Source organism: Aegilops tauschii, chromosome 1 (assembly GCF_002575655.3).
Source record: "Aegilops tauschii subsp. strangulata cultivar AL8/78 chromosome 1, Aet v6.0, whole genome shotgun sequence".
NCBI classification, from domain to species: domain Eukaryota; kingdom Viridiplantae; phylum Streptophyta; class Magnoliopsida; order Poales; family Poaceae; genus Aegilops; species Aegilops tauschii.
The window spans coordinates 201,947,761-202,091,939 of NC_053035.3; positions in this window are offsets into that span (position 1 = coordinate 201,947,761).

Sequence of the window (144,179 nt, forward strand, 5' to 3'; positions counted from 1 at the left end):
CTTGTCCCTCTTGGGGTGCCCTGCCCCTCCTTACATAAGTTGAAGGGGTGGCTTACATGTAGAGTCCTTGTAGGATTAGGACTAGTCTCTTTTCTTATTTACAAGTGGAATCCTAGTCCAGATCTTGCTTCCCTTGTAAGGGAAATATTCCTTTTGCCTTTCCTCTCAAGCTGACCCACCGGATACTATACCTTGAGTCAGTCTTCTCACGAGCCGCCTTCTAGGCCTTCGGCCTTGTCATTCGCCTGACCCGCCTACTGGGTCACCACTGAGTCGCCAAGCTCGGCCGGGTCACCAGTGAGTCGCCAAGTTCGGTCGGGTCACCAGTGAGTCGCCAAGTCTCGGCCGGGTCATACTTTAGGCCGGGTTATACCGTGGGGTATATCCCCGACAGTTGGCGACTAGCGCGTGACCAAAATTGTTTTGCTCCAAAGGCCCAAGTGTTCCAAATTTGCAACACTTAGTGTTGTTTGTGGGAGGTGTTATAAATTTGGAGTGAAATATTATACATATCAGGCATCTATTGGAGCACCGTTTTTGCCCCTTGATGATGTAAAAAGCAGTTAGGCCCTATTAGATGGCACCTATTGAAGATGCTCTTAGGTAGAATGGAATGGTTCTATTTATATGTTAGGTTGAAGAGATGAAATGGTGAGATTACCTTTCACACATAGATTTCTACATCTTTAACACACATTAAGGTAGTAGAATATGTTGCCATACAGAATAGAAAGAAATCATCTTTCACGGACGGAATCAAAATCAGACAATTTTTCACTAGTCAGTTGTGCTTGCACGGGGCTTGACTCAACTAGTAGCCACTAATTGTCGCCGCCAAAGTAGCCGCTCGTCTGCTGGAGTAGTTGATACATCCATTTTGCATCATGTTTTCATGTTGATATTTATTGCATTATGGATTTTATTTCACTTTATGATACAATTCTTATGTCTTTTCTCTCTTATTTTACAAGGTTTACATGAAGAGGGGGAATGCCGGCAGCTGGAATTCTGGACCAGAAAGGAGCACATCCGAGATACCTATTATTCACAACTCCAAATGTCCTGAAACTTTACGGAGAATTGTTGTGGAATATATAAAAAATATCGGGTGAAGAAACAACAAAAGGGAACCCATCAGGTGGCCACAAGTCCGGGGGGCGCACCCTACCCCCCAGGGCGCGCCCCCTGAGCTTGTGGGCCCCTGGCCAGCCCCCGGTGTCCATCTTATGCTATATGAAAGGTTTTGACCTAGAAAAAATCATAAGGAAGGTTTCGGGACGAAGCGCCGCCGTCTCGAGGCGGAATCTGGGCAGAAGCAATCTAAGGCTCCGGCGGAGCTATTCTTCCAGGGAAACTTCCCTCCGGGAGGGGGAAATCCAAGCCATCGTCATCACCAACGATCCTCTCATCAAGGGAGGGTTAATCTTCATCAACATCTTCACCATCACCATCTCCTTTGAAACCCTAGTTCACCTCTTGTATTCAATCTTTGCCTTAGAACCTCAGATTGGTACCTGTGGGTTGCTAGTAGTGTTGATTACTCTTCGTAGTTGATGCTAGTTGGTTTATTTGGTGGAAGATCATATGTTCAGATCCTTACGACTACATGACACTTCACATGATTTGGGCCTAGGGGAAGGCATTTGGGAAGTAGCAAGTAGATGATGGGATGCTAGAGTTACATAAGCTTAAACCCTAGTTTATGTGTTGCTTCGTAAGGGGCAGATTTGGATCCACATGTTTCATGCTATGGTTAGATTTATCTTAATTCTTCTTTCGTAGTTGCGGATGCTTGCGAGATGGGTTAATCATAAGTGGGAGGATTGTCCAAGTAAGGACATCACCCAAGCAACGGTCCACCCACATAACAAATTATCAAAGTAAGGAACGCGAATCATATGAGCATGATGAAAACTAACTTGACGACAATTCCCATGTGTCCTCGGGAGCGCTTTACTTTATATAAGAGTTCGTCCAGGCTTATCCTTTGCTACAAAAGGATTGAGCCACCTTGCTGCACCTTTGCTACACTTGTTACTTGTTACCCGTTACGAATTATCTTACTACCAAATTATCTGTTATCGATACTTTCAGTGCCTGTAGAAAATACCTTGCTGAAAACCACTTGTCATTTCCTTCCGCTCCTTGTTGGGTTCGACACTCTTACTTATCCAAAGGACTACGATTGATCCCCTATATTTGTGGGTCATCAAGACTCTTTTCCGGCGTTGTTGCCGGGGATTGAAGCACCTTTGGCGAGTGGAATTTGGTAAGGAAAAATCTATATTACATGCTGAAATTTATTGTCACTTGTCACTATGGACAATAATCCTTTGAGGGGCTTGTTCGGAGTATCTTCACCTCACCCGGAAGAACAAAGAGTTGCTCCTCAACCTACTGAAAATATTTATTATGAAATTCCTTCGGGTATGATAGAGAAACTGCTAGCTAATCCTTATGCAGGAGATGGAACACTACATCCTGATATGCATCTAATCTATGTGGATCAAGTTTGTGGATTATTTGAGCTTGCAGGTTTACCCGTAGATGAAGTCAAGAAGAAGGTCATCCCTTTATCTTTGAAGGTAAAGGCATTGACATGGTATAGGCTATGTGATGATATTGGGTCTTGGAATTACAACCGATTGAAATTGAAATTTCATCAGAAGTTTTATCCTATGGATCTAGTTCATCGTGATCGGAATTATATATATAATTTTTGGCCTTGTGAAGGAGAAAGTATCGCTCAAGCTTGGGGGAGGCTTAATTCAATGTTATATTCATGCCCCAATCATGAGCTCTCAAGAGAAATTATTATTCAGAAATTTTATGCTCGGCTTTCTCGTAATGATCAATCCATGCTCGATACTTCCTGCACTGGTTCTTTTATAAAGAATAATATTGAATTCAAATGGGATCTCTTGGAAAGAATTAAACGCAACTTTGAAGATTGAGTACTCGATGAAGGTAAGGAGTCAGGTATAAAGCTCGAATTTGATTGCGTTAAAACTTTTATGGATACCGATGCTTTTCAGAACTTTAGCACTAAATATGGACTTGACTCTGAGATAGTAGCTTCTTTCTGTGAATCATTTGCTACTCATGTTGATCTTCCTAAGGAGAAGTGGTTTAAATATCATCCTTCCATTGAAGTAAAAATAGTAGAACCCATTGAAGCTAGAGAAGAAACCACTACTTATAATGTTGATCTAGTTATTCCTGCTGCTTACATTGAGAAACCACCTTTTCCTGTTAGGATAAAAGAACATGCTAAAGCTTCAGCTGTGGTTCGCAAGAGTTATACAAGAACACCTACACCCTATGAACAAATTAAAGTTGAACCTAGCATTTCTATGGTTAAAGATCTCTTGGCTGATAATATTGATGTGCATGTTATTTATTTCTGTGATGAAGCCATTAGAATTGCTAAACCCGATGAAAAAGATAAACATAGACTTGTTGTTGGCTGATAACCCACAAGTAAAGGGGATCGCAATAGTTTTACACGGTAGAGTATTCAACCCAAATTTATAGATTCAACACAAGGGGAGTGATGCGGCTTGAACTACATTGGTATTTCCCCAAAGAGGAAGGGATGATGCATCACAACAACGGTAGGTATTTCCCTTAGTGATGAGACCAAGGTTATCAAACCAGTAGGAGAACCACGCAACACTACATGAACAGCACCTGCACACAAATAACAAATACTCACAACCCGACGTATTAAAGGGGTTGTCAATCCCTCCCCGGCAACGGCGCCAGAAATTCCTTTTAATGCGGCTTGAACTACGTCGGTATTTCCGCAAAGAGGAAGGGATGATGCATCACAACAACGGTAGGTATTTCCCTCAGTGATGAGACCATGGTTATCGAACCAGTAGGAGAACCACGCAACACTATGTGAACAACACCTGCACACAAATAACAAATACTCGCAACCCGACATATTAAAGGGGTTGTCAATCCCTTTCGGGCAACGACGCCAGAAATTGGCAAGTAGACGGGAGAAAGTTGTAATAGATTGAATAAATAGATCGCGAATAAAATAAAGTGTAGCAAAGTATTTTTGTATTTTTGGATTAATAGATCTTAAAATAAAAGCAAATAAAAATAGATCGCAAAGGCAAATATAATAAAGAAGAGACCTGGGGGCCGTAGATTTAACTAGTGGCTTCTCTCGAGAAAAATAGCAAATGGTGGGTAAACGAATTACTGTTGGGCAATTGATAGAACTTCAAATAATCATGACAATATCCAGGCAATGATCATTATATAGGCATCACTTCCAAGATTAGTAGACCGACTCCTGCCTGCATCTACTACTATTACTCCACACATCGACCGCTATCCAACATGCATCTAGTGTATTAAGTTCATGGAAAAATGGAGTAATGCAATAAGAACGACGACATGATGTAGACAAGATCTATTTATGTAGAAATAGACCCCATCTTGTTATCCTTAATAGCAATGATACATACGTGTCATTTCCCCTTCTGTCACTGGGATCAAGCACCGTAATATTGAACCCATCACAAAGCACCTCTTCCCATTGCAAGATAAATAGATCAAGTTGGCCAAACAAGACCCAAATATCGGAGAAGGAATACGAGGCTATAAGCAATCATGCATATAAGAGATCAAAGAAGACTCAAATAACTTTCATGGATAAAAACATAGATCTAATCATAAACTCAAAGCTCATCGGATCCCAACAAACACACCGCAAAAAGAGTTACATCAAATAGATCTCCAAGAGACCATTGTATTGAGAATCACAAGAGAGAGAGAGAGAGAGAGAGAGAGAGAGAGGAAGCCATCTAGCTACAAATTACGAACCCGTAGGTCTACAATGAACTACTCACGCATCATCGGAGAGGCACCAATGGGCATGATGAACCCCTCCGTGATGGTGTCTAGATTGGATCTGGTGTTTCTGGAACTTGCGACGGCTGGAATTAATTTTCGTCGAATCCCCTAGGGTTTCTGGAATATTGGGGTATTTATAGAGCAAAGAGGCGGTGCGGGAGGCTATCGAGGTGGGCACAACCCACCAGGGCGCGCCTGGGCCTCTAGGCGCGCCCTGGTGTCTTGTGCTCACCTCGGGCTCCCTCTTCGGTACTTCTTTGGCCCACTAGATGTCTTCTGGTCCAAAAAAATCCGCAAAAAGTTTTGCTGCGTTTGGACTTCGTTCGGTATTGATTTCCTGCGATGTAAAAAACATGCAGAAAACAACAACTGGCACTGGGCACTATGTCAATAGGTTAGTACCAAAAAATGATATAAAATGATTATAAAATGATTGTAAAACATCCAAGAATGATAATATAACAGCATGGAACAATCAAAAATTATAGATACGTTGGAGACGTATCAGCATCACCAAGCTTAAATCCTGCTCGTCCTCGAGTAGGTAAATGATAAAAACAGAATTTTTGATGTGGAATGCTGCCTAACATGTTCATCACATAATCTTTTCTTTGTAGCATGGACATTTGGACTATTATTTGGTTCAAAGCAATAGTCTAGTTTTGACATGAGGACTTTAATACTCAAGCATATCAACAAGCAACCATGTCTTTCAAAATATCAACACTAAAGCAAGTTATCCCTAGCCCATTGTGCTCAATCATTGATCCATTCATGAAACACACTCGCATATTAGCTACACCCACTGCTCAAGTACGATCATAGTGCCCCTTAGTTGGTGCTTTATAAGAGAAGATAGAGACTCAAGTAAAAATAAAAATTGCATAAAGTAAAAGAAAGGCCCTTCGCAGAGGGAAGTAGGGATTTGTAGAGGTGCCAGAGCTCAAAGCGAAAAAGATAGATAAAAACATTTTGGGAGGCATGCTTTTCCTATCAACGAAAATGACCGAGTAGTTCCCAATACTTTCCATGCTAGATATATCATAGGCGGTTCCCAAACAGAAAATAAAGTTTATTCCTTTTTCCACCATACTTTCACTTTCCATGGCTATCCGTATCCACGGGTGCCTTCCATACCAACACTTTCCAAGGAATTTATTATTCGACAACATAAAGTAAATTCATTTTTCATTTCGGGACTGGGCATCCCTAATACCTTTGCCATACTCTCATGCAATGACAAGTGAATAAACACTCATCGTGAGAATAACACATCTAGCATGGAAATATATTAGCCACCCCCTACCGTTTCATGAGCGGTACGAGCACACAAAAGAGAAGTTTATTTTGAAAAATTAGAGATGGCACATGCAAATTTTCTTAGAACGACACGGAAATACTGCATGTAGGTAGGTATAGTGGACTCATATGGCAAAACTGGTTTAAAGGATTTTGGATGCACAAGTAGTGATCATACTTAGTGCAAATGAAGGCTAGCAAAAGATTGAGAAGCGACCAACCAAGAAACAGAAAGTCTCATAAGCGAGCACTGAACATAATTAACACTGAATAATGCACCACAAGTAGGATGTAATTTCATTGCATAACTATTGACTTTCGTACTCGCATAGGGAATCACAAACCTTAACACCAATATTCTTACTAAAGCACAATTACTCATCAACATGACTCACATATCACATCATCATATCTCAAAACTATTACAAAGAATCAACTTTATTTTGTCCAATGATCTTCATGAAAGTTTTTATTATATCCTCCTTGGATATCTATCACTTTGGAACTAGTTTCATATGTTGCCTTTTTAATAAGCTCAAACAAATATAAGTGAAGATCATGATCATAATATTTCTTTCTCTCAAATAAATCTAAGTGAAGCAAGAGAGAATTTCTTAAAAAATTTACTAACTCCCAAATATATCTAAGTGAAGCATGAGAGCATTTCTTCAAAAATAACAAAGCACACCATGCTCAAAAAGATATAAGTGAAGCACTAGAGCAATTCCATAGCTCATAAAGATTTAAGTGAAGCATACAGAGCAATTCTAACAAGTCATAGCATAATTTTGGCTCTCTCAAATAGGTGTGTCCAGCAAGGATTCAAGACTTAAAATAAAAAGCAAAACAAGCAAAGACTCATATCATACAAGACGCTCCAAGCAAAACTCATAATATGTGACGAATAAAAATATAGCTCCGAGTAAAATACCGATGGTCGTTAGAAAAAAGAGGGGATGCCACTCGGGCATCCCCAAACTTAGTTGCTTGCTTCTCTTTGGATAATAGCTTGAGATGCCATGGGCATCACCAAGCTTAGGCTCTTCTTACTCCTTATTCCTTCATCCATCGTAATATCACCCAAAACTTGAAAACTTCAATCACAGAAAACTCAACAAAACCTTCATGAGATCCGTTAGTATAAGAAGGCAAATCACTACTATAAGTACTGTTGCAAACCCATTCATATTTTATTTTTGCATTATATATACTGTATTCCAACTTTTCTATGGCAAAAGCTGTTCAAAGAAAACCACAGAATCATCAAAACAAGCACACAACGCAAAGAAAACAGAATCTGTCAAAAATAGAACAATCTGTAGCAATCAGGAAACTTCGAATACTTATGTAACTCCAAAAATTCTGAAAAACTATGACAACGTGTGCAATTTGTATATCAATCTTGTGTGAAAAATTCAGAGCAAAAGCACGTTTCTGTGATTTACTAAAATTATCTTTCTGAGCGCAAAAGTTTCTATTTTTCAACAAGATCAAATCAACTATCACCCAACATGATCCCAAAGGCTTTGCTTGGCACAAACACTAATTTAAACCACTAAAACACTTCTAACCAGAGGCATAATTGGGTATTTTATTAAAAACATCAAGAAAAGCAAAAAGCAAAAAGATACAAGTTGGGTTGCCTCCCAACAAGCACTATCATTTTACACCCCTAGCTAGGCATAAAGCAAAGATCTAAGTATTGTCATCTTTATTTCTAGATCCATAAGATGCCCTCATGATTGATTCATATGGTGGCCTAATTCTTGTTCTAGGGAAGTGTTCCATACCCTGCCTTAGTGTAAATTGAAAATTAATATTGCCTTCTTTCATATCAATCGCGGCACCAATAGTACGTAAAAACGGTTTACCAAGAATAATTGGACAAGACGGATTTCAATCAATATCAAGAAAAATAAAATCTATGGGCACATAGTTCCTATTTGCAAGAATGAGAACAACCACTACTGTAGGATGCTGCTAACGTGACACTACGATCAGAGACCCTTCGATGAAACTGTGTGCGATGCAATAATCGCAAACGATGGTGTAAAAAACCCATCAAAAAAGGTGCAAAACGTTTGCGATGGAGGATGCATCAAACACGGTTCAGATTTTAGTTGCGTGTGCCATGCAGGGCATACGGTTCAGTTCAATTAACTATTTGCGATGAGGAGGAACAAAAGAAACGGGCAGCCAGATGAAGGTGTGTGCGATATACAACATACGGTTCACTCGGATGAACTGTTTGTGATTAGGCAACACAAAAGAAACGGTCAGCTAGATCAAGGTGTGTGCGATATATGGCAAGCGGTTCACTCGGATGAACTATTTGTGTAGAGACAAGAGAACATAAACGGTTCAATATAACAAGATGTGTGTGATACGCGGCAAACATGTCTATAATCAGAAATGTATGCGAAGACCGATAATAACAAAGACGGTTGCTGCTAATAAGACGTGTGTGTTGTGCGATGGGATTGCATACAGAACAACAACATACACACACACACACACACTCTTATAAGGACATGGTTGCATAACCAAATTAAACATCCACTTACATAGGTGGCTACTACAACCATGGCATTTGCACACACCAAAGTAAACTATTACATGCATAATTACATAGGTGGCTACTACACGCATGACATTTTCACACACCAATAAAGTAAACTATATATTACATGCATGATTAACTAGCATAAACGATCATCTGATCATCATCTACTTCTTGTGACGCTTGCTCTGCTTATGGCTCGATCCGGGCTCGTCGATTTGGGTAACGAGGCACTTCCTCATGTCAACGATCCGCCTGTGCATCTCGTAGAATGGTACACGCTCTTGGCCGCGAACCTGAGGTGAGGTTCATCCAGTTGCCGCATCCAGGCCCTGTGCTAGGATACGGGACTTGTTCTCTGGGCATCCTGCTTCATCTTTTCGTAGTAGGGGTCGATGATGGCCGAGGCGAGTTCGACCAGGGAATCCTTCTTCGTGCTGCCCCAGACCCTGTAGTGGTCATGGATTTCGACAAGGTTCTTGCAGGCCAAGCCCGTAACACTGAGCACTTTTACATCGTCGGTGGTTTCCACCATGGCGAACTTGTAGTCGGTGCTATTGACAAACCTGTTGAAACGTTCGCAAGGCTCTGTGGCCATGTAGTAGTGGTAGATGAGGACATGATGGCGCACGCACAACTTGGCGACGGCAACCTTCTAATCTATGCCGGGATGACCGGTGGTGTACTGGAGGTCGATGCCGACCACCTTGTACTTGTCTCGAGCAAGCAACTGCTCAACGTTGTTGATGTAGTCGTCCACCACGACCGGGTCGATGGTTTACACCACCAAGAGATCCGTCTCCCTCGCGTGGGTCTCCACCCTATGCTCACCGAACTCCATTGGAGCGCCGCTAGACACCCCCTCTCTATGTGTCGTCGTGGGTGTGCTTGTTGTGTTGTGGGGCGCGATCGGAAGGTTGAAGAGACTAAGGTTATAATGGTCGTGGGAATTAAAGGGGAAGCCGGACGGCCAGGAATATCGGCAGGCCCTGATGGCAGTTCTAATTTGCAGCGCGTAACTCCATCATGCCGCACGTAACTACATTGCGCGGCAGCGCGCGCGGTGCAACCGCATGCATATGGGGCCCCCGACGTGATTGTGTGCACGCCCAACCGCTGGCAGAGCGCGCGCGGGGGGACGCGAGCAGAGCGCTCCGCGGTTGCCTCAACGTCGAGCAACCATATATATATATGCATATAGCAGTTAAACACGCAAGGAAAAGCTGTCCACAAGCCCAGCACGCCGATGGATGCGAGCAGAGCGCGCCGCGGCGCTTAACGGCGAGCACAACGCGCTGCGGCGCCTAACGGCGAGCAGAGCTTGCCGAGGGACGCGAGCAGAGGCCGACACAGTGATACGTGGCAAATAAGACGAATTGTGCGAGCGATGTCGGAGACATCAAGCACGAATTAGATTAGAGTTGTGTGTGCGATACGTGACATACAGTTGATCCATCCGAGCTGTTTGTGATGGAATAAGACGTGTGTGTTACGGGCAAACGCTTGCTGGTATATAACCTCAAATTTAACCAAAAAAGTGTTAATGCATGTTACAAAAATTGTATAGCTGGAAACTACGTTCAAATACGAATCCAACGATATAATCTTTGGCGACATGCATTCGTATTTTATTAGTTAAATCCTACTTATAAACCAGGACGGGTGTATAGTACGTAATTAAATCGCAAACATTTTTTTGTATTAACCGTATGTGTACGTGTCCTTTCGTCCTCCTCTCGCACGTCTTGTCACCCCTCTGCCGCAGACGGCTTACAGCGCAAGCTTGCGCAGCGCGCGGGGGCGTTCTTTTGGCCAAACGGTGGCTCGAAGTGGCGCCAATGAATCGTCGGTGAGCCCGTTCCCGCGCAACCTCGCAGGTTCCCGCGCAAGCTTCCCGCCCGACTTGGTGAAATCCCCCAAAATCCCAATGCTTACCAGCCTGCTATATAAACCCTCACGGCCGGCGAGTCCTGCGTCGCATTTTCCCCTCCCTCCCTGTAGCTTATCTCATCTGCTTCTCCCACAGTCGCCAATGGCACCAGTTCGTCGTCGTCGCTCAGCCACTCCGCCGTCATCAGAGGACAACTCCAGCTGGGAGGCTACACCGCGGCGGCGGCTCAGTCCCCGGCGTAGTGTAGTGTGCGTGGCGTCCCTGTTGGGTGTGCGCAAAACACCCACCACACACTCCGCCGCCGCTGCCCGTAAGCAGCTGTTGCCGGCCGCCGTTGCCGCCACACCACCGTTGAAAGCCAGGGCCATCGCCCGCTCCGCCACCGTGGCCCGTAGGCGGGAGGTGGCCGTCGTGGCCGCCACCCCACTGTCGGCCATCACCCACTTCGCCACCACGGCCCGAAGGCGGGAGGTGGCCGTCGTGGCCGCCACCCCACTGCCGGCCATCACCCGCTCCGCCACCGCGCCCGAAGGTGGGAGATGGCCATCGTGGCCGCCAGCCCACCGTCGACCACCGGGATCATCACCCGCTCCGCCACCGCCGCCCGAAGAAGGGAGGCAGAGGTGGAGGCCTGCACGTGCGTCAGCGACCTTGTGCGCTACATCGAGTTCGTGCAGGAGGAGGAGGAGCACCTCGTCGAGCATGCAAAGAGCCTTACCGCAACTATGGCTGCAGCACATGCCGACGCAGAGGCGAGGAATCAGGAGATCTACGAGCAGTCCGGCCGCTTCGAGAGGGATCGTCTGGAGCGGCAGTGGGCGTTCGAGTTGGCGAGCATCGCTGAACATGCAGCAGCGGCAGGCACCGTATTGCATTTGTCCAGCTCGTCGGTGGGCTCCTCCTCCTCCTCTTCCTCTTACTGAGCGCGCTCGGCAAAGGAGAGGCTGCTGGAAGTAGCACAAAGCCCCTCCGTAGTAGTAGTATTTAGGGGCTATTTTGTTCAGTTCATCTGACTATAGATGTGTGGTGGAACTGTACAATGTACTTAAAATTAGCTAGTATATATAGTTGAACTAGCTATTTCAGTACGTGGTTGGCAACAATTGGGCAAAAGTTTGGTCAGTTCAACTGTCGAGTTTAACTGTTTGTATAAATTAAGAACGATTGCTTAATCTATGCTTAATTACTGAATTTTAGTTGCAAAAATTAGATAGTGCTAGTCATTTTTAGCTGCATATTTTGACAAATCACAGTGTTACAAGGATTGACAAATGGCAATGTTACTAGGTCAACAAATGTGAATCTTTCCAGTTTGACAAATGGCAAGATACCCAATATGACAGATGCAAATCTTACCAAATTGTTTGTACGTGGTTGCACACGGGTCATCCAAAACAACCGTTGCATTGAAGGGATGCACAAATCCTGCGCTGCGAATTTTCCCTCGACTTAAGGGGGAAGACCATAGCTCTCACTTTGCATACGAGTGTTCTATTAAAACGTTTGCGATCAAGAGCCGCAGAAATCTTGCTCGACACATTTTCTCTTGGCTTCCTGGGGAAGCTGTCGGTTTGCATACGGGTGTTCTAACTAAAAGGTTTGCGATCAAGAGCTGCACAAATCCTGCTAGGCACATTTTCCCTTGGCTTCCTAGGGAGGTTGTCGGTTTTATATATGGGTGTTCTAACTAAAACGTTTGCGATGAGTGTTTTATATTTAAAAACCGTATTAAACTGCGGCTTGGGCGCCATTAATGGAGAGGATGCGAGCAAGGCGGGCGGACATGGAAGTCAAAGGGCTCGCTTTCCGCTGAGCCTGCGCGGCGTACAATTCGCACACTTCCCGGTGAGCCTCCGCATTGGAGTACAGCTCGCACGCCTCCCGTTTAGTCAAGCATTCAAGCACCTGTCCGCACGGCACCTCCTAGCCATTAAAAGAGTGAGGCGTGGCGTCACGTGAATGGTTAACAGAACACACACAATTTATATGCACTGGAGCATGTGCATGTAGTTCAAATTTGAATTATGCACATAAAATGCCTAGAAAACCAAGTTAATGTATAAAAATGTCCAAATGAACCCCGAGAATTTCCAAAATTAAACACAACACTCTTGTTGTTCTATGTTGACACAAGAATTTTTTTGAAAACAATAAGAGGCAACGGATATCGTTTCGTCCCCAAAGGTGGCACGTTCCCTACCGAAACCATCACGCTTGTTGTGAGAAGCCCTGGTTTGTGAGAAGCTTATACCCAAACCTGCCCCAAATGGGACAAAAATTTTACCACGGCATGTTGATGCCGCTCCATGATAGCATGTCAAGTTTCATGAATTTCACAGGAGTTTTGGATTTACTAGAATTTAAAAACCAAGTATCTCAATGTTTGCGGCCGAATGACGGTGGCAGGGTGTTTGAAATTCATTCCCATTTCTTGCATGGGACCTAAGCATGCAACTAAGGACACAGATTTGATTTTTCAACCAGTTTATATGCACTGGAGCATGTGCATGTAGTTCAAATTTGAATTATGCACCTGAAATGCCTACAAAACCAAGTTAATGTATAAAAATGTCCAAACGAATCCCGAAAAATTCCAAAATTAAACACAACACTCCTGTTGTTCTATGTTGACACTAGAAAATTTTTGAAAGCAATAAGAGGCAACGAATATCGTTTCGTCCCCAAAGGTGGCACGTTCCCTGCCGAAACCATCATGCTTGTTGTGAGAAGCTCTGGTTTGTGAGACGCTTATACCCAAACCTGCCCCAAATGGGACAAAAAATTTACCACGGCATGTTGATGCCGCTCCATGATAGCATGCCAAGTTTGATGAATTTCAGACGAGTTTTGGATTTACTAGAATTTAAAAACCAAGTATTTCAATGTTTGCGGCCGAGTGACGGTGGTAGGGTGTTTGAAATTCATTTCCATTTCTTGCATGAGACCTAAGCATGCAACCAAGGACACATATTTGATTTTTTCAACCAGTTTATATGCACTGGAGCATGTGCATGTAGTTCAAATTTGAATTATGCACCTGAAATGCCTACAAAACCAAGTCAATGTATAAAAATGTCCAAACGAACCCCAAAAAATTCAAAAATTAAACACAACACTCATGTTGTTCTATGTTGACACTAGAAATTTTTTGAATGCAATCAGAGGCAATGAATATCATTTCGTCCCCAAAGGTGGCACGTTCCCTACCGAAACCATCACGCTTGTTGTGAGAAGCTCTGGTTTGTGAGACGCTTATACCCAAACCTGCCCCAAATGGGACAAAAAATTTACCACGGCATGTTGATGCCGCTCCATGATAGCATGCCAAGTTTCATGAATTTTAGACGAGTTTTGGATTTACTAGAATTTAAAAACCAAGTATCTCAATGTTTGCGGCCGAGTGACGGTGGCAGGGTGTTTGAAATTCATTCATATTTCTTGCATGGGACCTAAGCATGCACCGAAGGACACAGATTTGATTTTTCAACCAATTTATATGCACTAGTGTAGCGACCCGACCCGAATGGATCGCAGTCTCTGTGCTTAAGTGTCATCCCTGGATCGGTATGCTGACACACACAGTACTCGAGGATTTATAACAGAGGTAAATCACATGTGTAGAGTAACGAAAATACTATTACCTCAATCCATATAGCGGAAGTAACAACAAGGTTGTGGAGTCCCAACAACACCAACGACAAAGTTGAGTGTAGACATCGTAACCCTAATGTATCACTTACTCGTCGTAGAATCCCGCAACATGAGACGTTGCAGCCATGTAGGTCAGTACATTGAATGTACTGGCAAATTCACACCATAGAGCAATGATGAATAATGGCTATCACTACATGCATATTTGGCTGGTGGAGGCTCTAAGTTTAATTTTTCATAAAGCCAATTTTTCCCTACAACAAAGGAATATATTTTATTTAACTACAAAGTTTGTTGAAATTATTGAGAAGGTAACCCCAACTCAATCCCAAAATAATAATTATAACCCAACAAAATTAATTAAGTAAAATGATGAGATCAAATTAATAATTCAAGTACCAGATACTCAAGATGTCCATAACCGGGGACACGGCTAATCATGATTAGTTTGTACACTCTACAGAGGTTTGCGCACTTTTCCCCACAAGACTCGATCTCCTCCGTTGAATTTCTCGCACTAGATGATGTTTGAGAAACGGATGATCGAGACACAGTCTTTCAGAAGAGGTCCCCTTAACCGATAGTTGGGCCTGTACACCTACAATCCCCTACATCTGCTAGCCCATCATGGAAAGGATTCCCACAACTTACTCAACTATGCCAGAGCCCATAATTGCTTGTGGCTGCACACGGAAGTTTCCAGCATGAATAATCTTATGATCCCCTTGAGCCTGGGTGGCAAACCATAGGATGATCACACGGGTTCCTCGGGATCTCCTAGGACAACACTGGATTCCCCAGGTGCCCACAACCAATCCACCCAGATGTGTATTAAAGTAGCCACCTTAAGTTAAACCCTTAAATAATAATACTCTCGCAACTTTCATGAATCTCACATACCAATCCACGTCTACGAGCATAGCAAGGCGGTATGAGCATAACGTATATACCCGGGGTTTGATGTAAGACAATAGGTTCCTACCTCATCAAGTACTTCCCAATACCCACATGTTGTCAAAATCCTAACCATGCAGTGTTTGAGGATTGAAACTAATGCATAAAAACTGGGTAATAAAGGGATATGATCAAAGTGTGAACTTGCCTTGTACTGTTGATGAAGATTCGTCGCACTCGTAATTCGGGTAGTTCTACTCGTAACACTCTGATCAATCTATCGTAAGCAAGCAGTTACATACATAAGCACTCATGCAAAAGAATCAAAGAAAAGATCTCGGAAAACTTCGAAAACAAGCAATTAACTCTTGCAACAGAAAACAATTTCTAACAGTACCAAAAATGGGTGGATTTGGTCTTATCAAAAAGTTTAGGTCAAGAGCTTCAATTATCAAAAAGAATCAATTAAATCGGAGTTATAATACAAAAGAAATTCAAATTCAAATCTGTTTGGAATCAAATTTTAAATTTTCAAAAACATGTTCAAGTTGATTATCTGGATAGAGGGGATCATAACGAAGAAGTGGGCGTTGGTTTCGTTGGATTTGGATAAACGAGCAAAAAGTTACGAAGGTTTAAAGATTAGGGACTAATGTGAAAGAAAACTTATCACGGATAGGTCCTTGGCCGAAAATAAACAGAAAAAGGAATATCTAACAAACGAACGTTAGTTAACAGAGACTAACGAACGAAAACGTTCACTAACAGATCTAAACGAACAAATGTTCTCTATTTAAACTAACCTAAAGAAATAAACCGGTTAAAAAATAAAAACCTAAAACGAAAACCGGGTCGGGTTCGGTTTATGCCGGTTCGGCGGTTAGCGCGGATCGGCGGATCGACCGGCGGCGGCGACGGTTGGCGGCGGCAGCGGCGAGGCGGGGTGGTGCAGCGGGGCTACGGCGACGCAGCGCGGCGACTGCGGCGACGGCGAGATGCGAAGTGTGGCGGCGGCGACGACGCGGTGCGAGGAGGAGAGAGAGGGGTCGGGGCCGGCCTTATAAAGGGGCCAGGGGCGGCGGCTTCCTTGGGGAAAGGGGCGGCCGGCGGCGTGGCGCGCTCGGACTCCGGCGAGTCCGGGTCGCGCACGGGAGGAGGAAGGCGGCGCGACGACTTGGGCCTGGGCTGGCTCGGCTAGGCCGGCCCAGTTCGGGAGAAGAAGTTTAAAAAAAATGCAGACAGACAAAAGAATAAAACATAAAGAAATAAAAATATAATATAGGCATATTATATATCAAAATTTTCAGGAAAAGATTTTCTACAACATGAACATTTTTATGGCGTCAAATAAAATCCGCGAAAATTTAAATAAAGCAAACAGTGCTACTGGTTCATTTAAAAACCAAATAAAATATTTTAAAATACCAAAATAATTTCAAATTTATTTCTCTCCATTTTTCTACTGTAGGGAATCATTTTACCCTATTTTTCATATATTTTATTTTTGGAGAAAAATAATTTGAATAAAAACCAAATAACTCCAAATTAAAAATAATTTCAAAGGGACTTTAAATTTGATTCTTTTAAACTCCCAACTCATATTTCATATGCTTTGAAGAAGTCAATTTATCTTCTCTCATGAAAATCATTGAGTTGCATAAAGGTTCCGAATTTGAAATATTTCCAAATGAAATTCAAATATTTTTTTCAAAAACCCTTTTCATTTTAAATGGAAGAAGTCATGTCATCTTCTCTCTAGGGTTTTGTGTTTGAAAAAAAATTGAATTCATGGGGATCATAAAAGAAAGGTGAAAGTTTGGGAAAGTCCTTTTATTCCCTCTCATTTAACTTTCAAAAAGTTTCAAATTTCACTCAATTTCACACAAGCATCCACACCACAATCAAACAATCAATCAAACTATTTATTTAATATAACATTCTAAAATTTAGAATTTTGGGATGTTACAAACCTACCACCCTTAAAATGAATCTCGCCCTCGAGATTCGGAGAGGCTAGCAAGAAATAGGTTAGGTTTGGTATGGGGTGCTACCACCCTTAGAAGTACGGTTACAGTTCCATCAAAACTCATGTACTCCATCCTTGTTCTTGACAGTGTCGGTCTTCTCAGATCCTCGGGTAAATTCCTTCTCTGGGCTCTTCCGGTAGTGGCATAACTTTCCTCGATTCCTTTGTCCTTTCATCTTGGTAGGGTACCTCTGTGACTGGGCCCTCTTAGCTGATGGGTGTGGCGCCAGTACTAAACAACTATCGATATCTCATGGTGGTCATCAAACAATTTGACTGGGTCCCTACAGAAAACGGGTCTGGGTTGAACCTCACCGTATATCCTACCATTGGCAACAACTGCCTTGTACAAGGGGGAAAATTGTCATACCATTCTAAGGTTCAAACAAGGTTGTCATCGTCGTCGCTCTACTATGGGCAAGTCACTCAGATTTACCATCCCATACAACAGAGGCAAATAATAAGAGTAAGTAGGTACGGTGATCAATCCATCCCGCACCCAAATCATTACCTTGTATATGGTTTAGCGAATCTCGCATTCTAACACTCGGTCATCCTCACAAGCATTGCAGAATTTCTCTTGTCGATGAACTAAGTTCGGATAAATCCATGGATTCTGCAAGCCAAACAAACATCTATCGTTCCTTCACAACTCAGGTTTTGCGTAAACTCCTATGAGATTATCTGTCGATAAAGTCGCAACTTCTTCCAGGGTTTTTTCCCTTCAGCAAGAGTGTGCTTGCTTCTTGGCAGGTCCTGGAGCCTGTGAGTTATGGCCCATCTCATCACTTGTAAACCTTGAACTCATCATCGGGGCAACTGATCATTATTCCAACATCCAGCTTCCTAGCATTCTTAATTCCATCCAATGGTATTGTCTCCCCTCCTTCTATTTGTACCAAACTAAGACACGATTGCTTAGACTCATCATGGAGTTACAATTGCTCCATATTACCAACATTATACCTCCTTTATATCCAATAGTAATTCATCTCTTCATATTCTTGGGGTATCCCACATATCGAGACAAAACTCATACTTATTTTGTCCGAAGTCCACTCCGTGGAATATCATTATCTTTCCAGGGTTCAAGTGTCCTCACAAGGTACTACCACCCTTGAAATGCACAAATTCTTCTATAGACCATATTTCTCATATCCTCGAAAATGGTCAAAATCTTTCTCCATAGAGTAACAACTCATAAAATCCAAATCAGTACCAATGATGCTAACTTTATTGATTCTCAAATTTATTACAATCTCCTGCATTTCCATTACATACCTCAACTCAACACCTCAATATAAAAGAATTGTTCCCACTACTACTACTACTACTACATTTTTTTCGTTGCAACTCAACTACTTAGCACAAGCCTCCTTCTCATTGGGACAATCTCTGGCAAAGTGCCCTGCTTCATTACAGCGGAGACATATTACTTCTGACAAGTCTCAAGGTTTCCTTGTGATTACAAAGTCTCCTTTGGTCCTCGGCTTCCTTTTTGGGCAACCGCTGAAGTAGTGCCCTGACTCCTTGCACCTGAAACAGGTGATATGTCTCAGGTCCTTCCTGGAATCCAATCTATTTCGCTTCCTGGACTTTTCCGTGCCAATCAGGGCTTCTATTTCCTATGGGTCATACTCTACTTCCTCTGTTGGGAATTCTACTAGATCCTCCTTCGGACAATTCTGGGAGATGTGTCCTTCTTCTCCACATGAATAGCAAGACTTGGTGCAGGGTTTAATTAGGCCTCCTTCGGGTGTGTCCTCCACCTCTTCCTTCATCACAGGTTCTTCTAAAATTTCCATGAGGGCTCCTTTCATTGCTTCTTTCTTCTGCTGGATGGTTCTTTGTACCATGGGGTAAATGTGACACTAAGCAGGGTAGTGGGTAGTCCCTTCACACAAGAAACAAGTAATCTGCCTAGTTGTGCACTCATCAGCTGGGTGAATTTCTTCACAATGAGGGCATTCATCCCTGTGTTCTTTATGGTTGTGTCCTATTTCTCCACAAAGCTTGCATGCACAAGGTTTCTTCATATTATTTCCATAAGGCTTCAATTTCGGGGACACAAGCCAAGACTTTAGCAGTGTCAACTTAAATTCTTCCCAAGTGGTTACTCCTTGCCATCCATTGATGGTTTGGTACATCCTCCACCAAGTAGCAGCACCTCTTTCCAAGCACTGAAGAGCATGCTGGGGCATATCCTTTCTGGCTATAGTGTTATTCTTCATGTGATCTTCCATGTTCTGAATCCATCGGTCCGTCTCCAATGGAGTCATCGGTCCAGAATATATGAGGTCATCTCCATTCATCCTCTATTGGTTCCAAGGGTTTTGGGTTGAGATAAGAGAGATAGGGAGGGATACACACAATACAAACAATTGTTTTGAAGAGACATATTTTATTTGTGGCTGTCGAAAAAACATCAAACAAATGACAGCTCACAATCGTCGCATCTAACATAGGCATATAACAGGGGTTTGGTCTTCTGAAGGTCAATAAATCTTCAAAGTCGCCAAACTCTTCAAGTCTTGCTCATGTCTCCGATGGCTTCTTCCGATCGTGCTTGTCCTTCTCAAGTTCTTTTGCCAAATCATCTCTGTTGATGCGAAGTCTCTCGTGACGTCCTTTAATATTTCTAGAGTTGCGTTCCACACTTCTGGGTTTCAACATCCTTGGCATGAACCTTGGTCCTACTGTCCTTTAGTTCCTGACGAATCTCCGGTATCTCGAGGTGTTGCTCCTCCAGCTTGGCTACTATCAGCTTCTGGGTCCTGAGTTCTTCACAAACTGCTTCCTTACATACGGCTTCCTAAAGGTCCACCCTAAACTTCTTGGTGTAATACTCCAAATCCTGGTGATACACCAGCTAAGGTTAAAACTTCGTTTTTTTGCTGATAGGTGCTCCATTAGCCTTCTACCATCCAATCCTTCCGAAGAAAAGCACACTTAACTTAGCCCGGTGACAATAGCATAAGCGAATGATAACATCATGGATAGCCGTGTTTCTGCCATTGTCATTGCCATGAGCTATCATTCCATAGTTGATATCTCCTGCCTTAGGGTTTTCTTGAAAAAACTATGAGTTTTTACACTCCATGTTCCGGTCTTTCTCCGACACACCTTGATCTCGGGTATTGACGGCTTCAATAGTCTGACAAATTCCATAAGGGTAGCCTTCCTAGGTCATACAAACAAAGAAATTCTTCAGAGCCTTCAAATTCTCCTAGTCTTCGGAGTCTTCACCCGTTGTAGTTTCCATTATTATAATGCATGGTAAAATCCTCTTCATTCTGAAGTGGTGTAGTTGTCTGATATCTTGTACTTCTTGGAGTGGCCTCATCAGTCGAATCTTCGTGTGGTCAAAAGGGTAAAGGGCATAGTCTAACTATTTGAGATGAGAGGAAAATACTTGGTAAAGCTTTAGAAAAGATGAGAGTTAAGGGATCTCTTTTTGAAAAGATAAGGTTTTAGAGAAATCATTTCCTATGGGCTTGCTAGTTTCTAGGGGTCACGTCCTACAGTCAACATGTGCTCTGATACCATCTTGTAGCGACCCGGCCCGAATGGATCGAAGTCTCTGTGCTTAAGTGTCATCCCTGGATCGGTATGCTGACACACACAATACTCGAGGATTTATAACAGAGGTAAACCACATGTATAGAGTAACGTAAATACTATTACCTCAATCCATATAGCACAAGTAGCAACAAGGTTGTGGAGTCCCAACAGCACCAACGGCAAAGTTGAGTGTAGACATCGTAACCCTAACGTATCACTTACTCGTCGTAAGAATCCTGCAACATAAGACATTGCAGCCATGTAGGTCAGTACATTGAATGTACTGGCAAATTCACACCATAGAGCAATGATGAATAATGGCTATCACTACATGCATATTTGGCTGGTGGAGGCTCTAAGTTTAATTTTGCATAAAGCCAAGTTTTCCCTACAACAAAGGAATATGATTTATTTAACTAGAAAGTTTGTTGAAATTATTGAGAAGGTAACCCCAACTCAATCCCAAAATAATAATTATAACCCAACAAAATTAATTAAGTAAAATGATGAGATCAAATTAATAATTCAAGTACCAGATACTCAAGATGTCCATAACCGGGGACACGGCTAATCATGATTAGTTTGTACACTCTACAGAGGTTTGCGCACTTTTCCCCACAAGACTCGATCTCTTCCGTTGAATTCCTCGCACTACATGATGTTTGAGAAACGGATGATCGAGACACAGTCTTTCAGAAGAGGTCCCCTTAACCGAGAGTTGGGCCGGTACACCTACAATCCCCTACATCTGCTAGCCCATCATGGAAAGGATTCCCACAACTTACTCAACTATGCCAGAGCCCATAATGGCTTGTGGCTGCACATGGAAGTTTCCAGCATGAATAATCTTATGATCCCTTTGAGCCTGGGTGGCAAACCATAGGATGATCACACGAGTTCCCCGGGATCTCCTAGGACAACACTGGATTCCCCAGGTGCCCACAACCAATCCACCCAGATGTGTATTAAAGTAGCCACCTTAAGTTAAACCCTTAAATAATAATACTCTCGCAACTTTCATGAATGTCACATACCAATCCACGTCTACGAGCATAGCAAAGCAGTATGAGCATAACGTATATTCCCGGGGTTTGATGTAAGACAATAGGTTCCTACCTCATCAACTACTTCCCAATACCCAGATGTTGTCAAAATCCTAACCATGCAGTGTTTGAGGATTGAAACTAATTCATAAAAACTGGGTAATAAAGGGATATGATCAAAGTGTGAACTTGCCTTGTACTGTTGATGAAGATTCATCGCACTCATAATTCGGGTAGTTCTACTCGTCACACTCCGATCAATCTATCGTAAGCAAGCAATTACATACATAAGCACTCATGCAAAAGAATCGAAGAAAAGATCTCGGAAAACTTCGAAAACAAGCAATTAACTCTTGCAACAGAAAACAATTTCTAACAGTACCAAAATTGGGTGGATTTGGTCTTATCAGAAAGTTTAGGTCAAGAGCTTCAATTAGCAAAGAGAATCAATTAAATCGGAGTTATAAAACTTAAGTTATGCACAAAAGAAATTCAAATTCAAATCTGTTTGAAATCAAATTTTAAATTTTAAAAAACATGTTCAAGTTGATTATCTGGATAGAGGGGATCATAATGAAGCAGTGAGCGTTAGTTTCGTTGGATTTGGATAAACGAGCAAAAAGTTATGAAGGTTTAAAGATCAGGGACTAATGTGAATGAAAACTTATCGCAGATAGGTCCCTGGCCGAAAATAAACAGAAAAAGAAAAATTTAACGAACGAACGTTTGCTAACAGAGACTAACGAACGAAAACGTTCACTAACAGATCTAAACGAACAAACGCTCTCTATTTAAACTGACCTAAAGAAATAAACCAGTTAAAAAATAAAACCCTAAAACGAAAACCGGGTTGGGTTCGGTATATACCGGTTCGGCGGTCGGCGCGGATCTGCCGGCGGCGGCGGCAGCGGCGAGGCGGGGTGGTGCGGCGGGGCTATGACGGCACGGCGCGGCGGCGGCGAGATGCGAAGTGCGGCGGCGGCGCGAGTGCGGGGGCGGCGACGACGCGATGCGAGGAGGAGAGAGAGGGGTCGGGGCCGGCCTTATAGAGGGGCCAGGGGCGGCGGTTTCCTTGGGGAAAGGGGCGGCCAGCGGCATGGCGCGCTCGGACTCCGGCGAGTCCGGGTCGCGCACGGGAGGAGGAAGGCGGCGCGACGACTTGGGCCTGGGCCAGCTCGGCTGGGCCGGCCCAGTTCGGGAGAAGAAGTTAAAAAAAAATGAAGACAGACAAAAGAATAAAACAGAAAGAAATAGAATTATAATATAAGCATATTATATATCAAAATTTTCAGAAAAAGATTTTCTACAACATGAACATTTTATGGCGTCAAATAAAATCCACGAAAATTTAAATAAAGCAAACAGTGCTACTGTTTCATTTAAAAACCAAATAAAATATTTTAAATACCAAAATGATTTCAAATTTATTTCTCTCCATTTTTCTACTGTAGGGAATCATTTTACCCTATTTTCCATATATTTTATTTTTGGAGAAAAATAATTTGAATAAAAACCAAAAAACTCCAAATTGAAAATAATTCCAAAGGGACTTTAAATTTGATTCTTTTAAACTCCCAACTCGTATTTCATATGCTTTGAAGAAGTCATTTTATCTTCTCTCGTGAAAATCATTGAGTTGCATAAAATTTCTGAATTTGGAATATTTCCAAATGAAATTCAAATAATTTTTTCAAAAACCCTTTTCATTTTAAATGGAAGAAGTCATGTCATCTTCTCTCTAGGGTTTTGTATTTGAAAAGAATTTGAATTCATGGGGATCATAAAAGAAAGGTGAAAGTTTGGGAAAGTCCTTTTATTCCCTCTCATTTAACTTTCAAAAAGTTTCAAATTTCACTCAATTTCACACAAGCATCCACACCACAATCAAACAATCAATCAAACTATTTATTTAATATAACATTCCAAAATTTAGAATTTTGGGATGTTACAATTGGAGCATGCATGTGCATGTAGTTCAAATTTGAATTATGCACACAAAATGCCTATAAAACCCTGTTAATGTATAAAAATGTCCAAACAAACCCCGAAAAATTCCAAAATTAAACACAACACCCCTGTTGTTCTATGTTGACACTAGAATTTTTTTGGAAGAAGTAAGAGGCAACGAATATCGTTTCGTCCCCAAAGGTGGCACGTTGCCTACCGAAACCATCACGCTTGTTGTGAGAAGCTCTGGTTTGGGAGAAGCTTATACCCAAACCTGCCCCAAATGGGACAAAATTTTTACCACGACATGTTGATGCCGCTCCATGATAGCATGCCAAGTTTCATGAATTTCAGACGAATTTTGGATTTACTAGAATTTAAAAACCATATCTCAATGTTTGCGGCCGAGTGACAGTGGCAGGGTGTTTGACATTCATTCCCATTTCTTGCATGGGACCTAAGCATGCAACCAAGGACACAAATTTGACTTTTCAACCCGTTTATATGCACTGGAGCATGTGCATGTCGTTCAAATCTGAATTATGCACCTGAAATGCCTACAAAACCAAGTTAATGTATAAAAACATCCAAACGAACCCTGGATAATTCCAATTTTTTTGACGACACACCTATAGTTGCATGTTCATTGCAAATAAAAGTTCTAGCAATTCAAACACCATCCTTTGTAGCTGTGACCCCATTATGTAATTCAAATCAAGACGAAAAATCAAGTAGATCGCACACAGTTTATTATCACCAACCGTGTGAGTTGCAGCACAAAATATCTTGGAGCACCGTCGGGGTGTCAAGCACACTAGCCCGCTCCTCAAATATCATTTCACTATTCAATAGTCACTGGTGAAAGATGGGGAAGTGGACCCGCGTCGTGAGGGAAACTTCGGCGGCCCACTACGGCGAGAGCGCGGCCGCAGCCGCCAGGTGCGAGCTAACAAGCTTCGTGAGGGCGACCGCAATCTGCGTCCGGGCGGCCAAGGCAGTCCAAACGGCCGCTGTTGCTTCTCAGGCGGCGGCAGCAACATCTGCCTCAGGGATAGCAACTGGCGAGAGCGGCACATCAGCTGTCCGTTCCGTAGCGGCGGCCTTAGCCCTGATGGAGGCCGCCCACGACCATGTCGAGGCCGTCCACGCCCAGCTCATGGCGATCACCGCACAAATCGAATGACGCTTCTCCGACAACGGTCGGCAACCCACGGCCGAAGAGTTGGCAATCACCGAGAGAGTTCGTGCCGCCGTTGTTCCTGCACGGCTTACCTTGCCATGACGGAGCCGCCAAAGCCCAGATCGCGGCCGCCCACGCCCAGCTCGTGGTGGCCTATTCCAAAGATATGTCAGACATGGATGGCGAGATGCTTGCCAAGTATGGTGCAATTGATGCCATGGAGCCCCTTCCCCAGGAGAACGTCGGGCGCGAGCTGGACATGGAGGCGGCGACGGAGATCAACGAGCACCAGCCGTAGTAGTACTCTTTGTTTTGTTTAATTAAGAGTGCCGGTCTTTAATATGTTAGAGTAATGTTTAGGTCAGCTAGCTCTGTTTAATTGCTGAACTTGCTCGATTAAGAAGTGTGGGTGTGCTATAGTCTTCTTTGTGTACCGAAATTATGCACAGACGTGGATGACCACTGTAACCAAGGAAATTCAAGCCAAAATTTTTTACGTTCAAACTCATCACACATGGGTTAAGCTATCTGAATCGTTTGTGATGTTGACATATCGTACACAGTTCTAAATAAGGGACCGTGTCTGATGACACTTTGCGCGCTGGTTTTTTCGCTGAAGCGATTCCAAAATTTCGACTTATGCGGAAGTATCTACCTCCCCGCCGCCTCCCCCTTACCAAAAGCCACATTTCCCCTGTTTCCGCCTTCCTTTCCAAGATGAAACCTTCACTCCTTGCTTGCAGCGCTGCCTCCTCGCCGGCGACCCTCCTTCAGGCTGCTCTGCCTCGTCTATCCAGGCGGGTAATCCACACCTGACCCCCATCCTCCTCCTCCTTCCACATCCCACATGCCCCGACCGCCGGTGCGAGCGCAACACCTTCCACCAAAATCACCGACCCCTCCACCAAATAGGCGCCGCCCTAAGCCATGGTGCACGCAGTATAGCCAGGATCTCAAGGAGCATTTGGCAGCGGAGAAGCAAATCGCGGCTGCACGCGCGGATGAGGTCGAGATGGCTACCATTCGTGCCGACCACCAGATCTTGGAGGAGCACCTTGCCATTTGCTAGCTACGTCGGTTAAGCATGCTCGGTTTACCCGTTGCGTGTGCTGCTCCTGCCTTTCCTTCACAAATTCTAGTGAATTGTGCTATATAATTTTACCATGCAATCTATTGCTCTAGTGTATATGTTCTATATGTCGTGCAGTGTGGTGCTCACTTATTAACTGTTTTGTTATTTAGTTGTCGTCTTCAGTTAACTGTTTGGTTCAATTCTGCAAATGTGATGTTCAATTCTTCAGGCTGCAATTTTGTATTGTCTTTCATGTGAAAAATAAATCGAATTTATCTTTACAAAATACATGAGAAACGAATACAATTGCTATATTTCCAAGTTGTCAAGCATGCTTGGTTTCGTTGTACATTGTGCAATGTGGTGCTCAGTTAACGTTTGGTTCATTTGTGTTGTGGTGTTTAGTTAACTGTTTGGTTCAATTCTGCAATGCGATGTTCAATAGTTGTGGGTGCATTCTGTTATTGTATACCATGTGAGGAATAAATTGAATTTTGCTGTAGTAAATACATGAGAAACAAATACAATTGCTATATTTCCAAGTTGTTAAGCATGCTTGGTTTGGTTAACTGTAAGATCTTCTATTAGGATTATGTTATATTGTGCAATGTGGTGCTCAGTTAATGTTTGGTTCATGTGTTGTGGTGTTTAGTTAACTGCTTGGTTCAATTCTACAATGCGATGTCCAATTGTCGTGGGTAGAATTTTGTATTGTTGTGCATGTGAGGAATAAATTGAATTTGGCCGCACTTAATACATGAGAAACATATACAAGTGCTATATTTCCTAGTTCTTAATCATGCTTGGTTTGGATAAATGGGTTTTCCATGTGGCTTGAATTAATCTGATGAATCTGCAATGTGCTTATTTTTCATCAACATATTTTACTGATAGCATGCGAACCCTTACTTAACCTGATGACTAACTACCTTATATGTGTTGCAGGGAAACAATGGGAAGCACTGAGGTTTACAATCGAGGTTAGCACGTGCACGGTCCGTTGTCTAATAGCACATTATTGTGCAATTGCAGGAACCATTCTAATATTTATGTTTTTAACAATTCGGTCTTGCACATGTAGGTCCTGCTGCCAGAGGTTTTGACCCACCGTTTGACCCTTTTTGCATATGGGGAAATGAGTTGTCCATGAATATCAGTCAAGTCAAGAAACTCAGAAAGATTGTTAGGATAAAGAAATTAGCGACAAAAAACAACAAGATCTTTGTCTGGACAATGAAGAAGACATCAGTTCACTATAGGATGGTACAAACTATTATACCTTGCCTTTTTTATTCCTTTGCCCCATTTCCAATATAGAGACGATATTTATGCACATCCTTGTTTTCAGGCCTTTCCAAAGTAGTTCACTAATGATTACCTCTCAAACCACCTGTATGGTCAGGAGGCGAGGAAGGTATTCATACAACACCCACGATTCAATATTGAAGTGTTCCTGAAGAGGATGAAGGATGGACGGTCAATCATCCACATGCACTGGCGTAAACTTACAAAGACCTTCAACATCAATGAAGGCTCAATATTCGCCTTCTGCTTCAGCAGTTTTCCAGATGAGATACATCTGTCTATGTACCGTCTGTGATGCTAATTTCAAAAGGTTGTAGATGTTGCATGTGAAACTTGGTGCTGGTGTAGTTGTGTAATGGGGTAGCTGAGTGCTGAAGCTATATGATGTTGTACTCTGATGTATTTCAATTATGAAAATGAAATATATTGTGTGCTTAATATGAAATGTCAATTAGATTAATAAATGGATTATTAATAATCAGATAATTAGCCTGCTAATTGGGGTTTTCTATTGCAAACGGTTATTGAGAAAACACCGTGTGTGATGCATTCATTAACGCACACAGTTTCTAGGAATAAACCGTGTTAGATTAATGAACAATCACACATGACATCCTTTCGAAAACTGTTTGCGTTTGGCCACCTGGCGTAAACGCTTACCACATAAAAACTGTGTGTGATGGACAACCTTTGCCACACAGTTTCTTCTACGCACCGTGTGTGGTGCATTCAATAACGCAAACGATAAAATTGTTAATACCGTTTGCAATGGCAACGCTATCACAAACTATTTAACGGGGAAAATTGTGTGTGATTTACCTGTGAACGGAAACGTTTTCCTTGGAGCGACTGTGTGGGATGTACATACAAACGGAAACGTTTAGCGGGGACTGACTGTGTGGGATGTACTTGCGACCGGAAACAATTTCGCCTGTATAATTGTATTTTTTTAGGTCTACTATATGTATTTCCGTATTTGAGCGCTCGCCGGTCGCACACGACCTCATTTTGTCGAGCGTGTGTGCCAGGAGGGCATATCCCCCATGGTTTCTGGGTCGTGTGGGAAGGACGACCCTATCGCCGTCACTCACTAGGCGACGGTTCCAAATGCCGTCGCAGAAAGGGGTTAAAAACCGTTTGTATAGCACCTCGCTGTACCAGTGAACATTAATTCTTCCCATAGGCTTTTTAATAGTAGATCCGCCAAGTGCAAATTCAAAGAACATTCTTCAATATCGGTAAGACCAAGCACATCACATAAAGATTTCGGAATTGTAGAAATAATAGCACCCAAGTCGCATAAAGCAAAACACTCATAGTTTTTAATCTTGACTTTGATAGTAGGTTCCCACTCATCATGTAATTTTCTAGGAACTGAAACTTCTAATTCCAACTTTTCTTCCAAAGCTTTCATCATAGCATCAACAATATGTTTAATAAAAGCTTTATTTTGTTCATAAGCATGGGGTGAATTTATCATGGATTGCAACAAAGAAATACACTCAATCAAAGAACAACTGTCATAATTAAAGTCTTTGTAATCCAAAAGAGTGGGCACATCACTAGTTAAAGTCTTGACCTCTTCAAACCCACTTTTATCAATTTTCTCAACAAGATTTTCACCCTCCGAATTATCGAGACGCCTTCTAGCTAAAGTTGACTCTTCTTCAGTCCCTTTTTCATCTTAATTTTACTAAACAAAGAAGCAATAGGAGAAACACCAATCATTTTAAGATCTTCATCACTTTTATGAAAACAATCACTAGAAAACACTTTTTCTAAAAATTCTCTTCTAGCTCTAAGCATAGCGGTTCTTTTCTTACTTTCATCCATAGAAACATAAAGAGCTTTAATTGATTCCTCAACCTTAGGCACAAAAATTTTCATCTTGAGATTTTCTACATCATGAGAAATTCTATCAATACTTCTAGATAAATCATTAATCTTATTCATCTTTTCTTCTATTGTAGCATTGAAAACTTTTTGAGTACTGATAAATTCTGTAATATTATTCTCAAGATCAGAGGTGTTCCTATTATTATTATTATAAGAAGGATTACCATAGGAATTACCATAATTATTAGAGGAATTACTAGGAAAAGGCCTAGGATTAAAATTACCTCTATAAGCATTGTTATTGAAATTGTTTCGTGAAATAAAATTCACATCTATGGCATCACTATTTTGCTCAATCAAAGTAGACAAAGGCACATCATTAAAATCAATAGGAGCATTTTTATTAGCTATCAATTTCATAAGAGCATCAACCTTTTGACTCAAAGAAGAAATTTCTTCAACCGAATTAACTTTTTTAATAGTAGCAGCTCTTTCGGTATGCCATTGAGAATAATTTGCCATAATATTATCAAGAAATTTGGTGGGTTCACCCAAAGTAATTTCCATAAAAGTACCACCCGCGGTGGAATATAAGAGATTACGAGAAACAAAATTCAACCCTGCATAAATTTTTTGTATGATCATCCAAAGATTTAACCCATGAGTTGGGCAATTCCTTAGCATCAATTTCATCCTTTCCTAAGATTGTGCAACATGCTCATGTTCAAGTTGCTTGAAATTCATGATCTGGGTTCTAAGGGAAATAATTTTTGAGGCCGGAAAATATTTAGTAATAAAAGCATCATTGCACTTTCCCAAGAATTGATACTATTGCGAGGCAAAGAAGAAAACCAAATTTTTGTACGATCTCGCAAAGAAAACGGAATTTCAACTTCACAACATCATTGTCCACATCTTTTTTCTTTTGCATATCGCATAACTCCATGAATGTGTTAAGATGGGACGCGGCATCCTCATTAGGAGTGCCGGAAAATTGATCTTTCATAACAAGATTCAGCAAAGCGATATTAGTATCACAAGACTCCGCACTAGTGGCGAGAGGAGCAATCGGAGTGCTAATAAAATCATTGTTGTTGGTATTGAAGAAATCACACAACTTGGTGTTCTCTTGAGTCATTGTGACTATGCAACAAGATTGATCTCAAAAATCGATCTGATGAGAAAACGACGAACAAAAAAGAGGGCGAATAAAATGGTAAATTTTTGTGAAGTGGGGGAGAGGAAAACGAGAGACAAATGGCAAATAATGTAAATTGCAAGGAGATGAGATTTGTGATTAGGATCCTCGTAGATGTTGATGATGTCTCCCCAGCAACGGCGCCAGAAATTCCTTGTGATGCGGCATGAAGTACGTCGGTATTTCCCCAAACAGGAAGGGATGATGCAGCACAACAACGGTAGGTATTTCCCTCAGTGATGAGACCAAGGTTATCGAACCAGTAGGAGAACCACGCAACACTACGTGAACAACACCTGCACACAAATAACAAATACTCGCAACCCGACGTATTAACGGGGATTTCAATCCTTCCCCGGCAACGGCGCTAGAAATTTCTTTTGATGAGGCTTGAACTACGTCGGTATTTCCCCAAAGAGGAAGGGATGATGTAGCACATCAACGGTAGGTATTTCCCTCAGTGATGAGACCAAGGTTATCGAACCAGTAGGAGAACCACGCAACACTACGTGAACAACACCCGCACACAAATAATAAATACTTGCAACCCAACGTATTAAAGGGGTTGTCAATCCCTTTCGGCAACGTCGCCAGAAATTGGCAAGTAGGCGGGAGAAAGTTGTAATAGATTGAATAATTTGGATTAATAGATCTAAAAATAAAAGCAAATAAAAGTAGATCGCAAAGGCAAATATAATAAAGAAAAGACCCGGGGCCCGTAGATTTCACTAGTGGCTTCTCTCGAGAAAAATAGCAAACGGTGGGTAGACGAGCTACTATTGGGAAATTGATAGAACTTCAAATAATCATGACGATATCCAAGCAATGATCATTATATAGGCATCACGTCCAAGATTAGTAGACCGACTCCTGCCTGCATCTACTACTATTACTCCACACATCGACCGCTATCCAGCATGCATCTAGTGTATTAAGTTCATGGAAAAATGGAGTAATGCAATAAGAACGATGACATGATGTAGACAAGATCTATTTATGTAAAAATAGACCCAATCTTGTTATTCTTAATAGCAACAATACATACGTGTCGTTTCCCCTTCTGTCACTGGGATCAAGCACCGTAAGATCGAACCCATCACAAAGTACCTCTTCCCATTGCAAGATAAATAGATCAAGTTGGCCAAACAAAACCCAAATATCGGAGAAGAAATACGAGGCTATAAGCAATCATGCATATAAGAGATCAAAGAAGACTCAAATAACTTTCATGGATAAAAACATAGATCTGATCATAAACTAAAAGTTCATCGAATCCCAACAAACACACCGCAAAAAGAGTTACATCAAATAGATCTCCAAGAGACCATTGTATTGAGAATCAAAAGAGAGAGATGAAGCCATCTAGCTACTAACTACGGACTCGTAGGTCTACAATGAACTACTCACGCATCAGAGAGGCACCAATGGGCATGATGAACCCCTCCGTGATGGTGTTTAGATTGGATCTGGTGTTTCTGGAACTTGCGGCGGCTGGAATTGATTTTCGTTGACTCCCCTAGGGTTTCTGAAATATTGGGGTATTTACAGAGCAAAGAGGCGGTGTGGGAGGCCACCGAGGTGGGCACAACCCACCAGGGCGCGCCTGGGCCTACAGGCGCGCCCTGGTGTCTTGTGCTCACCTCGGGCTCCCTCTTCGGTACTTCTTTGGCCCACTAGATGTCTTCTGGTCCAAAAAAATCCACAAAAAGTTTCACTGCGTTTGGACTCCGTTTGGTATTGATTTCCTGCGATGTAAAAAACATGCAGAAAACAACAACTGGCACTGGGCACTATGTCAATAGGTTAGTACCAAAAAATGATGTAAAATTATTATAAAACGATTGTAAAACATCCAAGAATGATAATATAAAAGCATGGAACAATAAAAAATTATAGATAAGTTGGAGACGTATCAGGGAGCGAAAGAATATTTGTAAGTATTAGCAGTTGAGTTGTCAATTCAACCAAACCTGGAGATTAAATATCTGTGGCAATATGATCAATAGCACAATAATATGATATAGCAAACAGTGATAGCATGATTTTGTAGCAAGTGTAACAGTAGCAACAATAGTAGTAACTTAGCAATAACAACATGTGGAAAAGTCGTAGGCATTGGATCGGTGATTTTGTTGGATGATATTCATCATTTAACAGTCATAACCTAGGGCGATACAAAACTAGCTCCAGTTCATAAATATAATGTAGGCATGTATTCCGTAAATAGTCATACATGCTTATGGAAAGAACTTGCATGGCATCTTTTTTCCTACCCTCCCGCGGCAGCGGGGTCTGTCGGTGTCAAAACCGGCCGATCTCGGGTAGGGGGTCCCGAACAGTGCGTCTGAGGATCGAAGGTAACAGGAGACAAAGGGGACACGATGTTTACCCAGGTTCGGGCCCTCTTAATGGAGGTAAAACCCTACTTCCTGCTTGATTGACTTTGACGAGTATAGGGGTTACAAGAGTTGATCTACCCCGAGATTGTAATGGCTAAACCCTAGATGTCTAGCCTATGTGAATTTTGATGGCCTCTACGGACTAACCCCTCCGGTTTATATAGACACGGAAGGGCCTAGGGTTGTACAGAGTCGGTTTACACAGGAAGGAAACTATGCATCCAGACTCAATCGCGCCATCCACGCAAAGGTGAGTCCCATCCAGACACGGGAAAAGGTCTTCTACCTTGTATCTTCACGGCCAATCAGTCCGGCCCATGTTGCATAGCCCGGATACCTGAGGACCCCTTAATCCAGGACTCCCTCAGTAGCCCCTGAACTTGCCTTCAATGACGATGTAGTATCCGGCTTATGTCTTCGGCTTTGCAAGGCGGGTTCTTCATTTATACTTCGGATTGACGACAGTCTGGCTCTGACCTCGATGTGCTGCCTTTATGATTCTTTTCTGTGGTCGCCTCGATTTCCGTGCGCCGAATGAATACGAACGGTTCGTGATCTTTTGCAAATAAGCCCCTCACCACGCTCGGACGACATATATATAAGGAGACTTAGATCCCCAAATGGCATCTACATCGCGCAATGGAAAAACCGTCAAGATTAGCTACGAACAAGGCCTTCCAACATGGCCAGTGCTCCAGGCTCCTCTTCGTGCCCCCATGGACCTCGAGAGGGTGATTGGCAGAGTTCTTTAGTGCCTCATCTTCAGCTGAGTCGACTCCAGACGCAGGGCTATCTTCCCCTCACGGATCTAGTCTCCATTAGAGCGGGATTGGCCTCAATCGGTGACGATGTGATGGCTGAGAATTTCCCCAACCCCAACAAGGAGGAGAGGGTGTGCTTCGTCCCATTCTTATTGCGGGCCTAGGATTTCCAATCCATCCCTTCCTCAGGGGCTTACTGGAATTTTACGGCATCCAACTGCACAACCTTACCCCAGGTTCGATTCTACACATCTTAGGTTTCGTTGCCCTCCGCGAACCGTTCTTAGGCATTGAGGCCCATTTTGAACTATGGAGGAAATTCTTTTGATTCGTCCCCCGCCATTGAGGAGGCTCCATATTTGAAGTGGACGGCGCCAAAGTGTCGGTGGGAAACGACACCTATGGGATCACAAGAATCCCTACTACGGTTGCCGGGGCGCAGGGTTGTGAGAAGAGCAGGATAAACAGTCAGCACAAGGATCGTTTACCCAGGTTCGGGCCGCGAGGATGCGTAATACCCTAGTCCAGCTTTGGTGGCTGTATTTCAGAGAGTTCTTGAGCTCTTGAACTAGCTGCGGTGGCTGCATGGTTCAAAAGAGCCGAATCCCCCTCCAGTATGCCATGGGCCTCCTTTTATAGTCGAAAGGGGCTGCCACAGTGGCACACAGGAGGTGGAAAGGCCTATAGTGCTATGAGCTTATCGCTCGTATTACAGGACAGGATGCATTTAATGCATCGCTTAGGTGTCCCCTTGCTTTATCGCGGACGGGAACGAGGCGCATCCCGTCCGTCGCCGCTCCTCCTTGCTTCGACACGCGCCCTAGCCAGCGATGCATGCGGCGCAATGTAGGCAGGCAGGCAACTGGTCGGGCTGGCAGCTGCATGCGAACGGCGGTGGAGACTTGGCTGGTGCGGACCTGGCAATGGCCCTGCTGGCGTCCTTGGCAAGGGCCTTACCGGGGGACCCGGCAAGGGTCTTGCCGCGGCGCGCAGTTGTCCCCGGCAAGGGTCTTGCCGGGGGTCTTGTGGTTTTCCTCGGCAAGGATCTTGCCGAGGGCCGTCGTCTTCCAATAGAGTGTTCCTTGTCTTCACAAAGATCTGCATGCCACCATGGAGGTGCCTCCTGAGCCCTGGCCCAACGTGGTTGATGGTGTTGGAGACCGTGGGCTCAAGGGTGGTGCGCTCCGCTGGTGTTGGACGAGCCGCCCCGGCAAGGGCCTTGCTGGGGCCGTGAAGGCTGCCCCGGCAACGGTCTTGCTGGGGGAACCTGCTTCGTCTCTCTGCTCTTTGTGGTCTTGGCCTTGGCGTTGCTCTGGCTGTCTTGGGCTTTGGTTTCACCTCGGTTAACCTCCCCTGCCTTGCCAAGTGCGGCTGTGGCGCATGGCTCCGACTGCCCGTGCACAAGTAAAGGGGTCAAAAGGAGAGCCCCTACTTTTGTACACCGACAGGAGCCCCCGGGCCTGGGCCACACATAAGCGCGACACGTTGTTGGGCCAGGCCCAAAACGGTGCGCGGGCAGGCGGGACGGTTTTTACCGTGGTAAAACTTTTTTCCCACGACCCGCGCGTGACGTGGAGGGTCGTGCGTGACGTGGGGGTCATGCGCGGGGCAGTTCCCGCACGCATGCGTCACATCGCAGTAAATGGGCAGCGCGACCCGCACCTTCCCCATAAAAAGGGATAACCGTGGGCGCACTGTTCCTTTACCCTCCGCGCAATCCCAATCTCGGAAGCCTCCGTTCGTCTTCCTCTTCTTCCCTAAGCTTCGCTCTTGTCACCGCCGTTGCGTTCCCGCCACCCTATGTTTCTTGCCCCCCTCCCCCAGCCACCATGGCGCCCAAATCCACCAAGGGCAAGGGAGTGGCCAAGGATGCCGGAGCGACGGAGCCGCCGGAGAGTGCGCTGGCGGTGCAGCGGACGCAGTCCGCCTACTTCCCCTCGACAGTTGATGTGTTCGAGCTCCGGGAAGCCTTCAAGCCCCTGTGGGGGGTGAAGATGGGGGGAGAGAAGACGGGGCACCCAGCCACGCGCGTCATCCCCGCCAACTGCGCCGAGGCTGCCCCAAATCGGTACCCTTTCTTTGTCGACTATTTCTCCTGCGGGCTTTGTCCTCCCTTCTCCGATTTCTTTAGCGACATCATGCACACCTTTGGCTTCTGCCTCTTGGATTTTACCCCAAATGTTGTGGCATGCATGGCCCTTTTCGCACACCTTTGCGAAGGTTTCGCCGGGGTGCACCCCAACACGACGCTTTTCCGCCACTACTTCTTCCCTTAGATCCAAACGGGGGGCACCATCTCCGGTTGCATCACCTGGATCCCAAGGTCCAAGGGAGCGTACCCGGATGGCGCCATGAAGGAGAGGTGGGAGGAGTGGCGGCCCCGGTGGTGCTGGATCGAAGAGAAGGACCCGCCGGTGTTCTGCGAAGTTCGCCGGGCGCCGCCGGTCCGCAGAAGCGATTGGAGCGACGTCGATGCCGACGACGAGAAGCTCACAATCGCCACCACTAGGATCCTTCGGCTCACCGAGGCCGGTCTCACCCTTGAGATGGTCGGGGCGGACTTCATACGCCGCCGGATCGCTCCACTGCACAACAAGGGGAGGCCGGCCTGGCTCTTCACGAACGCCGCTGACATCATGCGGCTTCGCCCCGGCCTCGACCACAATTTCATAGTGATGGGGCATGCCCACTTCTGCCAGCAGCTTTTCCAGGTCGATGTGGGCCGTAACGGTGAGGTCGATCAGACCGGCAAGGTTGCGAGGGCCGCCGCTGAGCAGTAACTCGCGTCGGACTGCATCATTGCCATGATGCCGGACTACAACGCGCATGGCCCTGACCCGAGCTGGGTCGAACCGGAGGATATCCAGGCGTGGCAGTTCTTCGACGCCCTGCACGAGGGGTACGTCACCGACGAGCCGCGGCTCATCCGGGACACCACCCAGGCGGAGTTGGACTACATCGCTGCCAGGGCGATGGAGGCACAACTTGTCGAGGAGGCCGGCAGCGCTGGTGGCGTGGAGGACAAAGCCGCGGCGGCCGCGGAGGAGGAGGAGCTCGCCCGATGGGTGGAGGCCACTGGGGAGGCCAGCAGCGCTGGCACCGGGGCTCCTCTTGTTGAAGATGCGGCCGACGAGTCGTCGTCGTCGGAGGAGGAGGAGGAGGTCGTGGCCGTCGACCCTCTGGCCACGGGAGGTGGGCGAGTTCTGCGGCGGGCCATCTCCGGCGAGCCGGTCCGGCCCGGCAAAGCCGTCCCACCGCAGCGGGCCCAGGAAGGGTCCGCACGCCAAACCCGGGGTGCGGCGGCAAGGAAGCTGGCAAAGGCCGCAGTGGCGAAGAAGAAGGCAACTGCCTCCTCTTCGACCATGCATAGCTTGACTCCACCTTCTTCCCCTCCTCCGGCAGACACCGGCACGGAGGTCAACTTTGACTACGGGTCCCTCAGCCCAAGGAGGAAGAGCAAGCCAACAGAGGAGGAGATGAATGCCGAGTAAGCAACTTGCTCCTTTTCGCCATCTCTGTTTCCTCAGTCCGTGCCGCATGTCTTGACTAGTTTTCATCCTTGCAGGGATGCGGAGACGCTGGCCCAGAGAGTGAAGAGGGCCAAGGCCTTGGCGGGCGGCCAGCCCTCAGCTGGTGCTTCAAGGGCGCCACTAGTAGTGTTGAGCAGCCCTGACAGCAGCCCCCAGCGTAAGTTCATCACTCACCCCTCGTCGACATGTGTCAGGGGTACAATGCCTTGCGCTGACCTTGCCGCGTATGCAGGAGGAGAGCAGCAGCAGGAGGAGCGACAGAGGGCTACTCCCAACACGCCGCCCCCATCAACCACGCCGCCCCGAGGGGCGTCCCCAGCAAGAGCGCCAAGTACCGAGCCCACGCACATGGAGGAGGAGGAGGAGAACTTGGGCGCTGGTGGCTTCACCTCGGCGCCAAATGCTGGCGGGGAGGGGGCTTCTGCTTCCCAGCCCGGCGCTGGTATGTTCCTGGCCTTACGCCCTATTCTTTCTCCTTTTTTTTTTCTTTTTTTATGACTCTTGGTCTTGGCTTCACCTCACCCTCTTCTTGACATCCAGATCCTCCCTCAGCGGACCGGGAGGACCTGGACACTGTTATTGAGTACGTCGCCAAGAACGCCGCAGCGGAGGCTGAGAAGATCGCCGCCGAGGAAAACGCCAGGGGCGCCGCGGAGGACGCCGCCAAGGGGCCTGCCGGGGAGGCCGGCAAGGGGCCTGCCGGAGGGACCAACACGGCCGCTGCCGAGGAGGAGGTGGTCGATGACCAGCCTTCCTCCTCCGCTGCCTCTGGCTCCGGCAAGTACCTGAAGGTGAGCGACGACCTCTTCGTCCACCTTCCAGGCACATCGAGCACCAGGGCCCCCATCGAGGGAGAAGTGTTCGACGACGAAGTGCTTGCCGCCGCCGGGCTCGGGGTCGTCGATGAGCCGAGCGTTGGTGGCGACGGCTCCCAGGAGGAGCGGCTGCTCCAGGCCATGGGCTCCAGCTTCCGGAAGCTCCAGGCGCTCCACCGTGCCCGCCTGGACAAAGCTAAATCCAGGATGGCGGTGGCGGAGAAGGCGGAGGCGGACCTCCAGAAGTGTGTCATCGAGACGCAGGACTGGTTCCGCCAGGCTCGCGAGGAACTGAAGGTCGCCCAGGGCAAGCTGGCCAAGCGTGATGTGGAGCTCACCATGAAGCTGGCCGACATCGAGAAGGCCCAAGAGACGGCGGAGAACTTGGCCGCCGCCGCCGAGGCCGCCCGGACCCAGCACGAGGCCGCGCTGAACTCCCAGGAGGAGGACCTTGCCGCGCTCGAGGAGAAGCTTGCCGCCATGCTCCACGGCAAGGATGAAGAGGTGGGGAAGCTCGTCTTGTAGCGGACTTGCGAGCTGGAGCAGAGGCACAAGGAGACGCTCGATGCCCAGGCTCTGGTTCACGCTGACAAGGTGAAGGAGCTAGAGGTGGAGCGGGACGGGCTGAAGGAGCAGGCCCTTAAGCTGTCCCAGGAGAAAGACACGCTCAACGGCGCCCTGACGGAGGCGCAGGGCGCGGCCGACAGCAGGGCCGGGGAGCTCTCCGAGGCCAATAACTCCATCAAGGACCTCAGGTTGAAGCTGGAGGGTCTTGAGAGGACGCTGTCGGAGGCCAAGGCCCGGAAGGGGACCCTGACCCAGAACCTCGAGACAGAGAAGCAGCTGCGGAAGAACGAGGCCGTCAACCACCAAGACGTTGTGGCCGGTCACAACCGCTGGGTCGGCCGTCTCGAGGATGTCGCCGGCAGGATCACCGCGCAGCTGGCCGCCATGGGGATGCCAAACGCGAGGTATGCCCCGGAGCGCAGCGGGACCACCAATGCCAAGCTGACTATGTTCTTCAAGGGTGTTCTCGGGGCCCTGGAGAAGTTCCATTCCAACATGGCGGCCTCTTTGGCCGACGAGAACCGAAGGCTCTGTCGGGGCGCCATGACCAAGGTCCTCACCAAGGTGGCGTACTGGAACCCCACACTTGACTTCGACGTCGCGCTAGAGAGCTTGCCGGAGGGTACTGACCTCGCGCCGCTCAGGGAGCTTATCAAGTAGCCTCATCGACGGAATTCAAAGGGTGGAGGGCCAGCGCCGGGATTAGGCACCCCGTTTCTTACCGCCGCTGTAGGTTCATGACCAAGACAATTTCTATCTTTAGTTAGAACCGCGGCAACAATTTGATGTAATATAACTCTGTAGTACTTTCGACATTACGCATGTTATTTTCCTGTTCGATTTTCCTTTGTATGTCCACCCTATGTAACTAGGTAGGCCTGCCGACGCGTAAACCCAGGGCGGCATCTTGGGGACGGGTCCCCAGTGGCCTGCCGGGTGTGCTTGCTGCCAGGCGAACCACCTTACCGCCCTTAATGCGGCCGCCCGAACTGTCGAGCTTGACTCGAGTCAGAATCGAGAGCGTTGCCAGGTGCGGAAGGCTACCCCGCCACTCTCGACGTGGCTGCTTGAGCTGTCGAGCGGACTCGAAACAGAACAAGGGCGTTGCCAATCACGGGAGGCCTCCTTTGCGTGCAGGTTTTCCATACATAGGCAGGATCTCTGAGGACGATAACCTTATATACAAAAGGAAATAGCTCAAGGCTCTGAATGACTTAGCGTTTCTTCTGTCGCCGCGCTGGTGTCCTTCGTGCTCGCAGGCTGCGCCGTTTTCTCCTCTAGAAGCCATGTCGATGCAGAACGTGCTATACTAGACCAGATTCTCACAATTGCGCCCCCTACCTGGCGCGCCAAAGATGTCGGTGGGAAACGACACCTATGGGATCACAAGAATCGCTACTACGGTTGCCGGGACACAGGGTTGTGAGAAGAGCAGGATCAACATTCAGCACAAGGATTATTTACCCATGTTCGGGCCGCGAGGATGCGTAATACCCTAGTCCTGCTTTGGTGGCTGTATTTCAGAGAGTTCTTGAGCTCTTGAACTAGCTGCGGTGGCTGCGTGGTTCAAAAGAGCCGAATCCCCCTCCAGTATGCCATGGGCCTCCTTTTATAGTCGAAAGGGGCTGCCACAGTGGCACACAGGAGGTGGAAAGGCCTATAGTGCTATGAGCTTATCGCTCGTATTACAGGACAGGATGCATTTAATGCATCGCTTAGGTGCCCCCTTGCTTTATCGGGGACGGGAACGAGGCCCGTCCCGTCCGTCGCCGCTCCTCCTTGCTTCGACACGCGCCCTGTCCAGCGATGCATGCGGCGCCATGTAGGCAGGCAGGCAACTGAGGTGGCGCGGTGGTGGAGCCTTCACGAAGATCTGCATGCTGCCACGCAGGCGTGTGCTGAGTTGGCCTGGAAGCTGCATGTTGCCACGCAGTTGCCTGCCCAACTGGTCGGGCTGGCAGCTGCATGCGAACGGCTGTGGAGACTTGGCTGGTGCAGACCTGGCAGTGGCCCTGCTGGCGTCCTTGGTAAGGGCCTTGCCGGGGGACCCGACAAGGGTCTTGCCGCGGCGCGCAGTTGTCCCCGGCAAGGGTCTTGCCGGGGGTCTTGTGGTTTTCCTCGGCAAGGATCTTGCCGAGGGCCGTCGTCTTCCAATCCTTATCTGATCTTGAGTGTTCCTTGTCTTCACAAAGATCTGCATGCCACCATGGAGGTGCCTCCTGAGCCTTGGCCCAACGTGGTTGATGGTGTTGGAGACCGTGGGCTCAAGGGTGGTGCGCTCCGCTGGTGTTGGATGAGCCGCCCCGGCAAGGGCCTTGCCGGGGCCGCGGAGGCTGCCCCGGCAAGGGTCTTGCCGGGGGAACCTGCTTCGTCTCTCTGCTCTTTGTGGTCTTGGCCTTGGCGTTGCTCTGGCTGTCTTGGGCTTCGGTTTCACCTCCCCTGCCTTGCCAAGTGCAGCCGTGGCGCGTGGCTCTGACTGCCCGTGCACAAGTAAAGGTTCGAAAGGAGAGCCCCTACTTTTGTACACCGACACGAAGTATGGCGCATAGCCGGATCCAGATACCTCATTGGAACTCCCAAAGAGGTATACCCACAGTGGTCTTCGGAATGGTTCTACATGGACGACGTCCCACTGCCGGACCCAGTCCGACGTGGCCTTGCTGAATTTTCCTGTGCCCCTTTAAAGAAGCGCCTTAACTGGCGTCCCCGAAGTCCCAAGGAAGAAGACAGTGCGGAGATAAAGAGGTTGGTCAGCAAGGTCAGGTTGCTAGCCCACACCAAGCTCTCGATAGTCGAGGTCATGGCTATTGCAATAAAGAGGGGCGTCCAGCCTCTCCAATCCAGAGTAACTCCCTTATGGTGTTACAATGGAGAAGATGACGCGTCCCGTTACAAACGGAAGGGTCCGGATACCCCAGCCGAACTGGCCACAATCTTGGCCGATCTGCATAAGGGTGAGAAAGAAGATTTCCTCCGCTTAAACTGCCAGGAAGGCTACTCCATGTACAACCCTATTGAATGGGTAAGACCTCGGTTATCCGTGTCGTTTTATTGCTGTCACGGTATGCTAATCAAATTTGCCCTTTGTTGCCATAAATAGTCATGGAGGAAGATGACCGAGGACGTCCACTGTCCTGCTCCACAGCCAGAGGATCATAGCCGCGAAGGAGACCCTGGCTTTTGCGAGGATCCGGACATATACATAGAGTCCGATGATGGGGTATTTTATCAAGCGAGCCTTGACGGCTTGGAAGTGGCTATCACCGCTGACTACCCCCGCCTTTATCCCTTCTGCATCGTGAGTATTCGGAGAGCTCTTTAAAAGAAACCCTTATCTGCACTTTTGCTCATTATACTATTCCGGACTTTAACAGGATCAACGCTCGGCAGACCGTACCTCCTCAAGGGCGGCCCCTACGCAGGGCAGCCGTTCAAAATGAAAGGGGACCGGGAGCGCTGCAGAAACCTCACAATCTTCCAAGAGGTATGTCCGCTTAATAAATGCCTAGGCATGAGTCCGGATTGTTTAAAGTCTCCTTTTTATCTTTGATTTTAGGAGAAACACGCGGCAGATGGTGGGAAAACGCCCTGTTAGCCGAATGTCCGCCAATCCAGTGCCGGACTCGTCAACTAGGACGAGAACCGATGCAATGCCAGTTTCGAATCCTCATGAGGATTCGGATGACGTATCTGTCATGAATTCCGAAGTGGAGAGCATGATGAATCACCATGGACTGAAGGAAGCCATGCGCGCTCCGGCCTTTTTCGAGCAAGAGTTTACCGCACTCAGCACGGTGGATGCATATATCCGAGCTGCTCGAGACGGACTTGCCGGAGTCACTCAGTTGTTCTCAAAGGACATACAGGTAAACATCTATGCAATTTTGAATAGTCATATGCCAGTAGCCCCCGAGACTTGAAGCGGTGAGGCAAACCGATTTAAGGATCGATACACCCTGCAGGTCCTTAAAGAGAACACTACGCTAGTCCAGGAGCTGAAAACAGACCAAACGCAGCTGAATGTTGTCACCGTCGAACTGGCGGAAATGAAAAAGACCGCAATGAGCGCATCCGGGAAGAAAAAACATGAGGAGGAAAAAGACAAACAATTCGAAGAGATAGAGAGCTTAAGGCTCAGTTATCAGCCGCGCAGAAAGAAAACGAGAAGCTGAAGGGCGGCATATTCGGTGTGTCTTCCTTTCTTATTTAGGACCACCCTAGGGGCTCATGTTTTAGTCCATAATTCAGAACGTCATGACTCTATTGCTGCAGGCCTGTTAACTGGTCGACCGGAAGGAGAAGTATTCAGATTCCAAGGTGACGTGCTGAAGGAGCTGTCTGTGGTACATGCTAGGGCCCAAAAAGCCATGAAGAGTATGATCAAGGCCTTATGGCCGTCCGATACCCCTCCAGATAGTATGGAGGGCTTGGCGAACCTGTTCAAAGGTGCCCAGCGCCGGTTTGAGCTATGGAAGACATCCGCCTGCCGTGAAGGCGCATGAGAAGCCTGGGCCATGGTGAAAACACGCTTCCCCAAGCTAGATCCAAATCATATGGCCCGAGTGGGAACACAGGGACCAGATGGGAAAGAGATTCCAGTGAGTTTGGTGTATGACCAGGTAATGATAGCTGCGAAGTATTCGCAGGAAGACTATAGGTTAGACAGTCTTATAGATGGAATAGATAAGGAATAGGTATATGATTGAATGTATTAGAGTATGTTATGATCAACCTGTACCTTTATCCGAACATGTGAAAAGTTTGTCATCGCAGGCTTTCGGCTTTAACATCCAACCAAAATGGTGGAGTGTTTCCAGATACTATTTGGAATGAAAAGAAACATTCACTATGTCCAGAAACCAGGCAACCCAGTCATTGTGTTCGAACAGACAAATTTTTTTAGTTCATGATGTATGTTATATTACATATGTAAGAAACATCTTCCAAGGAGAATAGTTCCGTTAAGGGTTCCTTTCCTTGGGTTGGCATGCAGTAATTGTGCGTGCCAGGGCTTTGGTCCATAATACGGAAAAACTGTCCCGCAGTGTTAGAGTGGTTACAAGAATGTAACAATCTGTTGTTTGATTGCTGACCAATTATTCTCTTAAGAACGCTAGCTTTCGGCTTCACCCATCTGAGGTACATGTCCGGATGACCCGTTTGTAACTATAGCAGAGGTGCTCCCTTTACGCCCTAGCCGAACAATCGGGAACGTAGGGCATAAACACAGGAGCAAGGCAACCCAGCTTGGCAAAAACTTAAGTCATAGAGGTGCATATGATGGCAAAAAGGGGTGCATATGAGCAAACGACATATACATTGTGAGCTCCAAGCTCGGAAGAATAATAAGCTTCGGTGAAAGATGCCCCTAGTCATGGTGGGGTGTATACATTTTAGGATGTTTTACCCCTCAAGTGTTCGGGTTATCTGGACACATCCTGGAAATCGTATAAAAACGAGGAAACAAAAACTAAATGAAGAGGAGAAAAAAGGAACGAAAAAGAAGTATGGCCGAACTTATGCGTAGAATCTTCGGACCCGAGCAGCGTTCCATGGATTCGGCTCTAAGCGATTATCCGATGCATTGCGAAGGCGGTAGGCTCCTCTAGTGAGAACTTCATCTATAATGAAGGGACCCTCCCATTTTGGTTTGAGCTTGTCCTTTTTCTTCTCCGAGAGGCGTAAAACGAGCTCACCGACATTATAAGTCTTTGCCCGAACTTCCCTACTTTGATATCTCCGAGCCTGTTGTTGATAGAATGCGGAACAGGCTTTTGCAACATCGCGCTCCTCCTCTAGGACATCTAGGTCGTCTTGTTGATCGAGCTCGGCTTCTCTCTCTTCATACATGTGTACTCGAGGTGAGTCATGAATAATGTCAGAGGGCAAGACAACCTCTGCGCCGTACACCATGAAAAAGGGTGTGTGTCGTGTGATTGGGCATGGTCCGCAGTCCCCAGAGTACGAAATCGAGTTCCTTGACCCAGTGTTTATCTGACTCCCGTAGGGATCGCACTAGTCTGGGTCTGATGCCGCTCATTATTAGGCCATTAGCCCGTTCGACCTGACCGTTTGTTTGAGGGTGATATACGGAGGCGTAATCGAGCTTGATGCCCAGGTTAGCACACCAATTTTTTACCTCATCGGCTGTGAAGTTAGAACCGTTGTCAGTGATGATGCTGTGCGGGACACCATAACGGTGTACAACGCCGGATATAAAGTCAATCACCGGCCCAGCTTCAGTCGTATTTACTGGTTTGGCCTCTATCCACTTAGTGAATTTATCCACCATAACCAGCAAATATTTCTTCTTATGGCTTCCCCCTTTAAGGGGTCCGACCATATCTAGCCCCCAGACCGCGAATGGCCAAGTAATGGGGATTGTTCTAAGGGCAGTGGGCGGCATATGACTTTCATTGGCGAGAAGCTGGCATCTGACACAACGCTGTACAAGGGCCTGTGCATCTGCTCGGGCTGTTAGCCAAAAGAAACCTGTACAGAAGGCCTTACTTACGAGGGCCCGAGCTGCGGCGTGATGGACACCAAGACCAGCATGTATTTCGGCCAAGAGCTGCCGTCCCTCCTCTTCGGAGATACATCTTTTAAGAACTCCAGTAGTACTTTTCTTGTAGAGATCTCCTTCATGAACTTTTGTAGGCTTTAGAGCGTCAAACTATGCGACGGGCCTCATTCTGGTCATCAGGGAGCTCCTGCCTATTAAGGTAGGCTAAGAAGGGTTCGGTGCATGGAGCAATTACAGCCATGATTTCATGGGCGGAAGGCATCGTTTCGGTGCCCGAGACCCCGATGATATCAGAGTCGTGTTTGGCCTCCGGGGGTGTGATCAGCGCCGGACTAGTATTTCCGCTCTCGTCCTGCCATACTACGGATGGCTTGAAAAGCCTTTCCATAAAGGTGTTAGGCAAGACAGGGTCGCGTTTAGCGCCCATTCGAGCAAGGATGTCCGCTGCCTGATTGCTGTCTCAAGCAACATGGTGGAATTCGAGCCCCTCAAATCGAGCTGATATTTTGAGTACGTCGTTTCCGTATGCTGCCATCTTTGGATCTTTTGCATTGAATTCTCCATTTACTTGGGATACTACACGGTTCGAATCCCCATGCACCTCTAGGCGTTGAATGCCCATGGAAACAGCCATTCGGAGACCGTGCAGTAGTGCCTCGTATTCCACTGCGTTGTTGAAGTCCGTATACATTATTTGTAATACATAGAGGACTGTGTACCCTGTAGGGGAAGTTAAGATGACACCGGCTCCCAATCCGGCTAACATTTTAGAGCCGTCGAAGTACATTACCTAGTTGGAGCATGTGTTCTATTCTTTAGGGAGTTCTGCTTCCGTCCATTCGGCGACGAAGTCGGCCAACACCTGAGATTTAATAGCTCGGCGTGGCTTGTATGCTATTTCAAATGGTAAGAGTTTGATGGCCCATTTGGCTATGCGACCGGTGGCGTCCCGATTATTTATGATGTCATTGAGTGGTACTTCGGATGCCACCGTGATCGAACACTCTTGAAAGTAGTGCCGCAGCTTCCGGGATGCCATGAAGACCGCATACGCTATCTTTTGATAGTGTGGGTATCGATATTTGCACGGTGTAAGGACCGCCGATACATAGTATACTGGTTTTTGGAGTGGGAATTTATGTCCCTCTTCCTCTTGTTCGACGACGAGTACCGCGCTCACCACCTGGTGAGTTGCAGATATGTAGAGCAGCATAGGTTCGCCGACACTTGGTGCAGCAAGGATTGGGTTGCTTGCTAACAAAGTTTTTATTTCTTCCAATCCGGCTGTAGCCGCATCCGTCCATTCAAAGTGGTCGGCGCGTCGGAGCAATCGATAAAGTGGCAGTGCCTTTTCTGCCAATCTGGAGATAAAGCGGCTCAAAGGTGCCACGCACCCAGCTAGTTTTTGGACCTCCTTTAGGTCTGTTGGTATTGCCAATTGTGGCAGGGCTCGGATTTTGGCTGGGTTTGCTTCGATTCCTCTATTGGAAACAATGAACCCGAGTAGTTTCCCGGCTGGAGCGCCGAAGACACATTTTTCTGGATTGACCCGTATGTCATATGTTCGGAGGTTGTCGAATGTGAGGCATAGATCGTCCACCAATGATTCGACATGTTTAGTCTTGATGACTACATCATCTACGTATGCCTCCACTGTCTTGCCAATTTGTTTTTCCAGACATGTTTGAATCATGCATTGGTAAGTGGCGCCAACGTTTTTGAGTCCGAACGGCATAGTGTTGAAGCAGAAAGGCCCATACGCGGTAATTAATGCTGTTACGGGCTGGTCGGACTCCTTCATCTTAATTTGATGGTATCCGGAGTATGCGTCAAGGAAACACAGTGAATCGTGTCCGGCAGTCGCATCAATGATTTGGTCAATGCGGGGCAGCGGGAAGGGGTCCTTAGGGCAGGCCTTATTGAGGTCTTTGAAATTGACACAAAGGCGCCAGGATTTATCCTTTTTCGGCACCATGACCAGGTTTGCTAGCAAGTCTGGGTGTTTGATCTCTCTGATGAACCCGGCTTCAAGAAGTTTGGCTAGCTCCTCCCCCATAGCTTGTCGTCTGGGTTCGGAAAATCGCCGCAGCGTTTGCTTGACTGGTTTGAACCCCTTTATTATGTTGAGGCTATGCTCAGCCAGTCTGAGTGGGATTCCTGGCATATCCGAAGGATGCCAAGCAAAGATGTCCCAATTTTCGCGCAAGAACGCACGTAAGGCGGCATCGACCGTCGGATCCAGCTGTGCTCCAATGGAGGCTGTCTTGTTGGGATCCGTCGGGTGGACTTGAAATTTGACTATTTCGTCTGCTGACATGAAAGAAGTGAACTTAGGTCTCTTATCGAGGATTACGTCGTCTCTGTCCACTGTGGAACGCAGAGTGGTTAGCTCCTCGGCCACGAGGGCCTCGGATAGTGCCTCGAGGGCCAGGGATGCAGTTTTGTTTTCGGCGGGGAGTGCTATATCCAGATCACTGGTGATAGTGATAACTCCGTTGGGCCCTGACATTGTGAGCTTCATGTACCCGTAATGGGGAATGGCTTGAAAGCGTGTGAATGCGTCTCACCCCAACAGGGCGTGATGTCCGCTATTGAAAGGTGCCACGTGGAAGAGCAACTCTTCGGACCTATAGTTCTCCGGCGTGCCGAATACTACATCAAGGTTAATTTTGCCCGAGCATCGTGCTTCTCGACTGGGGATAATACCTCGGAAGGTTGTACTGCTTTGCTCGATGCGACTCTTGTCCATTTGCATTTTATCGAGCGTGTCTTCGTAGATGAGGTTCAGTCTGCTGCCGCCATCCATGAGCACTTTGGTGAGCCAAAAGCCATCCACAATTGGGTTTAAGACCAAAGCGGCTGGTGCTCGGACTGATCGGGCCCTTGGTTCATCATTGGCAGTAAAAGTTATTGCCGTATCGATCCAAGGATTTATTGCAGCTACTTGGTTGACTTCAGCGAGGTCGCGGAGCGGCCTTGTGCGCCGATTATTTGAAGAAAAGGTCTCGAAGTCCGTAAAGACATTGAGGTCATCATCCTCCGAAGAGTACTTCTCTGAGGTAGTGCTGGTGAGGATGGCCTCGTTGCTCTTAGCCACCTGCCGGAGTACCCAACATGCCCGAAGGCTATGTGTTGGTTCGGTATTCAACGTCGTGTTTATCTGACAGGGTTTGTCGAGCAATTCGTCAAGGACAGTTCTATGCCCCGTGAAGGGCTTGATTTTCTTGTCAATAGGATCATGATCGGGTGCCCCGTAAGGGTGCATCCTTTTTGCCCATCCGGTGGGCTGCTTAAAGGCAGGAGGTTCCCACCGGGTTGTCTGGGCTTTCCAAGCGCTTTCCATTGCGTAGTACTTCTGTACTATGTGTGCCAAATCTGCAAAATGCAGTATGTGGCGGCGGTTGAGGGCATTGAGGATTCCCTCGTCCGTACAGTTGCGGCAAAAAACTAAAACTGCGTCGTCGTCGCAGCAATCTTTAATCTTGTTTTTAACAAGGAGGAACCTGGCCCAGAAGTGATGGATCGTTTCCTGAGGTTGCTGTCATACATACAGTAGGTCACATACGTTTGGAGTACCTGAATTGCTTGGGAATATTGCTTGTGGTGGGTGGGTGGGCTGAAATCCGAACCCTGGCCCACTATTGGATCCGGAGTTTGAAGAATCTCCGAGGTCACTAGTCCAGGATCAGGAGGGTCCTGGTGATTTTTGGGCTCAACGCCTGATTCTATGTTCGGAGGACATGTGATCTCTTCCCGAAGATGGGTATCCGGCTCGAAGGGCTCAGAAATCTGAACATAGTTGGTTCTTAACTTAGGGGGAGAAGTAGTCTCGACTTGTTCCTCAACGACCGCTACCATATGGGTGATCGGCGGGGACTTGATTTCCCTCTGATCGGGTTTAAGCCCAATCCGATCATAGTCTATTGCGACCCCAGGGCGGCGATGCGATCTAGCAGCTCGTTCAGGGTCGAGACCTCTGCCAGATCCATCTTTTCGGAGTGTTCGAGGCCGATGCAGAGATGGTGTTTGGCAATTGTGGGGTCTGCCCTTGGCTTAACGGCCAAGTAGGCGCCCACGGTAAAACCGCCGAGCTGGAGGACCTGTCCTGGAGCTAGGGCCCTTCCAGAGGTGATGTTGTCGTTGATGACGAGGCGAGCCATCGATCCTTCCATCGACAACACAAAGGAACTTCAAATGAAAGAACCAATGTCGGTGTCAAAACCGGTCGATCTCGGGTAGGGGGTCCCGAACTATGCGTCCGAGGATCGAAGGTAACAGGAGACAAAGGGGACACGATGTTTACCCAGGTTCGGGCCCTCTTAATGGAGGTAAAACCCTACTTCCTGCTTGATTGACTTTGATGATTATAGGGGTTACAAGAGTTGATCTACCTAGAGATCGTAATGGCTAAACCCTAGATGTCTAGCCTATGTGAATTTTGATGGCCTGTACGGACTAACCCCTCCGGTTTATATAGACACGGGAGGGCCTAGGGTTGTACAGAGTCGGTTTACACATGAAGGAAACTATGCATCCGGACGTCAATCACGCCATCCACGCAAAGGAGAGTCCCATCCGGACACGGGAAAAGGTCTTCTACCTTGTATCTTCATGGCCCATCAGTCCGGCCCATGTTGCATAGCCCGGACACCCGAGGACCCCTTAATCCAGGACTCCCTCAGGGTCCATAAGGAAACTAAGGGATATTAAGGCCTCCTTTTAATAGAGAATTGGAACAAAGCATTAACACATAGTGAATACATGAACTCCTCAAACTACGGTCATCGCCGGAAAGTATCCCGATTAATGTCACCTCGGGGTTTACGGATCATAACACGTAATAGGTGAATATGACTTGCAAGATCGGATCTAGAACATAGATATAATGGTGAAAACATAAACGGTTCTGATCTGAAATCATGGCACCCGGGCCCAAAGTGACAAGCATTAAGCATGGCAAAGTCATAAGAACATCAATCTCAAAACATAATGGAAACTAGGGATCAAGCCCTAACAAAACTGACTCGATTACATGGTGAATCTCATCCAACTCCTCACCGACCTGCGAGCCTACGAAGAAATTACTCACTCCTGTTGGGGAGCATCATGGAATTGGTGATGAAGGAGGGTTGGTGATGACGAAGATCGAAGATCCCCCTCTCTGGAGCCCCAAACAGACTCCCGATCTAGCCTCCCGATGAAGAACAGGAGGTGGCATCGGCTCCATCTCGTGAAAACGTGATAATTCTTCCTCCCTGATTTTCTCTCTCCAAATATAGGTATTTATGGAGTCGGAATCAGGGTCCGCGGGGCCACCAGGTGGGCACAACCCACCTGGGCATGCATGGAGGGGGGGGGCTGGTGGGTTGTGCTCACCCAAGGGCCCCCTCCGGTGGTTCTTGCCTCTAGCATTTTTCTTTTTATTGTAAGATAAACCTCCAAAAAGTTTCGTTCCATTCTGAGAACTTTATTTCTGCACAAAAACAACACCATGGTAGTTCTGTTGATAATAGCGTCAGTCCGGGTTAGTTTCATTCAAATCATGCAAATTAGAGTCCAAAACAAGAGAAAAAAGCGTTAGGTTGACAAGCGGCCAGCTAGAGAGCGAAAACGGTCATAAACATGCATTATGCATAATGAACATTGACTACTAGCATTAGTAGGATATTGATGGAAATATGACCTAGAGGCAATAATAAAGTTATTATTATATTTCCTTATTCATGATAAAGGTTTATTATTCATGCTAGAATTATATTGACCGGAAACTTAAATACATGTGTGGATACATAAACAAATACCGTGTCCCTAGTGAGCCTCTACTAGACTAGCTCGTTGATCAAAAGATGGTTAAGGTTTCCTAACCATAGACATGAGTTGTCATTTGATAACGGGATCACATCATTAGCAGAATGATGTGATGGACAAGACCCAACCGTTAGCATGGCATATGATCGTTCAGTTTATTGCTACTACTTTCTTAATGTCAAATACATGTTTCTTCGACCATGAGATCATGCAACTCCCAGACTACGGAGGAATGCCTTGTGTGCCATCAAACGTCACAACGTAACTGGGTTATCATAAAGGTGCTCTACAGGTATCTCCGAAGGTGTCTGTTGAGTTGGCATGGATCGAGAATGGGATTTGTCACTCCGTATGATGGAGAGGTATCTCTGGGCCCTCTCGGTAATACATCATCACAAGAAGCTTGCAAGCATAGTGACTAAGGAGTTAGTTACAGGATGATGTATTGCAGAATGAGTAAAGAGACTTGCCGGTAACGAGATTGAACTAGGTATAGAAATACCGACAATCGAACATTGGATAAGTAACATTCCGACAGACAAAGGGAACTACGTATGTTGTCATAAAGGTTCGACCGATAAAGATCTTCATAGAATATGTAGGAACCAATATGGGCATCCAGATCCCGCTATTGGTTATTGTTCGGAGAAGCGTCTCGGTCATGTCTACATCATTCTCGGACCCGTAGGGTCCGCACGCTTAACGTTCATTGACGATATAGTATTATATGAGTTATGTATGTTGGTGACCAAATGTTGTTCAGAGTACTGGATGAGATCACGGACATGACGAGGAGCTCCGGAGGTAAAGATTGATATATAGGATGATATGGTTAGGCCAAGGGGTAAGGCACACGGGGCTTCAGGTCGGTGCAAAAGGAAGTTTTGCGGAGCCCATGGTGTCTGGGCCAGACACCAAGGACTGTGGAGTCTGGTCCTGGAAGTCCAAGAAGGACTCTTCCTTGCAGGCAAAACCGACTTTGAGGAGGCTCTTTCTCCAAGTTACGACCCCAGGGCTCAACATATAAATCGAGGGGCATGGCTAGCACCCGGAACACATCAAGATTGACCAAGCCGTGTGCCGGCAACCCCGCCCCTCTAGTTTATCCTCCGTCATGGTTTTCGTTGTGCTTGGCGAAGCCCTGCGAAGATTGTTCTTCACCAACACTGTCACCACGCCGTCGTGCTGCTTGATGTAGGGTAGAACCCTAGATGCTCGATCTTTCACATTTGGAGCGGATCCCGCGATGAACACGAAGAAAACGGGGGAAAACACGAGGAGAGAAATCACTCAAACCAACAAGATTCCATTACACATGTGCTAGATCCACGAAACACAAAGAGATACATGATCCACGATCAACAAAGGATGATACAAGTAGCAAGTTCTTCTCCGTGAGGAGGTCTTGAAGGGTCTTCCCGTGAGGGGTCTTGAATCCACTTGGGGGATCTTCTCCGTAGAGGTCGTGAACTCCGATGGAGAAGGGGATCAAGTGGATGAGCAAAGCTCTCTCTCAAATGAGCTAAAGCATTGCTGACCCTAATAAGAGGGAGAAGGAGGAGTATATGTAGTCTAGTGTCACGAAAGGGTAAGTGGGCTTCGGCCCAACACACGGTGCACGCACAGGTGTCAAACGTCCGATAGCTACCGGTCGTCTGGTGTCTCGAAGGGGCTCGGACGTTCGGTACTTGTTGGAAGTCCGATGTTTTGGCTCTGATCAGGCGGCGCCGGACGTCCGGTCGGGGTCGGACGTCCGAAGCGTCGGTCGTCTGGTGGCCACCATACTTCCAATGTTTTGGTTCTGGACTGGCGGTCACGGTCGTCCGGTGTGGCTCGATCGTCCGGGCGCTGGCAGGTGTCGGCCATCCGATGCGCGTCAGTCGTCCGCCGCTATAGCATTCGCTGGCTGGGGCTTGCCGGGCTGGCTGAAGCTTCAGGCGTCGGACGTCCGAGAGGTGTCGGTCATCCGGTGGCTGGGGATTTCCTGGTAGCTCTTCTTCTTGTTCCTTGTACTTGGTGTCCTCGCCGTCTTGTCCATTGGGTGTAGCTGTCCCGTGGCTTTCCTCCAAGTACCTGATCACACATAGGGTCTCCGCTTGAGGTAGTAGCCATGTCTCATATGTAGAAAGTGGTAGTTCGGAGAGGAGCGAGTTCACCTTATCTTCGATAGCCTTTGCTCGAGCTCTTGTTATTGGTCCAAGTGGTGTTGTAGGAGACGTAGATAGGTCCATGGGGATGACTATGGGATGCTCCGCATCATCTCCCCCCTTGGGAAAGATCCGACCTCGGATCGAAAGCCTCATCACCATGGTAGGGAGAGAGATCCTTGATGTTGAAGACGTCGCTCACGTTGTACTTGTCGCGCGGGAGATTGATCTTGTAAGCATTGTTGTTGTAGCATGCTAGCACCTTGATGGGTCCGTCGGCTCGAGGAAGAAGCTTGGACTTGCGTTCGTTGGGGAAGCGGTCCTTGCGAAGGTGTAGCCACACGAGACCTCCAACGTCGAATATCATGGGTTGCTTGTTGATGTTGAGCTTGGTCGCGAGTCGTTGTACTTGGTGCTTGATGGTGTGCATTGTATCTTCATGCATCTTCTTGAGGTAGCTCACTCGTGCACTCGCATCCATGTTGATGCGCTCTTGTAGTGGAAGAGGTAGAATGTCCAATGGGGACAACGGGTTGAAGCCGTAGACGACCTCGAAAGGGACTTGCCGGTAGTAGAGTGTCATGCTCGATTGTAGGCATACTCGGCGATGGGTAGACACTCCTCCCACTCCTTGATGTTCTTCTTAATCAACACGCGCAGTAGAGTGGAGAGCATTCGGTTCGTGACCTCCGTTTGGCCGTCGGTTTGAGGATGGTATGCCGAAGAGAACAAAAGCTTGATTCCGAGGTTGGCGCATAGAGTCTTCCAAAAGTAGCTTAGAAACTTGACATCGCGGTCCGAGGCAATTGTCTTTGGCACTCCATGTAGACACAAGATTTCCATACAAAATAGATTTGCAACATGTGAAGCATCGTCTATCTTGTTGCATGGGATGAAATGAGCCATCTTAGAGAATTGGTCCACAACAACAAACACGGAATCTTTGCCATTTCTAGTTCTGGGCAAACCAAGCACAAAGTCCATACTAATATCTTCCCATGGGTGATATGGAATTGGAAGTGGCATATGGAGACCATGAGATTGAGCTTTTGACTTAGCTTTGCGACATGTCGAGCATGGGTTGGTGAAGCGTGAGATGTCGCGGAACATCTTGGGCCAAAAGTAGTTCTTGGAGAGCGTGTCGAATGTCTTGTCACGTCCAAAGTGTCCCATTAGTCCTCCTCCATGAGCCTCTTACAAAATTAACAAACAAAGAGAAGACTCGGGGATACATAGTTTGTTAGCTCTCATAAGATAATCATCCTTGAGGTAATAGTGTTCCCAAGATGTATGTGTCCAACATTTGGCATGTGGAATAGCAAAAGTAGGATCATGCACATACAAGTCTTTTATGTGCTCAAAGCCAATGACATTCAATTCAAGTTTAGTAACAAGCATGCATTTGCGGGAAAGCGCATCCGCTACAACATTCTCTTTGCCCTTAATGTACTTGATGACATAAGGAAAAGACTATGAATTCACTCCACTTAGCATGACGCTTGTTCAATTTGGTTTGACCCTTAAGGTACTTTAGAGTTTCATGGTAGATATGGATGACAAATTCACGAGGGCGAAGATAATGTTCCCACTCTCGCAAAACTCGCACTAAGGCATAAAACTCTTTGTCATAGATGGGATAATCGAGTTGCGCTCCGGAAAGTTTCTCACTAAAGTAAGCTATGGGGCGCTTCTTTTGCATTAACACACCTCCTATACCGTTGCCACTAGCATCGCAATGAACTTCAAAAGTTTTGTCAAAATTTAGCAAAGCGAGAACGGGAGCATGCGTAAGCAAATTCTTAAGCTTATTGAATGCGGTATCTTGGGATGGTCCCCAAATAAATGGTGCATTCTTCTTACTCAAAGCATGCAAAGGGGATGCAATGGTGCTAAAGTCCTTAACGAATCTACGATAGAAGCCGGCTAGGCCAAGGAAACTTCACACTTGTTGCAAGTTAGTTGGTTGAGGCCAAGTTTTAATAGCATTGATCTTAGATTCATCTACATGAACACCCTTAGAAGACACAACGAAACCCAAGAAAACAAGCTTATCAACCCCAAAAAGGCATTTGTCCATATTAGCACAAAGACGCTCTTTTCTAAGGGTTTGCAAGACGGTTCTAAGATGGGTGACATGATGTTTGAGAGATTTGCTAAAGATAAGAATATCGTCGAAATAGACCACAACAAATACGCCAATGTATGGGCGAAGACCAAAATGCATCACTCGCATGAAAGTACTGGGTGCTTCGGATAAACCCATTGGCATGACCAACCTTTCATACAAGCCAAACTTGGTTTTGAAAGCGGTTTTCCATTCATCACCTTCTTGGATGCGTATTTGATTATCCACTTTTAAGATCAATCTTAGAGAAAATTGTTGCTCCGCTAAGTTCATCTAGCATGTCGTCTAAGCGTGGAATGGGTAACGATATCTAACCGTGATAGCATTGATAGGACGACAATCGGAACACATGCGATATGTACCATCTTTCTTGGGAACAAGGATTACCGGGACGACACATGGGCTCAAGCTTTCTCGTACATGGCCATTGTCGATGAGTTGTTGTACTTGCCGTTGGATCTCCTTGGTTTCCTCGGGGTTGACACGGTAGGGAACCTTGTTAAGAAGAGGTGCTCCGGGGATGAGGTCGATGCGGTGTTCGATGCCTCGAAGAGGAGGTAGACCCGGAGGTAGTTCGTCGGGGAATACATCTTGGAATTCCTGCAATAGAGAAGATAACACTAAAGGTAGATTGTGAGAGGTGTTAGTTTTAGGTGCCTCATCCTTGCACAAGATGACGTATTGCATAACACTTGATGGGTTCTCACACACTTCTCTCATCTCACTTTTGGTGGCAAAAAGGACTAGATTTTTCTTGTCGCTCATTGTGGAGGCACTCAATTTTGGCTTGTGGCACTCACTCTCTTTTTGGTGGTTCACTCTCTCGCTTTTCTCTCCATGATGGTTGGTAGCTTGCTTGTCAGCGATCACTTGGCTTGGAGACATAGGTCGTAGCACGTACTCCTTCCCTTTCATCTTGAAGATATAGTGATTGGTTCACCCATTATGGATGACGCCACAGTCAAATTGCCAAGGTCGTCCAAGTAGGAGGTGGCAAACGTACATAGGAACAACATCACACTCCAAAGTGTCTTCGTATGCTCTGATTTTGAAGGAGACTTGAACCATGTGCTCGACTTGAATAGTGCCGGAGTCGCTAAGCCATTGGACCTTGTAGGGATGCGGGTGCTTCATCTTGACCAATTGGAGCTTGGAGCATAGTTCTTCACTTGCAAAGTTATGGCAACTCCCTCCGTCGATGATGACCTTCACAGACCATCCATTGATTCCCACCTTGGTGTGGAAGATATGGCATCTTTGGTCTTCGTCTTGATGATGTTGAAGTGTCAAGACCTTGGAGACAACGAGAGAGGGGCTCGAATCTTCGTCACAAAAGACTTGATCATCTTAATCTTCGTTCACTTGACGATGCATGGCCACTTGCTCAAGAGCTTCCATTTCCTATTCACTCATGGAGTCATAGGTTCCGTCATCATTGAGGATCATGGTGCGCTTGTTGGTACATTCAAAGGACTTGTGGCCTCGGCCGCCGCATGTGAAACACTTGATTAAACTTGTCTTGATGGTCTCATCGGTTGGATTAGATGATGATGAAGCTCTCGGCTTGAAGTTGCTTGAAGTAGGAGGACGACTTGAAGATGTCGAAGTTTTCTTGTAACTTGACTTGTCGCCGTTGCTTGGAGAAGGTTTGGTGGAGGTAGAAGTTGGTGTAGTCATTGAATCATGGTTGTAGGAGGAGCCGTAGGTCTCTGAAGAAAACTTGGCGTACTTGAAGTCATCTTGCACTTGACGTTCCGCCTTTGTAGCTTGATGCACGAGCTCGATGAGGTTGGAGTAGGGCTGGAAGTCGGTGATCTTCTTGATAGGATGATTGAGTCCATTCAAGAAACGTGCCATCGTTTGCTCATCATCTTTCGTGACATTGGCTCTTATCATGGCAATTGCCATTTCCTTGTAGTACTCTTCAATGCTCTTTGTTCCTTGCTTGAGGAGTTGGAGTTTCTTGAAGAGGTCGCGGTTGTAGTAGGTTGGCACAAAATGTGCTCGCATGACATCCTTCATTTGCGCCCAAGTTGTGATGGGTGGTTCACCTCTTGCCTCGCGGCGCTCAATGACTTGCTCCCACCAAATGAGGACATAGTCTTGGAACTCAAGGGATGCCATGGCGATCTTCTTCTCTTCTTCATAGTTGTGCAAACGGAAGATTTTGTGAACCTTCAATGCCCATGAAAGGTACTCTTCTGGATCATTGCTTCCGGTGAACTTAGGCATGGTGAACTTGAGCTTGCCATAGCATTGTTCTTCGTTGTGTTGGCGTGAAGGGTGATGACGTCCTTGACATGGAGGGTTGTCAACTTGAAGTTGCTCTTGGCATAGAGGATTCCCATTGTCATGTTGCTCTTGGCGAACTTGTGGTTCTTGTTGCGCTTGTTGTTCATGACTAGCTTGAGGAGGAGCTTGTGGAACTTTTTGGTGCAAGCGTGCTTGATAGATCCTCTCTTGAACTTCATCGCGAAGTGCTTCTTATTGCTCGCACGTATGTCGAGTGCGTGCAACGACGACATGATTGGTGTTGAGGAGGGTGCGTTCCGCCTCAAGGGCTTGTGCTTCACGCAGTCGGAGAGCTTCGACATCTTGCTCCTCTTGATGTTGGCGTGCGCGCTCTTCCTCTTGTTGGCGTAAGCGTTGCCGTTCTTGTGCTTGCGCAAAGGTAGCTTGATTTTGACGATGTCGATGTTCTTGCGCTAGAAGTTGCTCTTGAGGATCGGTGCCGTGTAGAAGATTGCGGTTTGCTTGATGGTCTTGGCGCGTGGCCCGTCGAAGAGTGTTCGATGTCGGTGTACTTGAGCCAGAGATGGTGTCGTCGGAGTGTCGACTCGAGCGGCTCCGTCTTGAAGATGACAAAGTGGTAGAAGAGCGGCTGACCAACAAGGCACGAATCTCGTCCATTCTTGCTTTGTTCTCTTGTTTTTGTTCATCGAGCTTGTTGTTGAAGTAGTCTCTTGTACGTTGCTCGGAGAGGCGCAAGTCAGTGGCGAGATTGTCGATGCGGTCACTCAATGCTTGTTGTTCTTGATGTAAAGCTCATTGTGCACCGAAGAGGTGGTTCTTGGTGACGTAGGTGTTTGGGTCGTCATCTTGCTCGATGAAGAGTGGGTTGGTAGAAGTACTTGGCCTATCCATCATTTCAAGCAAATATGTGAGTGGGAGAAAGAGAAGAACTATACCAAATGTACCTTGAACGAAGTTGAAGATGGATCAATGATCACTCAATAGTGTAACAAGGAAATAGCACAATTGGTACCAATTCTTGTTGGTTCTCACACCTACACAAATAAAGCCTTTGGTGGAGCTTGGTGAGGATGGTGTTACAAAATTTGATGTGAAGAGTTAGTAAGACTCAATAATGTTGAAAAAGATTCGCAATTTGCAAATGCAACAAGTAGACCAATAGCAATATGTGGCACACGGAAACACACACACGGACGGATAAATGGGGTCGTGCAACCAAAAATGAGCTAAAAATGTGGAATCCACGGAAAATGCTCTTGTTGCACAACACTAGAGAGACGCTAGTACGATTGTACAATAGGCGGATACGAGACTTGTGCACAACCTACTAAGCAAAAATGCAACAACTTCTATCCAAAGTATGCGATATGTATGATGTTTCGGTGGTATGATCCAAGATGATCGAGTATGACAATCTTAATGTAGTATGATGCTATGGTTCTTGCTTAAAAGCTCTTTTTTTATCCTTTTCGTTTGCTTAAAAGCTTGTTTGGCTCTTTCTCTTTTGAGCTCTTTTGATGGCCACTTATGCAAAAATTCATGAACCAAGCTAGAAATTTTGTATAAGCTATGACAACCTTGTGACACAAGAGGTGATACCAAGATATGGACACCAATATGATGATATATGCAATGATCACTAATGTGCACAAGTAAAGTTGCCGGCAATACTCAAATTACTAGTCTCGATAGGAAAGATACGCAAAAATGGGCTATGGGGTTATCAATGTAATGGCAAGGAGTACATGAAGTGTCGTCGAGGTTACCGTCCTTGCTTATGGTTGAGGTGTCAATGTGATGACAAGGTCGATATCGATGACGAAGATGAGCGGCGGTGATGTCGAAGTCGAACCGTCCCTAAGTAGCCGAAAAATGTTAGGAAACGGAAACCGCAACTCAAGTTCTCAAAGACCAAAAGTGTCAAAATTTGTCGATGTGTGTGATGGGTAAGCGATGGTGGTTGCGGAAAGCGGTGGTGGTATGCCAGTGCGTATGCGGAAGTGGTAATGGAGTGGCAATGCAGAAGTGTGGGCGGTGGCTGAAAATTTTCGGGTGCAAAATTTCAGTTTCGTCAGGGAACATCAGACGTCTAGTGGTGGTCGGACGACAGGTACTCGTCAGACGTTCGGTCGCTGTCGGACGTCCGGTGCCTGGGCGATTTCAGGCACGGGATGAACTCAAATTTTCGAGCTGGAGGTGGCAAAATTGGTCGAATTTGGGAGTTTTTGTGGATGGAGATGGGGAAAAGCTAGATCCACTCGAGGCAAAGCAAATCCACGGATAAAATCCAACAAAACTTCATCACACCAACAAATCACAAAAAAAATTGGGGGCTATTTTTGTGGGGATTTTCGAGATTAGGACGAAATCAACAAAATTAGGCTAGAAAACAAAGTGGGAGGGCACCAAAATCATGATCAACGTGGCTCATGATACCAAGATCATGAGCAAGCTGGCTCTGATCCAAGATGATGTAGGGTAGAACCCTAGATGCCCGATCTTTCACGTTTGGAGCGGATCCCGTGATGAACGTGAAGAAAACGGGGAAAACACGAGGAGATAAATCACTCAAACCAACAAGATTCGATTACACATGTGCTAGATCCTCGAAACACAAAGAGATACATGATCCATGATCAACAAAGGACTATACAAGTAGCAAGTTCTTCTCCGTGAGGAGGTCTTGAAGGGTCTTCCCATGAGAGGTCTTGAATCCACTTGGGGGATCTTCTCCGTAGAGGTCGTGAACTCCGATGGAGAAGGGGATCAAGTGGATGAGCAAAGCTCTATCTCTCAAATGAGCTATACCATTGCTGACCCTAATAAGAGGGAGAAGGAGGAGTATATATAGTCTAGTGTCACGAAAGGTAAGTGGGCTTCGGCCCAACACGCGGTGCACGCACAGGTGTCGGACGTCCGACAGCTACCGGTCGTCCGGCGTCTCAAAGGGGCTCGGACGTCCGGTACTTGTTGGAAGTCCGACATTTCGGTTCTGATCAGGTGGCGTCGGATGTTCGGTCGGGGTCAGACGTCCAAGGCGTCGATCGTCCGGTGGCCACGATACTTCTGACGTTTTGGTTCTGGACTGGCGGTCACGGTCATCCGGGCGCTGGGAGGTGTCGGTCGTCCGGTGCGCGTCGGTCGTCTGGCCACTGTAGCGTTCGCTGGGCTTGCCAGGCTGACTGAAGCTTCAGGCGTTGGACATCCGAGAGGTGTCGGTCGTCCAGTGGTTGGGGATTTGCTGGCAGCTCTTCTTCTTGTTCCTTGTACTTGGTGTCCTCGCCGTCTTGTCCGTTGGGTGTAGCTATCCCGTGGCTTTCCTCCAAGTACCTGATCACACATAGGGTCTCCGCTTGAGGTTGTAGCCATGTCTCATATGTAGAAAGTGGTAGTTCAGAGAGGAGCGAGTTCACCTTATCTTCGATAGCCTTTGCTCGAGCTCTTGTCATTGGTCCAAGTGGTGTTGTAGGAGACATAGGTAGGTCCATGGGGATGACCGTGGGATGCTCCGCATCACTGCCAGATCGCATCTACTACTTCGCCGCTCTTGCTAGATCAAGAAGGCGAGGACGTCATCGAGCTGAACGTGTGCTGAACACGGAGGTGTCGTATGTTCAATACTTGATCGGGACGGATCGCGAAGGTGTATGACTACATCAACCGCGTTGATAAACGCTTTCGCTTAGCGATCTTCAAGGGTATGAAGATGCTCCCCCCTCTCGTAGCTATGCATCTCCATGGATAGATATTGCGTGTGCGTAGAATTTTTTTAATTTTACATGCAACATTCCCCAACAGTGGCATCATGAGCCAGGTCTATCCATAGATGATATGCATGAGTAGAACACAAAGGAGTTGTGGGCGGTGATGGTCATACTACTTACCACCAATGTCTTATTTTGATTCGGCGGCATTGTGGGATGAAGTGGCCCGGACCAGCCTTACATGTCCACGTACATGAGACCGGTTCCACCGACTAACATGCAACTTGTTTTGCATAAAGGTGGCTGGCGCGTGTCTGTTTCACTTACTTTAATTGAACCGAATTTGACTACGGCCGGTCCTTGAAGAAGGTTAAAATAGCAAACTTGATAAATCACCGTTGTGGTTTTTGCGTAGGTAAGAACGGTTCTTACTAGAAGCCCGTAGCAGCCACGTAAAACTTGCAACAACCAAGTAGAGGACGTCTAACTTGTTTTTGCAGGGCATGTTGTGATGTGATATGGTCAAGACGTGATGTGATACACGTTGTTGTATGAGATGATCATGTTTCGTTATATCGACAACCGGCGGGAGCCTTAGGGTTGTCTCTTAATTATTGTACGAAGTGCAAGCGCCATGTAATTGCTTTACTTTATCACTATGCGTTAGCAATAGTTGTAGAAGCAATACTTGGCGAGATGACTCCGACGCAACGATGGAGATCAAGGTGTCGAGCCGGTGACGATGGAGATCATGACGGTGCTTTGGAGATGGAGATCAAAAGCACAAGATGATGATGGCCATATCATGTCACATATTTTGACTGCATGTGATGTTTATCCTTCATGCATCTTATTTTTCTTAGAACGGCAGTAGCATTATAAGATGATCCCTTCACTAAATTTCAAGATAAAGTGTTCTCCCCGAGTATGCACCATCGCCAAAGTTCGTCGTTTCGAAGCACCTCGTGATGATCAGGTGTGATAGACTCTACGTTCACATACAACAGGTGTAAGACAGTTTTGCACATGCAAAATACTTGGGTTAAACTTGACGAGCCTAGCATGTACAGACATGGTCTCGGAACACTAGAGACCGAAAGGTCGAACGTGAGTCTATAGTAGATATGGTCAACATAGAGATGTTCACCATTGACGACTACCCGATCTCACGTGATGATCGAAAATGGGTTAGTTGATTTGGATCATGAATCACTTAGATAACTTGAGGGATGTTTATTTAAGTGGGAGTTCATTAGTAATTTGATTAATTGAACTTAATTTATCATGAACTTAGTCCTGATAGCATTTGCAAATTATGTTGTACTAAGTTGTAGATCAATAGCTCGCGTTGTAGCTCCCCTATTTTTGATATCCTAGAGAAAACTAAGTTGAAAGATGATGGTAGCAATAATGCGGACTAGGTACGTGATTTGAGGATTATCCTCATTGCTGCATAGAAGAATTATGTCCTTGATGCACCGCTAGGTGACAGACCTGTTGCAGGAGCTGATGCATATGTTATGAATGTTTGGCAAGCTTGATTTGATGACTACTTGATAGTTTAGTGCGCCATGTTTTACGGCTTAGAATCGGGGCTCCAAAGACGTTTTGAATGCCATGGAATATATGAGATGTTTCAAGAGATAAAATTGGTATTTCAGGCTCATGCCCGTGTTGAGAGGTATGAGACCTCTGACAACACTACTAGAGGATGCTGCTAACGTGACACTATGATTAGAGACCCTTCGACAAAACTGTGTGCGATGCAATAATCGCAAACGATGGTGTAAAAAACCCGTCAAAAAGGTGAAAAACGTTTGTGATGACGGATGCATCAAACACGGTTCAGATTTTAGTTGCGTGTGCGATGCAGGGCATACTGTTCAGTTCAATTAACTGTTTGCGATGAGGAGGAACAAAAGAAACGGGCAGCTAGATGAAGGTGTGTGCGATATACATCATACGAGTCACTCGGATGAACTGTTTGTGATTAGGCAACACAAAAGAAACGGTCAGCCAGATCAAGGTGTGTGCGATATATGGCATGCAGTTCACTCGGATGAACTATTTGTGTTGAGACAAGAGAACAGAAACGGTTGAATATGACAAGATGTGTGTGATACGCGACAAACAGGTCTGTAATCAGAAATGTGTGCGAAGACCGATAATAACACAGACGGTTGCTGCTAATATGACGTGTGTGTGTTGTGCGATGGGATTGCATACAGAACAATAACATATATATACACACACTTATAAGGACATGGTTGAATAACCAAATTAAACATCCACTTACATAGGTGGCTACTACAACCATGGCATTTGCACACACCAAAGTAAACTATTACATGCATAATTACATAGGTGGCTACTACACACATGGCATTTCCACACACCAATAAAGTAAACTATATATTAAATGCATGATTAACTAGCATAAACGATCATCTGATCATCATCTACTTCTTGTGACGCTTGCTCTGCTTGTGGCTCGATCCGGGCTCGTCGATCTAGGTAACGAGGCACTTCCTCATGTCAACGATCCGCCTGTGCATCTCGTAGCATGTGTACACGCTCTTGGCCGCGAACCTGAGGTGAGGTTCATCCAGTTGCCGCATCCAGGCCCTGTGCCAGGATACGGGACTTGTTCTCTAGGCATCCTGCTTCATCTATTCGTAGTAGGGGTCGATGATGGTCGAGGCAAGTTCAACTAGGGAGTCCTTCTTCATGCTGCCCCAGACCCTATAGTGCTCACGGATTTCGACAAGGTTCTTGCAGGCCAAGCTCGTAACCCTGAGCGCTTTTACATCGTTGGTGGTTTCCACCGTGGCGAACTTGTAGTCGGTGCTGTTGACAAACCTGTTGAAACGGTCGCAAGGCTCTGTGGCCATGTAGTAGTGGTAGATGAGGACATGATGGCGCACGCACAACTGGGCGACGACAACCTTCTGATCTATGCCGGGACGACCGACGGTGTACTGGTGGTCGATGCCGACCACCTTGTACTTGTCTCAAGCAAGCAACTCTGTTGATGTAGTCGTCCACCATGGCCGGGTCGATGGTGTACACTACCGAGAGATCCGTCTCCCTCGCATGGGTCTCCACTCTATGCTCGCCGAACTCCATTGGAGCACCGCTAGACATCCCCTCTCTATGTGTCGTCGTGGGTGTGCTTGTTGTGTTGTGGGGTGCGATCGAATGGTTGAAGAGACTAAGGTTATAATGGCCATGGGAATTAAAGGGGAAGCCGGACGACCAGGAATATCGGCATGCCCTGATGGCAGTTCTAATTTGCAGTGCGTAACTCCATCGTGCCGCACGTAACTACATCGCGTGGCAACGCGCGCGGCGCAACCGCATGCATATGGGGCCCCCGACGTGATCGTGCGCACGCCCAACCGCTGGCAGAGTGCGCCCAAATTCAAACATTGCATCAGGATGCCCATGTATCGATTAGACAAAACATCCAATTATGTTATATAACAAATACCATTAATATTGCAAGGTTCAAATTCAAAGATTACAACGCATAAATTCAAACATTGCAAACATCGTCATTTCTGAAAGGGGATCAGCCGCTGGCAAGTCATGTATGGGTTTGACACAATGACTTCCAATTGCTTTGCCATATGCTCTTCCAATACGAAGTTTAGCTTTTTTAGAGCCTCGTCCATTTTGCAGTACCTGCCGGCTCTGATCAACATACCATTCATCTTTCCTAATTAAATGCGTGTTCAACCTCAGTACCCTCATCACCTTTGCTCTGGCAAGAAAGAACCTGGCAAGTGTAATCTCCGGTAAGGTCCCTCAGTAGGAGTTCAAAGTAATATTTGAGAGATGCAGATCTAGGCATTCAATGTGATTATCGTTATAAACATTAATGGCTCGACTGCGCCATTAATACTGACCAGTGGGAGCGAGGCGAGCGGCGGTCCAAGGCTGTCTTGCTTCCCGGTGAGAACGACTGCTTAATCTATGAATGAAATCTATGCTTAATTACTGAATTTTAGTTGCAAAAATTAGATAGTGCTATTGATTTTTAGCTGCATATTTTGACAAATCGCAGTGTCTCTTGGCTTAGCGCTGAAGTCTGGCTTTAATTTGCATACCGTAATCTGAACCGTTTGCGTTGAAGAGATGCACAGATCCTGCGTTGAACAGCTTGCACGCTTCATGGTGAGCCTGCGCATCGTACTGCCCTCGCACGCCTCTCATTCAGTCAAGCAGCTGTCCGCACGGCACCTCCTATAGCCATTAAAACCAAGACACGTGGCATCACGTGAATGGTTAACAGAACGCACACGGTTTTAATTATACAAACGTTTGAGATATTGAAGTGGCAGTTTTTTTCAAAATGCCTTTGTTGGATGTTATTCGAGTGCGCCTTCTGTCAAAATGGACATGAAAAATACCACAGCATGTCGGGTGCTATTCCATGATAGCATGCCAATTTTCATAAATTTCAGACGAGTTTTGGATTTACTAGAATTTAAAAACCAGGTATCTCAACATTTTGTCAGCAATCAAGAGTGCCCTGGTGTTTGAAATTCATTACCATTTCTTGCATGGGACCTAAGCATGCACCCAAGGACACATATTTCATTTTTCAACCAATTTATATGCACTGGAGCATGTGCATGTATTTCAAATTTGAATTATATACATAAAATGCCTAGAAAACCCAGTTAATGTATAAAAATGTCCAAACGAACCCTGAAAAATTCCAAAAGTTAACACAACACTCTTGTTGTTCTATGTTGACACTAGAAAATTTTGGAAAGCAATAAGAGGCAACGGATATCGTTTCGTCCCCAAAGATGGCACGTTCCCTATCGAAACCATCAGGCTTGTTGTGAGAAGCTCTGGTTTGTGAGAAGCTTATACCCAAACCTGCCCCAAATGGGAATTATTTTACCACGACATGTCGGGTGCCGCTCCATGATACCATGCCAAGTTTCATGAATTTCAGACGAGTTTTGGATTTATTAGAATTTAAAAACCAGGTATCTCAACGTTTTGCTGGCAATCAACAGTGCCCTGGTGTTTGAAATTCATTCCCATTTCTTGCATGGGACCTAAGCATGCACCCAAGGACACATATTTGATTTTTCAACCAATTTATATGCACTGGAGCATGTGCATGTATTTCAAATTTGAATTATGCACATAAAATGACCAGAAAACCCAGTTAATGTATAAAAATGTCCAAAACTTAACACAACACTCCTGTTGTTCTATGTTGACACTAGAAAATTTTGGAAAGCAATAAGAGGCAACGGATATCGTTTCGTCCCCAAAGGTGGCACATTCCGTAACGAAACCATCAGGCTTGTTGTGAGAAGCTCTGGTTTGTGAGAAGCTTATACCCAAACCTGCCCCAAATGGGTCAATTTTTTTACCACGGCATGTTGATGCGCTCCATGATACCATGCCAAGTTTCATGAATTTCAGACGAGTTTTGGATTTACTAGAATTTAAAAACCAGGTATCTCAACGTTTTGCCGGCAATCAACAGTGCCCTCGTGTTTGAAATTAATTCCCATTTCTTGCATGGGACCTAAGCATGCACCCAAGGACACATATTTGATTTTTCAACCAATTTATATGCACCGGAGCATGTGCATGTAGTTTAATTTTGAATTGTGCACCTGAAATGGCTAGAAAACCAGTTTAATGTACAAAATGTCCAAACGAACCCTGAATGATGCCAATTCTTTTATGACACACATATAGTTGCATGTGCACTGCAGATAAAAGGTCTAGCAATTCAAACACCATCCATTGCCGATGTGACCCCATTATGCAATTCAAATCAAGATGAAAAATCAAGTAGATCCCACACAGTTTATTATCACCAACCGTGTGAGATGTAGTACAAAATATCCTGGAGCACCGTCGGTGTATAGTACGCCTATGGCTTACGCGAGAAGGTGTGTCGGCTACAGTCCACAGCCGGTGTGTCAAGCACACTAGCTCGCTCCCCAAATACTCCCGCCTCTGCATCCCTCGCTATCTCGAAAATATTACTGCCTCGTAATCTCGAAAATATCTACCGCCTGGAAGGTTTTAATGTTTGATAGCACACGATTAGTATGTGTGGACCATGTGCGATGTCTGTTACTCCCGCTCTGCTTCAGTCCCTTGATGCAAATTTTCAGTAGCCCCGGCATTTTACTCCCGCCTCTGCATCCCTCGCAATCTCAAAAATATCTGCTCGCCCTTGATCCAAATTTTTAGTAGCCCTGCCTTGTTACTCCCGCCTAGTAAAATTTTCATTTGCCGCCGTATTTCCTCAAACACCACCTTGCTCCCCCCGCCCCCCTCCAGACACACCACACACTCCCCAAAACCTCTGCTCACACAGACACACACCAGCCTCGAAACCATTGGCAGGTCGCCGCCATCGCCGGCGCCTCCATCCTCAACCTCTGCCTGTGTGTCGGGGAGCTCGAGGAGCCAATGGCCAAAAAGAGGTTTATCGCGACCTTTTCGATTGACTCCGGCGAGGTGGCCGCTGAGGTGTCCCCGTCGTCCTCCGCGGGATCGATCCGCCGTCACCGGTCCCCCGATCCACCCGCCGCCGCGCCCCTACACCGGTTCGAGGACTTCCCCGTCCTCCCTCGGACCCGACAGCCGACGAGGTCCTACCTTGGGGTCCGGTAGCGGCGGTGGGGGACGTGGGTCCCCGAGATTACAGACTGGGAGACCCACACCCGCTGATGGCTCGGTAGCTTCCACACGGCCGAGCTCACGGCCATGGAGTATGACCGCTGGTAGGTTCACTACCACGGCGCGGCGGCTAGGCTCAATTTCTCCTTCGGCACACGTCCGGTCGACCTCGTTCCGCCGGAGCCAGGGGTGGTGAGCTCGGCTATGGCGCGGGAGGACCACGACGCGTGGGAGCACCTCAAGGCCGAGGCCACCGACGGCCTACATGCAAGAGCTCCGCCGGCGGCACCCGGCGCTCGTGGAGGCGGAGCGGGCGATCTTTGCCGGCGCGGAGGGCGGCGAGGTTATCGCGCTCTCCTCCGATGACGAGGTCGAAGGCGGCGAGGACGGCGGCGCGGAGGGCGGCGAGGTTATCGCGCTCTCCTCCGATGACGAGGTCAAAGGCGGCGGCACGGAGGGCGTCGAGGTGGGCCCCGAGGATGAGTAGATCGATGTCGATGAGTGGAGGAGTGTCTTCCCCAACGACCCCGACGACGGCACCGGCCCGGACCCGGCTCGCGGCACACCGTACATGACGAGGAAGGATTGGCTCGACCTCTACTTCGACCGAAAGTAGTTTAGCTTAGTTTAAATTTATGTTTTATGTTCGGTTATGCAAAACTATCTATGTTTATGTTCGAATGCATGCTACTTTAGGTTGAACCTGCTTTGAACTTGATCAAATTGAAGCTTACAACGTTAAGTTTAGGGGATCGACTAGAAAAGGCCAAAAATTGCTGGAGTATATATATATCCACTAAGGGTTTTAGTCCTTTAACTTTTAAAGGATCGGCTAGAGATGGCCTTATGACTTGTTTATTTCAGTTCTTCACAATGTGATGCTCTATATGTGCAACTATTTGCCGTGCAGTTCAAATTCATCAATAACGGTTTCAACAATACCACTATGAATTATGATATTTGGTTGCTGTTAAGGATATTGCAGTTAACATGCCTTTTCGTTTTTTAACAATAACTAGTGTACTTTAAACCCGCACAATACCAGTTTGAATGACTATTTGCATGTTTTTAAATGTTATGCCTGATGCAGTTAACACACCTTTCCACTTCTTGTTTTGCTTAATTGGCGTGCTTAAGCCTGGACACTCAAGCTATCATTTGTAGATTATGTTGTCTACCATGGATATATTTGGTTGATGTTTATCCTGTTGTGCTTAACATGCCTTTATATGTACTCATACATGACAATAACAATGTTGTTTTCCATCGAGGTTAGTTTCATCGCATTGCTTATATGTACTCACTATTAAGGATATCGGTAGCTGGTACCATATAGCCCGGGGACTGATAAGGGATTAATCGTCGAATTGGACATTTCACTGAATATATCTATAACCCATTTATCAGTAGGTTAACTAGAGCCATATTTAATATATCTGAGGCTACATAGCAACATGCATTGTACTGAATGACTAAATATGCAATCCCAGGCTACATAGCAACAAGGAAGAGTGTTACCTTAATGTTCTGATGATGTCTAGATATACATGTAATAAAATCTTATATAATGGGATGGAGGGAGTGTTGTACTACATCATTTTTCAATTGTTGTTTAGCTTCTAATATTAACTTGGTGCTTTTAGGTACATATATCATTGCCAAAGATCCACACTTCGACCCTTTCTGCATATGGGGCAATGAGATATTCATGAACCAACATCAAGGGAGGAAACTGATAGAGATTGTTATTAAAATGGGTCAAAAGACGTCAATCGAACTATTTGTTTACACTTTATGCAAGACAACAGTGAACTGCAAGATGGTAAGTAAGAACCCTGTAGCCTTCTTTTTACTGCCCGTAATGAGTTGTATTAGATGACAATGTATGAATCTTTTTTCTTTTGCAGTGGATCCTGAAACAGCTTACTCAAGATTACCTCTCAAACTACATGATTGGCGGCCGGCCATCACAAGGGGTTGGACTAGAGTCCTGCATGCCTTCTGCATCTAGGAGAGCACAATAGGGCCATTCCGCTTCACCTTGTTCAGCAACCGGAATGTCTGTCGCCTCTTTCTTTACCATCTGCAATAGTACAAGTATAGAACCCTGATTCATCATTCTTTATTTGGTGCTTATGTATTTCTTAAACATATGTACCTGTGAATCGAATAATGCATTGGTTGTTTGAACCTGATGGATATGAATAAATCTATAGCCTACTTTCAAGTTTAAATTAGGTACATTTTAAATAGTAGCAATTAAATTAGGGCAAAATTATGGTGTGCAGGTCATTACGACGCACACGGTTAATAAGGCACATCATGTGCGATATACGTCATAATCCGACACGGTTCACGGAGAGGAAACGTGTGTAACAATGCACACAGTTGCCATTTGCAAAGCGTGTGTGACGTCAGACACCATCACATACGGTGCGGGAAAACTAAATGTGTGTGATTTTCTACCTATCGTACACGGTTTATAATCATGAACTATTTGTGATGTGCCAGGCATCGTAACACTCCCGTGCCTAGAATCTGCCTGGAAAACTCCCGTGCCTAGAATCTGCCTGGTTTTAGGTAAAACCACAAAACTCCGACTGCGATGGCAATGCGAGCACAAACGAGTAGCAAGGATGAAGCATTTGGGATATTCGAGATATCGGAAACGGTTATATAGGGACAACTGTATGCATCAAGGCTCCCTATCCCCGATGGTTTCTGGGTCGTGTGGGAAGGGTCTCCGTATCGTCGTCACTCACTAGGCGACGGTTCCAAATGCCGTCGCGGAAAGGGGTTAAAAACCGTTTGTATAGCACCGACGCGTACCAGTGCAAGTACTTTGCTTACAAGATGGAGGAGAATATCTCAGCCAGTGAGGGATACGTTTCCAACGTATCTATAATTTTTGATTGTTCCATGCTGTTATATTATCATTCTTGGATGTTTTACAATCATTTTATAGCAATTTTATATCATTTTTTGGGACTAACCTATTGACATAGTGCAGTGTGCCAATTGGTGTTTTTACTTGTTTTTTACATCGCAGGAAATCAATATCAAACGGAGTCCAAATGCAGCGAAACTTTTTGTGGATTTTCTAGACCGGAAGACACCTGTTGGGCCAAGAAAGTACCTGAGGGGGTGCTCTGAGGGGAGCACAACCCACCAGGGCGCGCCTGGGGGCCCATGCCCGCCCAGGTGGGTTGTGCCCACCTCGGTGGCCTCCCGCACTGCCTCTTTGCTCTATATATACCCCAATATTCAAGAAACCCTAGGGGAGTCGATGAAAATCAGTTCCAGTCGCCGCAAGTTCTAGAACCACCAGATCCAATGTAGACACCATCACGGAGGGGTTCATCATCCTCATTGGTGCCTCTCCGATGATGCATGAGTAGTTCATTGTAGACCTACGAGTCAGTAGTTAGTAGCTAGATGGCTTCCTCTCTCTCGTTTGATTCTCAATACAATGGTCTCTTGGAGATCTATTTGATGTAACTCTTTTTGCGGTGTGTTTGTTGGGATCCGATGAACTTTGAGTTTATGGTCAGATCTATCTTTTTATCCATGAAAGTTATTTGAGTCTTTTGATCTCTTATATGCATGATTACTTATAGCCTCGTATTTCTTCTTCGAATCTTTGGTTTAGTTAGGCCAACTAGATCGATTTTTCTTGCCATGGGAAGAGGTGCTTTGTGATGGGTTCGATCTTACGGTGCTTGATCCCAGTGACAGAAGGGGAACCGACATGTATGTATTGTTGCCATTAAGGATAACAAGATGGGGTCTATTTCTACATAAATAGATCTTGTCTACATCATGTCATCATTCTTATTGCATTACTCTGTTTTTCCATGAACTTAATGCACTAGATGCATGTTGGATAGCGGTCGATGTGTGGAGTAATAGTAGTAGATGCAGGCAGGAGTCGGTCTACTAATCTTGGATGTGATGCCTATATAATGATCATTGCTTGGATATCGTCATGATTATTTGAAGTTCTATCAATTGCCCAACAGTAATTTGTTTACCCACCGTATGCTATTTTTCTAGAGAGAAGCCACTAGTGAAATCTACGGCCCCCGGGTCTCTTCTTTATCATATTTGCCTTTGAGATCTATTTTTTCGCTTTTATTTTCAGATCTATTAATCCAAAAATACCTTGCTGCAATTTTTATCTATTTATTTTATCTCGCGTTCCTGCGAGATCTATTTATCCAATCTACTACAATTTTACCTATCTTTTTACCCATGAGGGATGGACAACCCCTCTCTTACGTCGGGTTGCAAGTATTTGTTCTTTGTGTGGAGGAGCTATTTATGTGGTGTTGCGTGGTTCTCCTACTGGTTCGATAACCTTTATCTCATCACCGAGGGAAATACCTACCGTTGCTGTGCTGCATCATCCCTTCCTCTTTGGGGAAATACCGACGTAGTTCAATCAAACATGAGTGAGCATGTGCTCAGAATCTGTGGGTACTACAATCGCTTGAATCAAGTGGGAGTTAATCTTCCAGATAAGATAGTGATTGACATAATTCTCCAGTCACTATCACCAAGCTATTAGAGATTCGTGATGAACTATAATATGCAAGGGATGACGAAAACAATTCCCAAGCTCTCTGCGATGCTGAAATCGGCGGAGGTAAAAAATCAAGAAAGAGCATCAACTGTTGATGGTTAACAAGACCACCAGTTTTAAGAAAAAGGGCAAGGAAAAGAAAGGAAACTTCAAGAATAACAACAAGCAAGTTGACGCTCCCGTGAAGAAGTCCAAAGCTAGACCCAAGCCTCAAACCGAGTGCTTCTACTTCAAAGAAAATGGTCACTGGAAGTGGAACTGCCTCAAATACTTGGCAGATAAGAAGGATGGCAAAGTAAACAAAGGTATATTTGATATACATGTTATTGATGTGTACCTTACTGCTGCTCGTAGTAGCCCCTGGGTATTTGATACCGGTTCAGTTGCTAAGATTAGTAACTCGAAATAGGAGTTGCAGAATAGATGGAGACTAGTTAAGTGTGAGGTGACGATGTGTGTTGGAAGTGTTTCCAAGATTTATATGATCACTGTCGCACACTCCCTCTACCTTCAGGATTGGTGTTGAGCCTAAATAAATGTTATTTGGTGTTTACGTTGAGCATGAACATGATTAGATCATGTTTATTGCAATACGGTTATTCATCTAAGTCACAGAATAATTGTTGTCCTGTTTACATGAATAAAACCTTCTATGGTCATACACCCAATGTGAATGGTTTATTGAATCTCGATCGTAGTGATACACATATCCATAATATTGATGCCAAAAGATTCAAAGTTGATAATGATAGTGCAACATACTTGTGGCACTGCCGTTTAAGTCATATTGGTGTAAAACGCATGAAGAAACTCCATGCAGATTGACTTTTGGAATCACTTGATTATGAATCATTTGATACTTGCGAACCATGCCTCATGGGCAAGATGACTAAAACTCCGTTCTCCGGGACAATGGAGCGAGCTAATGACTTATTGGAAATAATACATACCGATGTATGCTGTCCGATGAGTGTTAAAGCATGCGGCGTGTATCGTTATTTTCTCACTGTCACAGATGATTTGAGTTGGTATGGGTATATCTACTTGATGAAACACAATTCTTAAATGTTTGAAAAGTTCAAAGAATTTCAGAGTGAAGTGGAGAATCATCGTAACATTTAAATAAAGTTTCTACGATCTGATCGCGGAGGCGAATTGTCGCGGGAAACCACAGCCACCTATGGGACCAAAGGTCCCATGCTGGTTCGGCGGGGGGGATGACACGTTACACAAAGAGCAGAAGAGCGTGGGGCAGCACGACAGAGATCACACGAGAAGTTTTACCCAGGTTCGGGCCGCCGCGAGGCGTAAAACCCTACTCCTGCTTTGGTGGATTGATGGTGGAAGAATGGTGGTGGAGCGTAGTACACTTGCCCGGTAGGGTAGCCTTGGGGCGATAGTGGCTACGCGCGTATGAATGTGTGGGTGTCTAAACTTCTAACCCTCTCTACAGTTGCCACGGGCCTCTTTTATAGATTAAGGGGTCACCACAATGGCAAATCAGTCATTATGCACTGATAAGATAGAAAACAGTGCTATCATACCTAACTATGCACGCTGACAGAGCGCATTAAATGCGCCGCTCAACGTCACATCGTTGTTTGCCCGGCAAGCCTTACCGGGCTATTTTGCCAGCTTCGCGCCTGCTCGTTTGACACGTCGCAGGACGAGTGTCGTCTGTAGGTATTTCCTGTAGAAAGAGGCCGCCATGTGGCGAATGGCTGCCACTTAGTCACTTTGCCGCTTGACACCGCATCGATCGATGACGTGCGTTGAGGTGAAGTAGCGTAGTGAGGTGGCCCTGCCTCCGTGAGTCCCGGCAGGCCCTGCCGAGATGTCTTGGGGGTTTCCTTCCGGGGGCGGCCCCGTCCTCGCCAAGCTCGCCTGCCCGGCAAGGGAGGCTTTTCTCCTGGTGGTTTCTTACTTCTCTCGCTTGGTCTTGGTCCTCTTGATCTGCATGCTGGTCCTTTGAAGATCTCGATCTCCTATACCTTGGCCTGACCTTGGTGCTGTAATCTTGCTCCCATGCTTGTGCACAGTCTGGGTAACGGACCCAGGGTTTGTTGCACCGACAGAAGCCACCGGGACTGCCCCGAACGTGCTACCGAGCATTGTCGGGGTAGGCCCTAAGAAGTGCATAGGCAGGGGTGCGGAAGAGGCTGGCCCCTTGAGGTCTTCTTTGCTTCTTCATTAATCTTGAGCCCGGGCCAGTTTTCGGTTTTTCCGCGTGTCGTGTGCAACATTACGGAAAAACTCAGATCGTGGCCTGCAGGATGCCCACGCCCCACGATCACGGGGTGGAAACTGCCATCCCACTTGCCCCCTGCTTCGTGCGCACCCGCCATGTGTACTCCATGCATTAGGAGGGGTAGGTGATGTATGCAGAGAGCGCGGGGGTGAGTGTCATGGTAGAAAATCAGGCGCCACTGGTTGGAGCAGAGGGTCGGTCCTGATTCCCTGAGCCACTGGAGGAGCAGGGAGGCCGCATTGGAGGAGCGGGGCGGCCACTCCCTGAGCGAGAGGCTAGCCCCCTGCCGCATCCTTCTATAAGAGGGGGCAGGAGTGGTGCATTTCCGTACACACATGCTTCTTCTTGTCCCTCTGTAATCTTTCTTCACTCGCCATGGTGAGAGGACGAGGGCGTGGTGGTATTCCAGCGGCGGTGACGAGGGCTTCTACTCGACAGCGCATCCCCCCTCCTATGGACCCCGCGGTAGTGGAACCCTCCTTGAGAGGAGGAGGGAGGGGGCGAGGCCGAGGTCGCTGTGGTGCTCGAGGGAGAGGAGGACGGGGCGGTGCTTTGGCCGCGCCTCCACCGGCGGCTCTTCCTCTGATGGAAGGTCACGTCGGAGACCAGCCTCGAGAGTTCATCATCAGGCTGTACAAACCTCCGTGTGGCCACCTTCGTCTCCCTACTCCATTTGCACAGGAAATGGAGCTTGAACAGCCACGCGCTCTGAGGTTGCACATGAGGGGCTGTGGGAATGGCGGCATGTGGGTGGATGTTGATTTCCCAGCTCCCCATGTCATGTACCTTTGTCGTGGTTGGAAGACCTTTGCTCATGCCCATAGCTTGTCGGAAGGGCACGTTCTCCAGTTTAAATTAATGGAGAGCGGCCTGCTCTCTGTCAAGATCTTTGGGCGCTCATGAGCTCGCTTAGGGTGCTGCGCGGAGAGCTCTACCGATGACGAAACACTACAAAAAAAAGACACATCCGTGACATTTTGGGCCGAACGATTTTTTTTTCTGTCATACATATGACACTTCTATGACGATAATTGTGACAAAACCCGGTATCATCATAGATGTGGTGGGCTCCTACTTTTATGACAAAAAATCATGACAGAAAATGGGCTTCTCGTCCTGGGCGGGCCGGAGACGCAGCTGCATGACATTCTTCGGGCCGTCCATGACTGAAAAAACCGTGGTAGAAGCGAGGGGGAGGAAAATTTCGGGGAGTTCCCGGTTACAGTGGGAGGTCGGGGGCCGAGCGATGCGCGTTTCTCTCGTACACATACGCGCGTGTGTGCGAGGCGTTGGCTCTAACTTAACCCGAGCGAGGTGTTGGGCTCTAACTGAACCCGAGCGATTGCACTGCAGGCTACGCGTTACTGAACCCGAGCGATCGATCGATGGCTGTTAACTGAACCCGATCGAGCGATTCCTTCCCTACTGCTCCTAACTGAAGACGATCGATTGGATGAACAGTGAGCGTTGCGGGGGGGGGGGGGTTGGATGAACAGTGAGCGGTGGCGTTGCCTCTGGATGAACAGGACCCCGTGGTGTGGAGGGTTGGATGAACAGTAGACGGTGGAGGGGTGCCCGTGGAGGGGTGGTTGAACAGGACCCCGTGGTGTGGAGGGCTGGATGAACAGTAGACGGTAGAGGGGTGCCTATGGAGGGGTGGTTGAACAGGACCCCGTGGTGTGGAGGGCTGGATGAACAGTAGACGGTGGAGGGGTGGTTGAACAGTAGCCGGTGGAGTAGCGCGCGGTGGAGGCTGGATGAACAGGAGCCCGTGGAGGCTGGAGGAGGTCGACGGTAGCCCGTGGAGGCTGGAGGAGGTCGACGGTGGAGATGAACAGTATCCCGTGGAGTCCCGTTTTGCGGTACGCCACACCCCTCCCGATCAACAGGACCCCCGTTTCGACCGTAGCGCTCCAACACAAGTCTGTTTCCTCCATTTTGCGGTACGCCACACCCCTCCCGATCAACAGGACCCCCGTTTCGATCGTAGGAGGTCCGTTTCCTCCGTTTTGCAGTACGCCAGACCCCTCCCGATGAACAGGATCCCGTTTCGAACGTGGCCGGTCGAACACAAGGCCATTTCCTCCGTTTTGCGGTACGCCAGGCCTCGTTTCCATCGCCTGTTCCGTCCAAGCCCTCCCGATGAACACGACCACGCATTTTGTTCCGACCCAGCCGGTTGGCTCCCATGCGTTGTGTTGCCTCCCGATGAACACGACGCATTTCGTTGCCTCCCCATGAACACGACGCATTCCATTGCCTCCCCATGAACACGACGACGACGCTATTTCTCCGTTCCGACCCAGCCATGTACACGAGCCCTAGCCGTACGTATGCGCGAGTAGGCGTTCGAGACCCTGCCCGTATGTACGTACATGGCCGTATTTTCTTTCTTGCACCCTGGCCGCTGTACGTACGTGTACATGCTACGTGCGCGCCTCTACTACGACACGTACGCGCCTCTACTACGACACGTGCGCGCCTCTACATCGACCAGTATATATGTACGCACACGTTCGCAACCAGAATGACAACGCTACGTACGCTTCGACCAGGTGGGTCCCGACTGTCAGGCACTTCCTTGCCTGCGAAGATGTAGCTGGTGGGTCCCAGCAGTCAGGGGGGCGAATCGTTTTTTTGCCCGGACGCACTTCCTTGCGTGCGAAGGTGTAGATGCTGGGTCCCAGCAGTCAGGGGGGAAGCATTATGTTTTTTTTGCCCAGACGCACTTCCTTGCGTGCGAAGATGTAGCTGGTGGGTCCCAGCAGTCAGGGGGGCGAATCGTTTTTTTCGGACGCACTTCCTTGCGTGTGAAGATGTAGCTGGTGGGTCCTAGCAGTTAGGGGAAACGTTTTTTTCACGAAATACGGTGGCCCGTCCGGTGGGTCCCCGCTGTCAGGTGGAGGAATAATTATTTTGCGCGTAATAAGGAGGCACTACCTTGATGCGGCCGTGGACCCAGCTGTCAGCCTCTCCACATACAGTCCACGTCCGATGGAAGCCATTCCTTGACCACGTTGACCACGCCGCGCCGAGAGCACCAGGGCGGTGGACGACGGCGAGGCCTAGTGTAACACCCCGGATGTAACTTTCCATATTTGCAACTCCAACTCTTGCCATTTTCGGCTATGTGTTATGATATTCCCTCCGTGGTTGGGTTTTTGTCTTTCGTTTTGCATTTTGTTCATGTCATGCATCTCATATCATGTCATCATGCGCATCTCATTTGCATACGTGTTCGTCTCATGCATCCAAGCATTTTCCCCGTTGTCCGTTTTGCAATCCGACACTCCCACATGCACCGGCACACCCCCCTCTTGTCTGTTTTCATGGGCGGGTGTTAAACGTTCTCGGAATGGACCGAGTCTTGCCAAGTGGCCTTGGTACACCACCGGTAGACCACCTATCAAGTTTCGTTCCATTTGGAGGTCGTTTGACGCTCCAACGGTTAACCGGGTAACCGCAAAGGCCTTTTGTGTGTTGCAGCCAAACCCCACTCCAAACAGCCCAATAACCCATCTAAGCCCCCTCCATGCTCTCGGTCGTTCGATCACGATCGTGTGGGCGAAAACCGCACTCCATTTGGAGTCTCCTAGCTCCCTCTACCTATAAATAAGTGCTTCCTCCAGAATTTTCGCGCAGATCAAACCCTAGCCCCGCTCCTCCGCGCCGCCGGACGTGTCCGCCCGGCGCCGGACACGACCAACGCCACCTCACTCCGGCCAATCCCCCGCCGCCACGTCAGCGCCGCCGCCGCCCGCGTCCAACCGTGCCTCGCCACCTGTCGCCGCCGCCTCCCACCACCGCGCGGCCCGCGGGGCCCAGATCCGGCCCGCGCGAGCCCGCGCCACGCCGCCGTGTCCCCGCGCCCTCGCGCGTCCCCGCCGCCTCGTCGCCTTCCCTGCGTCGCCTGCGTCGCCTGCGCCCCGCATCGCCGGTGCCTCGCCGGATCCCTCGCCGGCCACCGCGCGCCCAACGCCGCCGGGCGACGTCGTGCTCCGCCCCGCCGTTCCGCACCGGAGCCGCCCGCCGGCGCCGCGCTCCCGCGCCTTCGCCGCCCCCTCCCCGAGCTCCGGCCATCTCCTTCCTCTCTGGCACCAACTCCGTTGACCCGATCCGACACGGCGAACCTCGGCGTCCGTGCCCCGAACCCTAGATCTGTTTCGGGAGGTGATATTTCTGCCAAGTCCCGTAATTATCACATTATGTTGCTATGTTCATCACATCATATCTCATTGCATACTGCTCCGTTTCATGCGCATGATATATCGGAATGTTCGTCACGAGATGCTCTTCATTTTGTTCCATTGTGCCATGCTCGTTTGAGGCCACCTTGATGCCCAAATCTCTAGTGCAAGTGTGCTATATGATGTTTACTGCTGGTACTTATCAGAACTTGGTGTTTTGTTATTTTTGTTGCATTTGATGTGTGCATCTTATGGGCATGAGCTCTACAGGTGTTTTGATTTATGCCATGCCATATTTACAGAGGTGTATGCCATGTATTTGTGTGATCTATGTGGTGACTAGCACAAGCATGCAAACTAGGCTTCGTGATGTTTCTGTTTTCAGGGACTTAGGATTTTGCCAAGTCTTTTCCTGCTGTTATTTTGTTGCCATGTATCCATGTGGCTACCGTGAGATCCATGATTATTTTGAGATACTTCATTAAGAATGTTTTGAACATATGGTTATGCTCTATCCATACATGCCCCTGTTTGCAATTGTGGAGTGCCCTAGCATCTCTCAATCTTGCTCTACTTTTGCTATAAAATGTTCCTGGTAGAATGTTAACATGCTATTCAATTTTGCCAAGGTTGTTGTAGTTGATCCATACATGCTATGAACTTGATCTTGCCATGGATAGCTTCATGAATATGTCTTCTTGCTTTAGGTATGCTTGTTTTGTCATGCATTGCTTTGTGATGAGTGAATAGAGCTCACAAAGATGCTTTCATAATTCTGTTAATGCCATGCTCTGTTTTCTGCTGTCTGAAACCTGTTAACGAAACTTGCTATGTTTACATGGGTGCCATCATATCTTCTGTGCCTTTTTGGCTCATGGTCAGTAAGGGACTTTTGTTCTATGTATATAGTAGATTCATGCCATGCCTTGTTTTGCTATGATAAGTTCCTTTAGCATGTTGATTGCTTGCTCTGAACATTGCTACCTGATGCTGTTTCAGCCATGTTCAGTATTTTCACCAAGTCTGTGAAGCTGATATCTTTTGCACTTTTGCCATGCTTGTTTGAACCTGTTATGGTGTGATCTAGCCGTAGCTCAGTGTTCATCTTTTGTCAAGCATCTCCTCTAGATCACTGCCATATGCTTTGTTGCTATGTTGGGGTGCTGTAGCATAGTTACTTGATGTATTCTAAGTGCTATCATGCTGTTAATCGCAGAATCGTGTCATTCTTGTTTTGCTTGCCATTTGCAAACCGTGCATCCGTTTCCGGTGATCTTTATATCGATTTCGACCGAAATCATCTCATATTTCCAGTGGCATACTTGGTTTGACAAGTTGCTGCCTTGTTCATCCTTTTTCTTTCGGAGCACGCATACGCATCGCATATCATATCTCGCATATCATGCATGTAGTGCATCATGTTGCTTGTGCATTTCCCGTGATTGATTGTGGTTCCTTTGCTTGTGTTCTTGCTGTGGGTAGAGCCGGGAGACGATTTCGTGAACGAGGAACCTGTTGAGTACGCTTACGAGGATCAAGCTTTCGACAACTCTGAGAACCTTGCAGGCAAGATGACCATACCCTCGAAATCACTTCTATATTTGCTTTGCTAGTTGTTCGCTCTATTGCCATGCTGCGCTACCTACCACTTGCTATATCATGCCTCCCATATTTCCATGTCAAGCCTCTAACCATCTTTTCCTAGCAAACCGTTGTTTGGCTAAGTTACCGTTTTTGCTCAGCCCTTCTTATAGCGTTGCTAGTTGCAGGTGAAGTTGAAGTGGGTTCCATGTTGGAACATGGATATTTTGGCATATCACTATATCTCTTATTTAATTAATGCATCTATATATTTGGTAAAGGGTGGAAGGCTCGGCCTTATGCCTGGTGTTTTGTTCCACTCTTGCCGCCCTAGTTTCCGTCATACCGGTATTATGTTCCTTGAGTTTGCGTTCCTTACGCGGTTGGGTGATTTATGGGACCCCCTTGACAGTTCACCTTGAATAAAACTCCTCCAGCAAGGCCCAACCTTGGTTTTACATTTGCCTACCTAAGCCTTCTTCCCTCGGGTTTTCGCGAGCCCGAGGGTCATCTTTATTTTAAACCCCCGGGCCAGTGCTCCTCTGAGTGTTGGTCCAACCCGCCAGTCGCCGGTGGCCACCAGGGGCAACTCTGGGCTCGCCTATAGGAAGCTTGGACAATCCGGTGTGCCCTGAGAACGAGATATGTGCAGCTCCTATTGGGATTTGTCGGCACATTCGGGCGGCTTTGCTAGTCTTGTTTTACCATTGTCGAAATGTCTTGTAAACCGGGATTCCGAGACTGATCGGGTCTTCCCGGGAGAAGGTTTATCCTTCGTTGACCGTGAGAGCTTATAATGGGCTAAGTTGGGACACCCCTGAAGGGTATTATCTTTCGAAAGCCATGCCCGCGGTTATGAGGCAGATGGGAATTTGTTAATGTCCGGTTGTAGAGAACTTGACACTTGACTTAATTAAAATACATCAACCGTGTGTGTAGCCGTGATGGTCTCTTCTCGGCGGAGTCCGGGAAGTGAACACGGTTTGAGTTATGCATGAACGTAAGTAGTTTCAGGATCACTTCTTGATCATTTCTAGCTTCGCGACCGTTGCGTTGCTTCTCTTCTCGCCCTCATTTGCGTATGTTAGCCACCATCTATGCTTATTGCTTGCTGCAGCTCCACCTCATTACCCCATCCTTTCCTATAAGCTTAAATAGTCTTGATCTCGCGGGTGTGAGATTGCCGAGTCCTCGTGACTCACAGATTCTACCAAAACAGTTGCAGGTGTCGACGATACCAGTGCAGGTGACGCAACCGAGCTCAAGTGGGAGTTTGACGAGGAACGTGGTCGTTACTATGTTTCGTTTCCTGATGATCAGTAGTGGAGCCCAGTTGGGACGATCGGGGATCTAGCTTTTGGGGTTATCTTCCTTTCATTTGGATTTGACTGTAGTCGGTCTATGTGTGGATTTTGGATGATGTATGAATTAATTTATGTATTGTGTGAAGTGGCGATTGTAAGCCAAATCTCGTTATCCCATTCTTGTTCATTACATGGGATTGTGTGAAGATAACCCTTCTTGCGACAATACCACAATGCGGTTATGCCTCTAAGTCATGCCTCGACACGTGGGAGATATAGCCGCATCATGGGCATTACACCTAGGAAGGGGACGACACGGAGCCGGGGAAGACGCGGCAGTGGATGCCCACACGTAGAGGAGTATGAGGGTTCACTCGTTCGGGTGCGGTGTGAGGCTGCCGTCGCCGCAGAATAACAGGGGGTGTGGGTGCGTAGAGGGATGGCCTGGCCAGCGGTGGGAGTAGTAGGGGCGGTGAGGCCTCCGCGGCATCACAGCCGGCCACGGGCGGCAGGAGCAGGCGGCACGACCGGCGCTGCTTTGGGCGGCTGGAGCAAGAAGACCAGAGGTTGAAGAAGCACTACGGCCGTTGGATGGACATCGTACGGTCCCTGGAGCTAGAATCGTTCATATATTGACTAAAGTTGACAAAGGCCTCCGTCCCAGTCAACTTAGTAGGCCCACAAGTCAGCCTCCCACCAAGGTGTGTCCCAGCTAGCAGGGGGTATTCATTTTTTTGTGCGTAATAAGGAGGCACTTCCGGTGGGTCCGAGCTGACAGCGGGGGGAACGTTTTTTTCACGAAATATGGTGGCCCGTCCTGTGGGTCCCAGCAGTCAGGGGGAAACGTTTTTTTTGTGAAATACTGGTGGCCCGTCCGGTGGGTCCCTGCTGTCAGGTGGAGGAATAATTATTTTCCACGTAATAAGGAGGCACTTCCTTGCGGCTGCCGTGGACCCAGCTGTCAGCCTCTCCATGTACAGTACTCTTCCGATGGAAGTCGGTCATTGACCACGCCGCGCCGAGAGCACCATGGCGGTGGACAATGGCGAGGCCTAGGAAGGGGACTACGCGGAGCCGGGGAAGATGCGGCAGTGGAAGCCCACGCGGAGAGGAGTACGAGGGTTCACCGGTTCGGCTGCGGTGTGAGGCTGCCATCGCCGCAGAATAACTGGGGGTGTGGGTGAGTAGAGGGATGCCCTGGCCAGCGGTGGGAGTAGTAGGGGGCGCTGAGGCCTACGCGGCAGCACAACCGGCCACGGGAGGCGGGAGTAGGCGGTCCCGCCGGCGCTGCTTTGGCGGCTGGAGCAAGAAGATCAGAGATTGAAGAAACACGACGGCCGTTGGATTGACATCCAACGGTTACGTCTGCTAGAATCATTTGTTGACGTATATAATAACTAAAAAAATCTTGCATACGCGTCAACTAAACAGGCCCACAAGTCAGACCACTCCCTCTTTTTTTAATAATTTATATATAGCTCATGGCAACTTCTTACGCAATTTATTGCAGTCCTTTTTTTGGTTGGCTAGGGCCAATTTCGCATATTTCTGTGGGTTCCAAACTATTTTAATACCGAAATGTCGAGCCAGATTTAAAGTACTTTGAAGATATATTTAAATTAGGTTAATGCCCAGTGAAATAGGAATCTGAAAATGTGAAAAAATTCAGAAATTATAAAGTAATTGCCAAATTGTCATCTGTTTTTATATTTACAACCCATTTCATATTACTTTCAAGATTTGTAGGCGTCTTGAAAGAGTTGTAGCCCATCAGGGCGTAGAAAAATAAGTAGGCCTGGATTGGGTATTCTTCAGAAAAAATAAACTGGACTCATTTTCACAAAGAAAAAATAGCTGGGCTGGTCACATGGTGAACATAAAATATAAGCCTGGGCTAGACGGGCCCCAGCCCAGTTCAAACCCTGCTCCGTCTCAACAATACCAAACAAAAAAAATACTGCTCAAGTAGCTACGTCCCAGGTGTCAGCCGATCTTGTGCTGTTCTCTTGTCTATTGACTATACGCTCACAATGTCGTGGGTCCCAGATGTCAGGAAAACACTAGGAGGAAGCATTTTATTTTTCCATACGCTGACGTGGTGGGCCCCTACTGCCATCCTCTCCACGTACTTCTGCCGATTCCTGTTGTTTGTTGACCATGTTGACAACGCGAGAGGGCGGCGCTGCGGCGAGCGCACCAAAGCGCGCGGAGGACGTCGGCGTTAACGATTTAGGAGACGGTGGGGCGGCAATGCGTGCGCTGAGGCGCAGCCAGCCGTGGGAGGCGGAAGTAGGCGGCCCCGCTGGCGCTGGTTTGGTTTTGGCGGCTGGAGGAAGACATGACTGAAGAAACACGACAGACTATAAAAGCAGCAGGAGTACTTAACAACCTTAACTGAAACCAGCAGGGGCACTTAACAACCAAAGCTGAAAGCAACGTGGTCAATAAACAGGATATTCGCTTTAGAGCCATGGAAAAGCATGAACATAATCTTCTGTCCTATTCTCCAAGATGACGGGCCTTCATTATTTGAGACCACCCATGAATAAGTATCTTTTCACCTCCAAGGGGAATTGAGTAGGTCGACATAAATATCATGTTGTGACCAAGCGCAAGTCTGACCCGACCATGGTCAGGCATCTGTATAGGAACAATAGAACTCGGCAGTTCCTATTTCAAGAAGATCACAGCTGTAAAACTGTGTATAAGCAATAGTTTATGAACAACATATATAACAGAAAACAGCTCATACCATAAGTTTCTCGACACAGTTGGACCTGTTCAACGAGTGCAGCAGTGGCACACATATCCCATGTGGCCTTCCACCATTGAAACGCCCCACAAGGACCTCAAGACAATCAATAAAGTGTAGGAACTTGTGGATGTCGATCCAGCCAACTTCAGTGCCATTAGTAACAGCCGAGTTATTACAGAGTAACAAACGAGCAGACTGCTTAACTCTGAAAAAACCTACACGTGCCACCAATTATAAGAAAATATTAGTTAGAAGTAGCATCTTCGTGAGAGATTCGTTGCTACTTCTAAAGTTAAATTGTGATTAGTTAGACAGAATAGGTGGATTAAGAAGTAATCGAGGCAACAAGCAAGAACCAGATACAAAACTAACATGGATGAACAATTGGAACGATGTCGGGGTGGAAGATCGCAGTGAAGATGAGACCAGGTTCTGCTATTTCCATCAACATTCGTGCGCTAACTTTCAGTCCGTAACACTTGAGAAAGTTTATCCAAGTTCGGCCATAAAAAAAGCAGCGATCTTCTTGGTTCATGAACCCAACTCGGAACTTATATCCATGGCTTGTCTTCACTGTGACCGTTAAACTAGTGTATTCAGTTATGGCAATGCCGAGCATCTTGAGTACATGTGTTCTGGCAAAGCAACTGATACACTGCAGGAAAAATAATATGAGAACACATCATGTTCAAAAAAACCCCACCCTCTCGGATAGAAAAGAGGATTCTAGGTACATACTGTGCGTGTTTCAAAATGCTGTGTTAGGATGAGAAGGAACAAGTGTGGCGTCTCACCGAGGGCGCAGAAACCTGTAGGGTCCTCGCACTTTGGGCACTGCAAATGAAACACACTAGATTCAGTAGGAAGAAAAATGCATCAACGGCGGCGGCTGCCATCCTAGGATTACCTGCGACCAAGGGACTTGGATTTATCGGGGATGGATGAAGAATTCATACATGGTTCTCCATGAGAAAACCCTATGCAATCGCTGAGAGGGGGTTTTCTCTGAACAAGCAGGCGAGGGAGAAGGGGATTCAGGCCCAGTGAAATATTGCCGCTTCGTCCGTCCAGCTTACTGCTAAAGCTGGAAAGGGGGGGTTGTGATTTGATGGCTCATTGGGCATTACTGCTGCGCTACGACCGGGGTGTGTCTACCGTGAAGTTGTGCACTCTAATTTGTGCATATGGCACGTGGACCCCGTTGCCGGTTGCCCCACATATCAGCGAAAGGAAGTAGAAAGACAGGAGTAACTAGTTACACATAAATATATTTTTTGACAGAGAGATACCCCCTCTGTAAAGAAATATACAAATCTTTTATATCACAGGCTCACCTTGCCGAGAAATATACTCCCTCTGCAACGCACGGGCATTATGGGGGTTCAACTTTTTTTATGGGGGTTCAGCTGAGAATATAATACTCAGATAGGCTCACGGTTCTGGACTTTGGGCCGCAGGCCGACCCTGCATGTCTGGGGGGCTCATGTGTTCTACCTCAGCGCTTTTCATATTGCAAGCGATCGGTACGGCGCTGGTTTTAGATGCTGTCGCAAGGCGAATACAGAAAATTGAATAAAGCACGGCAGCTGTTGGAATGAAATCGAACGACAGTTCCTAACCAGCAATTAGAGTTGCAATTCTATCAACGATATACCATGTGATAAATAATACTGTCGTACTACTTATATACACAGGACACTTGTTTCACCATCCCAAATTATTACATCAAAATCTCTCGGAGGATAGATCAGTTCGGTAGTTGCGTGCTGCTACTGAAGAATTTCAAAGTTGATTTGGACCAGCTCTCCTTGCCGAGAAAGTTCGATTTTGACATCATCCCCTACCACAAGATATGATTTAGATTTGAACCTTGACCATCCTTTAGCATCAATCATCATGCAACCATCCTTTGTACTTACGGTATATTGAGCAGGTTCATTCACACCAAGGCTGCGCATGGTAAGAGAAACTTGGCCGCGGTCGCCCGGATTGTTGAACGACTCCCTTGTTGCTCTAGGAATTCTCTGTTTGCAAACAAGAAGACATACCCAAACAGTTAGATCAACACAGTGAATCATGTGAAACAACATGGAAAGAAAAAAGAACGAAGCACTTGGGCGGCCAATGCTTACCAAGAAGGTGGACATGTCGGTTTTTGTAAGGACATTGGTAATATGAAGTGAGAACTGCAGCCCAGTCTGTTGCCGGTGCAACTGCACGGGCCGGAGCAGATGCAAGTGCAAGTGTTGGTGCAGGTGCCGAAGCCGCTGCTGCTGCCGGAGATGGTGCTCCTTGTAGAACTGGTGCCGGTGTCGGAGCAGGTGCCGGTGTCGATGCCTGATCCTCCAGTAGATCAGACTGATCCGCTGACGCGGTCGGTGCCCAATCCTCAGCTGGATCAGACTGAGCTGCTGCCGCTGTCAGTGCTAGAGCAACTGCCGGTGCTCGATCTGTGCGAGATAGCGGCGATCGTGTCTGGTCTGCTATGATCAGCTTTCTAACTTGACTAGGATCCATGACCGTGATCCAGTTTTTTTCTTCATTTCTTTTAAACGCGAGAAGGACTAATTGTGGCGTTTTTGTTAAACCAAACCGCAGTTCATCATAGGGATTCAGCTTGTACTCAGACAACAGACTGATCCAATTTTTTTCCAGTAATATAAGTGATGGACAGTGCCTTCATTACTGACACGACATAAGAAGTGAAACCTGCAAAAATAGCCATCGTAGAGCAAACCAAACGGTTTATTCTGTGATGAATGTCACTTGGCAAAACCTGCATCGTAAAATTGCAGGAAAAGAAAGAAAACATGACATTAAATCAATACGATTTAGACAGTAAATCAATAATATTTACTTGATGTGACACGAGTGAATCCTTACCAGGAAATCACTATGTTGAAGTACTAAACAGAAGATTGATCGTCCAACTACGCGTGGCATGCAGGGGCCCCGCCTACTCCCACAAGCAGGACAGTCCAAAGGTCGTGACAAATCGTATGGACCGAACATCCATGGGACTGGAAATCCTGGTGGGTGCGATAAACCCTGCAATGCATACATATATTGAAGTGTAACCATAATTGATAAACCGTCCTCACAAAAAATATGATCTGGATACTTCAAAATATACAGACTGAGTTGAGTGGACAGACATTAACATAGCCATTAACATAGACCGTTCACACACCAAAAGCGGCAGTACTAATAAAAATACAGGGTGCACAAACACAAATCAAGTACTGAACAATAGTACTTACTACAGACAAGCAAAGTTGCACTAACTAAACTCTGCAGACTATTTCTTGCCACCGACCTACGGGATGAACCCCGCATAACTGACTAGGCCATGGACTTCGTGTGAGATGTCTACATGCACCATCACCATCTTGTCAACCTTGGAGAACCTAACAGAGTGGTCTTTCCACTCATAAACATGATGATGAAGACAGGCCCCATCAGATTTGTTGGGAAGCTTTACAAGAACCACACCCTTCGTAATCGAAGGCACAGCCAGGACATTGTTGTGGTCAAGTACAGCCTCGAGAACACGCCTGACAACAATGCTACAGGAAAACACTAGTTCAGGTCACGTGGCGACAAGGACACAACAGCTGGATAGTTCAGCAATAGAACTCATCATCAGGTCTTCCAGTTCACACGGCATGACTTTGAGAACTTCATCTCCACCGCGGACCTGGTTCTAATTCAAACAGAAACCATATTTTATTACTACCTCCGTTCAGAAATATAAGATGATTTTCGATATTATACTCCATATATGACTACATATACGCACAGAAATGAGTGAACAAAGACACTAGAAGATGTGTTCAAAGGCATGAGAGCAGAGGGATTACATGCAATATCCATAACACAAGTTACTGAGGCAAATATACCCTCTTAAAAGGTAGCATTGATGTTCATAAAGTACTCCCTCCGTCCCAAAATTCTTGTCTTAGATTTGTCTAGATACGGATGTATCAAGTCACATTTTAGTATTAGATACATCCGTATCTAGACAAATCTAAGACAAGAAATTTGGGACAGAGGGAGTAGTTGAAAGTAATCTATAAGAAATCAGTGTCAACCTCTCACATGTTTTGGTCAAAAGAGGAATTTAGAACCATCATTTGGCACACTAAAATCACATGCAAGATCACCCAGAAAGTTGTACTACCAGTACTAGTACTGCGTGTTAGATGAAAAAACACGATCAAGATCGAGAAAAAGATCGTCAACAAGAGACATTACCTGGACTTGCTTAATGAGGGATCCCGGAGAGGGGGGCTTGGACAGGGCGATGGCTTTGAGCTTGTCTGCGGTAGTCTCGGTGGGGTGCTTGCGCTTCTTCGTACCATGAGCCTCGACGGTTTTGGCCAGAGCCATAAACATCACGTCGGCCGGTGCTCCGGCGTCCATCCAAGAGAGGATGCTGAGAGAGAAGAGTGAAAGGAGGAACGAGATGAGGGAGAAGCGAAGCGAGTGGGGGTTTTCTTCAAGAGAGGAAGCTGAGAGAGAAGAGTGAAATGATGGTTGCTTCGTCTGTCCAACTTACTGCTGGAAAGGAGGGGGTTTTGTGATTTGACAGCTCATTGGGCATTACTGCGGCGGTTCGATCGGGGTAGTCTACCGTCACTCTACTACGGAGTAATTTAGTGCATGGCTGGTGGACCCAGGTGCTGGCTGTCCCACACGTCGGCGAAAGTGAGTAATTTAGTGCATGGCTGGAGGAGGATCCGCACGGTAGAGCGTGTCCACTGTTTTTCTGAAAAAAAATGATTACAGCAAGCGTTTCCACTCTTACGACGGAGGAGTGCGAAACATGGCAGCCACTTGAACATACACAATGCTCCTACTACTAGGCATGTGCAGTGGTTCATACGTCAGTACTACACAATCTTGTTGCTAGTGTAGTAAGATATGAGGATAACAAATGATGTTGTGCGCATGTCAACTACTCCTATATGTAACATAGTACCGCTTTTTTGACTGTCCGGTCGAGAATGAACGGTGAGATCAATGTTAACAGAACTAGGTCCACAGCGCACGGAGAGTACGGTGCTACAGTACTCCACGAAACATGAACCATATGAAGCACGAATAGTGTTAGGAAGGGTGTATGAAGGGTGCACGGGATGGGAGCAAAAGTTCCCTTCTCGACCCACTTTTGGGTGTTTGGCAGAGTGCATGAAGGGTGCATGAGTCCACACTAGTAGGTTGAAAAAAATACACGAAGAGGAAACAACTATATTGAGATGAGAATGCAACCAAACACACCCACACGCTTTGTGCTACAGTGACTGATCTGCACTGTCTGAGTTTCATCCAACGGTCATGTTGTGCCGAGACATGGACATGCCCATGCAGAGGGCGCCTAAACACCACCGAAGTCCCTCTGCTTCTCGAGGCGCACGACGTTGGTGATGCAGGGTGCAACCACCCGCAGAGCCCGCTCCCGGTCGACGGGAGCCAGCTCGTCAAAGACGGCGTCCAATGGCACGAATGGATTCCGGTGACGGAGCCCTGAAAGGATTCGCCCGACAATGGCGACGACAGCCCGCAACCCCTCCTTGTCCAGCTCAGCCCCCACCATCGTGCGGAGACGGCTCAGCTCCTTGGAGATATAGGTGAAGAAGGAGACCAGGTCAGAAGCCGCAACTCGTTGAAGTCGACCGGTGGTCGAACGGGTTAGACCGACGACCGGCATCGTCGCGCTGGCACGACGGTAGGCATCGCGCAGCCGCAACACGTGCGTGGCAACTTGGTTCACCAAGTGGCAGAGGCGATCCTGGACCTCGTCACGATCGGCCCGCTCGCGCTCCAGCCGGCTCCCCTGACGGCCTATCGTATCTCCCGCTTTCTGCAGCAACGCCGCCGACGCCTCGAACATCTTTGTGGTGGACACCTGCCGCTTTTGAAGCTCCGTGAACTCCCGCACATAACGGAGGAGCATGGCACTCCTCTCCTCCTTGAGCTCACGGAGCTCCACGTCCTTGGCCCTGAGCTCCGCATCCTTGACATGGAGCTCCTGTGTCAGGCGCCTCACCTCGGACTCCGTGATCTGCTGCGCCGCCATGGCACCAGGTAGAAGCAATGGGGAGAGGAAGCAAAGGGGGCGAAACGGCTGAATGGCAATGCAATCTACAGGAAGGCGGAGGGAGCGGGGAATCTTTTGGTTTTCACCACGGTAAAACACCAGTCGGCGACTTCTCACATCAGGGAGCAGTGGGTTTTTACAGGCGGAGTCATCGTGACTAATTGCTGCTGCGCCTGCTCCCGTCAATCAAAAAATTAAAAATCCTGCCGCGCCTGCTCCCGTCAATCAAAAAATTAAAAATCCTGCCGCACCCAAGAGCAACGCCGCGGTGGATGTTTAAATTTACCTGCCGGCAAGTAAATAAAAAAGGGGTGAAAAAACAAATGTGGCGGCGGCCTAGCTAATCGGTCGAACTAGCCCAACTAGCTAGCCACCGTGCTTCACTGATGTACTCGGCGGGAAAGGTGGTCTTTCGTGATTTGACGACTCATTTACTTGCTTCGGCGCTACGACCGAGGAGGACCCAGAAAACACGCGGTAGGGCGTCCCATGTCAGGAAGAATATATGCGTGCACCACCCGGGAGGACCCCGAAACCGCGCGGTAGGGTGTGCAACGTCTCGGCACGGAGGAAGAATGTGCGTGTAAAAATATACTGTATCAGACGTAGTACCTATGGTTCGACCTCGGGACCCAGCCAGTCGGTCGAAAACACCCCACTAGCCACACAGCTTCATCATGCAAACGTGGCGCGAAGGATAGATGTGGTTAGCTCCGTCTCGACCGGCCACAACATCTCTTGTTCTAGGCGATTCTTCTATTTTCCAAGCTTTTTTTAGTTGTAATAACACCACGGCAAGCTAGCGCCGCTCTTCGTGTGTGCCTGTGCAAAGGTTAGACGATGGAGAGAAGAGAGATTGAGATCGCAGACCTGGGACCCACCAGTAAGTGAGACAACGGTCATGCACGTGTTGACGAGGCACTCCCTCTACTCTACTCAACACAAGTACTGTATAAAATCAAGTTATGGGACAAAGCCAACAACCGTTCGTTTTTTCAGGCTATCGACTTACGCTTTGTAGTCCAGGTTGCCAGTTTGAATCTTGTCTTTCAGATTTGTTAGTTTTAGGTCCAAATTTGATTAATGACAAGTGGGACCCCCGTGTGTTGTTCCGATATTTCAGTGTAGGATGGTTTTTTTGAACAAACACTTTGCGCGGTTAGACAAGTAACGGCACGAGTTACATGTATTTTGCAAGTTTACGAACAAAAATGACAGCGGCATAGAATATCACATCCACCCCGCAGCTTAGATACTATGGTGATACGAGTTTTTACACCGTTGGAAGTGAGATCCAATGGCTTGGGAGTAGTCTTTGTAATTATGCGCAATTTCCAAACTCTCCAAAGGTTTTTTTTGCAAATAAAACATTCAGGCCTCGTGTGTGCCGCTGCATCTTCGATCCAACGGCTCCCCGGTGCACATATTAGGTGCTCCCCATAGCTTAATTACCCGCTACGGTGATATGAGCATCTAGGCCGTATGACAAGTGATCAGATGGCACAAGCGTAGTACTTGTACTTTCTGCGCATTTCCCAAACTCTATCAGTCGTATATTGCAAAAACATTCAAACCTCCTACTATGGGCCGTTAGATCTCAGTGAACTCGTATCACCATAGAATCTACGGTGCGGGAGCACCTCATACTCTCCCGTGCGAGAAAACATAAGGTGCTATCACAGCTTGGATGCTACGGTGATACGAGCTTGGAGGTCGTTTGATCTGAGATCCAATGGCATCTGAGCAGTCTTTGTGCTTGTAAGCAGTGGCCGAACTCTTTTGGGGCTGTTCTGCAAAAAACCATTCGAACCACCGAGGAGGTGTTGGGTCACAAATCCAACGCCTCCGAAGAGCTTGTATCACCAAAGCATCTAAGGTGTGGTAGCACATGATATTCTTACATACAAGAGAATATGATGTCCTCCTTCATCTTAGATGGTACGGTGATACGAGCTTCGAGGTCATTGGATATGGGATCAAAGGGCATCTAAGTAGTTTTTGTACAAATTGTGTGCAATTCTCAAACTCATCCAGGTTTCCTGCAAAAATATTAAGACACATCATGTGAGCTGCTATATCTCAGATCTACAAGCTCCAAGCAACTCGTATCAGCATATAGCATCTAAGGTATGGGGGCACATGATATTCTCCCGGGAAGGAGGGGTGGGGGTGCACAACCAATCGGTGGTTGGGAGGGTGGGGACAAATATAATCTAAACAACCCTAAACAGAGCTCCACAATTTTATCTAAGGTCGAGGGGTTGACCCCCGACAATCATAGCTCCGCCTAAACACAACATTTGCATGTACTGTATTACTAGACTTAATATTCATGTTTCAGTTTCATGTTCATTTTAAATATTGAACTGAGGACCATGGATGTCTTACATTTTACTCCCTTCGTTCCTAAATATTAGTCTTTTTAGAGGCTTCAAATGGACTGGCACATACGGATGTATATAGACATATTTTAGAGTCTAGATTCACTCATTTTGCTCCGTATGTAGTCACTTGTTGAACTCTCTAAAAGACTAATATTTAGGAACAGAAGGAGTATTTTTAAATTCGTGTCATACATGCATGGTTTGGAAAAATAGATGCACTATACTTATTGGATTGTTGTTGTGTTCGTGCGTGTGTGTCTCTGTGTGTGTGTGTGTGTGTGGTCATATGCTTGATACATACAAAGTTTTCTCACCTCCATATTGTTCATCTTTTAAATTTGAATTTGCATTGGAAAACTTACTAGGGATACCATGAAATGTGAAATCCATGTTGAGATCACTATATCACAAACTCACTCGAATTCAACAACTCGTCATAAATCAATTACCACGTTGAGATTAGTATTTGCAAGGAAAATACGGGTATTGTAATACACATAGATTCGTTTGGCAATTTAAAAGGTTCCTTTCGTATTCTCGAATGGTAGGACCCAACAGCGTACCAGCCAGACCTTGGCTCGTGTTGATCCTAAAAAAACCGGGCTCGTGTCCTTCGGTGGCGTGCGTGGTACGCACATTAGGCAACCCCAACGTTTCAAGTCGAGCCTCAGCGTTTCAAGTCGAAATATCTGGCGGCCAGAATTCCAGCCCTAGGAAATTCCCCTCATGTCCCCGGTCCATAATGACTACCGATGAGCAACGGAGGGATGCTTTAGTAACTAGACAACGTTACCTACCGTGTCGAGCACGGTTCAATTCCCTCGGTCGCCGCTCGTCAAGGTCACCCGTCAACTGCATTGCCTAGTACTACTACAACTACTACACCAGGATGAGCACAGAATTGAGCCCGTTTGCACGTGCCTAGTACTTGAGTTAATATATCAGGCAATGCACTGGTACGGAGGGATTATCCTTTTACTCTGCATATATAACTTGTCTAAAGTCTAACTAAGCAAAATGTTTGACCAAATCATTTCTTAAGAAATACAACAGGACAGATGTACGACTTGAAAATTTATTACATGATGCAGGTTATGATATTGTTTTGAATCCTCGATCTTAAATTTCAGAAAATCCAAAAGTGAGCATAAATTCTTGAAACTAAGCATGGTCACGTGATATGGCACAAATATTACTTCGTAAGTTTTTTCTTCAATTTGAGACAAGCTGCTTATGACAAGTTGCACAAATGAAGAGCCAAGGTATTTTGGAACAAAGACCGGTCACGTTAAGGCGAACACTTTCACTATTGAAAACGTGGGTGTTTACGTGCCGCCACGAGTCCCCGCTTCTCATCGGCAGGTGCCGTCCGAGCAAGCGTGTGAGTCGACGGGAGGCGTGCGAGCAGACCGCTGCGCCGGCTGTCAGGGAGGCGTGTGAGCAGACCGCTGTGCAGGCTCACCGGGAGGCGAGCCCTTTGACTAGGCTCCGCCGCCCACCGTCGTCCCAACTGCTCCCACTTTTAATGTCGCCGGCGCTGCAGTTTGAAATCAACCCCACACTACCCGGTATCGCTACAATCCTCTCTCTTTCTCTCCGATTCTCCTGTCGTCTACCTCCAACTAGCCTGACCTAAACGTACGCCATGCCGCATCACGATGGTCTGCCCTTAGTGTTCCAGTTTCCTGAGGAAGACACCCTGCCGGAGTCTCAAGAACATAAGGCGCTTTGGGATGAGCTTGAACTGGCCTTGCGGGAAGACGCCGCGCGTGTCCCCGCTCCCGTTCCGGCTCCTATCGCCTTGACTGCGCCAACGCCCATCCCCGTGGCATTGATGGGCTGGGAGCCGCACATTGTGGCCGAGCTTGATCCCACGGGGTTCCACGAGGTCCCCGCCGACTTTCACGCGCCCGTGCACCTGCCAGCGCATGCGCCTGCGCGTGCACTGACGCGCACGCCCATGCCGGTGCCCGTGCACCTGCCAGCGCATGCGCCTGCGCGTGCACTGACGTGCGCGCCCGTGCCGGTGCCCGTGCACACGAATGTCTCCGCCGCGCCGTTGACAGCGCCTGTCCCCGCGCGGGTGCCAGTGCCCCCCTCAGCGGCATGGATGGCCGCCGTCGACCACTTCCTTGCACCAACGCCAGTCACCTCCTCCCGCCAGTTGACTCGCTCCGAAGTCCAGAACATTTTGGCCTTCGTTGAAGCTAGGCCAGCGTCCAGGAGTACGCCAACAATGGTGCAAGACGCCGCCGTCGGTCAGTGGCCCGGCGACACGCAGAGCACGGCAGAGGAGCCGCTTCCCACCGCGAGACGCCCCCGCAGCCGCTGCGTAATCTAAATTTGCCATGAAAAACGTTTGGATTGTCATGCTTAAAATCCGCACGTTTATCATTTCCGTTTATTTTATATCGATCGTCGTATAATTTAAAGTCGGAGTCAGACTGAACGAAATGTATGGTTTGATCGATTGAATGTTCTGCTAGAGCCGTATCAAATTAAATATAAAACGTCATCAAGCCACATGTATTCCTTGTCATCCAACGACCTAGACTGCTTCAACGTCGAGCGCTCAATACGTTTAGCATGCAGTTAATTTCATGCCAAAAATAGTGCTAATCACATGACAACACGCAAATAATATCCTAGTAGTTAATATCCGCATGCACTTAATATACTTCCAAATTAACGTGCATTGCACGTACACACTGACTAGTGCTGCTAGTACGTGAAACTGGTGCCGTGACTTGTGAAACGCGTCCAGATATGGTCAACGGCAACATCGCCCGCGAGTTCTTCCTGTTTGCCCGTGCGTCTAAACGCAGAAGGGGAGGAGAGAGAGAGCACACATGGAACCCACCAGTAAGTGAAGGCGAATAGTACTATAAATAATATTACATGTTATCCATTAATTAGGCTATGGTAATATAAAAACATTATGTGAACAAAGGGGGTACAACAAACATTGCTATTCCACGTATGTTGCCTATTGGCGTGCGGCTTGAAGGCCCGGTCGCATGTTCGATCCTCGTCCTTTATTTTTTTAATTTGTATATGGGTCCAAATTTGTTTCATGACATGTGGGCCCCTCGGTGTGTAGTTTGTAGCACTTTAATTTGTGGGGCGAAATTTATTCCATTCCAAGTGGACTATCGGTGTGTAGTTTTGTAGCTTATTTATAATAATTAAAGAGAACAACATAGTTTTTTAAATAATACCATGGTGCGACGTTGAAGGCGAGAAAGGACGTGCGAGAGAGCGATGACCGAGCCAGAGGGAAATCAACTAGGGGAGTTGCGTGGGTTGCAACGGTGTTTGGAGTAGTTGTGGGCCGAATGCTATGAAAATATAATCTAAACCGACCGGAATAAATGCCTACACAAATTAATCCAAGGTTGGAGTGCCCCTCGCAATGTAAATAGCTCCGGCTTTGCGAGGGATGGAGAGGTAGTAGCTTCAACGCGTGGAAGATATGGTGTGAGAAAGCGAGGTCAATCGAGAGACATATAGATAGAGAGACAAAGTGAGTGTGGTCCGACATTCATTGAACAAATATATATGCTCTGGAGAGATATTGTCCGATTGAGCTTTTTGGCAAGGGTGAGGGCTGTAAGATAGAGCTAGAGAGATGATCCAGTCACAGACGTGTAGATATATTTTGTGCGTGGGAGGAAGCAAGGTCAACCGATCACATAGGGTTGCCGTGCGATTGAAAGAGTGAGACGGGTTGGAGAGAGTGACCTAGATAGACGATGTGCGTGAGAGAGTATACAATGTGAATAGGTCGAATTGGGCTCAAACATGGTGGTATATCATTTTTGTCCGAGAAAGAGCCAGGTCAATCGAGACATACGGAGAGAGAGAGAGAGAGAGATTGAGTGAGCGTGGCCCACCATGAGGTCGAAAGAGTGGCCGCGGCTTGTATGGACTGACCTAGATAGACAATCTGTGTGAGAGAGTATAGAGTGTGTCGATCGAGGCCCGAACAGGGAGATATATCATTTGTGTGTGAAAGAAAACGAGGTTAAACGAGACTCAGATAAAGAGAGCGAGATTGAGCGAGTGTGGCCCGCCGTGCGGAAGAAAGAGTGAGACAGTCTCGAGGGAGTGACCTAGATATACAACGTGCGTGCGTGCGCACGGGAGGTTGGGGGGGCTAGATAGGCAATGCATGTATTTAGCGCGAGAGGGTGAGAGGGAGAGGGGGGGGGGAGAGAGAGAGCTCGGCATGGGGTGCAATGGCGGGTGTGTGAGGTAAATACATTTGGTAACAGAGTGGAAAAAGGGGTTGTGTAGTTGAGAGACTTAGAGATCGAAACATGGAGAGAAAGAATGAACATGTGTTGGAAACCGATAGCTTCCTAAGGTGGTTAGGAGAGGGAGATTGACCGATACAGGAAGTATGTAGCGTTTGTGCGGGGGGGGGGGGGCTAAAAACAACATTTGAATGTACATAGTACGAGACTTAATATCGATGTTTCAATTCGGTGTACATTGTAAGATTTGAACCGAGGACCAGGCATACGGGTAATTATTTCGAATTCGTGCCATACTAAGTTTCAAAAAGTTGACATTGACTCAGTTTGTTGTGCTATTTTGTAGGTCATATGTTTGAATCCATCCAAAAGTTTTCTCACTACCATGGTGTTCATCATATACATATGAATTTGTATTAAAAAAGTAGCGTGGATACAGTGAAATGCGAAATCCACGTTAGAATTGGAGACCGCTACGTGACACACACTCTAATTCAAATAACTAACTACGTGACACACACTCTAATTCAAATAACTAATTATGTGACACACACTCTAATCCACGTTAGCGTGGGTACCGTTTCGATTTTTTTTCAAATAACTCCTCATTAATTAATTTATAGTACTCCCTCTGTTCACTTTTATAAGACCTTGAAGACATTTCAGACAATGTACAAAACAATTCTTTTTAAGTTGTCTGAAACGACTTACAAAAGTGAACGGATGGAGTATCTCGTTTCGAATGACTAATTATTGCAAGGAAAACACGGGCATGGTAATACATACAGATTCGTTTGCAAATGAAAGAAGATTCGTTTGCATTCTCAAATGTAGGCGCACCAGGCAGGCAAGGGTCGTGTCGGGGTGGACGCTGCTTCGGTGCCTTAAAGGAAACTGCCTTTGGGTCACTGACATGTGGGCCAGCCACCTGTTGGGCCCACATGTCATGGACACAAAGGCAGGTGCCTTAAGGCACCGAAGCATAGTCCTGTCGGGGTGGTCGCGTGTGTCGGACGGACGCGTAGCACCCAGCCACCCACGCCCCCCCCCAAAAAAAGGACAACGACAATATAAGTTCGCGCTTCCATGTTTCGGATTGAAATATCTGGCGGCCCCAATTCCAGCCCTGCAAAATCTCTCTTCTCCACCGTCCCCTTCCGCGCCCAGATTGCTCAAATCCCTAATTCGCCACCAACCCTCGAATCGCCCCTTGTCTCGTCTCTTTCCCCACCGTTCCCCACCTCTATGCCGGACGACGACGACGAAGACGACGGTCGTGCTTCACCACCGCACCGGAGCTACCTCATCTACGCCCTCGTCCACCACACAGGGTGGTCCACCGAGAACGTCGGCCGCCGCAACCGACGTGCCTCATAGACACCGAGTTCCACCGCATCAGGTGCGCTTCACCGACGCCGTCTCCCAGCTCACCGAGGCTACTTCACCGAGCACATCGTCGCACCTACGCCCCCCCGAGGCCGTTGGGGCTTCACCAACGGTCTCGTCCACTGCATTGTAGCGCTCCGCTGCCACTCAAGATCTGCATCCGTGCGCGGCCAGCCAACGCCAGCGCATCACCCTCAACGGCTCTGAAGTGACCCGCACTCTAGCTAGGCGAGCATGCCCAAATGCCGGCCCGAACTAGGTATCCACACATCACTCCCTTGTGCACTGTTCCGACGATGTTTGGATATCCTTTCACTGCTCTCTTAGCTTACACGCCTATGCAACTCTGACTTTAACTCTTATTTCTTCTGGAGATATCATCTGAAACAAGCAAATCCATTTTTTAGTGAAGCATGACGGCGCTACGGGATCTGGTACACATCCTGCACACTCGTATAATCTTGTAAGTATCTGTCCTCCGGTACAACATCAAGGTCGATTCCTCTTATTTGATCAACCATTCGCCGTGTCAAAAATGCAGAGGGGGATGCAAGGAGCACAAGGCCTGCACATCCAAGCAAGTGGTAACATGGACTTGTACATGGAACATCCCAAGCGCAAGCAGAGCTGCAGTGAGCCTGTACAACGAGCTAGCGTAAGTCCCTGCATTTCATTTAATTCGTACTAGCATTCGTGTATGATTTGTGTGCAGTGGCTGATCCACGAATTCAAGTTACCAGGGGCAAACATTTAACTTAAAAAATACGAAGGCACTTGCACTCCGGAAATCAACATAACTTGAGAAATGTGAAGCTACATGCACTTTGAAAACCAGCTAATGATCCAAAGTAGTTCAGATTATAAACACTAAATGATGCAAGCACCAAAAAACACAAAATGCAACATGGTGTACAAGGACTACAAACATGGTCTGTACCTGCTTGAATTATTCGTTCTTAGGCTGAAAATATCAAAGTGTAATTGCACGTATAACCAGTGCGCAAACTGCATATCAATATATCTATCCTGGACAAGTATGGCAATAGTTTCAAACAACAGATTAGAAAAGTATTTATGCTATGTTGTCATGATACGGGGACTTTCTGGTAGATGGCCTCGGCATTTCCTCAAGCTATGAAAATGCACTATAATTTGCTTGTCATCAATGCCTGCAAATCTCTGTCTCTCTCAACATAGTAGATCATCATTAGACACTAAATCCTTCAATGAGCTTGCAAAATGCTTGCATCAGATCCCTCATTAGACACTATATGTTCATCACCAGGAGCATGTAAAATGTTTGCATCAAATCCTTCATTAGCAGTCTGTTCATTACACACTTCAGGCTCAAGAACAACATGAGCTTGTATGTTTGCACCGGAAACTTGATTAGATACATCAGATTCAGTCAGTTCAGTATTGATTGGGGGAGTTATAAAATAAGTTAAATTGGTTTCATTTTCTCATAGATTCCCTACATACAAGCAGTTTTACAACATCGTCAGGTTTAACTATTGGCCAGAAATTGAAGAGTTGAATTAGATATAATCAGGGATGTGATGTACCTGCTTGTTGCGCATGCTACTCTTGCAAGTTGCGACTGTCTGTTTGCGCAAGCTCGATGCCATGCACGTGCTGCCGTTGCTGCCTCCCACGCAGGCTACACCCAGGGTTGGATCTTCATCTTCTTTTCCTTCTGTTCGCTTGAAGCCCGGCGACCGCCCTCCAACGAGGGCGCGAGGAAGTGCTGTGTCGGTCTGTCCAGCGGCAGCTAGGTTAGGAGCGAACCAGACTGGAGGCTGGAGCGAATGAATTGGGATTTTTCCTGCTGTTGATCGATATGGGAGGCGCTCGTTTGGGCCGCGAGCCTACTATAGGGCCTGCCTTGCACTTATGTTATTGGCCCATCCAAATTGAAACATTTTTCTTCATTTTTTACATTGCCTGCTCGTGCGTTGGGACGAACAAAACTAGCATGGGCCAACCTGGATGACTCAAACTAGGTGCACACTTTCCAGCCACCTGAGGGGGCCGCCCATACTAGCCCCTATGGTGGCGTCGCCCCTTTTTGCGTGTATGATTGGATAGTGAAAAATATTCCAGTGGCGCTTTTGATTTACCCACAGAATGGTTGAATTGCTTGTTTCTATAAACTGAGTTCGCCAATAATGTGAAGGATGCCAGTCTTTTCATCCTATTGTAGATTGCTTAGATCTTGATATGCCAAAAGTAATCACATGAAATATACAGTAAAAGCCAGTGTGATGTGTTTGGCTACAACTAGTCTGACTACACGTCCTCATATAACATATCAAGGACGCACCATCTTACCAGATTAACCATTCGACTTACCCATGCAGTGTGGGAAGAAAGAAGTATTGGGACTGCGTATCCAAGCAATTGATGCCATGGACTCCTTCATACAACCTTGTAAGCGAAAAAAAAGTTGCAGTGTGCCTGTACAAAGAACTAGCATAAGTTCAGTTACCTGCTTCTCGGAATTTTAGTTAGCCACTTATTGCAAAATTGTTCAATTACATTGCTTGGCTTAATTTAGTTTGCTACTGATTACATAATGGCATAGCCTGTTAATCATATTGTAGACTGTGCCTATCTATGTGTTTGATACTTACTGTTAAGAATTACCTGTTTGCCTTAACTTAAATATCTACTTGTTTGTTTAACTGCTTTGCTGCTACAACAGCGGGTTACAATGATGTTAATAACTACTTTTCAGCATCCAATTGAAACTCTTTAATTCCTTGTTTGTTTAACTGGTTTGCTGTTATAACTCCCAGTTGAGATGTTTTGCTAACTTCAACTTTTCTGAATCCAATCGGAACTTTAATGGCAAAATAGGTTAGCCCAAGATCAAAGAGCGAGGTCCCCATGGACATTGCATCATCCCACAGCAGTGGCACCGGCCCAATCGTGCATTATGAATTGCCAACTGCTGATGCTCTAGAGGCTAAACTAGTGGTAGAAAGAGATTCTGCTTCTGCACTTAGAGATGAAGTTGACATGTTGAGGAAGCAAACAGCACAATCACAAGCAGTACTCAAGACAACCATTAAATATTTGGTGGATTTCAAAACGAAGCAAGCTGAGACTGACCAGATTGTTAAGGTCCTGAAGGAAAAAAGGAAATTAAATTCCTACTTGGTAAATCATAGGTGAAATGTTCTTTCCATAGTTGAATAACCTTTGTGTTGTCTATTCATGTAATCAATCAAACCATTTGTTTTAGAGATCATGTAATAATTGTTTTTTTTTGTTTTTTGGTTTGTAATTTTATTTGAGCACAAGTCTGTATCAATTGATAAGACTCGGAGACATTTCATTTGGATTGCTGTGCCAGACCTACAAATATGCCAATCGGGCTGAATGTGCATTCAGCAATAGTAGTAGTATAGATGGACCATAAGTGGCACGCATTGGAAAGGGCCAAGATGCTAGCTAAAAAAAGGATGTTGTTGTAGCCAAAAAAAGTACAGCGGCCTGGCTTATGTATGTTAGTTGATATTATTGATCCATATACTCTATAAGTGTTTATATGTCTGTTAGTTCTGTACATTCTTGGTTGATTGACTCGGTATTTGAATCTTGATACATCTCTTGTGTACATATCTAAATGGGAGTACACATTATGCTGCGTGTGACATTTGAGTTGGACATGAAGTGTTCCAAATATTCGAATTCACCTTAAACTGGATTCTAGTTTCTGAATTTGAGTATCGGCACTTGTAAACCATATTCATATATGACAGTGGAATACATCTTTGTCGTCCTTTTGAAGATATATAAAAACACATAGAATGATTTATAAAGATTCATATAGGAATACAAAATGGATTCGAATTTAGTTGCCAGGGTAAACGTGGATGCTTATTGTCCCAAAATTCGAAAGAAGCAGCAAAATGTCCACTCCCACATCGGCTGCCCGAAGCCAAGTGTTTGGGAGATGGAAATTACTGTCTACCCATTACACGGACAATCCGTCGGCCCGATTTCCACTGCTCTAAATAGGGGTAGGTTAGTAACTTCAATTAGACGTGACATGACCGCCTCTGAGCCCATTCCAACACGGTGGGCGTCAAACATGGGCGGCAAAACTCATTTGATTCGAGCTCGTCCGAAAGACCGCTGTTTCTCCCTCCATTCCCCATTCATACACGGTGGGCGGCAAAACAAACTCGACTCGGCCGAAATCGATGTAGGCAAATATTTTCAATAGGGGCAGGTTTGTAACTTCACTCAGACGTGACACAACCGCCCTACCAGTCAGCCCTGTTCATACACCATGGGCGCCAACCATGGGCGCCAACCACCCTCTCCTCGCCCGAAATCGCTCTGGGCAAATATTGGCGAGATGCGAGATTACCGTCCTATGCCCAACCAACGAGACGTCCAAATTTTAAACGGGGGCTAAGTTCATAACTTTCCCATATTTCAGACAGGCGCATCCCAAAAACATGGTTCCCCGTACTTCTCCCTCCATTTTCCCATTCATACACCGTCCGCGCTAGAACACCCCATCCCCACACCAGCCTCCGTCCGCCACCCCATCCATCGCCGCCGTCCTCCACCACATCCATCGCCACCGTCCTCCACCATGCCGGAGCGCCTACCAAGACCGCGTCGTCCACTGCTAGAGATGGACGTTTCTCATCCACGGCGATGGACCAATAGCCTTGCATCGCGTCCTCTCGCTTCATCGGCGCCGTCGTCCTCTTTGCCGGGGCCGCTCACACGACCTTCTCTTCCACCGCAACGGGACTTATCCCCCGATGCACCCGTCTACCGTCGCAGATCTGCTTCAACGCCACCGACAGCCATCGCACCCCCGATGCCTACACGGTGCCGCAAGAGAGGTGGTACTTCATATCTCCTCAACTTTTTGATCTCAACCAGAAAATAGATCTTAACTTGGTTACTCTACTTTCTTTTCAGCTCTTAGAATTTAGTTCTTAGTTCAAAGCAAACAATGGATGCTAAATATCATTTCTCCGGTTTGCAGCTTCAAATCTGCCATGGCACAGCCATAACACGGTTTAATTGATCATGCTTAGGGTTTAATTGATCATGTTGGTTCCGTGGTGGTTTCTTTAATAGAAATCGGAGGGGAAACCCTCTTTTGCTAAAAAAATATGCTTAGAGTTTCCCCCTTTTATGATCACTATACGATCAGAATACGTGCTTCATGTCATAATAACACTACTCCACCCATCAAGCTAAACAAGCTTAGTTGTTCAAATACGAATTTGATATTATGAAAACAAAGTTGTTTAATTGGTCAGCTAAATGTTCCTAAATTAGTTTCGAAAATGCATGTTCGCCGCTCGGGTGTGTTCTCTACAGGGTGCCCACGGTGGGCCGGCCCACCCTGGGATTTTGGGTCGTCCCAGGCCCCGATTCCCCTCTGTTCTGCTGCGCGCTTCCGATCTCTACTCGCCCCCAGCCGCCTGCCTCGCCGGCGACTTGCCGTCCCCGGACGGCATGACTCTAGGAGGAGACGCCGGACTAACAGGAGGCCGGGAGCCGCTCGCCCAACAGCGTCACCGCTGCCCGGGTGCGCCGCCGTGCCTACCTTCCCAGTCCGTTCAGGGCTCAGGCGTGCAGCACCCACCAAGCCAACCCGATTTATCCTGAGATACGTCCTCAACACTCAGTAGCCACTCCTCATCACCCATTTTCTAATTGATTCATTGCTCATTAGGCAGGACTGTCATTAGGGTTTGTTGTGTGCTCAGTGCTACCTACACTTAATGGTTCAGATGTATTTCGGTAATCTTTAGTACCTCTAAAGTTCACAGGGTTTTCAAAATTCCGGCCCTCGGAACAGAAACTAGTCATTTTGGATTGTTGGCCGTAGTGACATTGACCCAGATTACTACTGCAAGCCAGGTTTGTTGACAATTTTACTTGTCTTTCTAACTCATTCGATATAATATCCAATTATTCACGTCGATTAGTTGCAAACAGTAAGTGCTAGACAAACTTCTTCATTCAGATTTTGGACGGTCTCTTACTGCAGTTACAATTCTGCATACTTGTCCTAGTAAGCTCACAAGTAAATGCTTGATTCACTACATCTATGCTTGCCTTGTCATATTTGTTGACAATATTCTTTTAGGGTGGACCACCCTGTTTCTAAATACTGGAATCGTAGACATGAGTGAATAGTATTTCTCTATGTGATCTCTTCCATCATGTGTGGGTAACGAACACTGCATTGTATAGAAAGAAAGTGTCATTTCCAGCTTTTACATAGGTTTTGATCTTTTACATGGAATACAATCTGCCTACTTGCTTTGTGTCGCACTACCAACACTCCACCCTTGAAGCTAAACATTATGCCACTCATAATTGCTTAGTTTATTTGTTCAAATACGAATTTCATATGATTCTAATGTTCCTACTTCAGTTTTGAAATGTGTGCCTGCCTGTTATAGAGACATAAGAGGTTTGTATTTCTGTGTGTGGTCTGGTCAGCACGGTTGGGGAGGTGAACTTTTGTAACATCCCAAAATTCTAAATTTTGGAATGTTATAATAAACAGATAGATTGGATTGATTGTTTGATTGATTGACTGAAAGTGAGTGGAATTCGAAATCTTTTGAAAGTTAAATGAGAGGGAATAAAAGGACTTTCCCAAAACATTCATTTTGCTTTTATGATCTCCATGAATTCAAATTGTTTTCACCACAAAACCCTGGAGAGAAGATGACATGACTTCTTCCATTTATTTAAATGAAAAGGGGTGTTGAAAATATTTGAATTTCATTTGAGAATATTTCCAATTTTGAAACTTTATGCAACTCAATGATTTTCACGAGAGAAGATAAAATGACTTCTTCAAAACAAATGAAATATGAGTTGGGAGTTTCAAAGGATTTATTCAAAGTCCCATTGAAATTATTTTTCAATATTGGAGTTATTTGAGTTTTATTCAAATTATTTTTCTCCAAAAATAAAGTATACAGAAATTAGGGTAAAATGATTCCCTACATCAGAAAATTGGAGAAAAATAAATTTTAAATCATTTTGGTATTTTTAAAATGATTTTTATTGGATTTTGATAAGGCAGCACCACTGTTTGATTTATTAAAATTTGTGTGGATTTTATTTGAATTTACAAAAATGTCCACGTTGTAGGAAATCTTTTTCTGAAAATTTTGATATATTATATGCCTATATAACATTTTTAGTTATTTCGTTTTTATTTTGTCTGAGAAATGTTTTTTTAAAAAAAAAACTTTGCCCGCGAACTGGGCCGGCCCAGCCGAAGCTAGGCCACGGCCCAGCCAGGCCCAGCGCAGCTCGTCCCCGAGCTCTCCCGCACCCGCACGCATCGCCGCCGCCGTGCCCCGGCCGGACTCCCTCCGCCGCCTCTCTCTTGCCCCTCCTCCACGCCTTGGAGCCGCCCCTTCCCCCCTTAAATAGCGCCGCCCCAGGCCCCCCCTCTCTCTCTCCGCCCCGCCGCCGCCGCTCCCGCATAGCCGCCGCCGCCGCCGGCGAGATCCGCCGCCTCGCCCCGCGCTCCTCCGTCGCCCTCGGCCACTGCCGTCACCACCGCCGCCACCGCCGCATCGCGCCGCGCCTCCCCGTGCCTCCGCCCGTCGCAGCCGAGCCCCGAAGCCACCTCGCCGGAGCCGAGCCGCCGCGCCGAAGCCCACCGTCGCCGTTCGGTTTTCTTGCCCGAACCGCTGATCCGGTAAACCGCCAGGCCCGGTTTATTTCGTTTAGGGTTTAGGTTTTTTTTTCGGTTTTCTGTTTTAAAACCCGTTTTTTTCTTTTTAGTTATTTAGTGAACGTTCGCTGGTTAGGGTTAGAAAACGAACGTTCGTTATTTAGTCCTTTTCTTTTTCTGTTAGTTTTACGTAGGGGACCTATCCGTAAATATATTTTTTGCAGATTAACCCCTGCTTTTCAAACATCCATAACTTTTTACTCGTTTGTCCAAATCCAACGAAACCAGCGCCCACGTCTTCGTTATGATCTCCTCTATCTAGTAAAACAACTTAAACATGTTTTTGAAAGTTTTAAAATTTGAATTCAAATAGATTTGTATTCAAACTTCTTTTGTTCATAACTTAAGTTCCGTAACTCCGTTTGAGTTGATTCTTTTTGAAAATCGAAGCTCTTGACCTAAACTTTCTGATAAGGCCAAATTCATATAATTTTGGTACTGTTAGAAATTGTTTTATGTTGCAAGAGTTATTTGCTTGGTTTTGATGTTTCCCGAATCGTCTTCTTCGTTCTTCTCGATCTTTTGAGTGATTGCTTATGTGTGGTTACTATTGCTTGCTTGCGATAGATTGACCGGAGTGTGACGAGTAGATTTATCAAGAGTTTGAGTGCGAATCATCTTCATCAACATTGCAGGCAAGTAACACTTTGATCATACCCCGTTCATACCCAGTTTTATTGCATTAGATCTATTCCCTCAAACACATTGCATGATTAGGATCTAATTAAATTGTGGGTATTGGGAAGTAGTTGAGGTAGTACCTATTACCTGTTTTCTTATCAAACCCTTGGGAGTTACCTCTACGTTGCTTTTATTATTGCCATGCTATGCTCGTAGACGTGGATTGGGTTTTGAGAGATATTCATGACAGATGTGAGTGTTTAATAATGGTTTAACTTAAGGTGGCAACTAAAACTCACATCTGGGTGGATTGAGACACCTGGAGAACCCAGTGTTGTCTGTTTGTATAAGGACCGCCAACCAGGCTCAAAGGGATCATAAGATTATTCATGCTAGAAACTTCCGTGTGCAGCCGCAAGCTATTATGGGCTCTAGCATAGCTGAGTAGGTTACAGGATCTCTTGAAGAGGTGGACTAGCAGATGTAGGGGAAAGTAGGTGTACCGGTCCATCCAGAGTAGAGAGTGACTGTTTCTGAAAGACTGTGTCTCGGTCATCCGTTTCTCAAACATCATGCAGTGCGAGAATCAAGCGGAGGCGATCGAGTCTTGTGGGAAAAGTGCACAAACCTCTGCAGAGTGTACAAACTGATCATGATTAGCCGTGTCCCCGGTTATGGACATCTTGAGTATCTAGTTCTTGGATTATCCCGTTGATCTCATCATCATGTTACTTTTAATTAATATTGTTGGGTTAATGATGATACTTAATTGGGATTGAGATGCTGTCAACCATCTCAATGTTTCACAACCACCATGATAGTTAAATAAAATTTATTCCTTTGCAGTAGGGAAAAACTGGCTTTTCGCAAAAACATTATAACCATAGAGCTTTTCCACCAGCCATATATGCATGTAGTGATAGCCTTTGTTCATCATTTCTCTATGGTGTGAATTTGCCAGTACATTCAATGTACTGACCCGTTTTCGGGCTGCAACGTTTCATGTTGCAGGATATCTTACGACGAGTAAGAGATACGTTAGGGTTACGATTTCTACACTCAACTTTGCCGTTGGTGTTGATGGGAATCCACAACCTTGTTACTTCCGCTATTTGGATTGAGGTAATGGTATTTATGTTATTTTATACATGTGATTTACCTCTGTTATAAATCCTCGAGTACTGTGTGTGTCAGCATACCGATCCAGGGATGACACTTAAACACAGAGACTTGATCCATTCGGGTCGGGTCGCTACAACTTTGCATATGCAGGGGTTTATAGGGAGACACTCTCCGAGTTGAATCCGCAATGCATTCCATAGATAATCTGACTACTTTTTATGTTTTCATGAATCTCAAATTCTGAACAGCATCATAATGATTATGAGCTTGCGCGCATGAAAAGAATAAACAGAACAATGCCATGGCTGTCAAACTTGGCATTAAGGGACTGAAACAAGTCTAGATGCAATGCAATCAAACGCTCTCCACCTACAGATTCATGCTCAGAATATGATCCTAACAGTGATTCTGAGCTAGAGGGAGACCTAAGTCAATGTAGCTCCCTAGTGGAGGAGTCATAGGAAGATGCCCTATCTTATTCACCCATCAAGGTACTTGCTCTAACTTTCCAAGGTTACATTGCTCGCACATATCTTGCAACTGATGCTTTGCATTGCTTCTACTTTGTTGAACTGCCATTAGCTTAGTTTACACATCGTGTATGTGAATACGCCCTGCCTATCCATTTTCAGTACATATTTCATCTGTCATCATACCATATTTATCCATTCAAATGATGTTCTTGTGTATCAGACGTTCAAACGGAAGAGGGTGATTGCTGATCGTGGAGGAGCACAAGCAAAGTATTTGGAAAAGGTAGTGGCACCTGATAAATCAAATAGCCCATTAGGTGTAGTTGCAATATCACCTGACCCACAAAATACCCCAACTCTAGCAGACTCTAGCCCTACTACACTGATCATTTCTGATGCCCCAACTTAGCAGACCCCAACTGCAGCAAACAGTATGATTATGCCAATTGACATAGCACCAGCTGTACGATGCAAAACCCCCATTCCAGCAAAGAGTACACCAAATCCAGTTGCCAAATCCCTTTTCGAACCAGAGAGAGCCCCAATTGCAGCAAATAGGACCCCTGTTCCATTTCTTCCCAGTTTAGAAGACGAAGCTTATGTTGTAGTCAGGAACTTTGTGTGCATCTTTCCTTCATGGAAAGATTATACTGCAGACACAGAACAATTTCCAGTCTTCCTCCGCAACTTACGCGTAAGTAATGTACTAATGTTATTCATGGTCATTATTGCATATGTTTCTGCTGACAGAAGACACAAGATTTCATTCTTTTAAATAGGCGAGGAGCAAACTGGATTGTGATGACGAGCAAGGGTTGGTTGCGCTTTTCAAGCACTCGTTGATGAAGTATCATTCCTACCTGAGGCAAGCGCACTTCGATGGCAAGCCTCTGAACGAAATTTCTGTAAAGTCTCCGGTGCTACATTTATCCGACGGTGACTGGAATAATCTTGTTACACATTGGTCTCGGCTGCAGGGTAAGGTACTGTCTATGATATCACATCACAATTTGAACTACATTTCTGCATTTGCCTTAATGTCTCACTTGTACGAAAACTGTTAGCAGAAGAACATTCGTTCTCAAGGGACCACAGAATCTCGCAACTATACTGCACACTGCATTGCTCTTGTGAGTACCTCTTGCCCTGTATGACCATACTTACTTTCATATCTGTTTGATTATGTAGCATCACTGCACATGTTAGCCTCGTAATCGTCCATTTGGTGGACATTATAAGATCCGTATGGACTCTTACATAAATTTAGAATCAACCCAATGCTTTTGAAGAGGTTTAGCTCTACAGTCCTCTTGTAAGGACTGAACGTGGTCTATCACTATACTTACATAAACAGCTGCTCCCTCCGTCCCATAATATAAGAACGTTTTGTACAGTACACCAGTGTTCAAAACACTCTTGTATTATGGGAAGAGGGATTGGTTCATTCCGTAGCATTCTGCATCTTATCTCCCTCGCCCACCATTTACTAAAAAAGATCAGATCTATATTTAATCTTACCAACAAGTAGAATACACAGACAATGCCAGTGCAGAAGTGTAGCCCATTGCTCTTGTCAGTACATTTTGTCCTGTAATGCTTGTACTTCCAGGGATTGGTAGTTGATTATGTAGCATCAATCTGCATCTTATCTTCATTATCCTCTATCCATTCCAGTATTATCATATCTATAATTACTCTCTACAAAATGTAGAGTACAGGCAATGCTTATGAAGAAGATTCTGTGCTGAAATTCTTGAATTATCCTTCCCTTGACATGGAGAAGGGCATTATAAAGCCGGTGTTAACTGTTAATGTAAGTCAGTCCTTCTAAAGCCTTTATCCTCAACTGCTGTTTAATTTGCTCATACTCCCTATCGTTTACTGCTGTTTAGTTTGCTGTTTATACCAAAATGCATGTTCGTAAGAACCGTAAGTTCTAAGTTTTACTTGTAAAACCAAATTCCTTATTCATATCATGCACATTACTTAATACTCCCTATATGTATGCTTGTTTTTGTGGATCTATAATCCAGTGGGTGGTGAAGCAGCCCACGTTTGCACCTTGTCATCTCCTGTTTTATCTTACTGATGTGGCTGATGATATGAACAACATGCCATGCACATTATCCAAAATAGATACAATGATTTTCTTTGCCCTTCATCTATGCTTGTTATGTTGACATGGTAATCCAGTAGTGTGGTGAAGCTCCCCGCATTATGAACAATGCCAAATTATGCTATTGATATTTTGAACTTACTCTTTATTTTCTAATTTGAAATTGGATAGAATTGACAGAACAGTTATCATCTTTGTTTATACACGTGCAAAACCTGTCATCTCTCTGCTTTGTTTCAGGGTGATATGCCTGATGGCATGCACAAGTCTGCTGAAGGCTGTGAGGCAAACCCAACATATATTGCAGCAAAGAAGGCAAAACATCTTGAAGATAGCGAGACAACCCCAAAGTCTTGTCTTGATGCAGTGTTCAAGTTACTTGAGACTAACAGTCAGACAAGCTCACAGAATTCGTTGTCTGAATCAGTTCGACTTCTTCAGTCCCAAGTTCTAGCAGAAAGGCATTCTGCAACTCAACTTCGACTTGAAGTCCTATCTCTAAGAAAGAATGCAGAGAACACCAATGAGAACCTCATCGCTAAACAGCTACACCTGGAAGCTATGACCGACATGCTAGGCCGGTCTCACAGCCTTGCTCAGCAGCTTGCGCAGCAGTTCCCCCGCAAGGCTAACCTTTCTTGAACTGTCTTGGAAGTGGTCTCGGTTCAGTATTATTTTGTTACGCTGCAATGGTGCCCAGTTTTTGTAATCTGCTTCTTCGTTGTGCTTTATGATCACTGGTGGCGAACTTTGATGCCCAGTGGATGTAATATGTTGTAATAGCCGTGATAGCCTAGCATAAGTTGCTTGCTTATTTATTTCCTTGTTGTCTTGTTTATTTGTTTGCTTGTAGTCAGTGCAGTTCTTTTTCCACGGTTTGCTAGTGGCTGCAATAACCTTTTTTTTAAAACTAGGCCACAATAACCATGGGCTAATATTTACTGTAGTGACACTAGGCCTCCTACGGGCCGTGGAAACAGTGGGCCTTCTACGGGCCGTAGAAACAGTAGGCCTTCTACGGGCCGTAGAAACAATGGGCCTTCTACGGGCCGTAGAAACAATGGGCCTTCTACGGGCCGTATCATCAGTGGGCCTTATACATGCCGTATGATTGATTGGCCAAACATGGGCCAATAACAGGCCGCATTATGGCCGTAAACGGGCTAGAGTTGGAATCGTCCGTTCATGGGCCGACCATAACGGGCCATCGTTAATAGGCCGTATTTGATGACGCTATGAAAATGGCCCAACGTATTAACGGACCACAAATGGGCCGACTGTAACCACGGGCTGAATTTGGCCCACAAGCAGAAAATGACAGTAACGGGCCGTAAGTAAACGAATGCTGGAAATGAGCCCAAGAATAAATGGGCTCTGAGAAGGCCGAAAGATAACATGGGCTGGAAACGGCCCAACGGAATAACGGGCCGTTAATGGGTATAAAGTGATACACTGTTCATTACGGGCCAGTTTCACCACGGGCCGTTAATGGGTGTAAAGTGATACACTGTTCATTATGGGCCAGTTTCACCACGGGCCGTTAATAGGCCAAGAGTTACATAGGGCCTCATATGGGCCGAAAGACGTCATGGGCCATACATGAGCCAGAAGTGAAAACGGGCTGGAATCATATTGGATGGCCCAGATGACGCTACTGGGCCTAATTCGGATAGGGCGTAACGGGCCTTGGGTTAGCAGGCTGTAAATGGGCTATATGCGAACAGGCCGTTAACAGGCTTTCCATGGGCCGGCCCGCCACCTTTTGACCAAGTCAAACGGGCCGGCCTTTTCACAGGAATGGGCCTCTGTTGGGCCGTGCCACGTGTTGATGTATCATAGGCGCCTTCTGTCCAATGAGTGGATGACATCTGTCCCAACGATGAGCTGACACGTGTTTCCTCCAGCCAATGATGATTTTACACGTGGAAAATCCCCATTGGTCGGGGCTGTTAACGGGTCATCGGATCCAAAACCCGACCCGATAGCTTAACGGCGTTCCGTTACGGTGGATGCCACGTGTCGGTCACCCTTGACGAAAGCACTTCTGTGACTCGCGATTTATCGTCATGGAAGTGGACACTTCCGTGATGATAATTTTTGTAATGTCATGGAACACTTCTACGACAGCACAGGTATGACTATCTTGATTCTGTCATAAATTTTTCATGGATGTACATGCATGACAAAAAATGCGACCTATTGTGACAAACACGTATCATCATGGAAGTGCATTTTTTTGTAGTGAAAGCTCCTCCTCGAGCAAGAGTGACGAGGAGGATAGCGACAGCGATGACGACGACAACGGGCGGGAGGGCGACGACTCTGACTCCAGCTGAGCATCGCTCGCACCATCTTCATCAGGCGGTAGCTCCATCATCTGCATCTGCATCTTCTTCCCAGCATGCGATTTGCCGGGGAGTTGGATGCAGAGGTGGGGATGGTGCCTTCCGGCTTCCTCCAGCAGCCTTCCAGCTCGACCCTGGCAGGCTTCCTCTCGGGCTGCAGCTCCGTTAGCCCTGCCGTGTCCTGCTGGCCCTGGTGGCGGTGGTTGACGGGCCGCCTCCGCCATGCTCTCCATCGACGTGTTCGCCGACGTCCTCCTGCCCCCGCCAGGCTACCTCTCCTGGAGCCTGACGGGGTTAGGTTGGGCTTCTGCTCAGGCACTCTTTTCGCCCCCTTCGCCTTCTACCGCCGTTCCTAGGAGGAGCGGGACAAGAAAGGGCATTATGGGGCACTTATCTTTTTTCAATCTTAAACCTGTAGGCATTTGCCAAATTTTAGTTCAAATAATGTAATCTCTCGAGCCCATGTTTGTATTCTGTAAGGTTTGTACTTGAATAACTAGCATATTAATGAAAAAGATTTACCTTGCCAGGAACTTGTGCATATATGTACATACAGAGGTGGAATGCCTCTTTATTTAAAAAAACGAGTTTTCCCCAGCAGGCTATCCAGCCGGTACCCTTTTATTTTGTTGCCGGAGAACTTAGCCTACCGAGCAAAAAATAAAGGGACCAGCCCCCCGCCAATCTCTTTTCACCAAAGGCCACTGCGACCATCCTGGCTGAAGCAACGTTCAAGTCCAGGGATGGGAGCACCTAAGTTTCAAAGAGCGGCGATGTTTTCTAATGCACAAGTTTCAGCTTACAGAACACTTATGGACAAGAGGTAGAACTTATCTGTTTGGCTTGCCGGAGGTCGCAGCGCTGGTCCATCTTCCCAACTCCCTGTAGAGGGCAAGCTCACGGCAGGAACCTGCAGTCTTATGCAGATGGGAATGATGCAAGATGCGACATTATCTATATGCATATGCAATGCTCATGGAATGCTTATGCAATGCTCTTGAAATGCTTATGCATGCATGCAACTCTGTCGGCCCCCCCAGCGCTTCGTTTATTTCTCTGTTGCTCAGGGTCTGCGCCTGGCTTTGTACAAGGGGTTACATGCAACTGAGGCAAGGCCTGTACAACAGGGTGGTTGCCAGGCAGGGCCTGACAGTCGCACCTTACGGGTAGAACTTGCCGAGATGCTCAATATTCCATGAGTTTTGCAATTGAATGCCATCTCCGGTCTCCAGACGGATTGCGTTAGGTCTGGAGACTCGAACTACCCGGTAAGGGCCTTCCCACTTTGGCGTCAACTTGTTTGTACCCTTGGCGGACTGAATGCGCCTAAGGACAAGGTCGCCTTCCTCAAAACACTGGGCATGAACCCTGCGGCTGTGATAGAGACGCAGGGCTTACTGATAGCATGCAACACGCGTAGCAGCCCGGAGGTGGTTCTGCTCGAGTAGCACAGCGTATTCACGCCTGTGCTGATCTTGCACTACTTCATCATAGGCAAGCACTCGAGGTGACCCGTAAATGAGTTCCGTGGGGATAACTACTTCTGCCCCATAGACTAGGGAGAAGGGAGTCTGCCCGGTAGCTCAATTTGGTGTCGTTCGGAGGGACCAGAGAACTACTGGCAACTCATCGATCCACCGCCTGCCGTGCTTCTGTAGCGTATCAAAGGTTCTTCTCTTGAGTCCTTGCAGCACTTCAGCGTTCGCCCTCTCAGCTTGCCCATTGCTTCTGGGATGTGCGACAGAGGCAAATGAGATCTTGCTTCCAAGGGCATGAACATATTGCATGAAGGCGCGACTCGTGAATTGGGTGCCGTTGTCGGTAATAATCCTTGCCGGGACTACAAAACAGCACACCAATTCTTTCAAGAACTTGATAGCTGACTGAGCAGTCACCTTTCTCAGGGAAGCTACTTCCGGCCACTTTGTAAACTTGTTGATATCAACGAACAAGAATTCAAAGCCCCCGGTAGCTCGGGGGAAAAGGCCGAGGATATCGAGCCCCCAGACCGAAAACGACCATGACAAAGGGATTGTCTGAAGAGCTTGTGCAGGCAGGTGGATGTTCTTGGAATGGAACTGGAAGGCTTCACACTTCGTGACGAGCTCAACCGCATCTTGGAGGGCTGTGGGCCAATAGAATCCTTGCCGGAATGCTTTCCCAACTAACGCCCTTGATCCAATGTGGGAGCCGCACATGCCTTTGTGTATCTCAGCCAGCAATTCCTTTCCTTCTTCCTGGCAGATGCACTTCAATTTCACACCATTGATACATACTGGCCCTCCGGGCTACTCTTTCAGCCTCATCTTGGTCATCGGGAAGTTCTCCGGTTTGGAGGAAACAGACTATGTGCCTTGCCCAAGTTGGAGCCTGTGGCTCAGCAACAAGGACTAGCGGCACCTCCTCAGCTGCGGGGGCACGTTCCTCGTTTGCAGGGACCATAGGCCCGGCTGGAGGGTGTGGTCCCGCAAGCGATGAGGAGTTGTTTCTGGCAGGGTCCCTACCAGGAGCCCCGGGAGGCTCTACCGGGAAAGGCTTACCGGAGTCCATTTTTCTCCTTTTCTGGGCCATTGTTGCTAGGGATACGGAGGGCTGAGTAAGATGGAGAACAAAAGTTCCTAGTTCCACAGGAAGCTTCTGTGCAGCACACTTTGACAGATGATCAGCTATGCTGTTTTCCGCACGGGGTACGTGCTCTGTTTGCAATCTGTCAAAGCGCTCCTCCAATCTTCTCACTTCCTCAACGTATGCCTCCATCAATGGACTTTGGTAATCCTTGTTGACTTGTCTCACCACAAGCTGTGAATCTCCTCGAATGATCAGCTTCTTGATTCCCAACTCTGCTGCAATCCTAAGCCCGGCAAGGAGCCCTTCATACTCTGCTGTATTGTTGGTTGCCTCTTCCCGGGCAAAGTGCATCTAGACGAAGTACTTCAAGTGCTCCCCGGAGGGGGCAACGAGAAGCACGCCAGCCCCTGCTCCTTGTAGGGAAAAGGCACCATCGAAATACATGATCCATTCCTGGGGTGCTTCCTTGCCGGGGATAACTATTTCTAGCACTTCCTCATCAGGCGTTGGCATCCATTCTGCAATAAAATCTGCCAATGCCCTGCTCTGAATTGTTGACGTGCTCTCAAACTTCAGACCGGAACTGGATAACTCCAAAGCCCACTCCACTATTATGCCGGTAGCCTCAGGGTTTTGGAGTATCCTTTTGCAATGGGAAGCGAGTGACAACCGTGATCTCATGGGCTTGGAAGTAGTGGCGCAGTTTCCTTGAGGCCATGACGAGACCAAAGATCAATTTTTGCACACCAGAGTACCTCGACCTAGCTCCTTGTAGTAGGGAAATGACGAAGTACACTGGGTGCCGCACCACTTTCTTCTTTGCCGTGTCCTTGGGGTTGCCCTCGCTGTCGTGCTCATTTCTATCCCGATCCTCATTTGGCTCTGCCGGGCCTTGCTCACTCTCTGCTCCATCCACTTCCCGTTGTGCCACTAAGGCCGCACTAACCACTTGATTGGTTGCCGCCAAGTATAGCAGCGACAGCTCTTGTGGTTTGGGGGCAACCAACATGGGCATAGAGGACATGTAGGCCTTCAACTCTTGCATGGACGCATCTGCTTCTGGGGTCCACTTCATGGGTCCTGCCTTCTTCAAGATTTTGAAGAACGGCAGGGCGCGCTCGGCAGACTTGGAGATGAATCTGCTTAGCGCGGCAACGCACCCCGTCAGATGCCTCACATCCTTAACTATGCTTGGCGCCTGGATCTGCTTGATAGCTTTGATCTTGTCAGGGTTGGCTTCGATCCCTTGATGGGATACAAAGAACCCAAGTAGGTTGCCGAAGGGAACGCCAAACACACACTTCTCCGGGTTGAGCTTCAAGTTGATCTTCCGCAGATTAGCAAATGTCTCCTCCAGGTCCGGGATAAGGGTTGCTCTGTCTTTGGTCTTGACCACAATATCTTCCATATAAGCCTCTATGTTTCTGTGTAGCTGTGGCTCAAAACCAATCTGGACTGCCCTTGCAAAAGTAGACCCTGCACTCTTTAGTCCAAATGGCATGCGGATAAAACAGTACATACCACATGGGGTGATGAACGAGGTCTTCTCTTCGTCTTCTTTGGACATGAAGATTTGATGATATCTAGAATATGTATCCAGAAAGGAGAGCAAATCACAGCCTGAAGTGGAATCCACAATCTGATCGATGCGCGGCAAGGGAAATGGGTCTTTCGGGCAAGCCTTGTTGAGATCTATGAAATCAATGCACAACCTCCATTTCCCGTTGGCCTTGCGCACAACCACTGGGTACGCCAACCATGTCCGATGCAGTACTCCTTTGACGAAACCAGCTGCCTCAAGCTTCTTAATCTCATTGGCAATGAACTGCTTCTACTCCAAGGCCTGCTTCCGCACCTTCTGCTTGACGGGTCGGGCATGTGGGTAGACAGCAAGGTGGTGCTTGATTACCTCCCTGGGAACACCGGGGATATCAGATGGTTGCCAGGCAAACACATCGACATTCGCCCGCAGGAAGGCAAAGAGTGCGCTTTCCTATTTGCCATCAAGGTTGGCGTTGATAGTAAAGGTACCATCAATGCCAGCCAGCCCTGTCGGGACCTTTTTCACATGGGGTGCAGAAGTCTTGGCCCTCTTGCTGTTGGAACACTCCGGCACGTCATCAACGGGTGTCGTGCAATCGGTAGGGGCACGCTTCCCGGATTCCTTGCCAGAGTCCCTACAATCCTTCTTGTTTCCCTTACTTTCCTTAGTGGGCACCGCTGCTTCGGCGGCCTCTGCCGCAACGGCGTCCCGATACATCTTGTCCACACATATCATCGCGTCCTTCTTATCTAATGGGATGGAAATGACGCCCATTGGGCCTGGCATCTTCAGGGTGTTGTAGGCATAGTGGGATGCTGATACGTCTCCAACGTATCTATAATTTCTGATTCTTCCATGTTGTTATATCATCATTCTTGGATGTTTTACAATCATTTTATATCATTTTTTGGTACTAACCTATTGACATAGTGCCCAGTGCCAGTTGCTATTTTCTGCATGTTTTTTACATCGCAGGAAATTAATATCAAACAGAGTCCAAACACAGCGAAACTTTTTGTGGATTTTTTTGGACCAGAAGACATCCAGTGGGCTGGAGAAGCACCTGGGGGTGCCCCGAGGGGGGCACAAACCATCAGGGCACGCCTGGAGGCCCAGGCGCGCCCAGGTGGGTTGTGCCCACCTAGGTGGCCTCCCACACCGCCTCTTTGCTCTATAAATACCCCAATATTCCAGAAAACCTAGGGGAGTCGACAAAAATCAGTTCCAGCCGCCGCAAGTTCCAGAAACCACAGATCCAATCTAGACACCATCACGGAGGGGTTCATCATGCCCATTGGTGCCTCTCCGATGATGCGTGAGTAGTTCTTTGTAGACCTACGGGTTCGTAGTTAGTAGCTAGATGGCTTCCTCTCTCTCTTTTGATTCTCAATACAATGGTCTCTTGGAGATCCATATGATGTAACTCTTTTTGCGGCGTGTTTGTTGGGATCCGATGAACTTTGAGTTTATGATCAGATCTATCTTTTTATCCATGAAAGTTATTTGAGTCTTCTTTGATCTCTTGTATGCATGATTGCTTATAGCCTCGTATTTCTTCTCCAATATTTGGGTTTTGTTTGGCCAACTTGATCTATTTATCTTGCAATGGGAAGAGGTGCCATGTGATGGGTTCGGTCATACGGTGCTTGATCCCAGTGACAGAAGGGGAACTGACACGTATGTATCATTGCCATTAAGGATAACAAGATGGGGTCTATTTCTACATAAATAGATCTTGTCTACATCATGTCATCGTTCTTATTGCATTACTCCATTTTTCCATGAACTTAACACACTAGATGCATGCTGGATAGCGGTCGATGAGTGGAGTAATAGTAGTAGATGCAGGCAAGAGTCGGTCTACTAATCTTGGACGTGATGCCTATATAATGATCAATACCTGGATATCTTCATGATTATTTGAAGTTCTATCAATTGCCCAATAGTAATTTGTTTACCCACCGTTTGTTATTTTTCTCGAGAGAAGCCACTAGTGAAACCTACGGTCCCCAGGTCTCTTCTATATTATATTTGCCTTTGCGATCTATTTTCCTTTGCTTTTATTTTCAGATCTATTAAACCAAAAATAGAAAAATACTTTGCTGCACTTTATTTTATTTGGCGTTTGATCTTCTCACGCCCGTTTGCCAATTTCTGGCATCGTTGCCCGAAAGGGATTGACAACCCCTTTAATACGTCGGCTTGTGAGTATTTGTTATTTGAGTGCAGGTGCTGTTTACATAGTGTTGCTTGGTTCTCCTACTGGTTCGATAACCTTGTTCTCATCAATGAGGGAAATACCTACCGTTGCTGTGTTGCATCATCCCTTCCTCTTTGGGGAAATACCGACGTAGTCTAGCCGACATCAAAAGGAATTTCTGGCGCCGTTACCGGGGAGACATCATCAACGTCTACCAGGTTCCTAATCACAAATCTCATCTCCTTGCAATTTACATTATTTTCCATTTGCCTCTCGTTTTCCTCTCCCCCACTTCACATAAATTTGCTGTCTTATTCGCCCTATTTTTCGTTCGCCATTTTTTTCGTCAGATCTGTTTTTAGTGCAATCTTGTTGCATAGTCAGAATGACTCAAGAGAACACCAAGTTGTGTGATTTCTCAAATACTAACAACAATGATTTTCTTAGCACTCCGATTGCTCCTCCCGCCACTAGTGTGGAGACTTGTGATATTAATACTGCTTTGTTGAATCTCGTTATGAAGGATCAATTTGCCGGTACTCCTAATGAGGCACTACAAAAAACACACACTTCCGTGATGATACGTGTTTGTGATAGTAGGTCACGTTTTCTGTCATGCATGTACATCCATGACGATTTTATGACAGAATCAAGATAGTCATACCTGTGCTGTCGTAGAAGTGTTCCATGACATTACCAAAATTATCATCACGGAAGTGTCCACTTCCATGACGATAAATCGCGCGTCATAGAAGTGCTTTCGTCAAGGGTGACCGACACGTGGCATCCACCATAACGGGTCGTCGTTAAGCTATCGGGTTCCGGTTTGGATCCGATAACCCGTTAACATCTCGGACCAATGGCGATTTTCCACGTGTAAAATTATCAATGGCCAGAGGAACCATGTGTCGGCTCACTGTTGGGACAGATGTAATCCACTCATTGGACCGAAGGCGCCTATGATACGTCGACACGTGGCATGGCCCAACAGAGGCCCATTCCAGTGAAAAGGCCAGCCCGTTTGACTTGGTCAAAAGGTAGCAGGCCGGCCCACGGAAAACATGTTAATGGCCTATTCGCATATAGCCCATTGACAGCCCGCTAACTCATAGCCCGTCACGGCCTACCGGAATTTGGACCAGTAGCGTCATCTGGGCCGTCCAATATGATTCCAGCCTATTGTAACTTCCGGCCCATGTATGGCCTATGACGTCTTTCGGCCCATAGGAGGCCCTTTGTAACTCTAGGCCCATTAAAGGCCCGAGATGAAACTGGCCCATAATGAACAGTGTATTGCTTTATACCCATTAATGGCCCATTATTCCGTCGGCCGTTTCCAGCCTGTGTTAACTTTCGGCCTTCTAAGGGCCCATTTATTCTTGGGCTCACTTCTAGAATTCGGTTAGTTACAGTCCGTTACTGGCCTGTTCCGTTTGTGGGCCAAATTCAGCCCGTGGTTACAGTCGGCCCTTTTATGGCCCGTTAACCCGTTGGGCTGTTTTCATAGCGTATCAAATACGGCCTATTAACGGCCTGTTATGGTCCACGAATAGTATGGCCCATGTTTGGCGAAATGATTATACGGCCCGTAGAAGGCCCATGGATCCTACGGCCCATGGATCATACGGCCCGTAGAAGGCCCATGGATCTTACGGCCCGTAGAAGGCCCATGGATTCTACGGCTCGTAGGAGGCCCATGGTTACAACAGTCCGTGTGTTGCCATGGTTATTGTGGCCTAGTTACAAAAAATAGGTTATTGTGGCCACTAGAAAAACGCAGAAAAAGAACTGCAGTGACTACAAGAAAACAACTAAACAAGACAATAAGGAAATAAATAAGCAAGCAACTAATGCTAGGCTATTACGGCTATTACACATATTACATACACTGGGCATCAAAGTTCGCCACCAGTGCAAATATAGGGAACAAAGCAGCATATTACATACACTGGCCGTCTAAATTGGCCACCAGTGCAAATAAACGCGGCAGCAAAACAAGTCCATAACCGAAACAACTTCAGAAGAGCTCAACAAACCTTATCCTGGGTATCCACCATGCTGGCAATAAGCTTAGCAAGCTTATTAGCTTTGTCCTGTTTGGCGCTAAAATCCTCCAACGCTTGCTGTTGCACCAGAAAGTATGCATCTGAATGCTCCAGGGACTTCCGCAGTCCTTCCGCTTCTTGTCGCAGCACAGCTGATCGATGTCTTTCAGCTTGTAGTTGAGACTCAAGAAACCGAACTGATTCAAACAGTGAGTTTGAAAGCTTGTGCCAGCGATAATGGCCAGTAACTCAAACACTAAACCAAGACAGGACTTTGGGGTTGTCTCACTGTCTTCAAGATAGTTTTACTTAGCTATGTTATCAGCTTTGTTGGAGACCAACAAGGATGTCTCACTATCCTGAACTTTATCTGCATTACTTCCTTTACCATTGCTTAATAAGGCACTCTTCCCCAATATTCTATCAGCATTCTAAAAGAAGAAACAAGCAGACACATAACATGTTTAGCATGTACTAGTATATGAAACTCATTTCGGTGAACCAGTTCATTAGTAAGGTGAACAAGAGTAAACTACCAAGTCTTCTATTGCCAAGTAGTACATTATAAAAGCATCAAACAAACATATATCTATGTCCTATGGTCACTGCATTGTCTTGCCAAATCAAAATAGAGACACGGTTCAAATCATATCAGTTCAAGGCAAAGCAGCACTGAAAGAATACAAAGCGTGGGAAACTACACGGCACAACAAGATTTCAGATGGGTACCACGGGTCTACATGTACAACAACACTATTGGCTTTGTTGTGATGCTAGTAATGTGCATGATATGAGAAGTCAACTGTATACACAATTGAAATTGAAATCAACAGAGCTATTTATAAGAGCAAACCTGTTAAAGAAACATTTGTAAACATACCTATTGTGCCATTGGAGTTTCAATTGGATCCTTCAATTTAAAAATAAGTTTGTATGAGTAAATACAGTGATACAAGAGCAAAGAATTATGCACGATAGCAATGGAATCTTAAATGATAACAGTTGTTCTTCAGGTTTAAGCACTTGTTCTACATGAATAGAGTACAGTAAGACGCAAGCATATAGTACTTAAAAATAAAAAATGATCTCATAGGCCTTACCACATTCTTGGTTCGGGACCAGTATAGAACAAGGAGTTCCCAGTCATCGTCCAGTAAATGTGTCTCAGGAGAACATAAGGGAATTTGATGAGTTTCTTTTCCAGTGAAGTACGTTTTCTTCAGGTAATTCCGATACTACCACCAAGCATTCTTGAAGATAGCAAAGGTATTAGCACAGGTTACCTCATCCTGAGTTTCCAAATCGGTCCTTCTCTATAGAGAAAAATGGGAAAAATTGTTGTGTTATAACCATCATGGAGGTAGAATGTATGGGACAAAGCAAAGTAATTGCCATGAATAACATTACTTACACATAACTCCTGGACAAACACCTGCAACTGGCATTTTCCTTGATCTTCAGTATAATATTTCCATGATGGGAAGATATGCACATAGGATTTAACAACATCAAATGCGATAGATGCTAAACTATGAATGGCTGGTTGTGCTTCCTCCGCAGGAATAGGTGTACTAACTGGTGGAGTTGGGGTTCGCCGTGGTAGTACTGGCACTTTGGGCATTGGAGCTGCCTTACTACCTGCTCTTGTTTGGGAGCTATGTGGTGGAGATGGTGCTGTGTCAACATGGACTGGGTTACTATCTGATGGGGTTGGGGTTATATTGGGTGAAGTTGGTTCTCTGTCCATCGCAGTAGGGGTACAATCTGCAAGAGTCTGGGTTACGTGTGGTAGGGCTGGTTCTCGTGCATGTACAACCGGGATGCTATCTCCACCAAGAGGTAGCACTGTTTTATTTGAAGACCGTGTTTTTACTCCGCTAGATACTGCCAGCACCCGCTCCAATTCAAACGGCTGATAAACAGGAAACATAGTTGAATGTACAGACATTGTATGAGAGACAGATGGAATAGATAGTGTGGAAAAAAGAGGGCATGAAATAGTTGACATGTATATTGTTTAACTAAAATGGATAGCATGACATAATTTCTCACATATGATGTCTATCTAAACTGGATAGCATAGGATGACATAATTCAAAGATATGATGACTAACTAAACAGATGACATGAGATAATTATATGATGTCTTTAGTAAACAGGTTCGCATGACAAAATTCACATACATGTTATCTGAGTAATCAGGATCGCATGATTTAATTCACATATGTGATTTATATGCTAAGCAGAGGGCATTCGCATGTATGATGTCTGAACTAAGAACATGGTGTTGAATATTGTGTATGTGATGTCTAAACTATGCAATGCAAGACACCATATGCATGATATGAGCAGTATAACCGTGCCAAGTTAGAGCATACACCTCGGCGGGGGAATAGGACTGGTCATCTGTCTCTGAATCCATCTTTGAGGAGCTATCAGGACCCAACAAGAGATCTACTTCGACAGGTAGCACTGTGTGCTCTGAAGACCTTGCTTTCACTCCAGATTTTTCCATCACCCACTCAAATGGCTGATTCACAGGAAGAGTAGTTTAATGTACAAACATTGTCGACAAATGGAAATGTAATGAAGAAAAGGATGGGAAAGATATCATTCAAATATACGATGTCTGATTAAACAGGATGGCATTGCATATTTCACATATATTATGGCTGGCTAAAAGAGATAAGACTGCATAATTCTCATATATGATATAGAAACTAAACAGGTGGCATTACATAACATGTCTAAACTAAGCAGATGACATATATGATGTCGAAAGTAGGCACTGCAAGGCAACATATGCATGATATGACTAACATCATCATGACAAGTTAGAGCAAACACCTTGGGGGGTAAATAGGAGTGGTCAGCTGCGTCTGAATCCACCTCGGAACAGATATCTTCCTCTGGATTACAATCTGTAGAGGGGGGGAGGGTTTTCCATTGAACCCACCATGGAGCGATGTCTGCATGACATTCCGCGCAAAACTCTTCTCTTTTTCTCTACATGTTTAGCATGACTGTGTACAATATCTAACATGCATATGAAAAAATATAGTGAGATCATGTAAGGAGAGCATGCATGAATCTAGAGTGATGGTAACAACCAGTGGATGGATCTAAAAATAATGATAGCAGGCTGATGATGGCTTTAATTTAATAAAAAGACAGATGATGATTGATTTACTATTTTTTTTCCACCCGAGGTGAACAACATAGGCATACCTTAGGTGACCAGATAATAGACAGACATACTATTCATTGCTGCCTCGATATGTGCCCCACAACTAATTTTAAAACTCAAGTTTGAACATTAATTTGGAACTGACTTGGAGTCTAAGAGGTGAACATGATGATAAAGTAGCAGGTAATATTAAGTAGTGCATAACATAAGCAGAAACAAAAGAGTGCGACCTCTCTTGTGAACCCCTGTACTCCTCAGGTTCATCTGCTGAGTCGATGATGGTGATGCCGTTGCGCTGGGTGCCGGTGGCAGGGAAGGAGATCTGAGGCAGCGAAAGACGGTCAGGGTCGTGATGTCTGGTTTGGTGGATGCTTCTATCAATGGAGCAGCTCAGGTGAGGTGGACGACGTCGCGGCAGGAGCAGGACAAACCACACAAAGTTTTCTTCGATGCCTACCTGTAACTGAAGTAATTCTTTAAGGGCTCCTTTGGCTTGCAGGATTCTAAAAACGCAGGGATAGGGAAAACACCGGAATAGGATAGGAATGCACATGGGAAATGAAGCATTTGTAAACACAGGATTTCTGTCAACTTGGGTGTTTGGTTCAGAGGAATTGGAAGAGAAGAGGAATCCAAACAAACATGGCCAAATAAAGTGAAACCATATGAAAGCGTGTACAGTTAGAATGTTATTCTGCCACTAATGCACTTGGTCTTGTTTTCATGCATAGGATTTTGAAAAGTAGGTCCAGGTGGATGTTTTGCTCCATTCCTTTCAACAAAATACATGAATAATTGAATAGTAGAGTGCCATAGGAAAATTTCCTATTGCTATGTTTTTCCTTCAGTTTTTCCTTTGAACCAAAATAACCCTAATGGATCGACATGAATGTAGAGTAATAAGTGATGCGACAAGTGCACAACCTCTTTGCTGTAGCAGTGTCGACCTCGGCATCATTGGGTTGGTCGCTGAAGAAGTTGAGGCAGAGGTGGCTGTCAGAGGTGTGGAGGAAGATTTGAGGAATCTGTGGACGGTGTCCAAGGCACTGCTCTGTTGTGATGGATGGCTCCGTCGTTGGAGTAGCTCCGGCGAGCCGTAAGACATCGAGGCTGAAGCAATACAAGACAAACATCGTTAATCTCAAGTGGGATTCTAATAGCATCCCAATAGATGATGTAAAATACATTACCAAAAAGTGATAGATGTAAAATTTACATCACCAAAAAACACCTAACTACAACTGTTGACTCTAGACTTAATTGTCGAAATTGAAATTTACTGTGGAATCTGAATGTTACTGTCAAAACTGAATGCACTGGTAGCACAGAGGCACTTCACATGTAGTTTAGGCCGCTCGAGCACTAGTAGTAGAGAAACAGTGATCTAAATTAGCAGGCGATCGACGGGGAACACGGTAGCAGATAGCAGCTGGAGCAGCAGCGCCTGGAGGAGCAGTGCGAACTAGAGCCAGAGCAGCAACTCGTGTAGCAGCAGCAGCCCGTGTACCAGCATCAGCAGTGCGAGCGAGAGCAAGAGCAAAGTAGCAGCACGAGCGCGTGGGAGAGCAGAATAGCAGCGCGAGCGAGCGAGGGCCGGAGCAGCAGCAACAGATCCGGTTGGTATGGACGCCATCGCTGAAGGGGCATTGCACTGGGGGAGAGCCACCGTGGAGATGTCGCCCGCGGCACCGGCTTCGAGGTAGCCGCGCCATGGGGGTGCGGGATGGAGGACCGTCGGTGCCGGGAGGTTGAGTTAAGGAGAAGGTGCAATGCGAGGAGTGTACAAACTCTTTGGTGGCGCCGAGTAGGCCTCGGCTTCGTCTGAGGAGTCGGAGAGGATGCTGCAGTTCTGGTGGACCAGGTTAAGGCGGCGCTATGGGGATGGAGCAGCCACGATACACGAGGCGATCATCGGAGCAGCTCCTTGGAGGTGGAGGACGGGGCGGCTGAACCAGCGGGACGACGAGATGGATGATGGATCCTCATCTGGGGAGGTGGATGAGGGATGTCGAGCTGTTGCGGTGGATGACTTCGTCGGAGAAGAGGCTCCGGCTGGGCAGCGGTGGGGTGGCGGACGAAGGAGGGTGTGGTTTCGCGGCTAGAGCAGAGAGGTTATGGCGGCCTGGAATTTTGAATGGCGAAAAGGAGGCGATGGGAGGGGGGAACCATGAATTAGGGACGCGCTTCTCCAAAATGTAGGGTGTGTTACAAAAGTACCCCCAGCGATTTGAACTAACGGCCCTTTCGGCTCAGGGTTAGAAGGGGGATTTTGCGTGTCGGGATTTGGCAGCTGGAGGGAGTTTTCGCGCGCGTTGTAATTTCGGGATAGCAAGGCCCGGGTTTTGGGAGCACGATATCTAAATTTTCGGGATATAACAAGGCGCGGGTTGAATTTTAGGGACAAGCCTAATGTGTTATATTGTACGTACCAAATCAATTCGCACTTCCCTCAACGAAAAAACGAAAAATAAAACTATTCACACCACACAAAGAGAGAGTCTTGTCCCGTGTTACTATACAAATGCTATTCAAAGCTATGAATCCATGTTATGTCCAATTAAATTTTTTCGCTGGCTGTATAATGCATGTAACCTATTCATACCAACATTTTAGTGCATCCCAAATGTTTATACTACCGCTGCAATTCGAACTAAATTTGAATTCATTTCTCTATTTGAATAAGAATCTACAATCATCATTGTTGCCAACTTAAACCATCATTCATGTATTACCTTAACAACACACCACATGATTACTATAGAGATAGATATGAACTATGTGTACTATATGAACTCGAATTAAAATTTTTGAATACACTTGATGTTGATTCCAAATAATAGTACATTTGATGTACTAACTAGATATTCATAATCTAAACCATGTTCCATACGTACACCGTGTTTATCACACAAAGTATAGTGCCCCGCCCCTACATTATGACAAGTATTTAGCCCTCAGCAGAAAAAGCCACACATTATCCCAAATTATAATTAATGTTCTACATTATGATATCTTCTTCAAATATCTGAATCCACTTTTTAATAATGAATTATGATCTCTGTTCGTCTTTTACACCTTCACGGTCCTCTTCTCTTTGTAGCTAGCTAGCGCTAACTTTCTATCATGCATGCACACGCCCGCCCCCTCTCACCCTCCCTCAGCGTCCCCTCCACAACGCACATTCGTTATTTCTCTTTAGGTCGTTCACCCACGGTGTGTGTAGGCCCCCCGGCTCCTTCTTTCCGGCACACACCGGTCGATATACCTCTCTAGCCAAGTGTGCCTACCACAAATACACACTTCCCCTCTTCTCTTCTCACCGTCCATGCCCCCTATGTCCAATACGGTTCCACGCAGGTGCACACTCCCGCCCCTCTTTTCATCGATCTCATACTCGCACACTCCTCCCCCCTCGACATAGTAGGCTTCTCTCACACCACCTCCTAGCCGCACCCCTCTCCCCCTGTCCGTCTCTCCGAACCTTATTTGCTTCTAACACATGCATGTATACATACCGATCTCCCTACATATAGCCTGGTCGACTCCAATTCTTTTTCCCCATGCACCGATCGACTTACCTCACTAGTTATGTCTCTCCCTTTCTCAGACACATGATGATTGATCTTCCTATGTAGTTACGTCTGCTTACCACAACCATATCGTCCCGCCTCATCATCCTTGCATACCTCCCGACCCGTCTCTCACACGCACGTGCATAGACAGGCAGACATCCCTGGCCCTCTCTTATTGATATTGCACTCGTACGCTCCGTTTGTCTAGCAGGCCTCTCCCACCATTTGTGAGAAGCAACTCCACCACCAACCCACCAACCCTCCGACACTCTACCTTTGTCTTTCTCCCAACCTTATTCCTCTGCTACACATATGCATGGATGCCGATCGATCTCCCTCAATACATTTCTAGGTCTCTCTCCTTCTCCACACATATACTAGTCGATCTACCTCTCTATAGTTAGGTCTCTGCCCCCCCCACACACACCGATAGTCAAATGTTGTAGGTAGGTATCCATGCCGCAGAGAAAAACTGCACCTCTGCCCTCTCACATTCCAGTAGGCCAGCCGCCCTGTATCTTTGACGCAGGCAAACACAAATTCGATGGCACTCTTTATCGATCGCTCACCCACACACTTCATCCCTATTTTCGATTCTATCGATATCTCACGCCGATGATCCCTCCACTCTCTTCTCGTGGATCGCTCCCTTATGATATATCCATGACTCTGTTTCACACACATTGCATATATTACATTTTTTTGTTTGAGATATCATCGACACATTGCCTCTGTTTCGCCCAAACCATCTCTCTCACACCCACCCACGTATGTACTTGCACCTAAAGAAGAGGTGCACCCACGACGCACGTGCTCACGTCTCGTTCCCGGCCACACCCGCGCGGGTACACGGCGGAGTTCATTTCTGTACGAAAAGGTAGCCCACGTGATAATTTGATGCGTGTAACGGTTGTTACTTGAAGGAGGGTCGTGTACCACGCGTAGACGGAACAAAGTTTAACTTGACGCGTTAGTATTAAATAAAGTTATATTCCTCAGTGGCACGTACAGAATATAAAATGATTGTCATCGGGAAAAAAGAAAAATCCGCTCCACTATATACAATGGAGCCTGCCTGCTGGGGTTTGTCTCTCGTCACACCATCTCACACAAGGCGGCGGTGGCCTCTCTCTCTCATCGTTGGTCACTGATCTGGCCGCATCCCGTCCACGGCGGAAAGGGAGGATGTGCATCGTTTCTCTGTTCGACGACGTTGAGGCAGCACGTCCCGATCTACGGCCGGGTTCTCTCTGAACAAGCTCCGACGCGGTAGGGCCTTCGCCACTTGCTCGCTGCCGCAGTATGGGCAGATCCCAGCCGCCGGCGCCCTCCTAGTTACATCCCAACAACCCTTAGGTACAGCTTCCTCCAGCCTTGCTCCACTGCCCATCTTCCCACGTTGCTGCATGTGGAAAATCCCGCATGTAGATCTTCTTTAGTTGTTTGCTTAAAACGTATCTCGGCCGGCGTACTTTCCATCTTGCAATCTCGTCCTCAAACCATTTTTGATAAACCACCATGCTTCTATCTTTCCCTTATTACATGGAATATCCTTCTTTTTTGTCGGTGTATGTGTCTTCAACTCGTGTTATTAGGCAGTAATTGTTTCCTTTCTACCTCCTTCTGCAAACAGGGCTATCCATTTCACCTCGTTGCTATTGCGACCTTTTGGTGAACTGAACAAATCACTTTTTTCTTAAGGGGCTGTTTGGATAAGAGGCGGTATATGGAAAACGAGTTTGTACCAGGATTTTAGCAAAATCAGTTTTGCTAATTGATTTTTGGATTACTGATTTACACAATAACACGTTTGGGTTTGGAAAAGGGTAAAACTGGCTTGTGTATTTCCTTGTTTGGATAGATAACGATTAGCTTCCTTCCGTGACCTTCTCTCTCTTACTAACCCCAATTTTGGCCATTGCTGATGGCTTCGCAAGCTCCACCTGTGATTCTTCTTCTGTAGTTCGTTCTCAGCCCGTAGACGCCGGTGCACTCCTCCCCTTGTTTTGCGATGCCGGTGCACTCCTCCCAACGGGACGGCCTCGACGAGTTCGCGCAGAGAGGCTTCCCTAGTCGCCCATAGGCTCTGAACCAGGAGAGCTGCTGCTGGCGCTCATCCTGCAGTCTGCCGCCCCTCGGCGCTTGCCGTACAGGAGGGCCTTCGTCGGCCCGCATAGGCTCTGCTTGGGGAGCTGCTCCTTGAGTTCATCCCGCAGGTCCACTGCCCCTTGACGCTGGCTGTCCAGGAACATCCCTTGTCGGCCCCGCATAGGATCTGCGAGGGGAGGACTGCCCCTCGAGCTCATCCGGCAGGTCCGCCGTGCCTCGATGCCGGACGTCCAGAGCATCCCTCTCGGCACCACATAGGTTCTGCTCGGGTCGAGTTGATTCGCAGGTCCGCCGCCCCTCAGACGCTGGCCGTCCGGGCGCATCACCAGGTAGTGCAGATCTCATGGGAATGCTCGACGCCGGCCACCCTGACGGCAGCCATGTCGGGGCTGGAGGTGAGCGGCAAAAAACGCAAAAATGGCGCCACGAAGCTATTGGGAAATGAGCCGTCGGAGGGGGAAGCAGTTACGATCACGTATATAGCGATCACGATTTTTGAAAAAGGATAATAGTAGATTTCCCACAAACCTGAAATCCAGGGTTTTGCAGAACCAAGTTTCCTATATACGTGGATTAGTGATCGTAGCCAAACAAGATTTTAGTCTGTTGAACCGTTTTCCTGGTTTATAGAGAACAGATTCTGTACATACGCCCTATCCAAACAACGCCTAAGAGTGTTTTGTGCAGTTCCACTAAAATGTCACACGGGCAATGTTTTTACATTTCTGTGGGACTGTTGAAAGGGAGATTGGTTTTGCTATCCTCCTCATCCAACTCCGTGCCTAATCTTCTCCAACAAGTAGTTAGTCCTAAAGAGAGATCACAGAGGTGATCGGCTTCTATTTGTGTGTGTTATGTTTCATCATCTAGTTCCACTATTATTGTAATCACACTGACTGAATATCTTTGCAAACATGGATCATCAGCTCGATTTTAGTGGAGCTGCACAAAATGATCGGATTGTGATGTCCTCCATACACCTCTTTTTTAGCTACAGATCTGGGTGAAACTAGCTGCCAACCAATGAACACTGTGCCCAAGAAATGGAGCCATGCCTATGAACAGCATCGATCAATTATATATTTTTCTTTATTTGCACACCTTCTCACAACTTTGTCTTCAGTTGTGATGTGAATATTGGCGTTGATCTGCGAACCATTGAGATGCATTAGCAGCCATGGTAGTTTCATTTGTATTTGATGGAATGTTGTAACTAGACAATCTTGAGGCAAGAGGACACATGAATCCTAAGTTGAAACCTTTTTTTCCTGCGGGAACCAAAGTTGAAACCTTCATAGCATCACAGTACAATTTCATTATGCTGGAAAATTATGCGTACATATAAACAAATCCTGAAGGATTGATAGCAATGCCAGAAACAATTCAACTTCGTTTCGCCGACATGTGGGACATCCTTCATACGGCTCCACCTACCATGCAGCAATATTGAGTGCACAACTGTAGGGAAAGATTCACCCCGGTTGTTGCGTCGTAGTAATAATGACTAGTGAGCAGTCAAATCACAGAGCCCCACCTTCGCCACGGTAAGTTGCTCAGACGAAGCAACCATCATTTCTCTCTTTGTTGAATTCGCTGGTACTCCAATATTCCCAGAGTAATAAGTTGCTCGGGCGAAGCAACCATCACTTCACCTTCCCACAGTAAGTACTACTACCTCCTTTTTTTATTCTAGAAACAACCACACGCGAATATTGGACGGTAGCAGCACAACAACTGAATCAAAAATCAAAACCAACCAATGAACTACTACTAATGGTAAGCGTTTGCTAGTATCATGTACTCCGTCTGTCCATGTATATAGGGCTTAATGCGTTTTCTGAGACTAACTTTGGCCCTGTTTGGATCCATGGGTTAGAGTTATTTTGAGCTAGTTGGGGCTCAAATAGCCCTAAAGTATCCAAACATGAGGGTTAAATTGGAGCAAGTTGCACCAAACCCACCAAAAAAACTATCCCACCCAAGAGGTGCTAATTGGAGATAGTTCTCATTGGGCCCACTGAAAAATCACTTTTCTGTCTCTATCCCGCCAGCCAAGTGGTGCTAATTGGAGCTCGTTATCATGGGGCCCACTTAAAATCCACTTTTTTCTATCCATCAAGTGCATTTATTGTCAATCTAACCCTGTCATCCAAACACCTCTTTGGCTAGAGTTAGTTCAGGGTTAGTCATGAGTTAGTGTAACCTCTAGCTAAGTTAGAGTATCCAAACAGGAGCAGTATAGGACATGCAACTTGCTCAAAGCATACCGTCAAATTCGTACGTGAAAGGATCTTTTTTTGAAACGGAACATGAAAGGATCTTCGAATGATATAATTTTCAAATTATATAAAATCTTATCAATAGTCGAAGGCAACCTCGAAGAATACATTAGGCCCTATATAAAATCTTATCAATAGTCAAAACCAAGTGTTACTACTACACCAAACAAGTTCAAAACGACAAACTGGACCCACTCACTACATGGCACGCCTGTCTCGTTTGGTCCGTCGGTCAAAGCGCTTCCTCTTCTTGGCATAACAATAGAGTACAATAATTTTTTTAGAATGCTCTTGGCATGTCGCTAACATGTGATGAGTTAACCGACCTCAACAGACGGCAAAAACGCCAGCCAGCCGCACTTTGAGAGAGACGAGGAGCGAGAAGCGATATGGGCTGGTGGATTACTAGAGCTAGGCGTCGCACGGAGGCCAAGAAATACTGGTGATAGCGTGGGTTGGTGTCGGAGTAAATGGCCACGGGTAGCCCAACCGACTACCCCTGGTTCTTCAGAAAAATTATCAGGCCTTTGGGCCTTCAAGCACTCCAAGCATTTGGGCCACCTTCCCTGGCCGGCTACCTCTGAAGCCGACTCCCGGAAGGCGACCCAGCCTCGAGCAACCTCTCCCCAGGACGACTACGGGGTGGCCGACTCCAAGAAGCCGGCCAAGAAGGACGCCGGCTCCTAGCAGCCGGCCGAGACCACAACCACCAAAGCTGTTCCCACATAACGGCGACACGACGGGGTGTGGCCACAGGGCGGCCCACTACCCCCGAAGCCCGAGGCGGGCATGGCTACAGGAGGCCGTACGGGACGGCCGTCTCCAGTGCAGCTCGGCACTGTAGCCATGCTAGCCTCGACGTCATCCACGACCAACTCCTGTACGGCCCAAGGACTGCGGGCCCCTTCAGCCAGAGAGAGGCGTGAAGGCGGCCCGGCCTTTCCCAGTCGGCCAAGAGCATAGCCGGCCTCCAGAAGCCGGCTACTCCCTTCCTCGAAGCAGGAGCCCCATTAAGGAGACAAGACGAGGTAAGGCTACAGTGATAGCCCCCGAGGCGGCCCACCGTAGCCACGCTTACCTCGACAAAGCCCTCGTCATCACAGGCGAGGCTACAGTAAGCAGCCGCCGACAAGACCCTAGGCGATGGGGCCGGCCTGTCGACCAAGTAGCCGGCAGCCGGCAGGACCCACCAGCCGGCGGGACCCAGCAGCCGGCGGAGGAGCCGGCGAGCGTAGACACTGACGGCTGGGACCAGCTCCCAGTCGGGTTACCATTGTACCCCCGGGGGGTAGGCCTATATAAACCCCCCGGAGCACCCATGCAAAGGGTTCGCTGCCAAGCATAGTTGGCCTCTGAGCATAGAGTTGCCTCCTAAGCATAGCACACACACCATAGATAGAGAGAAGCAAGAGCTAGCCTTGTTTTTCTTCTCCCTTGATCTCAACAGCTCTAGGAGCGATTGTAGCTACCTTTCATTGATCTAGTGATCATGCGGAGACCCCGCAGAGCAGGACTAGGGGTGTTATCTCCTCGGAGAGCCCCGAACCTGGGTAAGATTCACCAGCGTGCATGTCTTCGCCGCATCCCGTTTCCAGGCACCGGCGACGTTTTATTGGCTCCCACAATGATAAGCCATCCCTTGGCATATGTCGCAGCAACCACCCGACATTTGGCGCCCACCGTGGGGCCAGGTGCACCGTCGTCCGGAGACCTGTTCTGGACGGGAACCCTCTTCCTCCCCCGCGAGCGCAGCCAGCCTGCTGCGCCCGATGGCGTTTGCCTTGACGCGCTGCAAGGCGTCGATGATGCTTGCGCAGCGAGCTGCCTCACCGATCTGCTCGGCGAGACTCGCATCTCCGACGAGCCTGCGTCCGACGTAGGCACCGACTACCCCGAGAGCCGCCTCGTCAGCCTCCTCGACCAGCTTCACGTCTCCAGCGAGCCTGCTGCAGATGTGGAGTCGGTCGGCTCCACCGACCCGATGCTCATCGACTCCGACACCGCGTCGCTTGACGCCTATCCCTCCGACGTGGTGGTCTTCGACGACCCCCTCCCTCGAGCTGACAGCGGCAGCAGCGCTGTCACCGAAGTGCTGGTCATCAGCCACGTCTCCAACTCGGGCGAGAATGCCCGCGACCCTCAGCGAGCGGCGATGCACGACCTCTCCGTCCCCATCCCGGCCGACGCCGACGCCGAGACCCTGGAGGCACGCCGCCTTGCCCTCATCGCGGAGGGCCAGAAGATAGCCTCGATGAGACGTCTCACCGAGGCCCACCAGCGCGAAGTCGACCGCGCCGCCTTCGGCACGCCGCCGCCTAGCGGCCCGAGCCGAGCCGGCTTCGTCCAGAAGCGCGGCGCGGCCGTTGCCAGCATGCTGGGCGCAGATCGCCCCGTCTACGCCACCCCGCTCGAGAATCTGCGAGCCGCTCAGGCGGCTGCAGAGGAGCTCAATGGGATGGGAGCCGATGAGCTCCCCTACATGACAAGACAGATCCAGCAGCTGATCGACGCGGCTGCGGAACGGCACGAAGCCGGCGCCCATGCTGATAGTCATCCCCCGCGCAGGGAGCACGCCGCGACGTCCCGCTCGCCGACCGCGAGCGGCGCGCGCCAGAAGAAAGACAAGGAGCAGGCTGCCAGCCGCAGCCGGGCTTGCATCACCATCGAGCGCGACGCGGAGGGCCGCCCTCGAGCAGTAGAGCACCAAGGAAACCTGTCTCCCCCCCGCCTCGAAGAGAAAGACGCCTCACTCCGCCGCCCATCACACATCCGACTCTTGGCGACCGACTCGGCCGCCGAGAAGGAGTCGGCGAGAGTGACGCCCGCCACAGGATCGACCGCCTTGCTCGATCCTTGGCGTTAGAAGAAGAAGACGATGTCGGCCCGCCATGCTTTGGCCCCCGCATCCGCGACGAGCCCTTCCCCAAAGGGTTCTCGCTCCCTAGAGACACGCCCAAGTACAACGGCTCGGTGAAGCCGGAAGATTGGCTCATCGACTACTCCACGGCCGTCAGCATAGCCAACGGCAATCGGCGCGTCGCCGTGAAGTATGTCCCCCTCATGCTGCAGCACGGCACGCACATGGCTCAATAGCCTCAAGCCCTACAGCATCAACAGTTGGCTGGACTTCACCGAAGTCTTCGTCCGTAACTTCACCAGCACCTACAAGCGGCCTCCCAAGCCTCGCCAGCTCTCCCTCTGCGTCCAAGGGCCCAACGAGTTGACCCGCGACTACCTCACGCGATGGGCCGAGCTCCGCAACTCCTGCGAGGGAGTGCACGAGGTCCAGGCCATCGAGTACTTCACCACCGGGTGCCGAGAGGGCACCCTTCTCAAGCACCGACTCCTCTGCGACGAGCCGGCTACCCTCGATGAGTTGCTGGTCATCGCCGACATGTACGCCACCGCCGAATCCTCAATGAAGACCGAGCTCCGAGTGGACACCTCGGGGAAAGTAATTGCTCCGGCTCCCAAGACGCCGGCTGGCGACCCTAATCGGCGCCCCTACCAGAACGACACAAGCGCAAGGGCCCCATGCCGACTTCCTCCAATCGGCAGGTGGCCACAGTTGAAGACGAACAGCCCGAAGAGCGGCCCGCTCCCAAGAAGAAGGGTGGCCGGCCGCTCTGGCAGCCGTCTTTCTCCTACGAGCAAGCACTCGACGCCCCTTGCAAGTTCCACAGCGGCGCGAAGCCATCCAACCACACAACACGGAAATGCCACTGGCTCACCCGCATCACCAAGGGTGAGGGAATGTTGTCGCCTCCGCCTCCCGGCCAGCCGCCTCCAGCCCCCCAGCAGCCGGCGGCTCGGCCGGCAGTCGGCGCCATCCAAGACGAATTTCCCGAAGAGCACGCCGCCTACGTCGTCTTCACCAGTCAAGCCGACAACAAGCGCAGCCGACGCCGACAGCATCAAGAAGTAAACGCAGTCGCCACCAGCGCCCCCGAGTTCATGCACTGGTCAGAGAAGCCGATCAGCTGGAGCCAGGCCGACCACCCAGAGGTGATGCCTTCGCCTGGCTCCTATGCAATGGTCTTGGACGTCACCCTCGTGACGGAGAAGCGAGCTGCCAGATTTTCCCGCGTCCTGATAGACGGCGGAAGCAGTATCAACATACTGTACCGCGATACCATGGAGAAGCTGAATATCAAAGCGAAGCAGCTCATGCCGAGCCGCACCGTCTTCCATGGTATCGTACCCGGCCTATCTTGCTCTCCAATCGGCAAGATCAAAATGGATGTTCTCTTCGGAGACAAAGATCATTTTCGCCGGGAAGCAATATGGTTCGAGGTAGTGAATTTGGAGAGCCCCTATCATGCACTACTTGGCCGGCCTGCTTTGGCCAAGTTCATGGCTGTGCCCCACTACGCCTACCTGAAGATGAAGATGCCGAGCTCGAAGGGGATCATCACGGTAGCCGGCGACTACAAGAAGTCCATCAAGTGCGCCATGGCCAGTAGCCGGCTGGCCGAGTCCCTCGTGGTGGCAGAAGAGAAGAAGATGTTGGAGCGGGTTGTGGCCATGGCCGGCAAGCAGTCGGCCTTGTCCCCCAACCCCAAGGATTGTGATGCGCAGGGCTCCTTCCAGCCTGCCAAAGAGACGAAGAAGATACCTCTGGACCCGGAGAACCCGGAGAGGTTCGCTGTGATTGGGGCGAACTTGGACAGTAAATAGGAAGGCGAGCTCGTCGACTTCCTCCGTGAGAATCGAGACATCTTTGCATGGTCCCCAAAGGACATGCCGGGTGTTCCGAAGGATTTCGCCGAGCACAAATTACATGTCCGAGCTGATGCGAAGCCGGTCAAGCAACCCCTCCGCCGACTGTCAGAAGAGAAGCGAAGAATTGTGGGAGAAGAGATAGCCCAGCTCCTTGCCGCCGGCTTTATCATGGAAGTGTTCTTTCCAGAGTGGCTTGCCAACCCAGTTCTGGTTCTGAAGAAGAATAACAAGTGGCATATGTGTATAGACTACACTAGTCTGAACAAGGCCTGCCCAAAGGATCCGTTTGCCCTGCCACGGATTGACCAAGTGATAGACTCCACAGCCGGATGTGAGCTGTTAAGTTTTTTGGATGCATACTCAGGGTATCATCAGATCAAGTTGGACCCGGCTGACCGCCTGAAGACTGCCTTCATCACACCCTTTGGAGCTTTCTGCTACCTGACAATGACATTCGGCTTGAGAAATGCCGGTGCCACTTTTCAGCGTTGCATGCAGAAATGTCTCTTGAAACAACTCGGCAGAAATGCCCACGTCTATGTAGACGACATTGTGGTGAAGACAGAGAAGCGCGGTACCTTGCTGGAAGACCTGAAAGAAACATTCGCCAACTTGCGCCGATTCCAGATCAAGCTCAACCCCGAGAAGTGCGTGTTCGGAGTGCCAGCCGGCCAGCTGCTAGGCTTCCTAGTCTCCGAACGCGGCATTGAGTGCAACCCCGTCAAGATCAGGGCCATCGAGAGGATGGAGATTCCCACCAAGCTGCGAGATGTGCAGAAGTTCACTGGCTGCTTAGCCTCCCTGAACCGTTTTATCAGCCGACTAGGAGAGAAGGACCTCCCCCTGTACCGACTCATGAAGAAGTCCACTCACTTTGAGTGGAATGATCAAGCCGACCAAGCCTTCCATGAGTTGAAGAAAATGCTGACCACTCCGCCTGTCTTGGCTGCGCCGACTGAGAAGGAGCCCATGCTCCTCTACATCGCCGCGACAAGCCGAGTCGTCAGTACTGTTGTTGTGGTCCAGCGCCCGGAGGAAGGCCGAGCCCAGCTAGTCCAGAGGCCGGTCTACTATCTCAGCGAAGTACTATCCAGCTCAAAGCAAAACTACCCGCACTACCAAAAGATGTGCTATGGGGTGTACTTCGCTGCCAAGAAATTGAAGCCCTACTTCCAAGAGCACCCCATCACGGTCGTGTGCACCGCCCCGCTCGCCGAGATCATAGGCAGCCGGGATGCATCCGGTCGGGTGGCCAAATGGGCCATTGCCTTGGCGCCCTACACGATTTTCTATCAACCCCGCACCGTCATCAAGTCGCAAGCATTGGCCGACTTCCTCGTCGACTGGGCCGAGACCCGGTACTTACCGCCGGCTCCCGACTCTACCCATTGGCGGATGCACTTTGACGGGTCCAAGATGCGCACCGGCTTGGGAGCCGGCATTGTCCTCACCTCTCCCAAAGGCGACAAGCTCAAGTACACGCTGCAGGTCCACTTCGCCGCCTCCAACAACGTCGCCGAGTACGAGGCGCTCGTACATGGGCTCCGGCTAGCCAAAGAACTCGGCATACGCCGGATCCTGTGCTACGGCGACTCAGACTTGGTGGTCCAGCAATCATCTGGCGACTGGGACGCCAAGGACGCGAACATGACGAGCTACCGTTTCCTCGTCCAACAGATGAGCGGATACTTCGAAGGGTGCGAGTTCCTTCACGTGCCAAGGGCCGACAACGACCAAGCAGATGCCCTAGCACGGATCGGCTCCACCCGACAAGCCATACCGACTGGCGTCTCCCTCCAGCGCCTCCTCAGGCCGTCCATCAAGCCGTCTCCAGAGTCGGATTCCATCTTCGTACCGCCTACGCCAGAAACAGCCGGATCCGACTGGAGAAATCCCGCAGGCGGCACGGGGACTTCGACGACTGGCCCGGGGACTGCCGTAGTCGCACCCGGCCCGGGGACTTCAGAACCCGGCTCGGGGACTGCAGCAGTCGGCCCGGGGACTGCAGCAGTCGGCCCGGGGACTGCAGCGACACAAGAAGCGGTGGCCGACTCCAATTCAACACCCAACCCACCCACCCGAGTCATGGTGGCTACATTAACAGAAGAAGAAGTCACAGCTCCCTCATGGGCCCAGCCCATCCTCAAGTTCCTAGTCAGCAGAGAGCTGCCGGCTGATGAGATCTCAGCAAGACTAGTGCAACGACGAGCCGCAGCATATACAATAATCAACAGAGAGCTTGTGAAGCGCAGCGTCACTGGAGTCTTCCAGCGTTGTGTCGAGCCAGAAAAAGGAGTGGCAATCCTCAAAGACATCCACCAAGGCGAATGCGGCCACCACGCAGCCTCAAGATCCCTTGTGGCCAAGGCCTTCCGCCATGGTTTCTTCTGGCCGACTGCCTTGGAGGATGCTAAAGATATAGTCAAGAGCTGCAGAGGATGCCAAGTTTTTAGTTCCAAGCAACACCTGCCGGCTTCTGCCCTCAAGACCATTCCCCTTACTTGGCCTTTTGCCGTCTGGGGACTGGACATGGTGGGCCCTTTCAAAACAGCCCGCGGCGGCCTGACACATCTACTTGTTGCTGTGGACAAGTTCACAAAGTGGATTGAAGCAAAGCCAATCAAGAAACTCAATGGGCCGACTGCCATAACATTCATCACCGACATCACCACTCGGTACGGCGTGCCGCACAGCATCATCACCGACAACGGCACGAGCTTCGCCAAAGGAGCACTGGCACGTTTCTGCGCGACGCAGGGCATCCGACTGGACTTAGCGTCCGTTGCCCACCCGCAGTCAAACGGCCAGGTCGAGCGAGCAAATGGACTCATCCTCTCCGGCATCAAGCCCCGACTGGTTGTACCACTGGAGCGATCGGCCGGCTGCTGGCTCGAAGAGCTGCCGGCTGTCCTCTGGAGTCTGCGCACTACACCCAACAAGTCAACCGGCTTCACTCCATTCTTCCTCGTGTACGGTGCCGAGGCTGTCATCCCAACAGACATCGAGTTCGACTCGCCTCGGATCACCATGTACACGGAGGAGGAAGCGAAAGAAGCAAGAGAAGACGGCGTCGACCTACTGGAAGAAGGCCGGCTGTTAGCCCTCAGCCGGTCCGCCATCTACCAGCAAGGCCTGCGCCGCTACTACAACCGCAAGGTCAAGCCAAGATCCTTCCAAGAGGGCGACCTTGTGCTCCGGCTGATCCAGCGAACAACCGGCCAGCACAAGCTCTCGGCCCCTTGGGAAGGCCCCTTCGTCGTCAGCAAGGCACTCGGCAACGACTCCTACTACTTGATCGACGCGCAAAAACCAAGAGCACGCAAGAGAGACGACTCCGGCAAGGAGTCGGAGCGACCATGGAACGCAAACCTCCTAAGACGATTTTACAGCTGAAAAGCAGTATGTATCACGCTACCCCTTTTGTATTAAGTACAAACCAACAGGCCCCCCGAACAGTACTCGGGGACTGCCTTTTATTTATCTATGAATGACGAGTGTCATATCCATGAATGTATTATTACATTTTGAATTTTTGTCCGGCACCGGGTTCGACTAGTCGGCCCGGGGACTGGCCGCCTTGAGCTATATCGAAAGTTTTTCCTAAAGTCAGAAAAGTAGTGCGCCGGCTCCCAAGTCCTCTCTTGTTGAAAGTCGCAGCTCAAAGAACTGACTGTCCGACTAGCAAGAGAGAAGACAGAAAGGACGCCCACACGAAAAATGGCTAAGGAACAACTAACCTATATAGCAAAGAGACGGCCTCCAAATATGCCTGCCGGCTTCCTAAAAAACTTAGCTTTAGTCCAGCAGAGCCAAAGTACTTCCCTTCCCCAATCGGCCAGGCACTCCCCGGCTACAGATTGCAGAGCAACTGTTTGATTGGGGAGGCGGCAACCAAGGGAGGGCGGCAAAGGAAAAAGCAGAAGGACAAAGAGCAAAGCACAAGGAAAAGGCCGAATGCATAAGTTATATACATAAAAGCCGCCAACAGGCCGGCAACTGACATAAGTTCGAATACACCCAGTGGGTGGAATTGTGCGAATTTAACCAAACATTGTTCTAAAGAGTAACAAAGCAGAAAAGCAAAAGGCGGCAGACGGGGCGCGACATGAAGGCCGAGCTGGTCGGTGAAGGCGGCCTCGCCGGCTGAAGGAGTGGCCGCCTAGCGGGTCTCGGCTTGGCCACCACCTACGGCAGGCGACGCACTCGCACGCGACGTGGTGCTGGAGGTGCGGTCAGGCTGAGGCTGGCCGGCTGCTCCACCAGCCGGCTCGGTGTCTTCACCTTCCTCCTCCTCTTCTTCACCCTCGTCGCTGGAGTCGATCTCCTCCGCCGAGTCTTCGCCGTACGCCGGGTCCAGCTCGAACCACTCCTCCGGCTGGGCGACTCCATTGTCGTCCACCACGGGAGCGAAGACGTTGGTGTCGGTGTAGTCGGCGATCGCCGAAGCCCGCCGAATGATGGCCGGCCGCGCCGGCTCCAGCTCCGTGTCGGCTTGCTGCCGCCAGGTAGCCAGCTGGTCCAGGCTCAGGCCGGGATACCAGGCCTTGACGAACTCCAGCGCCCGCCTGGCGCCGGAGCGAGCCGCCGAGGCCTTCCAAGCCTCGAAGCGGCCGACTGCCACCTCCAGCCAGTCGGCAGTCCGACTGGGGGTGCGAGGGACCACTTGGCCGGGCCAGAGGGCGGCCAAGACCTGCGCCCCAGCACGCTGAAGCCGGCGGAGCAGCCGGTGAGCCGGCTAGATGCGAGCCTGGATCGCCAGGAGCTGTTCCTCCAGCGAGCGGCCGGCGGTTGGCGAGATCTCAAAGCCGGCCTGCCTTTTCGCTTGGCAACGGGCCTCGATGGCCTGGTTGGCGGCAGTCGAATAGCCAGGGAAATACTCTGCGCGAAGAAGAAGAAAGGAAGAAAAGAACACCAAAATCAGAAAACAAGCCAAAGTGGCAGATGGCAAGAAAGGACGAAGAGGTAGACGGCTTACCGTCAACCAGATCCTCGATCTGGCCATAGCCGGAGACCAGAGTCTGCCTGGCCTCTGCCCAGCCGGCCGCCTCCGTCTCGAACTCGGCCTGGAGGGTGGCTTCGCGATCCTGCGCAGCCTTCAGCGCCGCCTTGTGGCCTTCCTCCTGGTCGGCCAGCTTCTTGACCAGGCGGTCGCGCTCCTGCACCAAGCCGGCAAGCTCGGCATCCTTGGCACGAAGAGCAGTCTGGGACTCCCCCAGCTGTGCCCTCAGACTGGCGTTGGCCGCTGCAGAAACGGAAGAAGAAGAAGAAAAGTAAGAAGTCATCAAGGAAGATCCGACCCGACTGCTCAGCAGTCGGCCCGAATCTCGGGGACTACACCCAGTGGGTGCGCTGACGCGCCCCCACATGAGATAAAGATCAAGTCACGTACCTCGGCTCTCAGTAAGGTCGGCGGTCTTCTGAGTCAGCTCCCGAGCCTGGGAGTTGAAGGCGGCCGCTCGAAGGTTGTGGTAGTCCTGCAAGATGGACAGAAGACCAAAGTAAGAACAAAAACAGCAAAGGCAAAATCTCCAAGAAGTTCCAAGCCGCCTGCTCAGCAGCCGACTCGGAACTCGGGGACTACACCCAGTGGGTGCGCTGACGCGCCCCCACGGAAGAAATCAAGATCAAGGGAAGAAATCAAGTTCAAGAAGAAACAAGATGGGAATACTAACCCGGATGGCCGCCCGCGTTGCGAGGAATTCATCGGTGAACTGCCTCAGCGCCGCGGCTTGGCTTTGGAGCCGGGTCCGGACGTCTTGCGCAGCCACGTTCACCACGGCCGTCCCTCCGCCTGGTGTCCACCCCGAGGTAGCGCTGGCCGCCTCCGCATCTCGGGCCGACGAGCTGGAGCCTACGGCCGGCTGCGGCTCCGACGCGGCCTTCTACGGCTCCGACGCGGCCTACCCCGCACGCCTGCTTGGCGGAATCCGGACCGCCACCTCCGCCTCGCGGCCGGCTCGCCCTCCGCCGACTGTGCAGGCGGCGAATCAGGCCGGCCGCCTTGGGCCACCCCAGTTGGCGGGGTCGGCTCCGGCCCCTTCTCCAAAATGATGACGTCGTCGTCGCTTCCTCCCAGCCCCGGCTGGGAGCCGCTGGCTCCCCCTGGCGAGGGCTCCACGTCCCCAAGCGCCATGACGCGCAGGGGGGTGACCATCAAAGCCGCCGCCGCGGCCTCAGCCTCCGCCTGGGCCCTGGCTGCGGCCTTGGCGAGTGCCTTTGCCGCCTCCTCCTCCCGTGCCGCCTGGGCGGCGGCTGCCTTCCGTGCCTCCGCCTCCCGTGCCTCCTGCTCCTCCCGCGCCTCCCGCGCGTTCCTTTCCTTCGCCTCCTTGAGGTCGGCGTGGGGGTCCACGCGGCGGGTGGTGCTCCCAGAGCCCCTTGGCGACTCGACGACGGAGCCGGCAGCCGCCCGCTCAAGTGACAACGGAGCTCTGATCGTCGAAGAAAAGGACGAGAGTTCAAGAACCACCAAAGAAAGAAAGAGAATACACAAAGAAAGATTCGGACTTACGCCGACACGGTTTGCGGTTGCTTCACCACTTTGCGGAAACGAGCCGCCTTCGCGGCCGCCTCTTCCCGCCTGGTGGCTGCCGCCCCGCCCCTGGGCTTCTTCGTTCGGCTGCCGTATAGACCCTGGGCGGTGCGACGCTTCTGCCCTCCACCCCGAGCAGGCTGCGCGGCGGAGGAGCCCGTGCCGCGTCCAGATGCCGGCTGGCGGCGCGGGACGGCTTCGGCTTCATCCTCGTCCGGCCAGTCGTCGAAGGTAGCAGTGAACCCGGAGCCGCCTGCTTCGCCGCCGGCTTGGCCACCGCCCGGCTCGACGGCGTCGTCCATATGGACCGCCCCCAGGTCGGGGTCCTCCAGGTCGTGTTCGGTCCGGTCGGGGACGAAGCGGCGCTCCGCGTCTGACCCGCTGGCCGGCCGAAGCAGAGGGCTCTGTCGAAGAACAAGCCGACTAAGTCAGAGTCGGCCAAGAGATGCTCGGCAACAAGGCTGAGAGAGAGAGAAAAAGAGACAAGGGGAGCATACCGTAGGCGGAGGATTGGCTCGGCTATATGGCTCCTTGCCGAACTGCCGCTCTTTAGTAAGTTGGCAGTTTGCAAGGTAGTTC